The sequence below is a fragment of the Myxine glutinosa genome, chromosome 1 (genome assembly GCF_964187855.1).
Source record: "Myxine glutinosa chromosome 1, kmMyxGlut1.1, whole genome shotgun sequence".
NCBI classification, from domain to species: Eukaryota; Metazoa; Chordata; class Myxini; order Myxiniformes; family Myxinidae; genus Myxine; species Myxine glutinosa.
Genome location: NC_136261.1, coordinates 67,411,218 through 67,555,396, shown reverse-complemented (window position 1 = coordinate 67,555,396; position 144,179 = coordinate 67,411,218). Strand labels below are relative to the sequence as shown.

Below are 144,179 nucleotides of genomic sequence, written 5' to 3'. Positions count from 1 at the left end.
AGGTGTGCGTGTTGTCGACTTGGTGAGGCGGATGTGAAGGCAGCTGAAGATTTTATTATAACTTTTGCCGAACTGATAGAAGCCGAACGATACATCCCCCAGCAAATCTTCAACTGTGACGAGACAGGGCTCTTCTGGAAAAAGATGCCGAGGAGGACGTATATAACGGCAGAGGAGAAGAGCATGCCAGGCCACAACTTGTTCAGAGTGCCGGCGATAGCTCGCCTTCTCTTTGTGGAAAACACGGTGAGATCCTTAACATCCAACAACTAATGGGACGCAAACGGGGCGCCCAGTTTAGCGGTACACACATTGATGAATCACCCTGCCTGTGATTCACCCATGACAGGTTATAGCTGGGTCGGGATTCAAACCCAGGCTGGACAGTTTAGACTTTAGAGTCAAGTGTGCGTACCTCCAGTCCAGGCCATCCTGCCAACTTGTATGCTGCATACAGGTGAAATATAAAGCGCGAGATATTTTTATATATACTGTATATTTAAAAAAAAATTGGTGTGGTTTTTGGCGGGCTGGAACGGATTAATAGCATTTCAATGCATTTTAATGGGGAAATTTGATTTGAGAAACGAGCAATTTGAGTTACGAGCTCGGTCACAGAACGAATTAAACTCGTAAGTCAAGGTTCCACTGTATATATATATATACATATGTATGTGTGTGTATATATATATATATATATATATATATATATATATATATATACACAAAGAATTAAGTTAAGCACCCCCCCCGTTTTTTTACAACCTCGCACATTACAAGTTTGTTGTCGTCAAAACAGTGTAATATACCCATGATATTGCTATATTTTCTGGAGAAGTGATATTATGGTCACATAAAAACATAACAATCATGCCGTTTTCAATATTTTATTCTGAATAATTTAAGGTGAAATTTTTTGGGAATTTTAGGCATATTTTCACCTCAATTTAAGTATGGAGCTATAGGTCCATCACGGACAGTGTGGATGACGTTTATGTTTTCTAACGTACAGTCATTGTTCTGAGAAGACCTCTAGCGATCTTTGCGTCAATAACGTGTGTAGGACCCACGTGATCGGATCACTGACTCAACCAATCACTTTTTTTCACTTTGATCACTCAATTTCATCAATGGATAATTGCTAATGTCATACCAATCATTATTTGATCTCACATACCTTAGAATATATGCCAATGTATACATATACACAAAGAATATATATTAGGGGGTGCTTACCTTAATTCGTTGTGTAGGGGTGCTTAACTTAATTCTTTGTGTATATATATATATATTTTTTTTTTTTTTTTTTTTTTTTTTTATATATATATATATATATATAAATATATATATATATATATATATAGTTACGGTTTTTAGAACCTTCACTTGTAAATTTTAGTAAATGTTTCCCTTATAAACGATCCCCTATAAATATCCCCATCAATTGGCTTTATTAAAGATTGCACCCTAGTTAGTCCATGTACAACACGTAGAGAACCATAGGACCTCTCTGTAGTTATTTCATTATTATGTATTTCAGTTAAGGATCTGTTCCCAATAGTTGAATCTGCGTTGCATTAATCAAATAAGATAGGCCCCTTTCAATTTCCCCAATCGTCTCACCCGCTCTTCAAAGTAGCAGTAGGGCGACGTTCGCTGCACCTTGCCTTGATTAGGTTGTTGGCCCCAAACCGCCATTACACACGCGGTCTCAAGCCGAGGAAGAAGGGGGCGGGGCCACAAGAACAAGGTGTGGCACGTCGTCTCATCATCAGAGGTAGAGCCAGCGAGCTCTTGCCGGCCAACCAGCGCCGAGGTGACCGAACCGGTAGGCATGTCATCGGAGCCAGCAGCTTGATTCCTACACGGACAATAAAAGCAGCTGCGAGGGACTGCTTGAGGAGAAGACGTGATCCGGCAGATGAGTGAGGTACCCGACGAGGATACGGAGCATTGTAAGGAGGAGAGTGAGTCCGTTTGACGGTGACAATCCCGCGCTTTATTCGCATTGTCCGACCGTGTGAGATACGAGACCAGAAGCTGCTGCTGGCTGTTCACTTCCAGCCCGGAGCGTGGACCTGGAGCGGACCTCAATGCTGTGCCTCTGCCCGGACCTTCCAGCCCTGCTGTCCCACCTGGACCTTCTCCCTCTTCCAGTCATTCCTGCCTGCTATTCCCCTTTCGTGTAAGTCTGTGTGTTCTGTCCTGGGCGTTGATAATTAAGACTGTTTTTAAGGTTGCCCTATGTATCTGCTTTTTCCTACTTGTATATTTGCCTTTTGTTTTCCTCTTTTAGTATAGAAATAAACCTGTGTTCTTCCTTACCCTTTTGGTTTCTTCTTCCCCCGATCGCTTTAGTGATTTCCCCATTGGTACCTGTGGCACGATTTGGCCAATGCGCAGAATCGGGTTAGTCAATTGCTAACGGCTCGAATCGCGGATTGCTAAACCGCTCGGCAAACACCATCTTGTCCGTGGTTCGAGCGGTACTTGTCTCCCTGCTTTGCGGAGGGATTGGTCAAAGTATTCGGGAGAACACCTTGACCAATAACCCTGACCAATCTCACCCCGCAAAGGAGCGTAATAAGTACCAGGACTAGAGACAGCCAGCTTAACAGGACAAGGGGATTAACCCCCCCCCCCCTTGCTAAGAGGAGTGCCGTCTCTGAGATCCATAACAATTGGTGTCGAGGAGTGGGATTGGACCCGAACCAAATTTTAAACATCTAAAAATTTGGTCAAAAATCTGGAGCGGCCGAAATTTTTATTAACACCACCAAATTTAAATCGTGCCATGGATGATCAAGGCAATCGGGTGCCGGTAGGGGAGAATGAGGAGTTAGAGGCAACCCAGGACCCCAGGGAGGAATTGGGAGAGATGGAAGAGGAGAGCAATGAGGGTGCGGTAGTGGGGGTTGCAGGCGCACAAGATGGTGGCGCCTCGCACGAGGTCGCTGGGGCACAAAATGGTGCCTCGCACATGGCCGTGGCAGCCGAGCCCACGGTGCCAACGGACTGGGACCTATTTATGATACAAAGGAGGGCCTTTATGGTCAAGACGGGAGAAGACATGGCAAGGAATAGTAGGCAGATGGATGCTCGGGGGGGAGCAATTGGGAAACCAAATTGGAGGATTGGAAGATAGAATGGGGGAGTGATGAGACAGCAAATTGGAGCAATTAGACAATAAATTTTAGGGGTTAGACAGTAAATTTGGGGGGCTAGAAGGTAAATTGGGAGGATTAGGGGCCCAATTAGAGGACGTGAGTAGCCAAATGAATGAAGGGTTAACGGGGTTGGAAAATAGAATGGCCGCCCAGGAGAACCAGATGGAAGGGGTGAAGAATGGGTTAACGGGGCTAGAAGACAAGATGGGAGGCAATTTGAGGGAGATGGGGGAGCAATCCGCCCGGGAAATCAAACAAATGGGGGAGCAGATAGAGGAGGTAAAAATCGGGCTCGAAACCAAATTGGACACCCACAAGGGGGAGCTGGAACAGATGAGGGCGGCATCCACCAAGGAAATAGGAGAGATGGGGGGGATATAAGGCGAGGAGTGAGCGAAGAGGTCACGGGAGTACGCGATGAGGTAAGGCGGGGTGAGGAGCGCATGGAGAAAGAGGTGAGGAACAGCACGGCTCGGTTACAGGGGGGAATAGAAGACCTGACGCGAGGAGTAGAGCAGCTGACAGTGGGACAAAAGGAGTTAGGGGAGTAGGTAGAAAAGAAGACGGCGGTAATAGGGGGGTTGAAAGCGACGCAAAAAGAGATAAAGAAGGAATTAATAGCGACGAAGAAGGAATGTCAGACGGTACATGAGGGACTGACGAAGAAGTTAGAGGAGGTTAGAGGCAATGGAGATGAAAGAACGGGAAGTCAGGACGCACATAGAAACGACCAAGGTGGCCTTAGAGGAAGAAATTGAAGGGGCGCACCGGGAAATAAACGAGGTGAAACAAAAATTAGAGGAAGTGGAAGAGGGGGTAAGTGAAATTAAGAAGAGACTGAGGTCGGAGGGAGACGAAGAAAGAGATAAAGGAGGAGGTGATGGAATTGGTGCAAGGTCTGTGCTCCAAGTGTGATGATGTGCTGACTGACCAAATAAAGAGTTTGCAGGTGGCGGAGGAGGAGCGAAGGGGAAGAGGCACCGAGGTGAGTGGCGATATGCGCGGAAATGTATATGGTGTGAGGAGATTCAGCGAGCTTGGGTGTTGGTCTAGACCCGGGCGTTCGTGAGAGGCCGCTGGTGAGGTGTGCGGCTGGTGCAGAGTGCGTGGAAAGAGGATGTGTGCAAGGATGTCCGACTATGGGGAGTGCGAGGGGTATTGGTGAGCAAGGGTGTGCGGGTATGGAGTGGGTAGCGGGTTGCGGAGGGGCGACCCAGGCATTGACACCGACAGGAGTAGTGTTCAGAGGGACGGGGGATGCATGAGAGCCCCCCGTGAATAGTGTACTGTGGGGGCCCGGACGGTTCGGCCCCGTGCTAACCCCGCAAGGAGCGACGCATGGGGTCCGGTCTTCGGGCACCCACAAGGTCCCACTCGCGCCGTATGACGGCAAGAGTGATCTGAGGGCATACCTTGCGCAGTTTGAATATGTATGTAGAGGCAACGGTTGGAATCCGGTCGAAGGTGGAGTACACCTCGTGGGGGAACTGCGCGGCGCGGGGGCGGAGGTGCTGACAGCTTTACCACCGGGTGCTCTCACCCTGCCAGCCCTCCGCGCAGCCTTAATTAATCGTTTCAGCATTGAACAGCAAAGCGAGCTTGTTAAAGCTCAGCTTGCTCAACGAAAACGCAAGCCCCAGGAGACCATCGGGGAACCTGCCCAGGACATTCGCCGCGCAGTAGGGTTCGCACACGTGGACATGGCAGCGAGTTCCCAGGAAAGCCTGGCGCTGGATCACTTTATCCAGGCTTTTCCGGATACAGAGCTCCGACAACAGCTCGCCATGTGGCGCCCGTAGACCTTGAGCCAGGCGGCCGACGCTGCAGCCCTTTGGGAAGCAGCGAGGCCCCTGGCCCGGGGAGGCGAGCAGTGGCGGGGCATCAGGTAGGGCCCGTGATGGGTGGCGGCTCCCCTAGGGGGCCCGCCCCCCAAGAGGGCCCTGACCTGGAGAGCATGGTCCGGAGGCTGTTGGACCGGCATCTGGCGGGACCCTCCCCCCCCTGCCAGAGCCTGGGAAACTAGAAGGTGCCGAGCACACAGGGCGGTGTTCTGCAATAGGGGATGGTGGGGAGCCCTCATTGACGCGACAGGTCATTCATTGTGGCCAAATTGGAACAGGTAGCCTCACAATTTGGTGCAAAATTGCCGGCGTGGGGGTAGATGCCGTAGTGGACACAGGAGCTAGCGCCACGATCATCAGCCCTGTGATCCTTAATTCGAGTGCAGACGGCTGGGATAAAATCCAGCGTCTGGAAAATCATAGTTTGCAGCTGGCTACCGGGGCAACGGCTCCGATCATAGGGCGTGGTTTTGTGACCCTCAAGTTGGGATCGGTAAAGAGAGAGATAGAGGTTTGGGTGGCGGCGGTGTGCGACCCATGCTTAATAGGGTTGGATTTGTTGACTGCCGGCGGTTGTAAAATCGATTTGTGCCGGGGGACCCTGCAAGTGGGAGTAGAGGAGCTACCATTGGAGGAGGTGAGCACGGCCGAGAGGACGGAGCTGGAGGCTTCTGAGGCCGTGACCATCCCTCCGAGGGCTGAGGCCATAGTGCCGGCCCGGTGGTCAGCTCGCCCAACATGGCAGGAGTCCTGCGGCCTGGTTGATCCGGTGGCAGCGCGATCCATACCTGGTTTAATCGTGGGCCGCACCCTCGTCAAAATGGACGGGCCGGTGGTGGCAGTCCGGGTAATTAACATTAGCACAGAACCACGCACTATAGTGAGGGGCACGAAGGTAGCTGGCTGCACCCCTGTTAAAGAAGTCGCGTTAGTGAGGGGCGAGAATGTCCAGCCGAGCCGGCCCCAGGGGGAGCCTTCAATAACTAGTCGGAATTGGCCCGATCCCATTTGCGAGATGGTAAATCGAAGTAGCGTAGAGTTGGAAGGTACCCAGAGGGAGGCCTTACACAAACTAATTGGATCCCATTTGGATATCTTCTCCTTGTCCCCCGAGGATATTGGACGTACGGGCCTGGTGAAACATCAGATCCACACCGGTGAGGCCCGGCCTATTCGTCAGCCCGCCCGACGGCTCCCTTGGAGCAAGAGGGAGGAAGCTGACGAGCAGGTAGAAAAATGTTCGATGCAGGTGTCATCGAGCCCTCGGGAAGTCCCTGGATGTCACCCGTTGTGCTGGTCAAAAATAAGGATGGGACCACGCGTTTCTGCGTGGACTATCGCCAGCTAAACAACGTGACACTCAAGGACTCATATCCCCTGCCAAGAATTGACGATGCCCTCGATGCAGTTGCGGGCTCAAATTGGTTCCCAACTTTGGACCTCAAGAGTGGGTATTGGCAGGTGGAGATGGATAGGGCAGGGAAGGAGAAAACGGCATTTTCCACAGGTAAGGGGCTGCATCAGTTCACTGTGATGCCGTTTGGTTTGTGTAACGCCCCCGCCACCTTTCAGAGATTAATGGAACATGTGCTAGGCGGCATGCCATGGCAGTCCTGCCTGGTATACCTGGATGACGTCCTAGTACATGCCAAAACATTCCCCCAGGCTATAGCTAATTTGGACCAGGTGTTTGGGTGCCTCAGACAGGCAGGGCTGAAGCTGAGTACAAGTAAGTGCACTTTGTTTGCAAGAGAGGTGGCCTATCTAGGTCACGTTATCGGTCGCGAGGGGGTAAAAACAGACCCAGGCAAAATTACAGCGGTAGAGGAGTGGTCCGCACCACGTACCATCAAGGAGGTGCAGGGATTTTTGGGACTCTGCTCCTACTACCGGCGCTTTGTGGCGAAATTTGCAGAGTTGGCCCGGCCCCTTCACCGGCTTACGGAGAAGGGGACGCGATTTAATTGGACAAGGGAGTGCCAAGAGGCCTTCCTAAAATTGAAGGGGTGTTTGACATCCGCACCCATTCTAGCTTACCCCACTAGTGACGGGACCTTTACCCTGGACATGGATGCAAGCCAGGAAGGATTGGACGCAGTTTTGTCGCAGACACAGGAGGGCGTGGAGAGAGTGATTGCTTATTATAGTCGGGCCTTGAGTAGGCCCGAACGAAATTATTGCGTCACCCGCAAGGAACTATTGGCTATGCTAGCTGCCATGAACCATTTCCACCCGTACTTGTACGGGCGGAAATATTTGGTTCGAACTGACCATTCCTCCTTGCAATGGCTCCTTCGGTTCAAAGAACCGGAGGGCCAAATTGCAAGGTGGTTGGAAAAGTTGCAGCAGTACGATTTTAATGTGACCCATAGGGCCGGGAAGGCCCATGGAAATGCTGACGCACTCTCTCGGCGTCCTTGTCTGGGGGGAAAACTAAATTTTGTGCGAGACACGAGGAGAGGGAGCAATTGGGTGATTCTGCCCCTATCCTCGTCGTCTGTGCAACCCGGGTGAGAGGGCCAATTTTGCCACTAACCGCAGACGAGGGATTTGGAACTTTGGCATGGAGCAGTGCAGCACGGCCCAGCAGGAGGATCCCGTCCTGGGACCGGTGTACAAATGGGTCAGATTGGGGCAAAGACCTAATGGGGAAGAGGTCACCCCCCTCGGGGCGCAAACAAAGGCATATTGGGCTCAGTGGCAGACCCTGGAGTTGAAAGACAACATCTTATATCGCAAGTGGGTGGAGGTTCCCTCTGAGAGAACTTCCTGGCTGGTGATAATTCCAAATAAATTCAAAAACATCATATTACAACCGGTGCATGGTGCCCGCTCCGGCGGCCATTTGGGCAGGACAAAGACAACATCTCGGGTCTGCCGGAGGTTCTATTGGGTTAATATGGGGCGCGATATACAGGACTGGTGTCGGAGATGCGACGCCTGTACTGCCAAAAAGGGACCAGCACGGAGGATGAGGGCCCCCCTTCAATTACACCAGGTGGGGGGCCCCCTTGAGCGGGTGGCTATGGATATTCTAGGACCACTACCATGTACCCACCAAGGTAATAAGTACATTCTCGTTGTAATGGACTATTTCACCAAGTGGCCGGAGGCCTATGCCCTCCCCAACCAAGAAGCCGGGGTGGTAGCGCAGGCCTTCGTGGAAGGATTTGTATGTCGGCATGGGATTCCACAGGAGCTGCACACTGATCAGGGACGAAATTTTGAAAGCCAATTACTAAAAGATGTGTGCAGACTCCTGTCAATTAGGAAAACCAGAACAACGCCCCTAAGACCCCAACCTGACGGGATGGTGGAAAGGTTCAATCGAACATTGGTCCAACAACTGGCCTTGTTCACCACCAACCGTCAAGATGACTGGGCCGAACATCTCCCATACTTATTGATGGCCTACCAAACGAGCCAGCATGGGGCTTGTGGGGCCACCGCATGCAGTCCAGCGTTGCTTATGTATGGGCGGGAGTTGCGGGTTCCCGCCAACTTGTTGCGCGGTCCTGTGCCAGACACCACCGATACACCGCCGAGGGAGGGTTACGCATGTGACCTGGAAGAAGGCATGGAGAGGGTCCATGCCTTCCCCCGCTGCCAGCTCCATTTCTCCATTTAGCGGGGGCCAAGATGAAGCGCAGGTACGACCACCGGAGCCAGGGGAGCCAGTACGCTTCGGGGATGAAGATTTGGTTATTTGATCCCCGGAGGCGGAAGGGTAGGTGCACAAAACTCACCTCTCCCTGGCAAGGCCCGGGGGTCGACCTGTCGCAAGTCTGTGACGTGGTCGTAAAGATCAAAATGGGGCCACGAGCCCTCCCTCGGATCGTCTATGCCGACCGGATAAGACCTTACACCGGCGAGCAGGTGCCCTCATGGATTGCCTTGGCTTTAGATGCCGAGGCGGGACCCAGTACCTCTAATGAGGGGGGCTCATAGTGCCAGAGGACTGACGGGGAGTGATAATGGGAGATGCCTGATGTGGAGGGATGGCAACTCTGCCATCCCTCCCATCCACAGGGCACATGAGCTATAGGTTATGGGGTGGCTGTCCAAACTAGCCCGGGAGGGTTAGGTTATTGTTAGGATTTAGAAGATGACCATAGGTAACTGTAGAGTTAAGTAGCGACATGTACCTGTAAAGGGGACGTAGAATAGGTTAGATGGTTGTTAATGACGTGGTATGCGCTTAATATAAGGGAAGACTGGGGAGCGCGAGTTTCAGAAGGGAGTAGTCAGCTTAGATGATGCAGCGTGTGTGCAGCAAGTTCTTTGTGGTGAGTATGGTGATTGGCATGATTGTGCATTGAGCAGAGTATGGTGAAAGGTGTGATTGTGAGTTGTATTGAATGAATGGTCCTGGAGGAAAGACGGGTGCACGTGCACAGGTGTACAGGTGACACCAGGTGTGTGGGTACAGGTGTGCAGGTGAAGCACGGGTGAATGTCGCATGGAATGAAGGGAGTATGGAATCGATGGAATGGAGTATGGAATGGATGTGTGGAGTGAGTAGTGTGGAATATGTGGAGTGGAGTGGTTGGTGCGAAAGGAGTGGATGGGGAAGATGGACCCCTTTCACGAATACCCAGGGAGGGTAGTTTAAGAGGTAAGTGGAGGGTATCGGTAAATTGTGGTGGATATTGGCATCTGTGGTGCGTGTGGTAGAATGGTGTTTGGATGGGTGCATTAGTGGAGTCAATTGGCTGGGCGTGTGGCCTGTTAGTGTGTGTATGGTTAAATGGGCACTCCGCCACTGTTAGTCTGTCGGCCAGGTGAGGCCGCAGGTAGGCTCTGGGAGCCAGTAGAGTTGTGAATGGGGCCCGAGGATCCGGAGGACGGACCCGGGTAGCCCAGTGCCAGAGAGGGCACCGAGTGGGGTAAGGGAGCCAGACGGCCTTCCCCAGGTAGATAGGTTAGGGAGAGGAGCTAGGCAAGCTCGGGAGGCAACTGCAGTGGCAGAGGTGTGCAGGTGAGTAGACCTGCTGGTGAGCCACACGACCCAGCCCTGAAATTGTGCAAGGGCACAGGGAGTTGAATCGGGGGAGTGAGACCCCAAATTGGTGAGCGCCACAGATGGTCAGTGGGAATTGGTTTTTAGAACCGCATAGAGTAAAGTGGCCAATGGTTTTGCAGGGAAGGACCCCGGGTAGAGTAAAAGTGTTAAAGTCATTTAGAAGTATAGTTAGGATTGAATTCTCTTCGCACCATCTACATCCACTCACCAAGGTGACAGGACTCCACACCATGTTTATTTTTGTTGCAAATGTTTTGGAATGGTGAGACGCATCATGACGTGGGGGTGACATTGTGCTTGTTGTTCCATCTCTTCCTCCTTATGAGGAATTGATGAGAAATTGGGCTTGATGGCAAATTTGGTGAGAGGGATTGTTGATGAATTTGGTATTATACTAGGGTATGCCCGTACTATATCTATATCTAAAATTATATCCCCCCCCTCTATTTACATGAAATGGTTTGGTCCAAAGCGAACGGCTTGCGAGTACGGTGACAATCCCCCCCCTCTATTTACATGAAATGGTTTGGTCCAAAGCGAACGGCTTCGGAGTTTGGTAAAGAAATCGCCATAGCGTGCCCAAATGCGCAGGAAAGCGAAAGAATCGCAAATTTAAGGAAATGCCCGTACTTCCGTAAGGAAGAGAAAAGAAATGAAAAGGAAAAACATTCCAAACCGCGAGGGAAAACAACACGGCACGTCGACACAACAACGTGTCCTGTGATTGGCCGTACGTCGCTGCCAGTAGCTGCCCCCAAAAAAAAGCTTTCACCGTCCGGCGACTGAATTTAAGGGGAAAAATAAAACGCTCTTCGCTTAAAACAACGCCCTTCGCTCTGACTGAATTGGGACAATGTTTTTATGTTTTTAATTGAATTACTATCCGTAATGGCGCACGCTCTCACAGGAGCTCCGGAAGGTCGCATATCGCAGGAAAGCGAAAGAATCGCAAATTAGTTTTAATTAGTTTTAAAACATCGTTTAACGCCAACATAGCGCCAACATAGTTTGCCGACGGGAAATAAATGAATACGCTCTCAAATGTGCCATCCGAGGCAGAGCCTGTTCGCCACGTTCGGCACACGTGATAGCTCGCTGCTCTCTGATTGGTTGAATCGTTTTTTGGACATAGTTCGGTAACTACTTCTGCGATTAATTTAAAACCTTGAAAAGGCACATCCTCGGGTCCCCAGCAATATACCTGGCAAGTTTAAAGTATATCGGACCCGTGGTTGTCGAGAAACAGCGGTCACAGACAAACACACACACAGACACACACACACACACACACACACACACACACACACACACACACACACACACACACACACACACACACACACACACACACACACACAGAGATTGCTGAAATTATAGATAGATTAGGGGAGATATGGGGAAGACGAGACAGTAGTGCCGAATTTGTAAATGTGTAGAGTTTTGTAAATACGGGGTAAGGGCAAGGGTAGAGTAGGTGACGGGGGGGGGGGGGGGGGGGTGACGTACGGTACGGACGAGCTTTCACAGCTCATTCTCATGCGCACCTCACCTTGCATTGCCTTGTTTGGATGTGTACCCCTGCGACCCTGGCCCGATGCTTGCTTTGTCTTTCCTTCCCCACTCACGGCTTGTTTCTTTTGGGTCCGATGGGGGGGGGGGGGGGGGGGAGTGCGCAGGTAGCCGCACTTGTGTGCCAGAGCCGCCGCTGCACAGCCTGCCTGGACCGGTACACCACCTTATGGACCGCACGACCTGCGGCCTAGGACCACTTTATGGACCACACGTTTTTGTGGCCAAGCACCACACCGATGGACCCCACGTGTTGGGGCCTGGCCCCTCTGCTGGGACCGGCCATGATGGCCGGAGAGAGTCCTTGCTTGCGGACCACGCTGAGTGGCCCCTTTTGCCATACAGGTGGACCACCCGTAGTTAGCCCCTGTTGGCCCTAAATAAAAATGGACGCGTTCTGTGCCTTTTTATTATTTCAAATAGGCCGCAAGCAAAGAACAAGACAACAGCAAGAAACATCGGGCCAGCAGAGCAGGGGAAGCCAGAGCTGACAACCAGGTCATCAGTTTGTTTTTATGTGTGCAATGAGCACTGGATGGTGCTTTGTGTATTTATTGGTGCTTTGGTGCGTATTGGTGCTGATTGGTGCTTTGTAGTGCTCTTGTGCCCGGGGGTGCACTGCAATATCAATTGTGCATCCCCAGGCATTTGAGTATGGTGTATCGGTGCAGTGCAGTGCATGTCCTTCCTCTTTTCAAAAGATCTTTTGTCTCCCAAAATGACAGGTCCTGGGTTTGCAGTGTAAATACCAATTAGTGTTTTGTAAATAATGCTCCCCACCGGCTAAATGTATAGTTTGCGAATAATTCCATGATTCGGTTATCGTGTGGGCGTGAGTCTGTTAGGTAGGATGCAACGTAGCATGCGGGACATAATTAGTTGTTTTAAAACTGTCGCACTCAAGAGTAAGATAGTAGAGGGTTAATAGTAGAGGGCTACTACACCTGAGTGTCACATTAAGTAAAGTTATTTCGGGCCGGGACGGCCCTAGAGGAAAAGACGGGTGCTGTGTTACGGTTTTTAGAACCTTCACTAGTAAATTTTAGTAAATGTTTCCCTTATAAATGATCCCCTATAAATATCCCCATAAATTGGCTTTATTAAAGATCGCACCCTAGTTAGTCCATGTACAACACGTAGAGAACCATAGGACCTCCCTGTAGTTATTTCATTATTATGTGTTTCAGTTAAGGATCTGTTCCCAATAGTTGAATCTGCGTTGCATTAATCAAATAAGATAGGCCCCTTTCAATTTCCCCAATCGTCTCACCCGCTCTTCAAAGTAGCAGTAGGGCGGCGTTCGGTGCACCTTGCCCTGATTCGGTTGTTGGCCCCAAACCGCCATTACACACGCGGTCTCAAGCCGAGGAAGAAGGGAGCGGGGCCACAAGAACAAGGTGTGGCACGTCGACTCGTCCTCAGAGGCGTAGCCAGCGAGCTCTTGCCGGCCAACCAGCGCCGAGGTGAGCGAACCGGTAGGCGTGTCATCGGAGCCGGTGGCTTGATTCCTACACGGACAATGAAAGCGGCTGCGAGGGACTGCTTGAGGAGAAGACGTGATCCGGCAGATGAGTGAGGTACCCGATGAGGATACGGAGCATTGTAAGGAGGAGAGTGGGTCCGTTTGACGGTGACAATCCCGCGCTTTATTCGCATTGTCCGACCGTGTGAGATACGAGACCAGAAGCTGCCGCTGGCTGTTCACTTCCACCCCGGAGCGTGGACCTGGAGCGGACCAAAATGCTGTGCCTCTGCCCGGACCTTCCAGCCCTGCTGTCCCACCTAGACCTTCTCCCTCTTCCAGTCATTCCTGCCTGCTATTCCCCTTTCGTGTAAGTCTGTGTGTTCTGTCCTGGGCGTTGATAATTAAGACTGTTTTTAAGGTTGCCCTGTGTATCTGCATTTTCATACTTGTATATTTGCCTTTCGTTTCCTCTTTTAGTATAGAAATAAACCTGTGTTCTTGCTTACCCTTTTGGTTTCTTCTCCCCCCGATCACTTTAGTGATTTCCCCATTGGTACCTGTGGCACGATTTGGCCAACGCGCAGAATCGGGTTAGTCAATTGCTAACGGCTCGAATCGCGGATTGCTAAACCGCACGGCAAACACCATCTTGTCCATGGTTCGAGCGGTACTTGTCTCCCTGCTTTGCGGAGGGATTGGTAAAGGTATTCGGGAGAACACGTTGACCAATAACCCTGACCAATCTCACCCCGCAAAGAAGCGTTATAAGTACCAGGACTAGAGATGGCCGGCTTAACAGGACAAGGGGATTAACCCCCCCTTGCTAAGGGGGGTGCCGTCTCTGAGATCCGTAACAATATATATATATATATATATATATATATATATATATATATATATATATATATATACAGTAGTGACCCCTAATTCCGAACGCCCCTCATCTCGAACTACTCTAATTCCGAACCGTAAATTCGAGAAAATTTTGTCCCTAATTCCGAATGTATTTCGATAACCGAACGTGGAGGGCAAACGTGAAAGCATGGGCTTCCAGGCAGTTCTTCACTGAGTGGATTCATGAGGAGTTTGCCCCTTCTGTGAAGGCTTATCTTGAGGAGAAGAGTCGCCAACACCAGGCAACTTTGGAGAGGTGGTTCTCTAAAGAAAGCAAGCCTAGTGAGCCCCAACCCTCTACAAGTGGTGTTAAGAGACAAACAGAGCAAACACCAGAAGCACAGTCATCTGATGTTAGCTTGGAAGGTGCCTCACCTTCCAAGCAATAAAACCCTCTCCCTCCTTCCTCCTCTCCAGCTTCCACATGCACCATCAGAACTCTCCACTAAGGTAAATGCAGTTATTTTCATGTTAGTACATTTATTTCTTGTTTTTATTATTATTATTATTTGATATTTAGGGCATTTACTCATCTTATTTTACCTTGAATCATGTGTATTTGCAGTTAACAGTGTCTTGATAATGGGTTTTTGGGGTCCAGGAACGGATTAATTCACTTTCCATTATTTCTTATGAGGAAAATAGTTTCTAATTCCGAACTTTTCCCAATCCGAACTGCCGCTGGAACGAATTAAATTCGGATTTAGAGGTCCCACTGTATATATATATATATATATATATATATATATTAGGGTGGTGCTCAAAATAATTTTTTTTAAATATTTACTGGGACATGGCTTTATGTTGTTCCTGTTGTTCCAAAATGAAAAGACACCAAATATGAAAGCAATCTGATTTTATTTAGGGGTGCCACATCAGCCTTCAAACTAAAGGTGTCTACAAAACTTTTCTATATATGGATCGAAAGCAAAACCAGAAGTTTGTTTTATGAAAATCCACCCTCCACTCACTTTCTTTGTATTCTAGCAAACACAAGTTACAATAGCTGCACAAATAGCACTATATTGCTATGAAAACTCAAATTCAATGATAACAATCCAAATGTTCAGTTCATAAAATGAAGAGACACCATATCACATAATATTTAAAAAACCAAATATAATGAGAAATGTAACTCCTATTTCTGGGCCTGTTTCACCACTGTTGCCTTCTTGGCATCGGGGAACATCTTCCTGTGAGCAGCAACAACTTGGAGCAGAGCTTGCTTTTGCTCTTCATCCTTTGTAAGGAGCTTATTGTAGTCTTGTATCAATGCGACACCCCTTTCTGCCCTGTCGTTCACCACGACTAAGCCACTGGCGGCTTTCTTTGCTTCCTGAAAGCTGGTTTCTTGCTCCCATGAACCAGGATCCTTATCCATCCAATCAGTTGGGGTCCCTAGGATGCTGAAGAAATGCTTGGTGTGTTTTGTTATGAGGCCAGCGATTGACAGGGCGGTTCCTCGTTTGATAGCTGGTCTCTTTGGAGAGGGGTTTTCACCGTCATTTTTCAATGCTTCAATCATATTGATCTTGCTTTCTTTGTCAATTCTGGTGTCAAAGAATGCAAATGCCACTAGTACTGGGCTCATGTACCACGTGTGGCGGCCAAGTGCCTTCAAGGCTGCCTGAGCCATCTTCTGATTGATTTGTTCAAACTTTTCCAACTTCTTGAAGAGGTTAATGTCATTCAGGGGAGCCTCAATAGCTTGTGGAGCCCGAAACCAAGCCTGTACATACACAAGGCAGACAAAAATGTTGAAGGCTCGGAGTTCTCTCGCCTCTCGAAATGTCAAGTGGAACTATGACCGAAACATGAACACCTGTAGTGAATATAGTGCTTTTGCCATCCATCTGGCTCTGTGCATTGCTCCTGGAGCCATGATCCGGATTCCACGAGGTGGGATTCCTCCCATGTAGATGACAGTCAGTTCTAGGAGTTCACGATAATCATCTCGTGGCTGCTGATCTTTCAAACACACAAGAACGTTTTTGCTTCCAACACAGTGTCTACACATCCCATTGAAGCCTTCCTCTCTGAGAATTGATCGTGAAGAAACTTCCTGTCCTCGGGGTTGGTGATTATGGCCTCCGAATCTGCATGCCTAAGATCAAACGTCTTCTCCAAGGAGGCCTTGAAGGATGCTTCCTTTTTCTCTTGGGTCGCACCACCCCGCTTTGCACCTTTTTGGAGGCTCCTCCATTCTTCATATAGCCTCTCCAAACGATGGATGCAGTGCTGCTTCGTCGTTGTAGGTAGGTGAGCTTTTTCCCAGAACTTCACAACCTCTTCAATGGTGAGGGTTGCACTCTCCCGGGCAGTGCGATTCTCCTTCTTCAGGTGATGGAAAAACAGGACAAGAGATTGATGCACAGTCGGGAGCTTGGCACCTTTGATGGCACCTCCAGAAGTGGACCCAATGAGATACACATTATCCTGAGCCCGAGTTTTCAATGAAACACTGGTACTAGCACATGCCATATCTGCAAAATAAGCAAGAATGTGGGTAAAATCCTGTTAATTCTTACTCCACAGGGTCACTCTCTACAAAAGAGCCACAGTCAATAAGTTAGGCCTACATATTACACACTAAAAAAGCGTACCCCTGACCCCGGGAACCTGTACAAAACATGCATGAAAATTGCCCAGATAGTGATCATAGGAAGTCTCAAAACTGTATGTATAATATATTGTATATATATAATGTGTAATGTGTATTTATGTATATTTATTATTTAATGTATATTTAATATATATTTATTTTTAATATTATATTTAATGTATATATATAATTATGTATTTATTTTGTGTATATACAGCCCAAAAAATGGGAATTCCTATTTTTGCATGGGGGAAAATTCATCACTGATGTGGCACCCCTGTAGCGCTGATGTGTATATTATATTATAATATAATATTATATTATATATACTGTATATATATGCATAAATACACTACCGGTCAAAAGTTTTAGAACACCTCAATTTTTCCAGTTTTTAGTGAAATTTACGCAGTTTAATATCTCAATGTACTCTGAAATTAAGCATAGAACAAATAAACAATTGGAGATAAAAATAAATCATAGAATCATTTTGTTTAACAAAATTGAATTTAAATTTTTGACTCAGCAAAGTAGCCACCTTTTGCAGATGTAACCGCCGAACACACTCGTGGCATTCTTTCTACAATGGAAATCAAATATTGTTCGGGAAGTTCTTCCCAACACTGTTGCAGAAGTTCCCACAAATGTGTTGCACTTGTAGGTTGCTTTGCTTTCACCCTTCTGGCCAGTTCATCCCAAACCAGCTCGATGGGGTTTAAGTCTGGAGATTGTGCTGACCATTCCATGATTTGAAGCCTACCGTCTTCTTCTTTTCCTCAAAGATAGTTTTTACATAGCCTGGAGGTGTGCTTAGGGTCATTATCTTGCTGTGGGATGAACCCCTGACCAACTAGGCGTAAAGCAGAGGGTATTGCATGGCACTGCAAAATGCTGTGGTAGCCCTTTTGGTTCAGGATGTCAGTCACTCTGTGCAAGTCGCCAACTCTGGATCCAGCAAAAAAGCCCCAGACCATCACGCTTCTTGCTCCATGTTTGACAGTTGGTGTCACACACTGAGAAATCATTCTTTCGCCGACTCGACGTCATACAAAAACCCTGCGCGATGAACCAAAGATTTCAAATTTTGATTCATCAGTCCATAAGACCTTCTTCCAGTCGTCAATGGTCCACTGGCAGTGCTTCATGGCCCAGGCAAGCCTCTTTTTCTTATTTTGCCATCTTCGCAATGGCTTTCTTACTGCCACTCGACCTGTGAAACCTGTTCTCTTCACAATTGAAACTGAGACTTGCTTACTTCAACCAGTGTTAAGCTGTGCTTGAAGCTGTTGTCCTTTGAGCAGCCTATCGCGCAAGCTGTTGACTCTCAGAAATTTGTCTTCTGATTCTGTTCTGGCTTTGGGTCTGCCAGATCTCTTCCTGTCAGAATTTCCTCTAGTTTCCAATATATTACTTCCTGCAGTGCAATATTGTCCAAATAATGCTTCAGAGGGTGAAATAACAGTCTGTTCCAATGCAGCTTTTATGCAGACAGGGGGTTTGTAATCAAGTAATCAGCAGAGGGTGGGACACCTGTAGGAATTGTTTGCATCAACTTTCAAGGCTTAATTTATTTACATTGCTTCAGAACAGCTGTAAGTTGTTAACCCATTACTTGTTCCCTGAAGAAGGCCTTTTTTTTTACAATATAACTGCAATTTACATTATTTTCCCATTTTTGCTTACCTAAACTTTTTATTTAACCTCGAGCAGTTTACTGCTTACCTTTGTACCATTTCAGGTTATTCACTGGACATTAAACTGCGTACATTTTAATAAAAACTGGAAAAATTGAGGTGTTATAAATCTTTCGACCGGTAGTGTATATATATATAATCGGGAGATTAAATCGGACGCGGACGTAGCTGCAGGACGGTCGATCTTTAATTTTCGACAAGCTTTCGACCAACAAAGGTCTTCTTCTTAGTCTACAGAAACAACAGGCATGTATATCAGACAAGTATGTATCATGATATGTGTGTAAGATGTATGATATGTGTAGAAAATGCATACAAAAGGAAGAGCCACGCTAAAGCTCACTTACCATCCCCAAGTTCAGCGGAAGTGAAGCGCAGCTTACAGTTACCATTCGCGTTACAGTTGGTGCACGTGCATATACAAATATAGAAATACATACATAAATAAACACACAAGCATATATTCATATACCATTTGTATTCATATAATATATTTATATATTTATTTATATATATATATATATATATATATATATATATATATATATATATATATATACACATATATATATATATATAAATGACATATAAAGGTAGAATGAATAAATGAGTGAATGAGTGAATGAATGAATGGGTTCGGTTAATGATTTGATTGAGTTGATGTAGGAACATTCTTTAATCATCAAAATTTATGCCATGAGGGATTTTTGTCTGACGTTTATGTATCCAAAAGGACTCACGTTTCAGAATCGTGGTGTGTGATCGATTTGTGATTGATTCAATGGCAGAGATTTGAATGTCATTTATAGAGTGATCCGGTTGATTAAAGTGTATCGTGTAAGGTAGAGATTTGCCCTGACTGGTGTGGAAGTTATTGATTTCTGACCGGGTGTTATTAAATCGTGTGTAGAGTGTATTCTCAGTTTTTCCAACATATTGTTTGGTGCACTTTTGGCAAGTGATTAGGTATATGACCCATGTAGATTTGGAGTTCATATTGGAGGTGATGGGGAATTTTTGTCCAGTGCTAGAACTACAAAATTTGTTTCCTTCTTGTAAATGCTTGTGAATGTGTGTGTGGATTGTGGATTTATTCACAAGCATTTACGAGAAGGAAACAAATTTTGTAGTTCTAGCACTGGACAAAAATTCCCCATCACCTCCTTAATCAATTAAAACCATCAATTCCCCATCAATTAAAACTCACAATAAATGAGAGAGTTCATGGAATACCTTTCCCCAAGCAGTCTTGAGAAAAAGGACATGGGAAGGATCTTTTCATCTCTTGCTTTGTCTTTCCGAGCACGATCATTATTAGCTTTGTTCGTGAATTTTCAACAATAGGCGCGATAGCAACCATACGGAGCCGATTGGTCAAATAGAACAGTCCAAAGCTGAACCCTCTGCCAACTCTTCTCGGAGAAACAATTTTGGACCGATCTTTGAGAAAAAGATGCACTAAACAAACAGATATTTTGGACAAAGCTCTGTTCTTGCATCGCTAGACACCGCCATTTTTCTGAATCCCACTGTTACTCCGTTCTCGGAGAGCGCAGCAAATTTGATTGGGCGCGACGGTGTAAAGTTTTGCCCAAGTTATGCTAAACCTAAGGTTTTTGAGAATGCGATCAAAGTGATTTGTGGTCTACAGTGTTCAGATATATCATTTGATTCAAATAAAATAAACGTTTTAAAGGCTGCAGGAAAAGGATCCAATTGGAAGTTTACTGCCATTGATGCATCCTCTGTTACACCACCTTATTTAACACGTTAAATTAGTTATTCGTGTCTGTTGCTTGGGTCCTTTATGACGTCCCTATAACAGTACGTTTCCTGTTAGGAATGATTTTCAATTTTGTTTGACTGCCCGACAGACTAAAACTAGAGTCCCTGTATAAAGAGAGTTGCGCCATGCGCTGACCCGAGATTTCTGGTCACGTGATTTCGTGGCGCCATTTTGTGTCTAACTTCACCGTGCGTGAACGTCAGCTTGGTACGGGAATGTTGTTCATTGCCAAACAAAATGACTGGTTGTTCTGCTTTTGGTTGTTCAAACCAATCTGGGAAATATAAGATGTATAGATTTCCAAGTGATAAAGTCAGAAGACAAATTTGGGAAGCGAAAGTCAGACGAAAGAGCTGGAAAGCGATCGACTCCTCGAGACTCTGCCAGGTAGGCCCACGCCGCTTGATGATCGATGTTCAAAAGCAATTCTATCTGCTCGGTTTTTTTTTGGTTGTCTGTCCGTTGAAAACCCTTTTAAAGGGAAGTGATTTGTGTTTGTTTATAATCTTCAAGGAGCTGACCAAAAATGCATTTCCGTGGGAAGAACCCTGCTCAATTTTTTTCGGGTAGTCCTAGCGGACCGCATATTGTCATTGATTGATGAAATGTCCCGGTACAGTGACATTGCCTGGTCTGCGGTTGGGTAGTCTGCGGGCAATGTCACTGTACTTTTTCAGAGGGAATTAATTTTGATTTTATAGGGGTGGGAAACCCATGGTCCGTTTTGTTTTCAGTTGTCTGTCCGTCCATTCAAAACTTATTCTGAGGCAAGTTATTTTTTTGGTTTAAAATCTTTAGCCTAATCGGCAATCATAAAAGCAATTTTAGGGGGGGACCTGCTCAATTTTTTTGCGGGTTGTGCAGCCATCCATACGTCCAAAATTTGACGAGTTATTGTTTGCTTTGTACAGTGCTCATGCGTCTTGTGGCATATTTGCTCAAATATTACCCACCCCGGGATTTATGGCCAAATTGTAGTGATGGAAGATTTTGCACATTGGACAATCCCTATATATTTAACCTGGTGACAGCTATCGTTCCCAAAACATACAATATTTCTAGGTGATTAATGCAGTAAAACAGGTGTATTTGTGTACCCACATTTAAAACTGGCTCAACTTTCAAAAGCTGTTATCCCTGTTTGATATCAATATACATGTGGTCGATAGAGCTAGCGATTTGTCTGGCCATCTTCCGGAAGATTGTCCATGTGATTTTCTGTTGTGGAAGTACTAGTACATGACAGCTCATTCAAATTAAACTGTGTTGTGTTAGAATAAAAATTTCAATAAATAAATACATCAAGGACACTCATTGTATGATTGCAGGAACATTTCGATGTGAATCAGTTTGAGAGGGGTCGAGCTGATGACAAAAAGAGGTTGAAGTGCTCTGCAGTTCCAACAATATTTAGCTACCGGAAACCCGTGAAGCTGCGCAACTCCCCCAAGAAGTGTTGACCGTCCAGAACTGAGAGACTACATCTACCAAACTTGTCCGACCACACCTACTCCACTCATGAACGTATTGACTCCTCAAATGAATCTCAATGTAAGAATTGTTTTATTTATTACAAAATCATGGCAGGACATGTTCAATCAATGACATATTTTAAACGATTACAAAATGACAGGCATGTGCTTGTCTATATTTGTATAGCTCTTTGAACTATAATTGTACGTTCAGATTATGATGACTATCTTCCTGTTGCCATTTTCTTTTTACATTATTCTAAATATTTTGCAAAATTAAATTGTAAAAAAATTGTGTTATATTTAACGTTAAGTATAAAATTATCTTTCCCGATTACAACATTTATCTACAGAATACTGAGCAATTGTACATACCAATTTTCCAGTTGGCCATTAATTGCATATGTGCTCTTTTGTAGCTGAGAGTGAACCTATGGACACTGATACACAAGAGGGCCAAGATACTAGTGATTCTATTGAAGAACGGCTGCTGAGATTGGAGGAGAAAAATAAAAAACTGAACGATCAATTGAGGAAGACAAAAAGAACAGCAAGATCAATATGCAAAGCAAAGTTGAAACAGGAAGCTCGAATATCAATATGTACTGAATGTATGAACCAAGTTTTGTACTGAATGTTTACTGTGTTGGCCTCATCGTGTTCCTGGTGAAATTAAACAAGTTATGGTGAATACGACGTCGTATCTGTGCTTTTCCATATCTGTTCGACTAGACGAACCGTGCACACTGCAGGTGTTTTTTAAAGTTTTTTCTCTGTTTAATTACGGCTTGGCGCAGTCGAAAATTAAGTGTTAATTAAGTCGCCAGCTATGAAACATATTAATCGATCAGGCAATATCCATCAGAGTTCTGGGCAAGGGTGTAGTAATAAATGAACGTTTCAATCTTACTAGATGCCGATGACGTTTTCCTTATGTCAGAGACAGAAGCTGACTTGCAGCTTGTTAAATCATTACAATGGAAATTGAATATAAATGTCGATAAAACTAAAGTTGTACACTATAGAAATATGGCAATACCACGTACAGAATTTGTTTTAAGTGTGTTAGACTATATGTCGGCTGGAAGTCCTACACCGGAATTGCTCTCGGCACCCTTTAGAAAATATTGGATATGCCCACACTCCTTTCTAAAAGTTATTAAAATTCAGAGAACGACAGCATTGGTTTGTCTTACTTATAATGTTAGCTCTTATATGCAGTGTTGGCTTGTAATATGCATTGCCATACCACTTTTAATATCACCACACAGCTCTTTTTCACGGCAATAGCTGAGTTTTTGACAAAACAAATATCACCTGTATGTAATAATAAGACTAAATATGTGTAGTAAAATTTTTTTTAGCAGGTTTAGAATATATCACCCCATATCGCGAATGTACATGTATATCTAATCCGACACACTTAGACACAAAATGGCGTCCAAATTTGAGTTGACACAACTCTCTATATACAGGGACTCTAACTAAAACCATTACCTCATACTCATGTACACAGGAAGAAGGGACTTTTTTGAGACTCCGTATAATTTGCCAGATTCAAAGCCAAAGCACTGCTAAATTGCATGTCCTGGTTCTGATTCATGTTTGGATTCGTGTTCTACAATATTCAAAAGATAAAATTAAATTGAAATTAAGAAGTTTGTCGACAATATAAATAGACCGACAAACAGACAGCGTAAACCAATTATTTATCCCTGCTTAATTGTGCTTTGTGTTTGCAGTAACCAGGAAGTTTTCCACTAATAAGGGTGGAATTCCTTTTGGAATCCCTTTTATCTGTTGAAAAGATTATCCCACAAAAGGACACAAAAGTGTTGAATTCATTTGACAGTATCCTTTCACATCTGTTGGTTTTCTGTAAGATGGCAACTGAAGTTAGAGGTTGGGAAGTGAGCACTGAAGTTAGAGGTGAGAGGTTGCGCTCCCTCATTGTGGTTGGGAGGCTCCTCCAAACTTTGTTTTTTAAGCCCTTACAGGAAAGATCTGGATAAATGATCGTTCAGTTACTTTAGTGAGCATTTTGCTTTGGAAAATAAATGCCGATAAACTGATTAGTACAAAGATTGGTATAATCTGTGATTGAACTTTTAGTCACAATCAAATATTAGTTGTTTCACAATTACAAAATCAATTGTTTTAATTAATAAAATTATTTATGATACACACGCTCTCACTTTATTTATAATCACACTTCCCAGGAGATTTTATATCTAGTTTATTTATTTTGCAGTCCAGTTTTAAAAGCCGACGCATTGCTCTCTGGAAATAAACAATGATAAGCTCCTTTTGCTGGTCCGATAGCTTAATGCTGATCCCTTATTTTTTTCAATGTATAATGTTCATGTCGCCGTATTATCCGGTTGCAGCACGATTGCTGTGTCCGCCTTTAAGTGGTCACTTTGCAGTTGCTAAAACAGGAGACGTTGTGCTCGCAGGACTTTTCTCAATGCATGATGTTCAAAGAAGGGGTATGGCATCACTCAGAGAGAAACCGGATCCTCCTGGATGTAGCAGGTGAATATTATACACGAGTTTTATACACTCCAGATGAAAACGTTCGTGAAACTTAGATTAAAAAACAGAAAAACTACATTGATCTGAAAAGCTATTGTGGCATTGGCCAATAATTGTAGTTAAATTATTGTAATGCTCTCGTACTTTTGCTTCTCAGGAGAGCCAGGTTTATTTGCATTTTGCTGACCCTTATAAAGGTCATACCATTGGCAGGGTTGATTGTATAGTACAAATTTTGGTTGGGTGTGCCCTTTTTTTTCTTCAATTTGGATGATTCTAAGTGCCAGAAGCTGATGAAACTTCACCTAAGGAAAGTTTTGCTCCTTCCTGTTTGTTTCCAAATTTGGGGGGAAAACAACTAGTTTTACATCAAGGCCTTTTCTTAAACTCACATTGAGGCACATATACTACGCATGCCAACTATGATGTCGTCACCATCATCTGTGAGGCTGAAGCAGTTTCTTTCTTGGTTAGGGTGACACTGGGTTGTTTGCCATTACCTTCACAGCATTGTTTGTCCGTGCTCTATCTTTTCTAAAGGTTGAGCGTCAAGAAAGTAAAGCAGTATATGTACCATTTATCTTATAAAGTCTTTGGGATGACTCCACTGGGATTTGAACCATCCACCTCCAAGACTCAGAGTGGACACTCCAACCATTACACCACCACTTATGGTCGAGTGTGCATACCTCTAGCTATCCTGCCAGGTCAATGATGATGTCAGTGTTTGAAAATGTATTAAAAAACACATTTCCCAACAACGTTACTGCTGTAACTTGTTAAAAAGTTTTCTAGTGTTGAACATGTGTTGTGCGTTTTAACAAATCATAACCTTCTCAACTATTTTCTGCTCAGAATGCTCATGCGAGCACTTAGGCGAATGCTGACAATGATGTTTGCAATTGAAGAGATCAACCAGAGCACTGAGGTTCTTCCCAACATCACACTTGGTTATTTAATCTATGATGTTTGCCGAACTATGCATACAACCTTAGATGCAACACTTAACTTTCTCCAAGAAATGATTGACAACGATGTTGATTTTCATTGCAAGCCGAGTGCTGTGATTGGTCCATCACAGTCTGGTATGTCAAGTGCTGTGGCTCAATTTCTTGGACTTTTCTACATACCGCAGGTAATTTTTCATGTAAATTTAGATATTTATTTGCTGTGGGTGATTGTTTTTATTCTGCTTAGTATAACTATATGATTGAAGAAACAACATACCATGGAGTATAAAAGTGAACAGCAAAAGCCACATTACAAAGGAGAAAAAAGAAAGAAAAAATCACCGTTTTGTCGACAAATGAAGTGCTCGTGTTATTTTTTTTGTCCACTAAACTAGGCCTGTGGACGTGTTTGTTTTTTTTACCCGTGCATGGCCATCAATGTGACTATGGTTAATATGTTGATTGCCATCTAATGTTATGTCGAGATGAAAAGGCATTTTGATTACATCAGATGACAAGGCATCCGCCATCATGCGATGCCCATTCTTGGTAAATCTGAACTTATCACTCCAGATCGAGCCTCTGTCCATACTTTTGTGGAATAGTTCTACTTTCTCCACTGGATGCTGTGGAATATCAAAATCTCTTAACATTATTAGTCTGAAAAGAACAGACAAATTGCTAGCCTCTCTGTTTCCTATCACCTCTCTTCCCATCTGGATCAATGTTTTCTTTCATCCCTTCATGCCACCCCAGTTTCTCCAGGTTTCACGATTCTTCCAATAATTATTTCGTTGTGACATTTCCAAAATACATGCTTACTGATCACCTCCACTACATTATCCCTCATTTCTTCCATTTTGAAACTGCCTTTCCATGTCTATTCATTTCCACACTTTTCTACAGGATTTCAAACTGGCAATAGACTACCAACTCAGGTCTTCCTTAATCTCTTACTTGTCCAAGTATCCCTCTATTTTCTCCTTCAACACTACTATTGGTATTTTCCCCCTCCATGTGCTGTTGTTTTTCTTCTGTTGCATCCAGATCCGTTCATAGTTCTTGCTCTTCCACGAGCCTTCATTTTGTCTACAATGTTTTTAAATCCCGACCTGGGATCTTATCTACCCCCCATGAAACCTCCCCTAATCCACCTAGCTCTTACTTGCATGTTAGAAAATTTCCTACCCTCTCCGTTCTCCTCATCCTGTTGATTCATCCCTTTGGTTGTTGCATCCACCTCAGTGGAGGATAAATGTTGGTTCTGGCTCCCATAAAATTGAACATTGAAGTCAATGGGAAAAATTAAGGAAACTTATTGACTATCACTCGAGCTCACCAAAAATTCCCGGAAATTCCTCCCTCTCCCAAATTAGCAATAACTTCATCATACTCATACAGAGACCCAAAGAATACTTGTTTCATTTTGGGGAATAGCTTAATTTTCTTCTGGCACTCATTGCCACCCAAAATATTCACAAACATTACATTAGAATTTAACTCTTGGGTTAGGCATTGCTGTTGATCCAACATGAAATGATAAGCTTCTCTCAATGATCTTATCTGAGCCCCTCCTGAGCCACATATCATTTTAAGATTATATTAAATTATTTTATCATTGACTTCTTGGCAATATTTACTTTTTTGCCTAATAAATACAATGTATCACAACACAAAAGACAAATTTCAATCATTCTCCTCATTTAAAAAGGATACTGAAATATATTGCACTGATGTAAAATTGAACAAAGGTGACAACAATAACTTTTGGATTAAACCTATTATGAAGGATAATATTATCTTCTCAATCCCTTTCAAAGGAAGAGCATTCTCTGTCTTTGGGAAGCCATCAATTAAAGTAAATATAACAAAAGTTTCACCACTATTTATGGAGATCTACAGCAAACTAGAGGAGGTAATGAAAGATGTAAAAGTATCAAAAAAGAAAACTCTTTCAACTGAAGCTACCGAAAAGGAGGATAAAACGATTCACTCTAAACACGGTGAAGTTTCTAAATTCTTCAATAAACCCAAAGATGTAAAACTTGATGGAATGAGAGATGTTAATACAACGGGTTTTTTTTTTTGTATACTGAATCGAAGCTCGTGAAAGAGCTGACATTTACTGCACAAACAAATCAACCAGACAAACAAAATCTATAAAAAGAGGGAGGGGAAGACAAGATGGGGAGAGAAGAGGAAGCACACAAACACAACATTTGAGAGCAGGGAGATGTGTGGGAGGGAGAGGGCTTGGGGGGAGGAGGAGTGGGAAGGGGGGGGGGGGTGGGAGAAGTATAAAACACAAGGACACCAAGGACTTCCAGGACAGAAGTTGGTATTTCAAAAAAGTGGAATTGGGGTGAAATTAGCGGGGATAGAAAAGATCAAGGTTTTGGATGGGGGAAGATAAGAGATGGTGGTGAACAGCTGTTTTAAAGACCTGGAGGGTGGAGTGGGATTGAAGAGAGTGAGGGAGTTTGTTCCAGAGGCGGGAGAAAAGAGGCATGAAGGAGTGAAGGTGAGCAGAGAGTCTTGATTTTGGCAGTTTAACCATAAGAGGAATGCAGGCAGATCTTGTGCGACCTGTAGGAATATTTGCAGGACAGAGCCAAGAGAGAGCTGGGGGGGCAAGGCCAGAAAGGAGTCGGTAGAAGACGGAAAGACCACCAACCTGCCTGTGGTGAGTGAGTGAGAGGCCCTTGGAGTTAGCTTCATCGCGGGAGATTTCAATGATTCTGAACGCTTTGGTTTCAACAGCGTTAAGACGAGCTAGGTGTGAGGCAGGAGCACCAGCCCAGAGGGGAGATCAGTATTCCATTGAGCTGCGGATGAAAGCCTTGTATATGGTGAGGAGCTCAGGTTTTTGTATACAGAATCGAGGCTCGTGAAAGAGCTGACATTTACTTCACAAACAAATCAACCAGAAAATTAAATATATAAAAAGAGGGAGCAGAAGACAAGAGAAAGGGAAGCACACAAACACTTGAGAGCACACAACATTTAAGAGCAGGGATATGGGTGGGAGGGAGAGGGCTTGGGGGGAGGAGGCGTGGGAAGGGGGGGGGGGTGGGAGAAGTATAAAACACAAGGACACCAAGGACTTCCAGGACAGATTTTGGCAGTTTAACCATAAGAGGGATGCAGGCAGATCTTGTGCGACCTGTAGGAATATTTGCGGGACGGAGCCCAGAGAGAGCTGGGGGGGCAAGGCCAGAGAGGAGTCGGTAGAAGACGGAAAGACCACCAACCTGCCTGCGGTGAGTGAGTGAGAGGCCCTTGGAGTTAGCTTCATCGCGGGAGATTCCAATGATTCTGAATGCTTTGGTTTCAACAGCGTGAAGACGAGCTAGGTGTGAGGCCCAGAGGGGAGAGCAGTATTCCATTGAGCTGCGGATGAAAGCCTTGCATGTGGTGAGGAGCTCAGGTGTGCCACGGAAGGACTTCGCACGATGGAGGATGGAGGATGCCCAGTCGGCGACTGGCTTTGGAGGCCAGATTTGAAATGTGGTTTTCCCAGGAAAGACCATGGCAGATAGTGAGACCCAAAAGCTTGAGTGACAGAACTTCTTGGAGAGGATTATTCAGAAAGTGGATGGGATGGTTGTCCAGTCGGTCTTTTCGGAGAGACATCGTAAGACTGTGAGATTTGTCAGGATTGAAAGACATGTTCCACTTGTTTGCCCAGTCTGTGAGTTTGTCCAGGTCTGCAGAGAGTGAGGAGGCTGCAGACTGCCGATCTGAGGGATGAAGAATGGAGCGACAGAGAGTAGAGTCATCAGCAAAGAGATAGAGAGGATTTTCAAGAGAGTCAGAGAGATCATTGATGAAGACCAGAAAAATCACAGGGCGCAGAACACTGCCTTGGGGAACTCCAGCCTGAACAGGAGGAGGAGATGAGAGAAACCCATTCAGGGCCACACATTGACTACGACGAGAGAGTAAGTCCGCCAGCCATGCGTGGAGATTTCCATGGATACCAAAAGAGTAGACTTTGTTGAGAAAGCAGAAGCAAAGAGATACCAAAAGATACCAAAAGATACCAAAATACGAAAATACCAAAGATACCAAAAGAGGAGAGTTTGGGGAGCAGAGCGGGGTGCCAGACCGTATCGAAGGCACGTGATATGTCAAGGGAGACAGCTCTAATTTCCTGTTTGGCATTGAGGACCTCCATCCATTGTTGAGAAAGCAGAAGCAGCATGTCCAGAATAGAGTAACCAGGTCTGAAACCAAATTGATGATCAGAGATCAAGCCATTGTAGAAGAGGAAAGATTTCATATCTGAAGCAATGATGGATTCCATGACTTTGCTGATAATTGGGAGAAGGCTGATTGGTCTGTAGTTGCTGGGATCTGTTTTGCACCTTTTTGTGCAAAGCGGTGATGTTGGCAGATTTCCAAGCAGATGGCAGATGACCTTGAGCAAAAGAGAGGGTGAAGAGAACAGAGAGAGGGAGTGAAAGGGTGGAAGAACAGGATTTTAGGACCCGTGGGCTGATGCCGTCAGGTCCAGTTGCAGAATCAGAGTCGAGGGTTGACAGAAACTTTTCCACCTTGTCAGGAGGAAAGGACACAGAGTCCAGGAGCAGCTGGGTATGACTGGGTACGGTGGCTACAGAGAGGGATGGGTTTTCGACACAAGATTTAGAGGCAAACACAGAGTTGAGGCATTCAGCTTTTTCATGTGCGGAGTCAGCCGTGTGGCCGTTTGAGGTGAGGGAGGGGAAGGAGGGGGAACAAACACCAGAAACAGATTTGACCAGATGCATCCAGGATTTGGAAGAGGGAGACAGATAAGAGAGTTCGGTCCTGAGAATGGAGAGATATTGTTTCCTGGCTCTCCTGAGGGTGGACACACACTTGTTTCAGGCTTTTTGAAAGGAAAAGAGATTTCCTTCCTTTGGATTTGCTTTCCAGGAGAGGAAAGCAAGTTGTTTCTGGGCAATAGCCTCACCACAAGATTCCGTGTACCATGGACAGGAGGAAGGGTATGAGAACTGAAGACGAGATGGGATAAATCTGTGCATGAGAGAGAGCAATTTACTTTGGAAGAATTCCCAGCATGAGTTGATGTCAGAGGCGGTAGAGATGGGAGACCAGTCCAGATGATTGATGGCTGCTTGAAGACCATGCCAATTGGCCTGAGTGAAATGCCAGACTCGTCGACGCTGAGGAGGCTCTCTGAGAATGATCAGAGAGATGTCCACTTTAACAAGCACATGATCAGATGAGCCGATTGGAGCAGAAGAAGAGCAGCAGACATTTTCAGGGAAGTTAGTCATAACCAAGTCCAGAAGAGAAGATGCTCCATTGATTGAGATCCGGGTCGGGAAATTGACAGATTGTGTCAGTCCCAGTGAGTCACAGAAGTCCTTTGCTGAAGAGCCATGGCTGGTGAGAGAGGTACCTACACCCAGCCAACTGGCATGGTGACAATTGAAATCACCACATATGAGGAAGAGAGAGTTGGGATGGGTAGATAGAAGTTGGTCCATGTTATCAGACAGCGAGATGTAGATGGAGTCATCACTGTTTGGTGGACGGTACAACACACATATGAACAAAAGGTGGGAGCGAAGGGGAAGCCGTAGCCAAAGGTATTCCTGGGGGTGAGGTGGAGAGAGGGCAGTGCAGGGCGAGTGAGGAAGAGAGTTTTTCATAAAGATAGCAACCCCCCCCCCCCCCCCCCCCCCCCCCCCCCCCCCCCCCCCCCCCTCCAGGACGAGACTCAGGTCTATCATACCGGAGGAGGGAGTAACCTGGGAGAGATACCAAGGAATCAGAGACATCATGAAGGAGGAAAGTTTCTGTTAAGCAGATCACGTCTGGTTTGTCAGAAGCAACCTGTATGGAGAGATCAGTAAACCTGTATGGAGAGATCAGCCCGTGGCTGGAAACAACAATTGTTTTAATGAAGCCTCAGCCATTTTAGATCAGTTGATGAATATGAAAATAATTAATAAATCTCAATACAAAGATATTGTTATGTCGGGGGTTAAAGGAATATCTAGAGCCAGGTAGATCTGTATAGGTAACATGCTTTGACTGTCGCAATCGGGAATCTACCCTGTAATAAGTTCTGTGATTTTCGGTGGTTTGTCGGGGTAAGAGTATACCTGTGAACATACAAGGATGTTCCTGTGTTAAATAGTTGTAGGGACTAAGATAAACCCCTGTGTGTCAGACCTGGTAATCATTCCTTTGTCCCTTATGGCAACGCACACATATAAACACTTAGATATGTCCTTAGTGCACACATGAATTAGTTCCCTTCCCTTACAATGACCTTGGAAGAGGACCGGCAGGAAGCCATATCGGGGCACCGCCGGATGGCCGCCGCTAGCCGCACCACCAGCTGGCATAGCAACATCGCGTGAGACGAGCTGTAACCACGCCCAGGAGGACTGTGATTGGTTGGCGTGGAGGCCGCGAACCTGGAACCAATCAGCGCGGAAGGCGCGAGAAGGTTCGGTGGACGGCGGTAAGCTACGAGGTTCTGGTTGGTGGCGCGCCAGGACTGACGTCACAGGCCAGGTTACAAAAGGACGTGCTGCACGGCATTTTGTCTCTTGGCTCTTGGCTTCTTCACTTGTCGTTGTTCGTTCTTGGCTCTTGGCTTCTTCGCTTGTCGTTGTTCGTCCTTGGCTCTTGGCTTCTTCGCTTGTCGTTGTTCGTCCTTGGCTCTTGGCTCTTCGTCTTGAGAGGTCCTGCTGGTCGTTGGTTCGCCATCTGAGTGGTGCTGGGGCCTCGTGTATGATCGATTTGGAGCTTGGAGTGATGCTGTGGCCTCGTATGCAATCGACTCGGAGCTTGGAGCGGTGCGGGCCGCGCGGGGCCTGGCGAAGCGTGCGAGCGAGCGGACGGAGGCTTCCCTTGCGCTGGAGCTTGGAGCCGGACGGGGCCGCGTTGGACGACGGACAGATAAGCTCACACCACATTACACAAACCCACAACAAACGTTTTCTTTTGTTCATTCATTTTCCCCTGTCTCGTATTTGGAAGTCGGTGTGTGGGATCCCAATTTAGGATCATTATTTATTTACCGTCGCGCTCCTTGTTCTCGGGTTCCGTTTAATAAATCATTATTTTTGTACATTTTACCCCGGATTCCCGTTTTGAGTCAATTCCCCTGCAGGATCGGAGCTGCCGTCGGTTCGCTCTAGGTAAGCGCTTCCGCCTCTTCCTCTTCACTTCTTCTTCCCGTGGTTGATAGCAAAATCCGTATTTGTCGTCGCCTCAATTAAAGCCGTTCGGTCTTCCGCGGTCCCTGGTGTTAACCTTGAGGGATTCGCACGACAATATTTTATTACATATTATATAAGATGAGAAGCACAATTGTGAGTTTTAATTTCACGACAAGTGATTACATGGCTTCATTCCCTTACCCACTACAACTTGACCCCACAAAAGAATATGAGGCATCGTTATTGTCAATGAACACTTATAATACCTTGTTTAATATCACAGAGAAAAACAACAAGTTTAGTTATAATCCAGGAAGCGGATATAAAACCATAACAGTTTCACCCGGAGCATATGATATTTCCCAAATATCTTCTGAAATTGGTCACCTTGTGAAAGAACAAGTGATGAACCGAAAAATATTGTAATAGATATTCAAAAACATACTTCAAAATCAACTATTAAACTTCACGTAGGTGAATTCTGATGGATATAATTTCTCAACTATCTCCACAAACATGATTGATAAATTCATTCAGAGAGCTATGGGGTTTCTCCTCAAAAAAGATTGAAACTAAAGGGACGTTTTACAGTGATCATGTCATTCAAATATCCTCCGGTATAAACTCGGTATTAATTAATTGTGATTTGATTGATGGTGCTCATAACGATGGAACAAGAACAAATACAATATTTTCATTCAGCGCATACTCAACCCCGATTGGTTATAAATTCAACATTGAACCAAAAAATCTTGTCTATTTGCCTGTGTCAGGAAAAACCATATGCAGAGTAAATTTAACGATAACTGATCAAGACAATCGTATGATTTCCTTTAATGAAGAAATTATATCCATCAGAAATCACCTACGTGAAGTTTTCCACTAAATAAATACGATGGTTATTGTGAGGAAACACAAGTTGGTAAAACATAAAATAATTACAAAAGATGGGGATGGGATGTTCCTTTCACCATACGAAAGGGTAAAGGTATGTTTCTTGGTAGAGGATACTATAAACCTAAGAGACAACTGGGTGTAGGACATCAATTTAGAAATAAAGGAGATGGGATCATTGATACTCTAATGGGTATTGTTTCAACCATTCTTTAACATAAAGACCTAATTGGTTCAACCATTTCTGCCGTGGGAAATGTAGCGGGTGCTATAAAGAGTATTAAAGACGCTCAAAAGGAGTGTCATAAATTACAAGTAATCAAAGAAATTGAGAAAGGAAAAACTCAACTATCTCCACAAGAACGACAAAAAAGAATTCAAATACTTGGGTCAGGGTTTCAAAAGTTTTAACAACTTTTTTTTTTACTAAATAAATACAAGTATGGAAGCAATAATTGATAGCATCTATGATTTGGGTGATACCATTATCATCTCAAACTCCACTAAAAAGGAAGACTACTTTAAGGTAAATGCTATTACAGGAACAGACTGAAATTCAAACGGAACAAAAAGTTTTTAAAAACAAATAATCAACAAACTTACTTGAATCTAGCTGATAGTTTCTTGGTGTATAAATTTAAATTCACTAAGGCTGCGAATAACACTAATGCAACACTCGTAAACGATTTCTTCTGGAAAATGTTTGAAAGTGTCTGTTTGTATATTGGAACACAAGAGGTTGAAGAAGTTGATTATATCTCTGCTACATCTGAAATGATGAAATTTACACTATATTCGTTTAGTGATAGAATGGGTAAGGAAGGGAGTTGTTGATGGTTTTATTCCTGATATGACAACGGGAAAAAACGATGACCCTGGTTATGCTCAACGGTAGGCAATGTATAACAATGATACAAAAGCAGACAATAGTTTTACCGTAGCAGTTCCCTTAAGGGTAAATTTGGATTTTGTGATTATGATAAAGTTTTGTATTGACTTAAAATTAGATTTCAACTACAAACGAATGATAATGAAAATAGATTGCTTTTTGGCGCTGATAATGCTTTCGTGGCTCAGAATAAATTTGTTATTAATGAGATGTGTTGGTATATTAGCGAATATACTCCTAATCTTAAAACAGAAGAGCTGTCAAATAAAAGACGTAACTCAAAGAAACCACAAAATGTAGCATACCTTAAAAGAAGATACCAACACGTTAAACTGAACCAAACTACTGTACCTACACATGGAATTTGGGTGGTCTGGAAGGGAAGCCATGATACCTATGGCTCATTTTTAAGAAAACAGATGGAGATGAAGGTAAAGATAAGAATAATGCGCTGAGTGATAATGCTAAGGTGAAACAACTTCGGGTTTCTCTGGATGGTACATTTTACCCACGAGACAGATTGGAAATTGATTGGGAAAAAAATGATTATGTGGAAGCCTACAAGTCTTATCAAAAGGTGTGTGCACGCAACGATAATAAAGATCCCCTTTTGGATATTGTTGCATTTGAAAAACTTTATACAATCTATGCAGTTCTCAAAAGGAAACTATAAAGTATAATAGAGTGGATACTTAGGTCCTTGGACCTACAAATTATATGATATGAATGGGGAAGAAATCTTGGGTTCATTTTATTCACAGGAATTACAAAAGACAAAGATGATAAAAAATTGAAAAATAAGGTCTTAAACCTTAAACAATCTCCCTCTAAGAGACGAAATAAAAAATTGAAAAATGAGGTTCAAATACTTAAACAGTCTCCTTCAAAGAGACTAACTAAAAAATTTATTAAAAATAAGGTTCTATTACTTGAACAGTCTCCTTCAAAGAGACTAACTAAAACCAAATTGAAAAATAAGGTTCTAATACTTAAACAGTCTCCTACAAAGAGACTAACTATTTTTCAACCTATGCCAAGGACTGATTTTTTCTGAAAAAAATAAAAATAAAAATTAAAGTCTAAAACCTTAAACAGTCTCCTACAAAGAGACTAACTATTTTTTGACCTGTGCCAAGAATTGATTTTTTAGTTTAAGCAAAGTTTTGTTATATAAATAGAGATGAATACAACATATTGCGACGTTTGTAATCATGAGTACAAATATTACAACAAACATCTTCAAACAAACAAACACACATTTAATCAACTTCATCTCCTCTTGAGAGAGAAACAAAACATTGTGATGTTTGCTCTAAGGATGTCTTAAAAGAGAGTTATAGGAAACGCCTTCAATCACAAAAACATAAAAGGAATGAAAAGGAAGAAGGACCACTTAAATACTCTATTAAAAATAGGGATGGAGCATTTAAAGGTCATATAAAGATAAGGATTTTTGAATTTGGAAGTCCTGGACCAAAATCAATAGCTGAGGCAATTGAAATGGTTAAGCCTGCTGTTGATACACATGTAAAAGATACACTGACTGAGATTAAAACTTTAACGTGTTATATGGGAGTAAAAATAGGTATGGTAAAAGATGGTGTTGAAGAAACTCCCTATATGAGAACAGACCCTCACTATCACATCATTCAAAGGTTTCTTATCATCGGGTGTTTATGGTGAACTTGTAAAACAGGAGCAGGATGTAGATAATACAATTGTAGGTAGCGGATATAGTATTAGTAAAATCATTTTCCTAGCTATACACATTCTGAAATCAGATCCTCTTAAAACGTCTTCTTACATTGATTTACCGAGGGTTATAAAACATAAGAAGGCAGTTGTTAATATTAAAAATAAAGATAATAAATGTTTCCTATGGTCTGTTCTTGCTCAGCTGCATCCTCAAAATAAGAATCAAGAAAAAGTATCTCATTATAAGAACAAGAAAAAGAGCAATCGGAGATTGCAAACCCTCGCCAGGATGTATTTTCAGTGGTTTTTATGGCATTTGAGTGAAAACAAATATGGCGGCCAAACCACGTGACTGATGACGTCATCATTATTTGTTTTCTAAACTAATTTATTCCTAGATTATGCTCAAGAAATTTCACCTTGATTGGATGAAGTTTTGTACTTGTCGAATTATGACGTCATAATGGAGGCAGCTATGACATCATCATTAACATATTTTATTCCCCATGGAGAGTTCTTTACAATGAGCCATGTCTCAATTTTTTCTATTCAGCGCTTTCGGAGATAAAGAGGTGCAAAGTTTTTCGGTTTTTCCAAGATGGCGGCCGAACCACGTGACCGATGACGCCATCATTTTGTTTTTTTCTCCACCAGTTTATGCCGACATTCCGCTCAAGAAATTGCATCTTGATCGGATGAAGTTTTGTACTTGTCGAATTATGACATCATCATTAACATATTTTATTCCCCATGGAGAGTTCTTTATAATGACCCATTTTCCAATTTTTTCTATTCAGCGCTTTCAGAGATACAGAGGTGCAAAATTTTTCGATTTTTCCAAGATGGCGGCCGAACCACGTGACATATGACGTCATAATCATCATTAAAAAATTATACAGGTGGAGATGCACCTATTGTGAAAATTTCCTGTCAATCGGACCAACGGTTGCAGAGAAAATCATATTTATTCTGTGTGGACAAACAGACAAACAGACATGCAAACAGACAAACAAACAAACAAACAAACAAACAAACGGAATCAAATGCAATACCCTCTCCACTGGCGAGGGTAAATATGAGAGTATGTTAAGTGTTAAAGATTTAAAGTTTCCAATGTCATTGGTAGATATTCCGAAATTTGAGAAAAATAATAATCTATATGTTAATGTATATGGATTAATGGATACAAATAAAGTTTACTTATTAAAAATTTCTGATAACTATAGAAATGATGAAACTCATATTGCCCTTCTATGTTATAGTTCAGGAAAAAATTCACATTATGCTGACATCAAAAATTTATCAAGATTGACTACTTTTCAAACGTGCAATAGAGCGAATAAAACATGTCCCTGCAAGCGATGTCTCAACTTCTTTCATACTAAAGAAAGATTAAACCAACATTCAAAATTTACTCCGCACCTGAAAAAGCTGAATGCTTCAACTCTGTGTTTGCCTCTAAATCTTGTGTCCCAAACCCATCCCTCTCTGTACCCACCGTACCCAGTCGTACCCAGCTGCTCCTGGACTCCGTGTCCTTTCCTCCTGACAAGGTGGAAAAGTTTCTATCAACCCTCGACTCTGACTCTGCAACTGGACCTGACGGCATCAGCCCACATGTCCTAAAATCCTGTTCTTCCGCTCTTTCACTCCCTCTCTCTGTTCTCTTCACCCTCTCTTTTGCTCAAGGTCATCTGCCATCTGCTTGGAAATCAGCCAACATCACCGCTTTACACAAAAAATGTGCAAAAACAGATTCTTGCAACTACAGACCAATCAGCCTTTTTTTTTTTTTTTTTTTTTTTTTTTTTTTTTTTTTTTTTTTTTTTTTTTTTTTTTTTTTTTTTTTTTTTTTTTTTTTTTTTTTTTTTTTTTTTTTTTTTTTTTGTATACAAGATCGAGGCTCGTGAAAGAGCGAACATTAATCACACAGAAAGACAAACCGACACATAAAACATATAACATCGGGAGCGGTAGACAAGATGGGGAGAGAGGGGGAAGGACACAAACACAACATTTGAGAGCAGGGACCGAGAGACATGGAGACATCGAGAGATCTGAGAGAGGGCGAGGGCTTTGGGGGGGGGGGGCATGGGAAGGGGGCGGTGGGAGAGGTATAAAACATATGGACACTGCCAGGACTTCCAGGAAAGAAGTTGGAATTTCAAACAAGGTGGATCTGGGGTGAATTAGCGGGGGTAGAAAAGATCAAGGTTTTGGATGGGGGAAGATAAGAGATGGTGGTGAACAGCTGTTTTAAAGACCTGGAGGGAGGAGTGGGATTGAAGGGAGTGAGGGAGTTTGTTCCAGAGGCGGGAGAAAAGAGGAATGAAAGAGTGAAGGTGAGCAGAGAGCCGAGATTTCGGCAGTTTAACCATCAGAGGGTTGCTGGCAGATCTTGTGCGACCTGTAGGAATATTTGGGGGACAGAGCACAGAGAGAGCTGGGGGTGCAAGGCCGGAGAGGAGTCGGTAGAAGACAGAAAGACCACCTACCTGCCTGCGGTGAGTGAGTGAAAGGCCCTCAGAGATAGCTTCATCGCGGGAGATTCCAATAATTCTGAAAGCTTTGGTTTCAACAGCGTGAAGCCGAGCTAGGTGTGAGGCAGGAGCACCGGCCCATAGGGGAGAACAGTATTCCATTGAGCTGCGGATGAAAGCCTTGTATGTGGTGAGGAGCTCAGGTGTGCCGAGGAAGGACTTCGCACGACGGAGGATGCCCAGTCGGCGACTGGCTTTGGAGGCCAGCTTGGAAATGTGGTTTTCCCAAGAAAGATCATGGCAGATAGTGAGACCCAAAATCTTGAGCGACAGAACTTCTTGGAGAGGATTGTTGAGAAAGTAGATGGGAGGGTTGTCCAGTCGATCTTTTCGGAGAGACATAGTAAGAGTGTGAGATTTGTCAGGATTGAAAGACATGTTCCACTTGTTTGACCAGTCTGTGATTTTGTCCAGGTCTTCAGAGAGTGAGGAGGCAGCAGACTGCCGATCTGAGGGAAGAGGAATGGAGCGGCAGAGAGTGGAGTCATCAGCAAAGAGATAGAGAGGATTTTCAAGAGAGTCAGAGAGATCATTGATGAAGACCAGAAAAAGCACGGGGCCCAGAACACTGCCTTGGGGAACTCCAGCCTGAACAGGAAGAGGAGATGAGAGAAACCCATTCAGGGCCACACGTTGACGACGACTAGAGAGGAAGTCCGCCAGCCATGCGTGGAGATTTCCATGGATACCAAAGGAGGAGAGTTTGGTGAGCAGAGCGGGGTGCCAGACCGTGTCGAAGGCACGTGATATGTCGAGGGAGACAGCTCTAATTTCCTGTTTGGCATTGAGGACCTCCATCCATTGTTGAGACAGCAGAAGCAGCATGTCCAGAGTAGAGTGACCTGGTCTGAAACCAAATTGATGATCAGAGATCAAGCCATTGGAGAAGAGGAAAGATTTCATATCCGAAGCAATGATGGATTCCATGACTTTGCTGATAATTGGGAGAAGGCTGATTGGTCTGTAGTTGCTAGGATCTGTTTTTGCACCTTTTTTGTGCAAAGCGGTGATGTTGGCTGATTTCCAAGCAGATGGCAGTTGACCTTGAGCAAAAGAGAGGGTGAAGAGAACAGAGAGAGGGTGAGATAGAGCAGCAGAGCAGGATTTTAGGACCCGTGGGCTGATGCCGTCAGGTCCAGTTGCAGAATCAGAGTCGAGGGTTGACAGAAACTTTTCCACCTTGTCAGGAGGAAAGGACACGGAGTCCAGGAGCAGCAGGGTACGACTGGGTATGGTGGGTACAGAGAGGGATGGGTTTGGGACACAAGATTTAGAGGCAAACACAGAGTTGAGGCATTCAGCTTTTTCACGTGCGGAGTCAGCTGTGTAGCCGTTTGAGGTAAGGGAGGGGATGGAGGGGGAACAAACACCAGAAACGGATTTGACCAGACGCCACCAGGATTTGGAAGAGGGAGACAGATAAGAGAGTTCGGTCTTGAGAATGGAGAGATATTGTTTCCTGGCTCTCCTGAGGGTGGACACACACTTGTTTCGGGCTTTGTGAAAGGAAATGAGATTTCCTTCCGTTGGATTTGCTTTCCAGGAGACGAAGGCAAGTTGTTTCTGGGCAACAGCCTCACCACAAGATTCCGTGTACCATGGACGGGAGGAAGGGTATGACAACTGAAGACGAGATGGGATAAATCTGTGCATGAGAGAGAGCAATTTACTTTGGAAGAATTCCCAGGATGAGTTGATGTCAGAGGTGGTAGAGATGGGAGACCAGTCCAGACGATTGATGGCTGCTTGAAGACCGTGCCAGTTGGCCTGAGTGAAATGCCAGACTCGTCGACGCTGAGCAGGCTCCCTGAGGATGGTCAGAGAGATGTCCACTTTAACAAGGACATGATCAGATGATCCGATCGGAGCAGAAGAAGAGCAGCAGACATTTTCAGGGAAGTTAGTCATAACCAAGTCCAGAAGAGAAGATGTTCCGTTGACTGAGATCCGGGTTGGGAAATTGACAGATTGTGTCAGTCCCAGTGAGTCGCAGAAGTCCTTTGCTGAAGAGCCATGGCTGGTGAGAGAGGTACCCACACCCAGCCAACTGGCATGGTGACAATTGAAATCACCACATATGAGGAAGAGAGAGTTGGGATGAGTAGATAGAAGTTGGTCCATATCATCAGACAGCGAGATGTAGATGGAGTCATCACTGTTTGGTGGACGGTACAACACACATATGAACAAGAGGTGGGAGCGAAGGGGAAGCCGTAGCCAGAGGTATTCCTGGGGGTGAGGTGGAGAGAGTGCAGTGCAGGGCGAGTGAGGAAGAGAGTTTTTGATAAAGATAGCAACCCCGCCTCCAGGACGAGGCTCAGGTCTATCATACCGGAGGAGGGAGTAGCCCGGGAGAGATACTATGGAATCAGAGACATCATAAAGGAGGAAAGTTTCTGTTAAGCAGATCACGTCTGGTTTGACAGAAGCAACCTGTATGGAGAGATCAGTTAAGTTTGAACGAAGGCCCCGGATGTTTGAGGTCCATACCGTTAATGAAGAGGAAGGGGGAGCATCAGATACAGAACAGGGGGGAGGAGGGGTAGGGTAAGATGTGGAAGAGGTGGAAGAGATAGGGAGAGCTGTTGAAGGTGTGTCAGAGATTTCAGAATAGCTCGGAGAAAGGGAAGGATGGGGCGGACAAAAGGTTTGATGGTGATTGGGTGAGCCACAATGAGGTGTTATTTGAGGAGCGGGAAGAGCGAGGCAGAAGGTTGGGGGAGATGGAGGTGAGAGTTTGAAGGGGGAAGAAGCGGGGAGGACGCTTTGAGGAGGGGGAGTGAGAGGGGGGAAATTGAGAAGCAATGAGGGTGGGGAGATTTGAAGGGGAGGGGTGAGGGGGGAGTTTGGGAGGGAAGGGACAAGGGGAGGGATTTGAAAGGGATGGGATATGGGGGAGATTTGGAGGGGAGGGGTGAGGCAGGAGTCTAGGAGGGGAGGGGCGAGGGGGCGTCTTGGCGGGGAGGGGTGAGGGGGTAGTTTAGGAGGGAGGGGGCAAGGGGGGAGATTTGAAAGGGATGGGTGATGGGGAAGATTTGGAGGGGAGGGGTGATGGGGAAGATTTGGAGGGGAGGGGTTATGGGGAAGATTTGGAGGGGAGGGGTGACATTGGATTTTTGAAAGTGTACGATTTATGGGAAACGAACATTTATTGCAAAATGAGTTTCTTGTGACCTTCGAGTTAAAAATACGTTTAAGGACGCTGGATGGAGGATGGAGTGCAGGAGAGTTTAGGGAATGTAGAAAAAAGGCACTATAGGAGATGGATATTTTTTTTGGGATGAATTGATTTGGTGAGCAAGTCGAAAGCAGCCTTTTAAAGAAGAAGAAGAAAAAGGTGTTATAAAATATGACGGAATACATAACTTGAGGGGAAAGTGTAAACATTGAAGGTTAATGAGTGAAAACTATCTGGGGAAATGGGGGAGAAACACGTGGTCGAAGAACGAACGAACGAATAAGAATGAATAAACGAATGAGAACAGAGAAGGAAATGTTTTTTGTTTTTTTTTTTGTTTTTTTTTTAGTTGAGATTTACACAAGGAAGTAGGCTATGGGTGAAAAGCCTGGGAATACAGAGAACGAAAGTTATTGGATCACAAACGACGGACCGCTGAGAGAAAAAGAAAGAAAAAGCCTTCTCCGAATTATCAGCAAAGTCATGGAATCCATCATTGCTTCGGATATGAAATATTTCCTCTTCTCCAATGGCTTGATCTCTGATCATCAATTTGGTTTCAGACCAGGTCACTCTACTCTGGACATGCTGCTTCTGCTGTCTCAACAATGGATGGAGGTCCTCAATGCCAAACACGAAATTAGAGCAGGCTCCCTCGACATATCACGTGCCTTCGATACGGTCTGGCACCCCACTCTGCTCACCAAACTCTCCTCCTTTGGTATCCATGGAAATCTCCATGCATGGCTGGCGGACTTCCTCTCTAGTCGTCGTCAACGTGTGGCCCTGAATGGGTTTCTCTCATCTCTTCTTCCTGTTCAGGCTGGAGTTCCCCAAGACAGTGTTCTGGGCCCAGTGCTTTTTCTGGTCTTCATCAATGATCTCTCTGACTCTCTTGAAAATCCTCTCTATCTCTTTGCTGATGACTCCACTCTCTGCCGCTTCATTCCTCATCCCTCAGATCGGCAGTCTGCAGCCTCCCCCCTCTCTGCAGACCTGGACAAAATCACAGACTGGGCAAACAAGTGGAACATGTCTTTCAATCCTGACAAATCTCACACTCTTACGATGTCTCTCCGAAAAGACCGACTGGACAAACCTCCCATCTACTTTCTGAATAATCCTCTCCAAGAAGTTCTGTCACTCAAGTTTTTGGGTCTCACTATCTGCCATGATCTTTCCTGGGAAAACCACATTTCCAAGCTGGACTCCAAAGCCAGTCGCCGACTGGGCATCCTCCGTTGTGCGAAGTCCTTCCTTGGCTCCACCTAAGCTCCTCACCACATACAAGGCTTTCATCCACAGCTCAATGGAGTACTGCTCTCCCCTCTGGGCTGGTGCTCCTGCCTCACACCTAGCTCGTCTTCACGCTGTTGAAACGAAAGCGTTCAGAATCATTGGAATCTCCCGCGATGACACTATCTCCGAGGGCCTTTCACTTACTCACCGCAGGCAGGTTGGGTTGTCTTTCCGTCTTCTACCGACTCCTCTCCGGCCTTGCTCCCCCAGCTCTCTCTGGGCTCTGTCCCCTAAATATTCCTACAGGTCGCACAAGATCTGCCTGCAACCCTCTACTGGTTAAACTGCCAAAATCAAGACTCTCTGCTCACCTTCACTCCTTCATTCCTCTTTTCTCCCACCTCTGGAACAAACTCCCTCACTCTCTTCAATCCCACTCCTCCCTCCAAGTCTTTAAAACGGCTGTTCACCACCATCTCTTATCTTCCCCAATCCAAAACCTTGATCTTTTCTACCCCCGCTAATTTCACCCCAAATCCACTTTTTTGAGGTGCCGACTTCTTTCCTGGAAGTCCTTGGTGTCCTTGCGTTTTATGCCGATCCTGCCTCCCCCCGGGCCCTCTCCCTCCCACACATCTCCCGATGTCCCTGCTCTCAAATGTTGTGTTTGTGTGCTTCCTCCCCTTCTCTCCCCATCTTGTCGACCGCTCCCCTTTTTCTATACTTTGTTTGCTTGTTTGTTTGATTTGTTTGTTTGATAAATGTTAGCTCTTTCATGAGCCTCGACTCTGTATACAAAAGAAAAAAAAATACTGTAGTAATCATAAATCAACCATAATTAATATGCCAAAGGTAGGTGCATTTCATTCAAAGATTTTAACAAATCTATAAAACATCTGTTTGTGATATACGGTGATTTTGAAAGTATCCTTGAAAAGATAGATACTGTTGCTCCAAATCCATATCAATAATATATGAGTAAATATAAAAAACAAACTCCTTGTGGTTTCTGTTATTATATCAAATCATCTGTTTGTGATGAATACAACAAGTTAGAACTTTTCAGAGGAGAAGATGCCTCGGAGGAGTTTGTAAGGCAACTGGAAAAGGCCTGTATTCAATTATCTACAATAATGGGAAAAAAACCAATGTACCAATGTGCTTAACAAAGGAAGAAAACAGGAAATTTCGGATAAACAATATCTGTCATATTTGTGAAGAAAAAATTAGTGAAGGGCTAAAGATAAGAGATCATTGCCATCTCACAGGTAAATACAGAGGACCAGCTCATCAAAATTTTAAATCTCAATTTTAAACTTCCCTCTTTCATTCCTGTATTTCTTCACACCAACGCTCATTATGATACACATCTACTTATTGATGAACTTTCAAAGTCATCTGGAAAGATTTCAGCAATTCCTAACACGGATCAGAAATACATTTCATTCATAAACACAATCTATATAAAAAACAGATTTGACATTAAAAAAAATAAAAATACATATGATATAACTATATATTAGATTTCTTGACACATTTAAATTTATGGCAAGTCCATTACCTAACTTGGTATCAAATATTTAAAAATTTCCGAGTCTTTCAGAGTATTTCACAAATCAAGAAGAGATTGAACTCTTATCACAAAAGGAGATATATCCATATGATTACAGTCACGTGAAAAAGTAAGTACACCCCATGTAAAGTTTAGACTTTTTCAACATATTTCAACATACAGCTATTTGATCTTCATTTCAACAATATTGACAGATAAAGGTGATATAAAATAACAAATATCATGAAACATTTACATTTTGTAGTCCATTGTATAATTTAAATAAACATAAATGCAAATTTCGCATGTGGAAAAAGTAAGTACATCCCGACATTTATCACTACTTCAAATACCTAAAATTAGAATCAGGTGCACCAGCTCAGGTGCAAATGATTAGAACATCGTTAGAGAGGATCTTGGAGGAACCTGTCTTATTTAAACCTCAGACATTTAGTTTGGTTTGCTCTTTGTTGTTGAAGTGTGCGGCGGCACCATGCCTAGATCAAAAGAGCTCTCTGAGACCTTCAGAAAGAAGGTTATAGATGCCTACGAGTCTGGGAAGGGATTTAAAAAGATCTCCAAACAATTTGAAATCAATCATTCGACTGTCCGGAAGATCATCTACAAGTGGAGAAGATTCCAAACAACTGCCAACTTGTTCAGGCCAGGCCGCCCCAGCAAGTTCAGCCCGAGAGCAGACCGCAAGATGCTGAAAGAAGTCTCTAAGAACCCCAGAATGTCATCACGGGACCTACAGGTAGCTCTTGCCACTGTTGATGTCAAAGTGCACAAGTCTACCATTAGAAAGAGGCTGCACAAATTTGATCTACATGGGAGGTGTGCCAGGAGGCAATCTTTGCTGTCCAGAAAGAACATCAGGGCAAGAATAAAGTTTGCCAATGATCACCTAGGCAAAGACCAGCACTTCTGGAACAATGTGCTCTGGACAGATGAGTCAAAGGTAGAGCTATTTGGCCACAGTACCAGAAGACATGTTTGGCGAAAACCAAAGACAGCATTTGACCACAAGAACCTGATACCAACTGTAAAGCATGGAGGTGGAAATATTATGGTTTGGGGCAGCTTTGCTGCATCAGGGCCTGGGCAGCTCACCATCATAGAATCCACTATTAATTCTTCATTGTACCAGAGGGTGCTTGAGGATAATGTGACGCCATCTGTTGGATTGTTGAAGCTCAACCGAAGTTGGACCTTGCATCATGACAATGACTCTAAACATACCAGTAAATCCACCAAGGAATGGCTGAAAAGAAAGAAATGGAGGGTTCTGGAATGGCCAAGTCAAAGCCCGGATCTAAATCCCATCGAGATGTTGTGGGGGGATTTCAAACGAGCTGTGCATGCAAGAAACCCCTCAAGCATCGCACAGCTGAAAGATTTCTACATGGAGGAGTGGGCAAAAATTTCTCCCAGTCGATGTCAGAGATTGGTAGACAGTTATAAGAAACGCCTACTTGAGGTTGTTTCTGCCAAAGTGGGCAATACCACCTATTAGAGCCAAGGGTGTACTTACTTTTTCCACATGCGAAATTTGCATTTATGTTTATTTAAATTATACAATGGACTACAAAATGTAAATGTTTCATGATATTTGTTATATTATGTCACCTTTATCTGTCAATATTGTTGAAATTAAGATCAAATAGCTGCATGTTGAAATATGTTGAAAAGGTCAAAACTTTACATGGGGTGTACTTACTTTTTCACGTGACTGTATATGGATTCATTTGAGCGATTTAAAGAAACACAACTTCCCTCAAAATAAAATTTCTGTAATGAGTTAAATAAAAGTCATATAACTGATAAAGATTATACACAAGCAGAAAATGTTTGGAAAAAGTTTAATATAAAGAACCTTGGAGAGTATCATGAGAGTATCATGAGCGATCCCCGCTCACTATTATCCTGCTCCTGGATTGGAGCAGGATAATAGTGCTATGTTAAAAATGACAAAACAGAATTTGGAATTAATCAGTGATGTACATATGCTATTCATGATAGAAAAGGCTAAGAGAGAGGGAATATCTCAAGTTTGTTCCAAGAGATATGCTAAAGCAAACAAAAAACATCTTCCTAATTATGATGCTACAAAAGATAGTTCTTACTTAATGTATAATGATGCTAATACTTTGTATGGATGGACAATGTCTCAATCCCTACCTTATGGGAACTTGAATGGGTTAAAGAGAAAGATTATGAAAAGGTTTTACAGGATATCGTTATCTCTACACAAAAATAATTGGAGAAAGCTAAAATTGGATATTATTTTGAGGTTGATTTGAAATATCCTAAATAACTTCATAATAAACATAAATATCTACCTTATGCGCCTGAAAAAGAAAGTCCAAGAAAAGAATGGTTAAGTGATTATCAACAATAATTTAATACCAAAGGTAAATCAACAGAGAAATTACTGACGACATTATATAATAAAGGAAATTATGTTTTACACCAAAGGAACTTAAGACAATATTTATTAGCAGGGTTAATAGTGAAGAAGATTCACAGAACTTTGAAGTTTAGACAAAGTCATTGGTTAAAGACCGATATTGATTTTAATACAATAAGGATGATAGAAGCTAAAACAGATTTTGAAAAGAAGTTTTATAAATTAATTAATAACGCTGTATTTGGAAAGACGTTGGAAAATTTTAGAAATAGAGAAAACATAAGACTTGCTACACATTTGGAAACAAGCATCAAAGCTAATTAATAAACCAAGTTTTCAGCAAGTGGAGGTGTTTTCAGAGCACTTTTGTGCTATTCATATGAAAAAAGAGTATTAAAATGAATAAACCTATTTATATAGGAGCATCAATTCTTGACTTATCAAAGTAATTAATGTATGATTACTTTTACAATAACATAAGAAAGAAACATCAAAATGATGTTAATCTACTTTCTATGGATACAGATAGTTTTATTTTGAAAATTGATACAGAAGATGTTTATTCAGATATGATTGATGATAATGATATATATATTGTTACGGTTCTGCCATAGAGGCAAACCCCCTATAGTTAAATTGCATGACAACATGTAGCCTACAGTAGTTAGTTATGTCTTATTGAATGTAAAGATTAGCCCTTTCCCATTGTGTGGTAATCAAGCCCAATATGCGTTGAAGTTAGACAGGATTTCAAACCTCCATGTGGTTAAAAGAAGCCATTACTATGAGCAGGAAGGCGTGGCCAAAAGCATGGCCCAAGTGACCAATGGCAAGCCGGGAACCCGTCGCCATGATGCGACAAGCCTCAGCCAATGGGAGGCTGTGGAACATTTTTGCATGCGTGGGCGGATCTGGTAAAAGCCCACACGGATCGCAATTTCATTCTCTTGCTTTGGATTTCACCGCGTGGACGACACCCCTCTTGGACTCTGCCTCGCCGACGATAGTGCTCTTTGCATTGGGATTTTGCTGTGCTACGACCTCCTGTTCTGAACTCTTGCTTTGGATTTCGCCAGGTGGACGACACCCCTCTTGGACTCTGCCTCGCCGACGATAGTGCTCTTTGCATTGGGATTTTGCTGCGCTACGACCTCCGGTTCTGAACTCTTGCTTTGGATTTCGCCACGTGGATGACACCCCTCTTGGACTCTGCCTCGCCGACAATAGTGCTCTTTGCCTTGGATTTCACAGTGCAGAGGACACACCTGAGCTCTTGCCCTTTTCGCCACGCCCACGAGGAGACCTCGCTTGCTTTTTCATAGCTCGCACGACACGTGTTTTGGCCTTTGTGTTCTTCGTCGACACCCATCGCTTCTGCGCCGATCTCTTGCGCCATCTTGCTGACTATGCTCTTTCACGTTTTTTTATGTTTATGTTTTTTTTAATGTTTTAGCTCTTTCAGGAGCCTCGATTATGTATACAAAAAAAAAACCTGCAAGCGTTGGCTCTCCCACGACTCACCTCAGCTGAAGTTTGTCTGCCTGCGTGGCAGCTTGTCCCACCTGTGCTAAGTTCGTCCGTGCCGACTTCGAGGCGGCGGTTCGTCCTTCGGACCTGACCTCGTCCAGGCTGCACGTGAGGACCGAACTGCGCACTCCAGACCACATGGTCACCAGCGAGGCAATCCCAGCATGTACATCGGTATGCCCTTAACCAGAGTGTTATTCCCTGAGTGAGTGTGTCAGAGTGTGAAGGCGCCAATGGGGTTTATTACGAGGTAAGAATTGGTAAGCTGTATCTTTTGTCTATTCTCTGTGCCTTCAAAATAAAAGGCTGTATATTTGGTTACTTTCCAACCTGTTCGGATACGTCTTTTCTACATTGGCCTGGCATCATCGAAGACCAAATTTTGCTAGATTCAGGTCCATAAATCTCATGGGGTAACACCGCTTTCCACACCGTGCAAATCCGCTCGGCACCCATAAGGTGTGGGAAAGTGAGGGTTCGATCCCCGGTTTCTCCGTCACATGTCTTGAAGGTATTTGGAATATTGACCAGTAAACTCTTTGACACGTGACTGGGAGATTGGCGATCGGAATTACTTAGCAATCCGTCAATCACGAACTTAGTCGTGGACGGCGGCCTCAGTGGACCCGGAGTTTGAGGGGGACCAGGGCATAAACCCCCCTTATTGGAAAGTTTAAGGATGAATTGGGGGGAATGGTAATGAGTGAATTTGTAGGATTGAGATCTAAGGCTTATGTGTATGAGTATATTGATAATAATATTGAAAAGTATGATTAAAAAGTTAAAAGAAATAAAGAAAAATGTTATTAACCCTTTGAGTACGGGATTTTTTTGATAAAAACACTCCCGGTACGGGATTAATTTGGCATTTTGGTACGGGAATGCAACCACATACTGACGATCTATTTTTAGGTATAGTCGATGACGTGTAGTAACGTCATCCGTACACAAAACTTTTTCACGGGTTACGGCACTGGACGTCATCAGTACTCAAAGGGTTAAAGAATCAATAAACTTTGAAAATTTTTATAATTGTTTGACTTTGACAGAAATAAGAGTACAGAAAAATGAATGCGATAATAAGTTATAAGCATCAATTATATACAGAAGAGGTAAATAAGAAGGCGTTAGTAGCTTTTGATGATTAGAGGTTTATTTTAGAAAATGGAATTGATAGTATCCCTTGTGGATATAAGTGTTAAGATAAACATAAGTGATAAGATATTTTAAGATAAGCATAAATGTTAAGATAAACATAAGTGATAAGATATTTTAAGATAAGCATAAGTGTTAAGATAAACATAAGTGATAAGATATTTTAAGATAAGCATAAGTGTAAAGATAAACATAAGTGATAAGCATAAGTGATAAGCATAAGTGTTAAGATAAACATAAGTGATAAGATAACAAGTACAAAAAGTTTTAATTTAAACAAAAGCCGCGTCGATGTTACACAATGCCTAGATGCAGCTGTGCCTATAACGTCGATGTTATAGGCACAGGACATTCCTATTGATTCGATTACTTGATGTTATTTTTGTGCAAAGTGAAAATATATCTCGGCAATTTCCCGTGTGTGGCGACGAATTTTTAATATATCTCGGCATTTTCCCGTCTGTTATTTCAGGCGGTGTATGACTGACCATGCCGCGATTTAAAAAATATATATCTCGGCAATTTCCCGTGTGTGGCGACACGTGAACGAAGCTATGCTCCTCTCTCCACATTATTGTGACGATGTATAAATTAATATTTCATCATGACGATTGTCATCAAATGGACGAATTTTTTATATATCTCGGCATTTTCCCGTCTGTTATTTCAGGCGGTGTATGACTGACCATGCCGCGATTTAAAAAATATATATCTTGGCAATTTCCCGTGTGTGGCGACACGTGAACGAAGCTATGCTCCTCTCTCCACATTATTGTGACGATGTATAAATTAAATATTTCATCATGACGATTGTCATCAAATGGACGAATTTTTTATATATGTCGGCATTTTCCCGTCTGTTATTTCAGGCGGTGTATGACTGACCATGCCGCGATTTAAAATATATATATATATCTCGGCATTTTCCCATCTGTTATTTCGGGTGGTGTATGACTGAGCATGCCGCGATTTAAACAATATATATATATATATATCTCGGCATTTTCCCGTCTGTTATTTCGGGCGGTGTATGACTGAGCACGCCGCGATTTAAACAAAATATATATATCTCGGCATTTTCCCGTCTGTTATTTCGGGCGGTGTATGACTGACCATGCCGCAATTTAAAAAAAATATATCTCAATGGACTTGAAGTTACAGGCCTTTGAGAATTCATTTCGTTCTATAAAGGGCAACTTTCATCGGATTTTCTTCCCGTTTTTTTTCAACCGAGTCTAAAACTATGTTAGCGACTGTGAAAAATGAAATGATATATCGAATTTGATTTGAAATAAAGCTGTGTGAGAGAGGAAGACACCACGGGCCTACAAAACAGGCCTCAAAGCTATGCGAGTTAATAAAATGGTGGATATTTGTTTATATGAAGCCTCTCCCAGAATGGGTGGAGCTATGGTTCCCAGAATGGGTGGAGCTTTGAGGTTTTGTCTTCTCTGCAAGAACAAGAAGAAGAAGAAGAACAAGAAGAACAACAACAACAGCAGAGGGCACTCTATGACCAGCGTCTGCGACGCGGCTAAAAAGGGGATGGGGGGTTTTAACGGTCTACCGCCACCTTTTTTACTGATATATATATTATAAATGATAGAACCAAGCATTATCCAAACTAAAGAGTGGAGAAAACAACAACCTCGGTATTTAAATGGAAAACATCACAAATAAGAGAAATATCAAAAGTATTATTGAAGAAATAACAGGGGTTAGAGTAGATAAAACAAATAAGTGAATACATTTAAATACGAATAGGTTGGAGGTTCTAAGAGGCAACATGCTTGAGTGGACTGAAAACTTTGATGGTTGCAAAGAAATCAATGGGAAAATAATTTACTATAATCTCAAAATGATATGTGGTTTGGTTGGGGTCAGATGAGATCATTAAGAGAAGTTTATCATTTCATATTGGCTCAACAGCAATACCTAAACCGAGAGTTAAATTCTAAAGTAATGTTTGTGAATATTTTGGATATGCCAAACTGTTTATTTTAATGAGTGCCAAAAGAAAATTAAGCTATTCCCCAAAATGAAACAAGTATTCGTTGGATCTCTGTATGAGTATAATGCAGTTATTGCTAATATGGGAGAGGTAGGAATTTCCGGAATTTTTTGGTGAGCTAGAGTGATAGTCAATAAGTTAACTTAATTTTTCCCATTTACTTCATTGTTAAATTGTATGTGAGCCACAACCAACATTTATCCTCGACTCACCTCTTCTCCCACTGCCTTTTTGTCTGTGTGGTACCTTCTAACCTCTAACCTTTCTCTTCCATGAGTGAAAATGTTGCAATCAAAAAGACAGAGTTGTCATAATATAGTGACACTAGTGGGGTCACCCGTGGGAATCCCACGGGCAGGGACGTGTGTGACATTTCGACATATTGAGTTAGATGCTGCACATTCATTTTTACAAAATGGTTACTGGCAATTCATCACATGCAGAAATAGTGTAATGAACACAATTTAATTATTTCACATAATATGTGACCCCTCACTCCTCTCCACCTGACACTCTCCTCTCTCCACCCTCACGCCTCTCCAATCCCACTCCTCCTCACACTCCTCTCCAAATCCCTCCTCACACTCCTCTCAAATACCTCCTCACACTCCTCTCAAATACCTCCTCACACTCCTCTCAAATACCTCCTCACACTCCCCTCAAATACCTCCTCACACTCCTCTACAACCCCTCACACTCCTCTCCAACCCCTCACACTCCTCTCCAACCCCTCACACTCCTCTCCAACCCCTCACACTCCTCTCCAACCCCTCACACTCCTCTCCAACCCCTCAAACTCCTCTCCAATCCCTTATACTCCCCTCCAATCACGCCTCACTTGCCTCTCCAATCGCTCCTCACTCGCCTCTCCAATCGCTCCTCACTCTCCTCTCCAATTGGCCCTCACTCTCCAACCCCTCGCTCCTCTCTAACACCTCCTCACACTCCTCTCCAATACATCCTCACATGCCTCTCCAATACCTCCTCACACTCCTCTCCAATACCTCCTCACACTCCTCTCCAATACCTCCTCACACTCCTCTCCAATACCTCCTCACACTCCTCTCCAATTCCTCCTCAAACTCCTCTCCAATTCCTCCTCACAGTCCTCTCCAATTCCTCCTCACACTCCTCTCCAATACCTCCTCACACTCCTCTCCAATACCTCCTCACACTGCACTCCAATACCTCCACACACTCCTCTCCAATCACGCCTCACTCACCTTTCCAATCGCACCTTACTCGCCTCTCCAATCGCTCCTCACTCGCCTCTCCAATCGCTCCTCACTCGCCTCTCCAATCGGCTTTTTCCCGTCTCGTTTCTCTCGTTTTTCTCCCGTCTCATTCGTTTTCTTGCTGCATCCTGTTCAAGTCTGCGTTCTTCATCGATCGTCTCATTCATTTTGGAAATGGAAGTTTCCACGCAACGCATGAATTGTCACGCTCATCAAGAGGAAGTGTCTCATAATCATCAAATGACAAATGGCAAGTTGCTCCTGCCTCACACCTAGCTCGGCTTCACGCTGTTGAAGCCAAAGCTTTCAGAATCATTAGAATCTCCTGCAATGAAGCAAACTCCGAGGGCCTTTCACTCACTCACAGCAGGCAGGTTGGTGGTCTTTCTGTCTTCTACCGACTCCTCTCCGGCCTTGCTCCCCCAGCTCTCTCTGTGCTCTGTCCCCCAAATATTCCTACAGGTCGCACAAGATCTGCCAGCAACCCTCTTATGGTTAAACTGCCAAAATCTAGGCTCTCTGCTCACCTTCACTCTTTCATTCCCCTTTTTTTCCCGCCTCTGGAACAAACTCCCCCACTCCCTTCAATCCCACTCCTCCCTCCAGGTCTTTGAAACAGCTGTTCACCACCATCTCTTATCTTCCCCCATCCAAAATCTTGATCTTTTCTACCCCCGCTAATTCACCCCAGATACACTTTTTCGAAATTCCAACTTCTTTCCTGGAAGTCCTTGCAGTGTTCATATGTTTTATACCTCTCCCACCTCCCCCCAAACCCTCTCCCTCCCACAGTTCTCTCGATGTCCCTGCTCTCAAATGTTGTGTTTGTGCCCTTCCCCCTCTCTCCCCATCTTGTCTACCGCTCCCCTTGTTTTGTGTTTTATGTGTCGGTTTGAATTTTTGTGTGATTAATGTTAGCTCTTTCACGAGCCTCGATCTTGTATACAAAAAAAAGAAAAAAAAAAGTAAATTACATTGTGAAAATTAAAGGTTTCAAATAAACCTATTTAAAGTGTATGCGCACATAACTAATAAAAAAAAACGAAGAAATATCTCGGTAATTTCCTGAAACATGTTTTACTTCCGGATAATAATGTTGAATGAAATAAGAACGAAGAAATATATGTCGTTTTTGTGACGACTGCCATCAAAAGTAAAAGTAATATATCTTAACGGAAAAGAAAAAGCGAATTTTTAATATATGTCGACATTTTCCCTGACTGTTATTTTAAGCGGTGTATTTTCGTACATCATCGTGGGGCGAAATTAAAAATATATCTCTGCAATTTCCCATGTGTGCGTGAATGTTCGCAATCATTTCTGACACCGAGTCTAAAACCATCGATAAAAATTAAATCAGATGGTGAATTTGAGATAAAATCGTCAGGGTGACTCAATGAATGGGCTTTATGTTACAGGCCTTTGAGAAATCATTTCGTTCTATAAACGGAAACTTTCATGGGATTCTCTTCCCGTTTTTTTCAACCGAGTCCAAAACTATGTTAGCGACTGTTAAAAATGAAATGATATATCGAATTAGAGTTGAAATAAACCTGTGTGAGAGAGAAAGACAGCACGGGCCTAACTAAACAGGCCTGAAAGCTATTCGAGGTAATAAAATGGTGGATATTTGTTTACATGAAGCCTCTCCCAGAATGGGTGGAGCTACTCTGTAAACGGAGTAAGCCATACCCCCGGACAGACAGACAGACAGACAGACAGAATCACCGTAGCCTATTATAACATAGACTAGTGCAGGGGTCGAATTACTCTGTAGGGAGGGCACAGCAATGTTTGCCTTTGATGACTTCAAATTTTTTGGGGCACCAAGGCATTTTCTTTTGGGTTTGGGGGGCACCAAGGCAATCTTGAATTATTATTGTGGGCACAAAGGCAAAGTGTATCAGTAACTTAAACAGGCAGGGAAATGTTACTGGCAGAACAAGTAAATCAACTTAAACTTTTTAATAATGTATTTTTAGAATATAAACAGTTTCAGAAAACTCAACTCAACTCAGAACTGCATTGTCATCATGGCCATGTAACAAAGTTTAACCTTTGTTTGACAGAACAAGTAAATCAACTTAAACTTTTTAATAATGTATTTTTAGAATTTGAATCTCAATAACAGTTTCAGATTTGATTTCTCTCAAAACTCAACTCAACTCAGTCAGAACTGCATTGTCATCATGTCCATGTAACAAAGTTTCACTTTTGTTTGACAGAGTTGAACTTTTTTCATCATCATCATCAGACATCATCTTTACTCAATACTGACTCAGTCTTGAGTCAGGTATACATGATTATAATTCAATAACCCTTGGGGGAGAGGGGTGTAGTATCAGGCCTACGTCCAAATGCACTCATAGAATGCCACCTGGCAACGCTACGTGTAGGATCAAAGTCGTCGGGGTCGGGCCCTTCTGTGCTGATGCGCAGAAGGTGTTCCTGCATACCCAACCCCAGTTTTAGCCTCCAATCCCCAAGAATACGCTTCACTGCTGAGAAATGCCACACTGAGCACAGGTACAGCGGCAGATGTACACCCCCGCTGACTTTGCGGGATTGTAACATACCTATAGTCGGGACGGAAGCAATCGGAAGGCCGTCCCAACCATGAGCATTACCCCCGCTAATACAGCGCGGTTGGGAGGCAACGACGTGGGTGTGCAAACATCGGCAATAATAGCCACGCTGTAATTTATGCGCTCATCGTAGCCCATAATGCTTTGCGTTTCATTGATGATGCTGGATGACGTATGGGATGACGAATGGTCGTAGGCGGGGCCAATATAAATTATGGGATGCCCTTGAACCTCGTTTCCCGTACCCAAGGACGATCGTAGGACTGCAACATTCTGTATTCAGTAAGAGAACGGGAAACGAGGTAGCCCAGACAATGTATATGCTTACTATGCTAATGTTCCGACATGCACTGAAAAAACGAAAGCCGACGAAGTCAGTTTGTTGTTTTCATCATTACTTTATTCATACTTTGGTCTCTATTATTATGCTTTATTGACAAAAAGGGCACAGCAGCAACTGAAGAAAAAGGGCACTGCAACTCTCTGCCGTCGTGATCATGAAAAGTTTGGGGGCACCACGGCAAATAGCTTGGGCACGCCGGCTTTTGCCGTCGATGCCGTCGATAATTTCGACCCCTGCTAGTGGGGTCGCCCGTGGGAATCTCACAGGCATGGACGTGTGTGACATTTTGACATCTTGATTTAGATGCTGCACATTAAATTTTACAAAACGGTTACTGGCAATTCATCAGATCCAGAAATAGTGCAAAGAACACAATTTATTTATTTCACATAATATGTGCCGCCTCACTGCTCTCCACCTGACACTCCCCTCTCTCCACCCTCACGCCTCTCCACCTCACACTCCCCTCCAATACCTCCTCACACTCCCCTCCAATACCTCCTCACACTCCCCTCCAATACCTCCTCACACTCCCCTCCAATACCTCCTCACACTCCCCTCCAATACCTCCTCACACTCCCCTCCAATACTTCCTCACACTCCTCTCCAATACTTCATCACACTCCTCTCCAATACTTCATCACACTCTTCTCCAATACTTCATCACACTCCTCTTCAATCCCTCACACTCCTCTCCAATCCCTCACACTCCTCTCCAATCCCTCACACTCCTCTCCAATCCCTCACACTCCTCTCCAATTCCTCACACTCCCCTCCAATCGCTCCTCACTCTCCTCTCCAATCGCTCCTCACTCATCTCCAATCGCTCCTCACTCTCCTCTCCAATCGTTCCTCACTCTCCGCTCCAATAGCTCCTCACTCGCCTCTCCAATCGGCCCTCACTCACCTCTCCAATCGGTCCTCACTCTCCGCTCCAATCGGACCTCACTCTCCAACTCCTTGCTCCTCACTCTCCAACCCCTCGCTCCTCACTCTCCAACCCCTCGCTCCTCACTCTCCAACCCCTCGCTCCTCACTCTCCAACTCCTCGCTCCTCACTCTCCAACCCCTCGCTCCTCACTCTCCAACCCCTCGCTCCTCACTCTCCAACCCCTCGCTCCTCGCTCTCCAACACCTAGCTCCCGCTCTGCAACCCCTCGCTCCTCACTCCCCAACCCCTCGCTCCTCACTCCCCAACCCCTCGCTCTCCAACACCGAGCTCCCGCTCTCCAACCCCAAGCTCCTCGCTCTCCAACCCCAAGCTCCTCGCTCTCCAACCCCAAGCTCCTCGCTCTCCAACCCCAAGCTCCTCGCTCTCCAACCCCTAGCACCTCGCTCTCCAACCCCTCGCTCCTCGCTCTCCAACCCCTCGCTCCTCGCTCTCCAACCCCTCGCTCCTCAACCCCTAGCTCCTCGCTCTCCAACCCCTCGCTCCTCGCTCTCCAACCCCTAGCTCCTCGCTCCCCAACCCCTAGCTCCTCGCTCCCCAACCCCTAGCTCCTCATTCTCCAACCCCTCGCCCTCCAACCCCTCGCTCCTCGCCCTCCAACCCCTCGCTCCTCACTCTCCAACACCTCGCTCCTCACTCTCCAACACCTCGCCCCTCACTCTCCAACCCCTCGCTCCTCACTCTCCAACCCCTCGCCCCTCACTCTCCAACCCCTCGCCCCTCACTCTCCAACCCATCGCCCCTCACTCTCCAACCCCTCGCTCCTCACTCTCCAACCCCTCGCCCCTCACTCTCCAACCCATCGCTCCTCTCCAATTTCTCGCTCTCCAACCCCATGCTCCTCACTCTCCAACTCCTAGCTCCTCACTCTCCAACCCCTAGCTCCTCACTCTCCAACCCCTAGCTCCTCACTCTCCAACCCCTCGCTCCTCTCCAATTTCTTGCTCCTCTCCAACCCCTAGCCCCTCCATCTCCAACCCATAGCTCCTCACTCCCAACCCCTAGCTCCTCATTCTCCAACCCCTAACTCCTCTCCAACCCCTCGCCCCTCACTCTCCAACCCCTCGCTCCTCTCCAATTTCTCGCTCTCCAACCCCATACTCCTCACTCTCCAACCCCTAGCTCCTCATTCTCCAACCCCTAACTCCTCTCCAATTTCTCGCTCCTCTCCAACCCCTAGCCCCTCCATCTCCAACCCCTAGCTCCTCACTCCCAACCCCTAGCTCCTCATTCTCCAACCCCTAACTCCTCTCCAACCCCTCGCTCCTCTCCAACCCCTAGCTCCTCACTCTCCAACCCATAGCTCCTCACTCTCCAACCCCTCGCTCCTCACTCTCCAACCCCTCACTCCTCTCCAATTTCTCGGTCCTCTCCAACCCCTAGCCCCTCACTCTCCAACCCCTAGCCCCTCACTCTCCAACCCCTAGCTCCTCACTCCCAACCCCTAGCTCCTCACTCTCCAACCCCTAGCTCCTCACTCTCCAACCCCTCGCTCCTCACTCTCCAACCCCTAGCTCCTCATTCTCCAACCCCTCACTCCTCTCCAACCCCTAGCCCCTCACCCTCCAACCCCTAGCTCCTCACTCTCCAACCCCTCACTCCTCACTCTCCAACCCCTAGCTCCTCACTCTCAAACCCCTAGCTCCTCACTCTCAAACCCCTAGCTCCTCACTCTCAAACCCCTAGCTCCTCACTCCCAACCCCTAGCTCCTCGCTCTCCAACCCCGAGCTCCTCGCTCTCCAACCCCTAGCTCCTCGCTCTCCAACCCCTCGATCCTCGCTCTCCAACCCCTCGCTTCTCACTCTCCAACCCCTCGCTCCTCGCTCTTCAACCCCTCGCTCCTCGCTCTCCAACCCCTAGCTCCTCGCTCTCCAACCCCTAGCTCCTCACTCTCTAACCCCTCGCTCCTCAGTCCTCTCCAACCCCTAACTCCTCTCCAAGCCCTCGCTCCTCAGTCCTCTCCAACCCTCCTCGTCGTTGTTGCAGCAGCATCCTGTGCGGTTCTCCCGTCTCGTTCTTTTTCTCGCTGCATGATGTTCAAGTTTGCATTGACGTTCGACGACTGACTCGTTCGCCCGTCTCATTCGTTTTCTTGCTGCATCCTGTTCAAGTCTCCGTTCTTCATCGACCGTCTCATTCATTTTGGAAATGGAAGTTTCCACGCAACGCATGAATTGTCACGATCCTCAAGAGGAAGTGTCTCGTAAATCATCAAATGACAAGTGGAAAGTAAATTACATTGTGAAAATTAAAGAATTCAAATAAACCTATTTAAAGTGTATGCGCACATAACTAATTAATTAAAAAGAAAAAGAAATATCTCTCGGTAATTTCCTGAAACATATTTTACTTCTGGATAATAATGTTGAATGAAATAAGAACGAAGAAATATATGTCGTTTTTGTGACGACTGTCATCAAAAGTAAAAGTAATATATCTTAACGGAAACGAAAAAGCGAATTTTTAATATATGTCGATATTTTCCCCGAGTGTTATTTTAGGCGGTGTATTTTCATGCATCATCAAACAACAACAACAACATGCATTTTAAAGGCCATTTTCCCTGCTAGAGCGGGGGTTAGCCTTGCGGTCCCCATGACAATCTTCTCCATTTTGCCCTATTTTCTGCATCTCTCCTTGTTAACCCCCTTGCCCGCATTTCTTCTTCCACCATCTTTAGCCAAGTCTTTCTCGGTCTTCCCCGTCCTCTGCTTCCTTCTACATTCATTTCCACCACTCTTCTCAACCAGTCACTTTCATCCTTCCTCAACACATGACCAAACCATCTCAACCTGTTCCTCTTCACAGCATCAATCACAGGCTCTATTCCCATCATCTTTCGCAATTCATCATTTGGCTTCCTCTCTCTCAACGATACTCCGCACATCCGTCGAACCATTCGCATTTCCACCCTTTCCAACCTTTGTTGCTGCTCTACGTTCATTACCCATGTCTCGCTCCCATAAATCATAACACTTCTCACACATGCAGCATACACCTTTCCCTTCAGCTTCAACGACACCCCCCTCATCATCAGCACGCCACTCAGTTCCCGAAACTTTTTCCATGCACATCTCACTCGAGCAACCGTTGCCGAGTCTGATCCACCTTCTCCATTCAGCATGTCTCCGAGGTAGCAAAATGTTTTCACACCTTCCAGCTTCACGCCGTCTCCAAGATCCAACTCAACATTTCCTCCATCTGCAGCTCCCTCTGTGCACACCTTACATTTGAATGTAGCTGCCACACTGGTTAATGACCCTCTCAGACCACTACATTTTTGATGAACCCACTCAGCGCACATTGTACATTGAATGGAGTTCACTCCGACTACCCTTCCTACACACAGCACAGGGCCACTTCCCAGTTCTTTCCACCTCACCACATGCTTTACCACTTGCCATCACCTTCGTCTTTCCGATATTCACCTTCAGACCTTTTGTCTCCATACATTCCTTCCACATGTTCATCTTTTCCTTCAGTCCATCCATACTTTCCGCAATCAACACCAGATCATCTGCGTACAACAACTCCCACGGTAAACCCTCCTTTATGTTCTGAGCCAGCACCTCCATCACAGCTACAAATAGTAGTGGACTTAGTACCGACCCCTGATGCACTCCCACCTTCACCTCAAACTCACCACTGTTCCCGTCCTTCGTCCTTACAGCTGTGTGCGCTCTTTTGTACATTGCCATCACTACTCTGATCAACCATTCCACCACTCCTAACTTCCTCAATGCCCATGTCAATACTTTGCGTGGTACCCTATCGAATGCTTTCTCCAGATCAACAAACCCAAGAAACAACTTCTTCCTCTTCTCCATGTACTTCTTCTGCAACTGCCTCACAATGAAAAGCGCGTCTGTCGTTACTCTTCCTGGCATGAATCCAAACTGCATTTCGTCGATCTTCACTTTCTTCCTTATCCTCCTCTCCAACACCCTTTCCAATACCTTCATTCCATGCTCCAATAGCTTTATCGCTCAGTACGAGCCACACTCCAGAGGGTCACCTTTCCCCTTGTATAGAGGGACGAGAGTACTCAGTTCCCAAGCCACTGGAATGCGGCCTTCTTTCACCACCAGATTACAGATCTCTGTCATTCTCTTCACACCCCAACTTCCTGCTGCCTTCAACATATCTCCCACAACTCCCATCGGCCCTCCCGCTTTTCTACCCTTCATTGCTTTTATCGCTTCCTCAACTTCCTTCTCAGTTATCTTCTCTGCCGGTCCTAAAACTGGGTTACTCTCTATGTTGCCATCCCATTCATTCTCTGTATTCAACAGCATTTCCATATATCTTTTCCATCTTCCTTTAATTCCATCTGGGTCGACAACGATTTGTCCCACTTCATCCTTCAAGCAACTCACCCCCATCACATCACACCTCTCTTTCGCTATCTGCTTTGCAATCCTGAATACTGCTTTCTGACCCTCTTCCGAATCCAAGCGTTCTCCGAACATTTTCCTACATGCCTCCTGCGCCTTTGCTCCCTCTTTCTTTGCAGCCTTCCTGGCTGCCTTATAACTTTCATGCTCTGCTGTTTCTGCTCCCGTACCCTTCACCTTCTGCCACTCCTTGAACTTCTTCCTCTTCTCGTCAATCCTCTTTCCAACTTCATCATCCCACCACCATGTTTCCGAGTGCCTCGGTGGTCCTTTTGTCCATCCACATACCTCACCAACGGCTCCCAACAGACTAGCTTTCATCGACATCCAACCACTTTCAAGCTCAACCACATCATCCTCGACCCTACTCAGCCTCTCTTTTAATGCATCCCTTACTGTCACCTCTTTCAACCTCCACACCTTCATTCTCGGTTGGTACTTCACCCGCCGAGCTCTCCTCGCACCTTTCACCCTTACGTCGCAGACAACCAAGTGGTGCTGTGAAGCAGCCTCCTCCCCCGGGATCACCTTTGTGTCCCGGAGGTGCCCCCTATCTCGCCTACGCACCATCAGGTAGTCAACGGTTGTCGTAGACCCACCTGACGTGTATGTAACAAGCTTATTATCCTCTTTCTGGAACTGAGTATTACAAATCAACAAATCAGCTCCATCAGCAAACTCCAAAATCCTTTCACCTTCTCCATTTCTCACACCATATCCGTAACCCCCATGAACTCCGTCAAAACCATCCATACTCCTTCCCACGTGTCCATTTAGGTCTCCTCCTACCACAACAACTTCCTCATCTTTCAGGTTTTCCATCAGCTTCTCTATCGCACACCAGAACTTGTCCTTCTCTTCATCGCTTCGACCAACCTGCGGAGCATGTCCCGAGATGACGTTCACCAAGAGCTTTCCAATCATCATTTTCACCATCATCAACCTATCACTCACTCTCGTCACACTCACCACACTGTCTACAAACTCCTCAGAAAACAGGACACCAACACCATTCACGCCCTCCAGGCATCCTTGCCACACAAACTTGTATTTCTGTCCCTGCCTACCCTTCACCATTCTCACACCACTTCCCTTCCATCTCGTCTCTTGCACACAACATATGTCCTCTCTTCTTCTGACCAATACTTCCACCACTTCTCCTGATCTCCCTGTCATTGTCCCTACATTCCATGTCCCAAACCTCAGAAACCGATCTCCACTTCGGGCTGTACCCTGCCCATATGTACTTGTAATTGTCATGGTTCCCTTTTTGAGGCAATGTTTTTATGGCCGGATGCCCTTCCTGACGCCAACCCTCTTAGTCGTCTTTTACGACACGCAGGGATACGGTGTACCTATTCTTATCCAGGGTACACACCGGGAGTGGCGCGATTTTCATGCATCATCGTGGCGCGATTTTTTAAAAATACTTCTCTGCATTTTCTCGTGTGTGCGTGAATGTTCTCAATTATTTCTGACACCGAGTCTAAAACCATCGATAAAAATCAAATCAGATGGTGAATTCGAGATAAAATCATGAGGGTGACTCAATGAATGGGCTTTATTTTACCAGCCTTTGAGAATTCATTTCGTTCCATAAACGGAAACTTTCATGGGATTCTCTGCCCGTTTTTTTTCAACCGAGTCTAAAACTATGTTAGCGACTGTTAAAAATGAAATGATATATCGAAATAGAGTTGAAATAAACCTGTGTCAGAGAGAAAGACAGCACGGGCCTAACTAAACAGGCCTCAAAGCTATTTGAGGTAATAAAGTGGTGGATATTTGTTTACATGAAGCCTCTCCAAGAATGGGTGGAACTACTCTATAAACAGAGTAAGCCACACCCCCGGACAGACAGACAGACAGACAGACAGACAGAATCACCATAGCCTATAATAATATAAACTCGTGGGGTCACCCGTGGGAATCCCACGGGCATGGACGTGTGTGACATTTGGACATCTTGATTTAGATGCTGCACATTAAATTTTACAAAATGGTGACTGGCAATTCATTAGATCCAGAAATGGTGTAATGAACACAATTTATTTATTTCACATAATATGTGACCCCTCACTCCTCTCCACCCTCACGCCTCTCCAATGCCACTCCTCCTCACAATCCTCTCCAATACCTCCTAGCACTCCTCTCCAATACCTCCTCACACTCCTCTCCAACCCCTCACACTCCTCTCCAACCCCTCACACTCCTCTCCAACCCCTCGCTCCTCTCCAACACCTCCTCACACTCCTCTCCAACACCTCCTCACACTCCTCTCAAATACCTCCTCACACTCCTCTCAAATACCTCCTCACACTCCTCTCCAATACCTCCTCACACTCCTCTCCAATAACTCCACACACTCTTCTCCAATATCTCCTCACACTCCTCTCCAATACCTCCTCACACTCCTCTCCAATACCTCCTCACACTCCTCTCCAATACCTCTTCACACTCCTCTCCAATCGCTCCTCACTCACCTCTCCAATCGCTCCTCACTCGCCTCTCCAATTGCTCCTCACTCGCCTCTCCAATCGCTCCTCACTTGCCTCTCCAATCGGCCCTCACTCTCCAACCCCTCGCTCATCTCCAACCCCTCGCTCCTCTCCAACACCTCCTCACACCCCTCTCTAATACCTCCTCATACTCCTCTCAAACACCTCCTCACATTACTCTCCAATACCTCCTCACACTCCTCTCCAATACCTCCTCCCACTCCTCTCAAATACCTCCTCCCACTCCTCTCCAATACCTCCTCACACTCCTCTCCAATACCTCCTCACACTCCTCTCCAATACCTCCTCACACTCCTCTCCAATACCTCCTCACACTCCTCTCCAACACCTCCTCACACCCCTCTCTAATACCTCCTCATACTCCTCTCAAACACCTCCTCACATTACTCTCCAATACCTCCTCACACTCCTCTCCAATACCTCCTCCCACTCCTCTCAAATACCTCCTCCCACTCCTCTCCAATACCTCCTCCCACTCCTCTCCAATACCTCCTCACACTCCTCTCCAATACCTCCTCACACTCCTCTCCAATACCTCCTCACACTCCTCTCCAATACCTCCTCACACTCCTCTCCAATACCTCCTCACACTCCTCTCCAATACCTCCTCACACTCCTCTCCAATACCTCCTCATACTCTCCAATACCTCCTCACACTCCTCTCCAATCGCTCCTCACTCGCCTCTCCGATCCCTCCTCACTCGACTCTCCGATCGCTCCTCACTCGCCTCTCCGATCGCTCCTCACTCTCCTCTCCAATTGGCTTTTTCCCGTCTCGTTTGTCTCGTTCGCCCGTCTCATTCGTTTTCTTGCTGCATCCAGTTCAAGTCTGCGTTCTTCATCGACCGTCTCATTCATTTTGGAAATAGAAGTTTCCACACAACGCATGAATTGTCACGATCCTCAAGAGGAAGTGTCTCGTAATCATCAAATGTCAAAGGGCAAGTAAATTACATTGTGAAAATTAAAGATTTCAAATAAACCTATTTAAAGTGTATGCTCACATAACTAATAAATAAAAAAACGAAGAAATATCTCTCGGTAATTTCCTGAAACATTTTACTTCCGGCTAATAATGTTGAATGAAATAAGAACGAAGAAATATATGTCGTTTTTGTGACGAATGTCATCAAAAGTAAAAGTAATATATCTTAACGGAAAAGAAAAAGCGAATTTTTAATATATGTCGACATTTTCAAAGACTGTTATTTTAGGCGGTGTATTTTTGTGTATCATCATGGCACGATTTTTATAAATATATCTCTGCATTTTCCCGTGTGTGCGTGAATGTTCTCAATTATTTCTGACACCGAGTCTAAAACCATCGATAAAAATTAAATCAGATGGTGAATTTGAGATAAAATCGTGAGGGTGACTCAATGAATGAGCTTTATTTTACCAGCCTTTGGGAAATCATTTCGTTCTATAAACGGAAACTTTCATGGGATTCTCCTCCCGTTTTTTTCAACCGAGTCTAAAACTATGTTAGCGACTGTTAAAAATGAAATGATATATCGAATTTGAGTTGAAATAAACCTGTGTGAGAAAGAAAGACAGCACGGGCCTAACTAAACAGGCCTCAAAGCTATTTCATTTAATAAAATGGTGGATATTTGTTTACATGAAGCCTCTCCAATAATGGGTGGAGCTACTCTGTAAACGGAGTAAGCCACACCCCCGGACAGACAGACAGACAGACAGACAGAATCACCTTTTTTTTTCTTTCTTTTTTTGTATACCGAATCGAGGCTCGTGAAAGAGCTGACATTTACTTCACAAACAAATCAACCAGACAAACAAAATATATAAAAAGAGGGAGCGGAAGACAAGAGAATGGGAAGCACACAAACACTTGAGAGCACACAACATTTAAGAGCAGGGAGATGTGTGGGTGGGAGAAGTATAAAACACAAGGACACCAAGGACTTCCAGGACAGAAGTTGGTATTTCAAAAAGTGGAATTGGGGTGAAATTATCGGGGATAGAAAAGATCAAGGTTTTGGATGGGGGAAGATAAGAGATGGTGGTGAACAGCTGTTTTAAAGACCTGGAGGGTGGAGTGGGATTGAAGAGAGTGAGGGAGTTTGTTCCAGAGGCGGGAGAAAAGAGGAATGAAGGAGTGAAGGTGAGCAGAGAGTCTTGATTTTGGCAGTTTAACCATAAGAGGGTTGCAGGCAGATCTTGTGCGACCTGTAGGAATATTTGCGGGACAGAGCCCAGAGAGAGCTGGGGGGGCAAGGCCAGAGAGGAGTCGGTAGAAGACGGAAAGACCACCAACCTGCCTGCGGTGAGTGAGTGAGAGGCCCTTGGAGTTAGCTTCATCGAGGGAGATTCCAATGATTCTGAATGCTTTGCTTTCAACAGCGTGAAGACGAGCTAGGTGTGAGGCAGGAGCACCAGCCCAGAGGGGAGAGCAGTATTCCATTGAGCTGTGGATGAAAGCCTTGTACGTGGTGAGGAGCTCAGGTGTGCCAAGGAAGGACTTCGCACGACGGAGGATGCCCAGTCGGCGACTGGCTTTGGAGGCCAGATTTGAAATGTGGTTTTCCCAGGAAAGATCATGGCAGATAGTGAGACCCAAAAGTTTGAGTGACAGAACTTCTTGGAGAGGATTATTCAGAAAGTAGATGGGAGGGTTGTCCAGTCGGTCTTATCGGAGAGACATCATAAGAGTGTGAGATTTGTCAGGATTGAAAGACATGTTCCACTTGTTTGCCCAGTCTGTTATTTTTGTCCAGGTCTGCAGAGAGTGAGGAGGCTGCAGACTGCCGATCTGAGGGATGAAGAATGGAGCGACAGAGAGTAGAGTCATCAGCAAAGAGATAGAGAGGATTTTCAAGAGAGTCGGAGAGATCATTGATGAAGACCAGAAAAAGCACAGGGCCCAGAACACTGCCTTGGGGAACTCCAGCCTGAACAGGAAGAGGAGATGAGAGAAACCCATTCAGGGCCACACGTTGACTACGACTAGAGAGGAAGTCCGCCAGCCATGCGTGGAGATTTCCATGGATACCAACAGAGGAGAGTTTGGTGAGCAGAGCGGGGTGCCAGACCGTATCGAAGGCATGTGATATGTCAAGGGAGACAGCTCTAATTTCCTGTTTGGCATTGAGGACCTCCATCCATTGCTGAGAAAGCAGTAGCAGCATGTCCAGAGTAGAGTGACCAGGTCTGAAACCAAATTGATGATCAGAGATCAAGCCATTGGAGAAGAGGAAAGATTTCATATCTGAAGCAATGATGGATTCCATGACTTTACTGATAATTGAGAGAAGGCTGATTGGTCTGTAGTTGCTGGGATCTGTTTTTGCACCTTTTTGTGCAAAGCGGTGATGTTGGCAGATATCCAAGCAGATGGCAGATGACCTTGAGCAAAAGAGAGTGTGAAGAGAACAGAGAGAGGGAGTGAAAGAGCGGAAGAACAAGATTTTAGGACCCGTGGGCTGATGCCATCAGGTCCAGTTGCAGAATCAGAGTCGAGGGTTGACAGAAACTTTTCCACCTTGTCAGGCGGAAAGGACACAGAGTCCAGGAGCAGCTGGGTACGACTGGGTACGGTGGGTACAGAGAGGGATGGGTTTGGGACACAAGATTTAGAGGCAAACACAGAGTTGAGGCATTCAGGCAAACACAGAGTTGAGGCATTCACCTTCGCCTATTATAATATAGATTAGGCTTACCTCATTTGCCAGCTTCGAGTTTTTTTTTTTTTTTTTTTTTTTTTTGTATACAAGTTCGAGGCTCGTGAAAGAGCGATCATTAATCACACAGAAAGACAAACAGACACACAAAATAAATAACATCGGGAGCGGTAGACAAGATGGGGAGAGAGGGGGAAGGACACAAACACAACATTTGAGAGCAGGGACCGAGAGACATGGAGACATCGAGAGAACTGTGGGAGGGAGAGGGCTTGGGGGGGGAGGCATGGGAAGGGGGGGGGGGGGTGGGAGTGGTATAAAACATATGGACACTGCCAAGACTTCCAGGAAAGAAGTTGGAATTTCAAACAAGGTGGATCTGGGGTGAATTAGTGGGGGTAGAAAAGATCAAGGTTTTGGATGGGGGAAGATAAGAGATGGTGGTGAACAGCTGTTTTGAAGACCTGGAGAGAGGAGTGTGATTGAAGTGAGTGTAGGAGTTTGTTCCAGAGGCGGGAGAAAAGAGGAATGAAAGAGTGAAGGTGAGCAGAGAGCCGAGATTTCGGCAGTTTAACCATCAGAGGGTGGCTGGCAGATCTTGTGCGACCTGTAGGAATATTTGGGGGACAGAGCACAGAGAGAGCTGGGGGAGCAAGGCCGGAGAGGAGTCGGAGAGGAGTTTTAACAATAACTAGTAAAAAGCCCATCAAAAGAGTTTTACTCTGCGCATGTTGCACATCACGTGCAGCAAATTTCACCACCCTGCGCCTTGTATTTATTGTGATTTTAAAAAAAAACGCTTCTGCACACCGTCCGTTTGCAAGCCACCATCTACAATTCCAATAATTACTCTTTCAGATATAATTTCTCTTTTATGGAAAAAAAATTCGAGTTTGTTTTATCCTCAAAAATACACCATAGTGAACATACATTCGTGTTAAAAGATTGGTCTTTAAAACCTACCCGTATGAAGGGGGGCAGACATCTGTACAAACACACAAACTGACATAGTGTTTTATATGGTAGATTGTTGTTGACAATTGTTATTATTTGCTTTGCACAGATAGGCTACTCTTCTTCATGCAAATGCTTAAGTGACAAGAAGAAATTTCCTTCATTTCTACGCACCATCCCCAGTGACTCATTCCAAGCTTTTGCTGTAGCTAAGCTGGTGAATTACTTTGCATGGTTATATGTAGGCACAATTGAAGTTTCCAGGGATTATGGAAGAGTGGCCATTGATCAGTTTACATTTGAAGCAGAAAAAATGGGGATTTGTATCGCTTTTCGAGAGATATTACCTGCAGCAAAGGACATAGATGGATTAATAAATCTTGGTGAGCTTTTATTTTGGTTGTTTGCTTTCATCATGGTTGTAAGCTGAGTTGTTAGCTAGATAGTAGGCCATATAATAACAATGATGATGCATTTTGTGAGTCTTGAGCTCTGTGTATCCTGTGGAGTTTGTATGTCACTTTCTTTACCGATTAACATCATAAATTTCCTCTCTGAATCCAACGTTGGAATTGTCACAAAACTTCGCAGAAACATCCCTTTACCAGTTGGTCTTTTGAAAGTTTCCTTCCTCCATCACACAACTCACTGAAAGTGGGTCATCAAAGGATGCGACTGGTGTAGAGGATTTTGTGATATTCTGCAGGTCAGAAGTTGCAGAGAAAGCAAGGGTACATAAAAAAGGACGAAACACATCACAAAACGGCTGTGGTCTTGGTTATGAATTTTTTTGCAAGCTGTGATGGATCATAAAAAATTGATGGAAAACATAGGAGTGGAACATTCTCAAATATTATGGTCATGATAACAGTAAAATTTCTACATTACCATACACATAAAAATGTGGGATTTGTGGGGTAATGGTTGTATATATTTTTAGTGCAAATCAAACTGTTTACTTTTCTTTACCAATGAAGACTTTTGTGTGCATCTGTGTTGGTAAACTTCATCAGGGCATATCCAGGTGAGATTTCAAGGTTTGGATGGCCATGCCAAACCCTCACTGCCCACCATCCTGCCCCGACTGCAGCAAACGCAACCGTTTTGTTAAAGTAGCATTTCTTTCTCAATCATACACAGGTGTACATATATGTATAGCACATACGTATAGGAATGCAAACAGACAAATATATATATGTGTATATATATATATATATATATATATATATATATATATATATATATATATATATATATATATATATATATATATATAATATATATATATATTGTTACGGATCTCTCCGTCGGCCTTTTCCCCTTAAGAAGGGGGGATTAGTCCCCTTGTCCGCGACTGACCGACGTGAGTCCTGGGGGTCCCAACGCTCCTCCCGGTCGGGAGCAGCCAGGGTATTTGGTCTACAAAAAGTCCCAAGGACCTGAGTGCCACCCCTGACCGTGAGGAAGGGAGGGACTCCCGCTCGAACCCCGGTTTGGATGGTCTAGTTGCCGAGCGGTTTTTAGCAACCCGAAGTTCGAGTCATTAGCAAAGACTAAACCCGATCCTGAAACGTTGGCCAAATCGTGCCACAGGTGTCCAATGAGGGAAATCACAACGACGACGGATGTAAGGGAAAGAAAGGCAAGGTAGGAAGAACAAATCTAATTTATTATTATTATTTACAAATCATCAAAATAACCAAGGAGAAAGAAGGATAAGAAAATAATGACAGAAAGGAGCCAGGAGACACAGTGCAATTATTAGCTTATATATATATCAGTCTTACTTAACCCCAAGGACAAGACAAAGACAGACAACGAGCACACTTACACAGGGAATGATGGCAGGAACGAATGCAGGAGGTGGATGGCTGGAGGGAGAGGGAGGTCCACGGGAACTGTGTACTGGTCGGGCCGGGAGCAGCAGCTCCGTTCCTCCACGGCTACGGTCGCCACCGCCGTCAACGCCCAAGCTGCGGTCTTGCGAGCTGCCGCGGGACGAGCTCCGCCGGTCGAGTTAAAGCTGCCTGGTGGAGCCAAAGCTGCTGGTGGAGCCAACGCTGCTTGGTGGAGTCAAAGCTGCTGGGGGGGGGGGGGGGGTGGGGTCTGGCATGACGGGTTTTCTCTCTCTGCTCGGCCGTTTCTCTCATGCAACTCTCAGGACTCTCTTGGGTATTCACTTGTCCTCCCTCCCGTTTTCTCTTGAACTCCTCCCTCTCTTGAACTCCCTTCAACTCATCTCTCTCTTGACCTCCTTTGAACTCCTCTCTCTCTTGAACTCCCTCCCATTTCTCTTGACCTCCTCCCTCTCTTGGACTCTTTGCAAAGGCTTCCGCGTGCGTTTATATATCGCCTCGGGCGATCAAGTCGCCAGCCTCCAGGACACGCCCATCGGTGAGCTCGCCTCGGCCCTGATTGGTCGCGAGGGCTCACCGATCCCGCCCTTAGAGGAGGCGTTGGCAAGGCCACGCCTTGTTCCCGGCGCTGGGCTGACTCCTCCCACCGTCTGCTCCGAGATGACCTCGTGGCTAATGGAGTCTTGCAGCAAAAACAACCACAACCCCCAGCAGCAGCAGAATGCAGCAAACCGCTCAATGCAGTTGGCAATTGACGAAAGGGGGATGTGAAGGGAATCTACCTCATTTGAATTCGGTGCAATGGAGTGTTAATTAATGGAAGACACAGCCTTAATCTAATACACATAATAAGGAGATAACTACCGAACAAGGAGGAAATCTATGATTGGTTACGTGATTGTTTATGGAATAACTACGGGCACGACCTTTGACCTTTATACACCAAATGGAGGAAGGAGGGTGTTATTTTACCACAACAATAAAAAAACACAATTCCCAAATCCATAACACTGCACCCTCCTCCTCTTAGGCACGTCCCGGGCCTATTACTTTTACCTTTAGTGTGGCACGTAGGTGTAGTTCCCTCTACATTTAACCTGACCCTGAGTGTGACAGTTTTAAAACACAAATAAATATGTCGCGCTGCTCCATTGCACCCTACCTAACAGATTTACGCCCACAGCTAACCGAATTGCGGAATTGTCTTCAAACTACAACATGAACGATGGGGGAGCATTATTTACAGTTACTCTACTTGCATTTACAAAACGCAACCCAGGACCTGTGATTGTTCTTTTGGGGGGGGGGGGGGGAGACAGCCTGTGCTGCATCGACGCACCAGAAGCACCAAAACGCACCAAAGCACCATCAAGCACCAATCGGTGCACAGTCACCACAGTTCATAATAAAAATACCCAACAAACCCAGGTGCTGGTCTTCCTCTTCGGCTCCCTCTGCTGGCCATTGGTATTCTTCCAGTTGTTGTCTTTCTTCTTTGCTGGTGGCCTATTTGCAATCATCAAATGACATGCACAAAACGTGTCCATTGTTCTTTATTTATGGCACACAGGGCCGACTAGGGGTGGTTCACCTGTGTGGCATAGGTGCCCTGTGACCAAGGTCCGCCAGCAAAATCTCGGGCCATCATGGCCGGTTCCAGCAGAGGAGCCATGCCCCAACCCATGGGGTCCATCAGTGGTGCTCAGCCACAGACATGTGGTCCATAAGTGGTGCATCGATGCAGACAGCTGGCTGCGGGAGTTTCGGGCACACACTGGCGGACTCCCGCACGCTCCCCTCGGCGCCCAGTGGCGCACAGTCCTCGGATGGGAGACAAGGGGAGGGGGGGGGGGAAGAAGACAGGTGAACGAGGGGTAGGGTCACAAGGGTACTCATCAAACAAGGTAATGCAGGATGAGGTGCGTACGGAGAGCGAAGTGAGAAATGCTTGTCCGTACCGTACGCCCCCCACATATGACCTACACTACCCCCCCTTGCCCCTCCCCGTATTTACAAAAACCTACACATTTACAAATTCGTCACTACTGTCACGTCTCCCCCATATTTCCCCTATACCAAATTCGTCCCCACAATCCCTCTAACCAAATTTGCCATCACCCAATTCATCATCAATCCTCATAAGGAGGGAGATATGGAACACAAAGCACAATGTCACACCCACGTCATGATGCATCTCACATTCCAAACATTTGCACAGAAAAAATAATAAAAACATGGCATGGTGTGGAGTCCTGTTACCTCAGGTGAGTGGATGTAGATGGTGCGAGGAGATTCTTAATCCTGACTATCCTCTAAATGACTTTAATACACTTTACACTACCCGGGGTCTTTCCCTGCCAAACCATTGGCCGTCTTACTTTATGCGGTTTTAAGAACCAAATTCCCATTGACCAAACTGTGGTGCTTCCTCAATTTGGGGTCTCACTCCCCCGATTCAACCCCCTGTGCCCTTGCACAATTTCAGGACTGGGTCGTGTGGCTCTCCCAACAGGTCTACCAACCTGCACACCTCCACCACTGTAGTTGCCTCCGAGCTTACCTGCTCCTTACCCTAACCTATCTACTGGGGAAGGCCCTCTGGCGCTCTCCCCACTCGGTGCCCTCTCTGGCACTGGGCTACCCGGGTCCGTCCTCCGGATCCTCGGGCCCCATCCACAACTCTACCGGCTCCCAGAGCCCACCTGCGGCCTCACCTGGCTGACATCCTAACAGTGGCGGAGTGCTCAACCAACTACACACACTAACAGGCCGCACGCCCAGCCATTTCCACGTCACTAATGCACCCATCCAAACTCCATTCTTCCACACGCACCACAGATGCCAATATCCAACCACAATTTACCTGTACCCTCTACCTAACTCTTAAACTACCCTCCCCGGGTATTCGTGATGGGGGTCCATCCTCCTTTCCCCCATCCACACCTTCGCACCATCCACTCCACTCCACAGTTTCCACCATACTCACTCCACGACCATCCATTCCATACTCCATATATTCCACACTCCATGTATTCCACACAACCATTCTCCATTCACCTGTAGTTGCACACCTGTGCAATCACTCCTACTTGTGCTTCCGGCACCCTCCTTCCTCCCTGGACCATTTGGTCAACACAACACACATCACCATCACTCACTCATACACTTTTCACAATACACTTGTTCAGTTGCACACCTGTGCAATCTCACCTGGTGACACCTGCACCCTCCTTCCTCCAAAGCTCTTTCAATCATTCAATACAATGCACAACCACAATCGTTCCTCATGCACTGCTCCGTACACTTCCACGCTCAAAACCATTGCCTCAGGCACCCAGATTTTCCCACGCTCACACACACATCTCTCCCGAGCATTGCCCCGCAATTCCTCATTTCACCGATATCAATACTCTCAATATCAATACAATACTATCAATACACCGACACTCACACAGCATCATCTAATCTACCTGGTGCCCTGCTAAAACTCGTGCTTCCCCGTCGCCCCTTACATTATTGCGCTCCCTCGTCATTATAATCCAACTACCCTCTCTATGTCCCCACTACCTGTTCAATGTTGCTACTTAACCTTACCGTTACCTATGGTCATCTTCTCTAGATCCTTACACACTTTATCCAAACCCTCCCGGGCTAGTTTTCACTGCCAAACCCCATAAAACTACTGCTCCTTTGCCCCCGCTGTGAGAGATGGCAAGGTTGCCATCCCACCACATCGGGTATCTTCCACTATCAATTTGGCCCATCCAATTTCAGCCAATCAAAAGTTGGCCAATCACGATACCAATCATCAAATTTTGCTTTTCCAATCACAAATTCCCCATCCCTACCAAATGTCCTTTACTTGAGCCTCTCGGTGCGCCAATTCATCTCCAAAGCCCGGCTTCGTAAAGCCGAGCAATGCATTCGGGTGGTTTGGTCGCCTGCAGTTGGATCCGTCCGGCATTCACGATTCTGGGGAGGAGGCAAGCTCGGGCCGAGGTTCCACGCATCATCGCGGCTCGGAACCTTGCAGTCTCCGGCCCGACGACCGAGGCTCGCCCGGTCGGAACCCCGTCCCCGCCAGGGGGCGAAGGTCCGACCCGGCTCCCTTCCCCCGGAATCGCGCCGATCGCTGCTCTGACGTGGCTCCAACCATTCAGTGCGGGGCCCAACCCGAATCATGCGGGACGCTCCGTAGCGGGGCGAAACAGCATCGATCCGCGAGAAGCTTCGCATCCAACAAAGCGCGCCGCGCACCGAGTGCCCGCTATCCGTCGCCCTAACTGCTAACCCGGTCAACGTCGATGCTTCACTCGCATGCCCACACGCACACGCGACCCTTTCCACACTCACCAAGCCCGGCGTTCCAACGCCGCCCATACATTCCACACACTCCGTCCATTCCACCACCGCACTCCCTGTTACACACCATACCTCTCGCGCACACTCGCCGTTCGCACACTTCGTTCCACACCTCTCCTCCGTTACGTCCTCCGTAACACTCACCATGGGCGTGCACTCTTGCATCCACCCACTAACGCGCTCCGATGTGCTCTCCCACACCCGCGCCACAACCAACTCAGGTGTGCTTCCTCGCACACGTTCCACCACCACCTTACTCTCCGTGTCACACTCCGTACATTTTATAACACACTCACTCTTTGACGCACACTTTTTCCTCACACGCGTGCCATTCGCTTGAACACAGCACACAAAGGACCTTCCACGAACGCCCGGGTGCTTCCGCGATCCCAAGCGCGCGACCATTCTCTTCGCACCAAACACTCTGCCAAAAAACGTCTTAGCGCCATATACAGCCCGTCTCACCTTTGGGATCCTCTTCTCCACGCGCACCTGCAAATCTTTATAAGGATTAGCAAGTACGGCATCAGGATGTGAACTTAGACTTTGTGCACAATCCATTTCTCCCTCCAACTGGTGCTTTTTTAATTCTGCCGTCTCTACAAGCCCGATTTTAACTATTTATTTTTCTTTAACGACCATTGGCTTTAATAAAATTCCCTCTACCTCAGCGGTCGCTGGCTGCCCCATACCCCGGGTCGCGATTTCTATACCCGTCATTTTACCCGTGCTTTTCTCCACTTCGCTCAACCAGTGCTCCTCGACCCGCTTTACCTCCTCGTGCACCCGTGGGACCTGCTCGCCAACCTGTGGTCTCTGTCCCTCTCCAACCCCTCATTAATTTATTTGGCTTGGCCAACCATGCCCCCCAGTTTGTCCCCTAATCTGCTTCCGAATCCCTCAAATTTGCTTCCGAGTCCCTCAAATTTACCTCTGAGTCCCTCCAATTTACCTCCGAGTCCCTCCAATTTGCCTCCGAGTACCTCCAATTTATTTCCCAGCTGTTCACTGGTACCCCTTGCTTCGTCCCTCATTGCTGTGATCATTCTGCTTTCCATTTTCTCACTGCCAGCCCTCCTTCTGTCTTCCATTTCTTCACCCGACTTAACCATAAGGGCCCTCATTTCAGCTAGAAATAATTGCATGTCTTCCACCGTTGGTACAAAGGGCTCTCGCCGACATGTGCGAGGCGCCACCATCTCGTGTGTCTGAAACCTCTGCTACCACATCCTCATTGCTCTCCTCCATATACATTTCCCTGCGGTCCTGGGTCGCTTCTACCCCTTTAACTCTACCCCCACCGGCATCCCGTCGCCTTGACCATCCATGGCACGATTTTAAATTTAGCTGTTATAAATAAAATTAAATCTTGGCCGCTCGAAATTTGAGCGCGCTTTTCGCCCTTCAGGTCCGAATCTCACTCCCAGACACCAATTGTTACGGATCTCTCCGTCGGCCTTTTCCCCTTAAGAAGGGGGGATTAGTCCCCTTGTCCGCGACTGACCGACGTGAGTCCTGGGGGTCCCAACGCTCCTCCCAGTCGGGAGCAGCCAGGGTATTTGATCTACAAAAAGATCCAAGGACCTGAGTGCCACTCCTGACCGCGAGCAAGGGAGGGACTCCCGCTCGAACCCCGGTTTGGATGGTCAAGTTGCCGAGCGGTTTTTAGCAACCCGAAGTTTGAGTCATTAGCAAAGACTAAACCCGATCCTGAAACGTTGGCCAAATCGTGCCACAGGTGTCCAATGAGGGAAATCACAACGACGACGGATGTAAGGGAAAGAAAGGCAAGGTAGGAAGAACAAATCTAATTTATTATTATTATTTACAAATCATCAAAATAACCAAGGAGAAAGAAGGATAAGAAAATAACGACAGAAAGGAGCCAGGAGACACAGTGCAATTATTAGCTTATATATATATCAGTCTTACTTAACCCCAAGGACAAGACAAAGACAGACAACGAGCACACTTACATGGGGAATGATGGCAGGAACGAATGCAGGAGGTGGATGGCTGGAGGGAGAGGGAGGTCCACGGGAACTGTGTACTGGTCGGGCCGGGAGTGGCAGCTCCGTTCCTCCGCGGCCACGGTCGGCACCGCCGTCAACGCCCAAGCTGCGGTCGTGCGAGCTGCCGTGGGACGAGCTCCGCCGGTCGAGTTAATGCTGCCTGGTGGAGCCAAAGCTGCTGGTGGAGCCAACGCTGCTTGGTGGAGTCAAAGCTGCTGGGGGGGGGGGGGGGTTCTGGCGTGACAGGTTTTCTCTCTCTGCTCGGCCATTTCTCTCACGCAACTCTCAGGACTCTCTTGGGTATTCACTTGTCCTCCCTCCCGTTTTCTCTTGAACTCCTCCCTCTCTTGAACTCCCTTCAACTCCTCTCTCTCTTGAACTCCTTTGAACTCCTCTCTCTCTTGAACTCTGCCCTCTCTTGAACTCCCTTCAACTCCTCTCTCTCTTGAACTCCTTTGAACTCCTCTCTCTCTTGAACTCCCTCCCGTTTCTCTCGACCTCCTCCCTCTCTTGAACTCTTTGCAAAGGCTTCCATGCGCATTTATATATCGCCTCGGGCGATCAAGCCGCCGGCCTCCAGGACACGCCCATCGGTGAGCTCGCCTCGGCCCTGATTGGTCGCGAGGGCTCACCGATCCCGCCCTTAGAGGAGGCGTTGGCAAGGCCACGCCTTGTTCCCGTTGCTGGGCTGACTCCTCCCACCGTCTGCTCCGAGATGACCTCGTGGCTAATGGAGTCTTGCAGCGAAAACAACCACAACCCCCAGCAGCAGCAGAATGCAGCAAACCGCTCAATGCAGTTGGCAATTGACGAAAGGGGGATGTGAAGGGAATCTACCTCATTTGAATTCGGTGCAATGGAGTGTTAATTAATGGAAGACACAGCCTTAATCTAATACACATATTAAGGAGATAACTACCGAACAAGGAGGAAATCTATGATTGGCTACGTGATTGTTTATGGAATAACTACGGGCACGACCTTTGACCTTTATACACCAAATGGAGGAAGGAGGGTGATATTTTACCACAACAATAAAAAAACACAATTCCCAAATCCATAACAATATATATTAGTAAGGGAAACATATGAAAATCTGTTAACTAAATTGTTACCAAAAAATTTCTTCACCAATATGTTTGTAAAGGTGTGTAATAACATGTGTTAAAATGTTGAAGGTCAACTCCCGTGGGAAACCCAGAAAAAAAAGCTGTTGAATTCGGGTACCGAAAAATTATTTTCGAGAATTTTTATTTTTTTAAATCGGCCCTTAAGTAACTTATGAGGGGTCAAATAAGGGTTTTTCATGATTCTGAGTTGATTGTTAACATTTATATTTCACCACAGACACTCCTTTGTGGAAAAATAATTTCTAAATATATCTCATTTTCTACTTTGCAGGACATGGAGTCTAGCAATATGGATGAAGACTTTACTCCACCTGTGCTCAATTGCTTCATCTGTGCACGCTCGGATACACCAGCTGAAAGGCTCATACAGGCAACTCCAAAGGGATACTCAACTTTATTGAAACAAGCAGAAACTGTCGAAAATGTTACTGTTGTGGAACGTATGAAGGAGGCTCAAAAGGAAGGAAAACTGAGGTACCACCAGAAGTGTAAAAATGATCTGTACAACAACTTTGTTGCAACCACCAAGAAGTCAGCTCAAGCATCAAAGGCAGAGAAAGAGTCATCAAAGTTGAAGAGAAGACGCACTACTTGTGAGTTCAGTTCATCAACTGGCTGCAGTTCTAGAAGATCACAGTCAGTTGACCTCCTGTATAAGGATGTATGCATTCTTTGCAACCAACCAGCCCAGCTCTACAAAAATAATCCAGCACAAGCTAGAAAGAAATACAGAGTGCCAGATAATTTGACTGCAGATACACTGAAGGCAAGCTTGCTGAAGACAGCACGGAGTCGCGGGGATGACTGGGGCACTGAAGTCACTGGACGCCTGGAAGGGATCAACGACTTGGTAGCAGAAGAAACACTGTACCATTTGCGATGCAAACTTATGTTTGCGAGAGGTGACAGTTTGTCCAAGACTGATGAGGAAGGAAAAAGGAAGAGAGGACAGAGGAGTATTGATGAGGAGCGAGAGGCAGTTTTTATTGAATTCTGCGAATGGTTAGACTCAGAATTAGAGCATGGGGTAATGAACATGGACCAAGTCCATGAAAAGCTGCAGGAGTTTGATCAGTCACCAGAGAAGAGCCTTTCTTATTCAAAGCATTGGCTAAAGATAAAACCTCTAGAGAAATACGAAGACACCTTGTATTTCACAACACAGGAAAGAAGGGCAGATGTACTCTGTCTCAAAGATGGCACCGACAATATTCTGCGAGGGCATCATGCTAATCTTGACCATGGAGATGAGAAGACTCAGATCATAAAGACGGCACTCAAGTTCATATCCAATGATATTGCCTTGATTGATTTAGGTCCAAAGTCATACCCCACCACACACAGTATGACTGACATCGATAGTCAGCTGACACTTGTTCCTGCAAGCCTTCAGATGTTCTTGAGACCGATTGTCAAGACAGACGAAAGAGTTGCCGTTTGGGGGCAGAATTTTATTAAGGCCTGTCGACCTCGGTCTGGAGTATTGCCACACTAAATGGGGCTTGCCATACAACTTGATCATAGATTTGGGTCAAAATGGATGCTCAACAAGTTCCACCGGCTGGGATACACTGAGTCTTACACGGAGACACAAAACTACAAATACTGCTTCCTTAATAGTAGGAGTGGAGATGATGTTCCAGATACTTCTGGCACTCTTGACACCATTGTGGAGGAAACCGATGAACAGATCAATGATGAGGTTGCGGTTGATGCTGCGCTTGAGACTCTACCTCCAACAGAGGGTGCAGCTGCACAACATTCACTCCGTGCCTACCTGCAGACCCGGGACTGGATCCTTCTACAGAGCATGTCTCTGAACCCCAGTGACTCTGGATGGACAATAGGTGTGCATGGGTATGAGCCAGTTCCAACACTGGACCCCACGGCTCCTGAGGAGCTATTGCAGTTCACGAGCTGTAATTGTCATGGAGATTGCAGCAACCGGCGATGCAGCTGCAAGAAGAATGGGGTCACGTGCATCTCGGCCTGTGGAGTCTGTAATGGTGTTGAAAACTGCAGAAACTGCAGTCATGATGTTGTTGAGTCTGAAGAAGACATAGACAATGACTGTTGAAACTTCTGACATTGTGAATGAGAAATAACTCTTGAGTATTATATATGTATGTGAAATAAAAGCTACTTTGTGTGTAAATGTAAAAGTGAAAATATAAATGTTAACAATCAACTCAGAATCATGAAAAACCCTTATTTGACCCCTCATAAGTTACTTAAGGGCCGATTTAAAAAAATATAAATTCTCGAAAAAAAAATTTCGGTACCCGAATTCAACAGCTTTTTTTCTGGGTTTCCCACGGGAGTTGAACTTCAACATTTTAACACATGTTATTACACACCTTTACAAACATATCGGTGAAGAAATTTTTTGGTAACAATTTAGTTAACAGATTTGTGAAATATCTCATAAAATGCCCTTACTAAGTCGGCGACTGGCTTTGGAGGCCAGCTTGGAAATGTGGTTTTCCCAAGAAAGATCATGGCAGATAGTGAGACCCAAAAGCTTGAGCGACAGAACTTCTTGGAGAGAAAGTTGAGAAAGTAGATGGGAGGGTTGTCCAGTCGGTCCTTTCGGAGAGACATTGTAAGAGTGTGAGATTTGTCAGGATTTAAAGACATGTTCCACTTGTTTGACCAGTCTGTGATTTTGTCCAGGTCTGCAGAGAGTGAGGAGGCTGCAGACTGCCGATCTGAGGGATGAGGAATGGAGCGGCAGATAGTGGAGTCATCAGCAAAGAGATAGAGAGGATTTTCCAGAGAGTCGGAGAGGTCATTGATGAAGACCAGAAATAGCACAGGGCCCAGAACACTACCTTGGGGAACTCCAGCCAGAACAGGCAGGGAAGATGAGAGAAATCCATTCAGGGCCACACGTTGCCTTCGACCAGAGAGGAAATCCGCAAGCCATGAGTGGAGATTTCCCTGAATACCATTCGAGGTGAGTTTGGTGAGCAGAGCTGGGTGCCAGACCGTATCGAAGGCACGTGATATGTCAAGTGAGACAGCTCTGATTTCCTGTTTGGCATTGAGGACCTCCATCCATTGTTGAGACAGCAGAAGTAACATGTCCAGAGTAGAATGACCTGGTCTGAATCCAAATTGATGATCAGAGATCAAGCCATTGGAGAAGAGGAAGGATTTGATATCTGAAGCAATGATGGATTCCATGACTTTGCTGATAATTGGGAGCAGGCTGATTGGTCTGTAGTTGCAAGGATCTGTTTTTGCACCTTTTTGTGTAAAGCGGTAATGTTTGCTGATTTCCAAGATGCTGGCAGATGACCTTGAGCAAAAGAGAGGGTGAAAAGAACAGAGAGAGGGTGAGATAGAGCGGCAGAGCAGGATTTTAGGACCCGAGGGCTGATGCCATCTGGTCCAGTTGCAGAATCAGAGTCGAGGATTGATAAAAACTTCTCCACCTTGTCAGGAGAGAAGGACACAGAGTCCAGGAGCAGTTGGGTTCGACTGGGAAAGGTGGGAACAGAGAGAGATGGGTTTGGGACACAATATTTTGAGGCAAACACAGAGTTGAGGCATTCGGCTTTGTCACGTGCGGTGTCAACTGTGTAGCCATTTGAGGTAAGGGAGGGGATGGAGGGGGAACAAACACCAGAAACGGATTTGACCAGACGCCACCAGGATTTGGAGGAAGGAGACAGGTTTGAGAGTTCAATCTTGAGTGTGGAGAGATAGTGCTTCCTGGCACTCCTGAGGGTAGAAACACACTTGTTTCGAGCTTGGTGGAAGGAACTGAGATTGCCTTCAGTTGGATTTGCCTTCCAAGACGCAAAGGCAAGTTGTTTCAGGGCAACTGCCTCACCACAAGATTCAGTGTACCATGGACGGGAGGAAGGGTAAGACAACTGAAGACGAGATGGGATAAATCTGTGCATGAGAGAGAGCAGTTTGCTTTGGAAGAATTCCCAGGAAGAATTGATGTCAGAGGCATTAGAGAAGGGAGACCAGTCCAGTTGATTGATGGCTGCTTGCAGACCGTGCCAGTCGGCAAGAGTGAAATGCCAGACTCGTCGGCGCTGAGGAGGCTCTCTGAGAATGGCCAGTGAGATGTCCACTTTAACAAGCACATGATCAGAAGAACCGATTGGAGCAGAAGAAGAGCAGCAGACATTTGCAGGGAAGTTAGTCATAACCAAGTCCAGAAGAGAAGATACTCCATTGATTGAGATCCGGGTCGGGAAATTGACAGATTGTGTCAGTCCCAATGAGTCGCAGAAGTCCTTTGCTGAGGTGCCATGGCTGGTGAGAGATGAACCCACACCCAGCCAGCTGGCATGATGACAGTTGAAGTCGCCACATATGAGGAAGAGAGAGTTTGGATGAGTTGATAGAAGTTGGTCCATGTTGTCTGACAGAGAAATGTAAATGGAGTCATCACTGTTTGGAGGACGGTACAGAACACATATGAACAAAAGGTGGGAGCGGAGAGGAAGACGTAGCCAGAGGTACTCCTGTGGGTGGGGTGGAGAGAGGGCAGTGCAGGGAGAGTGAGGAAGAGAGTTTTTGATAAAGATAGCCACCCCACCACCAGGACGAGGATCAGGTCTATCATACCGGAGGAGGGAGTAACTAGGAAGAGATATTAAGGAATCAGAGACATCTTGAAGGAGGAAAGTTTCTGTTAAACAGATCAAGTCTGGATTTTCAGAAGCAACCTGAATGGAGAGATCAATCAGGTTTGAGCGAAGGCCCCAGATGTTTGAGGTCCATACCGTTAGTGAGGAGAGAGGGGGAGCATCGGGTGCAGGACAGGGGAGGGGAGGGGTAGGGTCAGGTGAAGGGTGAGAGGGGGATGTAGGAAGAGCAGTTGATAGTGTGTCAGAGATTACAGAAGAGTTACAAGAAAGGGAAGGATGAGGAGGACGAAAGGTTTGATGGTGATGGAATGAGGCACAGTGAGAGTTTGTTTGAGGGGGGGCAGAGGAAAGTAGAAGGTTGGGGGAGGTGGAGGTATGACATAGGAGGGAGAGGAAGTGGGGAGGAGGTCTCAAAGATGGCACCGACAATATTCTGCGAGGGCATCATGCTAATCTTGACCATGGAGATGAGAAGACTAAGATCATAAAGACGGCACTCAAGTTCATATCCAATGATATTGCCTTGATTGATTTAGGTCCAAAGTCATACCCCACCACACACAGTATGACTGACATCGATAGTCAGCTGACACTTGTTCCTGCAAGCCTTCAGATGTTCTTGAGACCGATTGTCAAGACAGACGAAAGAGTTGCCGTTTGGGGGCAGAATTTTATTAAGGCCTGTCGACCTCGGTCTGGAGTATTGCCACACTAAATGGGGCTTGCCATACAACTTGATCATAGATTTGGGTCAAAATGGATGCTCAACAAGTTCCACCGGCTGGGATACACTGAGTCTTACACGGAGACACAAAACTACAAATACTGTTTCCTTAATAGTAGGAGTGGAGATGATGTTCCAGATACTTCTGGCACTCTTGACACCATTGTGGAGGAAACCGATGAACAGATCAATGATGAGGTTGCGGTTGATGCTGCGCTTGAGACTCTACCTCCAACAGAGGGTGCAGCTGCACAACATTCACTCCGTGCCTACCTGCAGACCCGGGACTGGATCCTTCTACAGAGCATGTCTCTGAACCCCAGTGACTATGGATGGACAATAGGTGTGCATGGGTATGAGCCAGTTCCAACACTGGACCCCACGGCTCCTGAGGAGCTATTGCAGTTCACGAGCTGTAATTGTCATGGAGATTGCAGCAACCGGCGATGCAGCTGCAAGAAGAATGGGGTCACGTGCATCTCGGCCTGTGGAGTCTGTAATGGTGTTGAAAACTGCAGAAACTGCAGTCATGATGTTGTTGAGTCTGAAGAAGACATAGACAATGACTGTTGAAACTTCTGACATTGTGAATGAGAAATAACTCTTGAGTATTATATATGTATGTGAAATAAAAGCTACTTTGTGTGTAAATGTAAAAGTGAAAATATAAATGTTAACAATCAACTCAGAATCATGAAAAACCCTTATTTGACCCCTCATAAGTTACTTAAGGGCCGATTTTAAAAAATATAAATTCTCGAAAAAAAAATTTCGGTACCCGAATTCAACAGCTTTTTTTCTGGGTTTCCCACGGGAGTTGAACTTCAACATTTTAACACATGTTATTACACACCTTTACAAACATATTGGTGAATAAATTTTTTGGTAACAATTTAGTTAACAGATTTGTGAAATATCTCATAAAATGCCCTTACTATATATATATATATATATATATATATATATATATATATATATATATATATATATATATATATATATATATATATATATATATATTGTTGCGGAGATGAGGACTGTATATTTTTTTGATTGTGTGCTGTACTATTATTATTATTGGTTATTCTGCGCCCCCCTACCTCCGGAGCTGTGTAAAGGTGAAAGGGCATCCCATAATTAGTCCACGAGCATACACATCAGCCAAGTAATAGAATACCCCTGTTGGTAGTTATCTCTTATTCTGTGTTTTAGGGTAAGGCTGTGTCTCCCATTAATTGAAGTACTCCATTGCACCAGTGAAAGAGAATAGATCCCCTTTCCTTCCCATCCCCAAAATCTCCCTTTCCTTCCCATCCCCAAAACCTCCATTTCCATATTACATCCCCTCTCGTCATTGCTGAGCCCTCGATTCTCAATCACCTCCCCTCCAATAACCGCCATTGACCATGTGCTTGAGTCGGAGAAGAAAGGCGTGTCTCCACCTCGTCATAGAGGGGAGGAGGGGCGTGCCCGCCCGTCGTCATCCAGGGCGGAGCCCGAGGGTCGCGCGACCAACCAGGGCCGAGGTGAGCACCCCGATGGGCGTGTCCAAAACGCCGGCGGCTGAATCGCTGGAGGCGCTATAAAAGGCGCAAACGGAAGTGAGTAGTGAGTTGGTCTGAGTTGGTTGAAAGTCGGTCGTCAAGTGGAGAGTGGTGAAGAGTCAGTCAGTAGAGGTGGTGGTCAAGTGGTTGCGTTGGTTGCGGTGAGGAGTCGGTGGTAAAGAGTGAGGGACCAAGAAAGAGTTGAGGGTGTGGACCAACGAGTCAGACAAGTCCTGGGAACGCAGCGGAGGCTGCAGCAGCAAGAACACCCAACAGCCAAAGGGGGCCTGAACGGCGGTTTGGAGCAGGACCGTAAAGGAACGGCGGCTGCTAAACGCACCAGTTGAGCTGCAGGACCCCCTTGGACCTTTCCTCTCCCTCCAGCCATCCACCTCCTGCCTTTCCACCCTTCTTGTGTACGTGAGTTTGTTTTGTTTGTTCTGTCCCTGGGTATTTAATTAAGTCTGTAGGTAAGCTAAAAATTGCACTGTGTCACCTGCGTCTTATGTGTTGTAAATAAACCTTGATTGCTCCTTTTTGCTTGTGTAAATAATAAATCCAATTACTCTTCTGTCCGTCTATTCGTTTTATTCCTTTTCCTCTTTGCATTCGTCGTTTTCGTCTTTTCCCCTCATTGAGCAGCTGCGGTGCGATCCGGCCAAAGTCCTGGGTGAATCGGGTGAGTCAGGGATCCTGTTAGGTCGCGGTAATACACCACCGCTCGGTCATCATAACATCTAAACCGCGATCTGTAACAATTGGTGTCTGGGAGTGGGATTCGAGGCCCGAACCAAATTTTTAAAACGAATAGAGAAAAAAAATTTTGGTCAAAACTACGAGCTGCCGAAATTTGTTTTTTTTTAAAGAAAAACCCGAATTTTGAAATCGCGCCATGGCTGGTCAAGGCGACGGGATGCCGGTGGGAGAGATAGAGGGGTTAGGAGTAACCCAGGATCAAATGGAGGAGAGCAATGAGGAGGCGGTTGAGGGAGTATCAGGCGCGCAAAATGGCGTCCTCGCGCACGTGGGTGTAGCGGCACCAAATTTTGCCACGCCCGTGACCGTGGCAGCACCGCCGATGGATTGGGGCCTTTTTATGATCCAAATGAAGGCCCTTATGGATGCTCAGAGTGAGCAAATTAAGGCTCAGGGTGAGCAAATGGGGGTAATGGGAAACCAAATGGGGGCAATGAGGGACGAAGCGAGGGGTACCGGTGAGGGATTAGACAAGAAATTTGAGGGGTTAGACAATGGGATAAAAGAGGTGAAAAATGGGTTAATGGGGTTAGAAAATAGGATGGAAGGCAAATTGCGGGAGGTAGGGGAGCAATCCGCCCGAGAAATTAAACAAATGGGAGAGCAGATAGAGGAGGTAAAACTCGGGGTAGAAACCAAACTGGATGCTGAGAGGGATGAATTGGGACAGATGAGGGCGGCATCTACATAAGAAAGGGAGGAGATGAAGGAGGAGATACGACGAGGTGTGAGCGAGGAGGTTTCGGGGCTACGCGAGGAGGTAAAGCGAGGTGAGAAGCGTATGGAGAAAGAAGTGAGAAATAATACGGCTAGGTTACAGGGGGGAATAGAAGATCTGACGGAGGAGGTGGAACAGCTGACGGAGGGACAAAAAGAACTAGTGGAGCAGGTTCAAAAGAACACTGCGGTACTAGGAGGGTTAAAGGCGACACAAAAAGAAATTAAAAACGAATTAATAGCGACGCAGAGGCAATGTCAGATGGTACGTGAGGAACTGACAATGAGGGTGGACGAGGTGACAGAGATAATGGAGACGAAGGACCGGCAGGTGAGGATGCACATAGAGACGGTCACGGTAGCCTTAGAGGGCGAACTTGAGGAGACGCACCGAGAAATAAAAGAGGTTAAGCAAAAATTAGAGGAAGTGGAAGAAGAGGTGAGTGAAATTAAGAAGGGACGGACAGAAACTAAAAGAGAAATCCAGGAGGAGGTGATGTAATATGTGCAAGGTCGGTGCTCAACTCATGATGTGATGCTCACTAACCAAATAAAGAGTTTGCAGGTGGCAAAGGAGGTGCGACGACGAGGTACGGAGGTGAGTGGCAATGTATATGATGTGAGGAAAGCTTCAGTCGGCTTGGGGATTGGTTTGGATCCGGGTGTTCGTGAGAGGCCGTTGGTAAAGTGTGCGACAGGTCTGGTGTGCGAAAAAAGAGGTGTGCGAGAATGTCCGACCATGGGGTGTGTGAGGAAAAAGTGCGCGCCGACCAGTGAGTGTGCCGTCAAGAGTGAGTTGGTCGAAGCGCGTGTGCGAGGGGGTACATGGAAGCGCGGTGTGGTGAGTGTTACGGAGGAAGTAACGAGAGAGTGTACACCTGTGGTGAGTGTTACAGAGGATGTAACGGGAGAGTGTGCGCGAGAAAGGTGTGTAATGGACAGGGGCATGAGAAAAGAGTGTGCTGTCGAGAGTAAGGGTGAGTGCGCAACCGAGAGTGGAGGTGAGAGTAGTGAGAGTGAAACGGAGCGTGAGTTGGTTATGACAGGTGAGCGAGGATGTACACCTGGAATGGAAGGATGCACACCTGGAATGGTAGAGCGTGTGTGGGAATGCACACTTGAGTTGGTCGTGAGGCACGTGGTTGGGTGTGCGGGTGAGAGCACACCTGTGATTGTCACAAAGGAGGTGACCGAGAAAGGGGCGCGAAGAGGTGTGTTGGTGAGGTGTGCGAGCGACGAATGTGTGCCAAGGTGTTCGGTGGTCAGGTGTGTGACCAAGTCGGTGAGCGGAATGAGGGTACCTGGGTGTGTAAGGAAAGGTATGAGCAAGCAAGGGGTAGCGTATGCATGTAAGCATCCAGGTGAAGCATCGACGGTAACCGGGTTAAAGGTTAGAACGACTTATAGCCGAATCGGGCCCTCGGTGCGCGTCGGGCAGCTTCGCGTGCCGCGAGGACCAGCGGGGATCCGAACCACGGTGGTTTCGAAAGAACCGCTGTACGCGATCCACGCTGTGCCTCGCTTGGAGAGGCCGCATCCGGGCTCCACTAGGCGGAGCGGGCAGCCCGATAGGAAGGGTCGTCATGGCGACCACTTTCTATTGAGACGTGCCGGCAGGTCAAGATCGGGACATTGGATGGCTCCACGCCGAGGTGGTGCGTGGGATCTCGGCCCGGGTAAGCCCCCGTCCCTGCCACGAATGCGGGACGTATCCAGCCGCTGGCACAAAAGAACCGCGTTCATTGCTCGGCTGTACGAAGCCGGGCTGTAGATGTGAATTGGCGCACCGAGAGGACCTAATAAGTAGACGGGTGATAGTGATTTGATACGAAATTTAGAAAAGTGAGTAGCATTGGCAGTAAATGGAAAATTTTTGATTTGTTGGATTTGGACGAACAAAATTTATAGTGAGAGACCCCCGATGTGGTGGGATGGCAAATCCACCATCCCTCACAGATGAGGGCAAATGCGCTATAGTTTATGGGGTGTATGGCAGTGGAAACTAGCCCGGGTGGGTTAGGTTATATTGATAGGGATCTAGCAAAGATGACATTAGGTGACGTTAAGGTTAGATAGTGACTGATACCTGTAGTGGGGACACAGGTAGTTTAGTGTGGATGATAATGACGAGGGAGCGCAATAGTTTAAAGGGACGACTGGGAAGCGCAAGTTTCAGAGGGGAGTAGTTAGATGAGATGATGCCGTGTGTGTGAGGGTTGAACAGGTGTAATTGCACAGGTGTGCAACTGAACAGGTGAATGGAGCAGTGTATGAGTGAGTGATGATGATGGGTATTGTGATGACCAAATGGTCCAGGAAGAAAGGAGGGTGCAGGTGGCACCAGGTGTGAGGGCACAGGTGTGCAACAGCAGGTATGGAGAATGGTAGTGTGGAATAAATGGAGTATTGGAATGGATGGTCATGGAGTGAGTATGGTGGAAATTGTGGAGTGGAGTGGATGGTGCGAAGGTGTGAATGGGGGAAGAGTGGACCCCCATCATGGATACCCGGGGCGGGTAGAGTAAGTGTTAGGTAGAGGGTACAGGTAAATTGTGGTTGGATATTGGCATCTGTGGTGCGGGTGAAAGAATGGTCTTTGGATGGGTGCATTAGTGTTGTGGAAATGGCTGGGCGTGTAGCCTGTTAGTGTGTGTAGTTGGTTTGGGCACTCCACCACTGTGAGGATGTCGGCCAGGTGAGGCCGCAGGTGGGCTCTGGGAGCCGGTAGTAGTTGTTGTGGATGGGGCCCGAGGATCCGGAGGACGGACCCGGGTAGCCCAGTGCCAGAGGGCACCAGGGGGTGACAGAGCCAGGAGAGGGCCTTCCCCAGTTAATTAGGTTAGGGTGAGGAGCTAGGTAAGCTCGGGTGGCAACTGCAGTGGTGGAGGTGTGCAGGTGGGTAGACCTGCTGGGAGAGCTACACGTCGCAGCCCAGAAATTGTGCGAGGCACCGGGAGATGAATCGGGGGAGTGAGACCCCAAATTGAGAAGCACCACAGTTTGGTCAAAGGGAATTGGTTTTTAGAACCCATAGAGTAAGTTGGCCAATGGATTGGCAGGGAGAGACCCCGGGTAGTGTAAAGTGTGTTAATGTCATTTAGAAAGTAGTTAGGATGAAGTCTCCTCGCACCATCTGCATCCACTCACCTGAGGTGACAGGTACTCCGCACCATGCCATGTTTAATTATTTTTACTGTGCAAATGTTTGGATTGTGAGACGCATCATGACGTGGGTGTGACATTGTGCTTTGTGTTCCATCTCTTCCTCCTTATGAGGATTGATGATAAATTTGGTGATGGCAAATTTTGAAGTAGAGGGATTGTGGAGACGAATTTGGTATAGGGGAAATATGGGGAAGACGTGACAGTAGTGACGAATTTGTAAATGTGTAGATTTTTGTACATATGGGGTAAGGGCAAGGGTAGGGTAGGTGACAGGGGGGTGACGTACGGTAGGGACGAGCTTTCTCACTTCGCCCTCCGTACGCATTTTGCCTTGCATTGCCTGATTGATGTGTACCCTTGTGACCTTACCCCTCGCTCAATTGTCTTTCCCCTTTTGTCTCCCACATGACCTGTGCGCCATTGGGTGCCGAGGGGAGCGTGCGTGGGTCGGCCATTGTGCGCCCGAAATTCCCAGAACCAGCTGTCTGCATCGATGCACCACATTATGGACCACATGTCTGTGGCCGAGCACCACTTATGGACCCCATGGGTTGGGGCATGGCCCCTCTGCTGGAACCGGCCATGAGGGCCCGAAATCTTGCTGGCGGACCTTGGCCACAGGGCACCGATGCCCCACAGGTGAACCACACTAGTCGGCCCTGTGGGCTATAAATAAAATCAAATAAAAAGGACACATTGGGTGCATTTTTCAGTTCAAATAGGCCGCCAGTAAGAACATGAAGGAAAAGACAACAACTGGAAGAAATAATAATAACCAGCAGAGGGAGCCGAAGAGCAAGAGATCACCTGCAGGGTTAGGGGTTGTTTGGTTATTTTTTATTGTGAACACTCTTGAACAATGGTGACTGCACCGATTGGTGCTTGGGTGCTTGTATTGGTGCGTTTTTGGGTGCGTTCATGGTGCGTCGATGCAGAGCAGACTGTCTCCCCCCCAGAAAGAACAATCACAGGTCCTGGGTTAGCTTTGTAAATAAAAGCAGAGTCATTGTAAATAATGCTCCCCACCGTCAGTGTATAGTTTGAAGACCATTCCGCGATTCGGTTAACTGTGGGCGTAAGTCTGTTAGGCAGGGTGCAATGGAGCAGCGGGACACATTTATTTATGTTTTAAAACTGTCGCACTCAGGGTCAGGTTAAAAGTAGAGGGAACTACACCTACGTGTCACACTAAAAGTAAATGTTGTAGGCCCGGGACGTGCCTAAGAGGAGGAGGGTGCAGTGTTGCGGAGATGAGGACTGTATATTTTTTTGATTGTGTGCTGTACTATTATTATTATTGGTTATTCTGCGCCCCCCTACCTCCGGAGCTGTGTAAAGGTGAAAGGGCATCCCATAATTAGTCCACGAGCATACACATCAGCCAAGTAATAGAATACCCCTGTTGGTAGTTATCTCTTATTCTGTGTTTTAGGGTAAGGCTGTGTCTCCCATTAATTGAAGTACTCCATTGCACCAGTGAAAGAGAATAGATCCCCTTTCCTTCCCATCCCCAAAATCTCCCTTTCCTTCCCATCCCCAAAACCTCCATTTCCATATTACATCCCCTCTCGTCATTGCTGAGCCCTCGATTCTCAATCACCTCCCCTCCAATAACCGCCATTGACCATGTGCTTGAGTCGGAGAAGAAAGGCGTGTCTCCACCTCGTCATAGAGGGGAGGAGGGGCGTGCCCGCCCGTCGTCATCCAGGGCGGAGCCCGAGGGTCGCGCGACCAACCAGGGCCGAGGTGAGCACCCCGATGGGCGTGTCCAAAACGCCGGCGGCTGAATCGCTGCAGGCGCTATAAAAGGCGCAAACGGAAGTGAGTAGTGAGTTGGTCTGAGTTGGTTGAGAGTCGGTCGTCAAGTGGAGAGTGGTGAAGAGTCAGTCAGTAGAGGTGGTGGTCAAGTGGTTGCATTGGTTGCGGTGAGGAGTCGGTGGTAAAGAGTGAGGGACCAAGAAAGAGTTGAGGGTGTGGACCAACGAGTCAGACAAGTCTTGGGAACGCAGCGGAGGCTGCAGCAGCAAGAACACCCAACAGCCAAAGGGGGCCTGAACGGCGGTTTGGAGCAGGACCGTAAAGGAACGGCGGCTGCTAAACGCACCGGTTGAGCTGCAGGACCCCCTTGGACCTTTCCTCTCCCTCCAGCCATCCACCTCCTGCCTTTCCACCCTTCTTGTGTACGTGAGTTTGTTTTGTTTGTTCTGTCCCTGGGTATTTAATTAAGTCTGTAGGTAAGCTAAAAATTGCACTGTGTCACCTGCGTCTTATGTGTTGTAAATAAACCTTGATTGCTCCTTTTTGCTTGTGTAAATAATAAATCCAATTACTCTTCTGTCCGTCTATTCGTTTTATTCCTTTTCCTCTTTGCATTCGTCGTTTTCGTCTTTTCCCCTCATTGAGCAGCTGCGGTGCGATCCGGCCAAAGTCCTGGGTGAATCGGGTGAGTCAGGGATCCTGTTAGGTCGCGGTAATACACCACCGCTCGGTCATCATAACATCTAAACCGCGATCTGTAACAATATATATATATATATATATATATATATATATATATATATATATATATATATATTTATATATATATATATGTATATATATATATATATATATATATATATATATATATATATATATATATATATATATATATATATATATATACAGTGGAACCTTGACTTACGAGTTTAATTCGTTCTGTGACCGAGCTCGTAACTCAATTTGCTCGTTTCTCAAATCAAATTTCCCCATTGAAATGCTATTAATCCGTTCCAGCCCGCCAAAAACCACACCAATTTTTTTTTAAATATGCAGTATATATAAAAATATCTCGCGCTTTATATTTCACCTGTATGCAGCATACAAGTTGGCAGGATGGCCTGGACTGGAGGTACGCACACTTGACTCTAAACTGTCCAGCCTGGGTTTGAATCCCGACCCAGCTATAACCTGTCATGTCGGTGTTTCACAGGCAGGGTGATTCATCAATGTGTGTAACGCTAAACTGGGCACCCCGTTTGCGTCCCATTAGTTGTTGGATGTTAAGGATCTCACCGTGTCTTCCACAAAGAGAAGGCGAGCTATCGCCGGCACTCTGAACAAGTTGTGGCCTGGCATGCTCTTCTCCTCTGCCGTTATATACGTCCTCCTCGGCATCTTTTTCCAGAAGAGCCCTGTCTCGTCACAGTTGAAGATATGCTGGGGGATGTATCGTTCGGCTTCTATCAGTTCGGCAAAAGTTATAATAAAATCTTCAGCTGCCTTCACATCTGCCTCACCAAGTCGACAACACGCACACCTCGCTCATGTTTTTCGACGATTGCGTGTTTTATATCCAAGCACATCATCCTCTTCTTCTTCTCAGTACTGCCCTTGGCACTCAATTACTTAGGACCCATGGTTAAAACTAAGAAATTTTCCAAAATAACCAACATGCGAAAACAAAACAGCAGCGATATACGGCAGATATGCTTGCACGGCAAGATAACCACGTGACCGGAACCCACCTGGTGGCGGCTGGCGTAAGCTCCAAAATAACCAACATGCGAAAACAAAACAGCAGCGATATACGGCAGATATGCTTGCACGGCAAGATAACCACGTGACCGGAACCCACCTGGTGGCGGCTGGCGTAAGCTCCAAAATAACCAACATGCGAAAACAAAACAGCAGCGATATACGGCAGATATGCTTGCACGGCAAGATAACCACGTGACCGGAACCCACCTGGTGGCGGCTGGCGTAAGCTCCAAAATAACCAACATGCGAAAACAAAACAGCAGCGATATACGGCAGATATGCTTGCACGGCAAGATAACCACGTGACCGGAACCCACCTGGTGGCGGGTGGCGTAAGCTCGTAACTCAGATCTCGGCTCGCATCTCAAAGCAATAAACCGCCCGAGCGACGGCTCGTATCTCGGAAAACTCGTAAGTTGGTGCACTCGTAAGTCAAGGTTCCACTGTATATATATATATATATATATATATTGTTATGGATCTCAGAAACGTCGGCTCTCCCCTTATCAAGAGGGGGTTAATCCCCTTCTCTTTTTATCTGGCTGACGGGATCCGGGAAGTTATAACGTCCTTCCCGGGCAGCGTTAGGTAGGGTTTTTAGGCCTAGGGATTCGCTACTACCTAAGTACTAATGCTGACCGGAAACGAGGGAATAACTCCCGACCGAATCACGGATATCAGGTGGAAACACCGAGCGGAGAGCGATCCGTGATCCGAGCTGTTAACAATGGCTAACCCGATTATGGCGGTTGGGATCATGCCACGTTTACCCAATTGAGAAGAGACTGATACGATCGGATTGAGAGGAAACCAGGAAAATAGGAAGAACAGATTGGTTTATTAATTATGTTCAAATGAGAAGAGGAAAAGAAAGAATGTACAAGAAAGAAAGAGGAAGAAAAAGTACACAGGGCAGTCTTAACTACAGTCTTAACTTATTCCCTGGACTTGGGCCCGCTCGATCTCAGATTCGGTCTCAGACTTCAGACTCATGCGGGGATGTAGAAGGTAGGGTGGAAGGTCCGGCGATGGTGTCCAGGCTCCGGTCCGGCTCCGGTCCTCGACCCGTACCCGGCGATGAAACCCGGCAGGCAGCTCTCCATGTAGCGTAGCGCGAGCGGACAATTATCATGACGGGGGAAGGTAAGCTGGGCTATTGGCGTACGTAATTGGTGTACCGGCGCTTTTGTACTCGAGCTACCGGTCTTACTCGCTCCAAGCGCCCCCTCCCCAATGTCCTGTATGCTGCAGTTCTTGGCAATGCGTGCCACGCGCTCGCCTGGTCAGCCCTCTCGTAAAGTGCAATTCCTTCCAATACCAATCTTTGGCTTCAGTTCTCTCATAAAGCGCACGGCCCAGGTCAAGCGCCTCTCTCTCCCCGACGTCCTATCGCAATGAGCGCTGCTCCGTAAGTTCTTATCACACTGCACCTTCCTCACGAGACCTTTGCAATTGCATCGGTCCTTCCAAGTCCTCTCAACCTTCCCCAGCGAGTCCTCTCCGCACAGTCCTTTCAAATCGCATCAGTCCTATTCAAGGGCTTTGCGTGCGCGCTTTTATAACTCAAGCCAGCGAACGCTCTCGAAGCCACAACCACGCCCTGTCAGGCGATCTTACCTCAGCCCTGGTTGGCTGGTGTTGGCTTACTGGCTCCGCCCTGATGGCTGGTTGACGTGGCCGCACCTCCATCTTGGCGCTCCGCCCCCTTTTCGGGCCTTACCTCGTGGGGTTCTGGGCTGGTTTGAGCAGAAGCCCAGCGAGGTTGCGAACGCTGCTGGCAAAGGCGCGTACCAAATTGGGAGGGGCCATGGGGTGCAGACTGGAGAGCGCTTAATGGCGTCGATGAAGGGAGGCTGCCAAATGAACAAGCGTTACGCCTAGGCCCCCCGTCGGTGAAGTGAAGTGAGTTGACAAAGTGGAAGACGCAAGGCGGCCATCTTGGAGTTTGACATGGTGACCCAATTTTCAATAGCGTTCTTCCTTATGTGTAGATACACCCACACACCAGAGTAGAAGTTGGTACTTCGCTTATTTTTCAAGATATTTCGCTCACAAGGTTCCGACATATATATGGTGGCGGCCATCTTGAATTTTGACGTGGCGACCCAATTTTCAATAGCGTTCTTCCTTATGCATACTGTTCTTTGCGTGACGGACTGACAGACTGACAGACGGAGGGACGGAGTGCAAACCTATAGTCCCCTCCGGTGTACACCGGTAGGGGACTAATAAGGTGTTCCTCAATCATGAACTGGCGATCATAAACTGATAAAACAGAGACAGACATGACCCAATTACTTAACCCTGCTTTTCGCTTCGCATGCGTGGGATAATAATTATCCTGTACACATCACAGTTACTGAAAAGCAATTTGAATACACATGAGAGTTGATAGCAAGGGAGATATCAATAAAGATTTAACTACTCAGCTGAATCAACACAAAATTCAGTAAAAAAAATGTTTTTATGATTTCACAGGTGCACTAATAAGTAAATCAAATGCAGATATTATTTTGGTATTTGGTGGAGAAGCTGACATACCCCCTCTTGCACGAGAGCTCTTGAGACGTAACATCACAAGCAAAATGCTGATTGCAAGTGAAGCGTGGATAACTTCACCATTTTTCTTGGATCCAACGTTCATCCAGGTTTATCGTGGAACCATTGGTTTTGCTTTGCAGCATGGTGTCATTCCTGGATTGAAAAGCTTCTTGTTAAACTTCAAACCGTATACTGATAAAAAGAATTTATCAAATATTTGTATAAACAGCAATAGTTCTCGATTCCGCACGGAAAAAGTCAGTGCTGGTCAATCTTTCAATCGTAGCCTCATGACCCACATCAACTTTCAGTGTCAAATCGGGAATTCGTATCAAAAAACTAATAAATTATTGGAGCAAATATCACCCATTGATTTTCCAAATCTGTTGATCAAAAACGACAATATTGAAAACTATACTTTGACAAAAGTCTTTGGTAAAAGTTTAAACTACAAAGAGCATATGATTTTTCCAAAATCACAATTTTCTACAAATAAAATTTCAAAAACAACCATGATCCCAAAGATTTCTGAAAATGATATGAATGAACTGTTGTTGGAATTTTGGGAGACAACGTTCAACTGCACCTGGCAGACAAAGAGAAGTTTACTTTCACCATGTACCGGACTTGAGCGACCGGATCATGCAAACAGTACATTGACTGATGTTACACAGCTGAGAGTTACTTACAACACGTACATAGCTGTATATATAACAGCACACGCTTTGCACAAGATGGGAACGTGTGACACTGATAAAATAATTGGTGATAATGTCTCATGTCCAAGTATCAATTCATTTGAACATTGGCAGGTATGATATATGTGATGATACTTTTATTTTCACCTCATTCAGAGAAAACCTTTATTTTATCATAAATATTTGCAACATTTGAAAATAATGAATTTTGGCATTGGTTATAATTTGTGGTGTTTAGAAGGTGGAACAAAGTCCGAACAGGACTCAAATATCTGCCTCCATTTCGGTAAAGGATCCCATTTCAAGGACCAAGTTGTGAAGTTATGTTAACATGTTTTTGTTCCGAACGTTCTTTTTAGGATTCTTGCTGAACCCTGGACAGCCTCCATTTGTAATTTGTTTATCGCAATTTACCTCGGTATAATTTTCAAATCAGTCTCAGTGTGGTAATGGTTATAGAACCTTTTCTCTGAGTCTGTCAATGATTCAAACCCAGGTCACATCATACTAAAGACATTAAAAATGGTTGACGCTCAGCCTTTAAAAGGATAGAACATGGACAAACAATGCTGGGAAGGTAATGCAAAAACCACCCATTATGACCCTTGCCAAGAAACTGCTTCAGCAGCACTCTGCGAAGAGTATGGTTCATCAAATCATCAAAAAAGTTTTCAAAATGTTAGTGACGTTCTTTTTTGACTCCGATTGCTCCTGTTATCACTGGATCAATGTCCGCACTCTTCAGCTTCTAGGTTCATTTAATTAATTTTTCAGATCCTGGTACCGAGTCATTTTTCTCATTTCCACATTATTTAGATCATGGTGGCTGTGTACTGAGACATTGATTAGCATTACCGTCCTTTCCGTTTTGTATCTGAGTACAAAGTCCATTCTCAATGTTTTACTTTCTATGTTAACACTTCATCAGATTTTCCCCTCTCACATGAGCACGATGTCCTCGTTTTCAACAGGTCCCGACAGGCTCCAACAATGAATTAATCCCTCATCACTTAAATTAATTAATCCCTAATCAATTCAATACTTAGTCCCTAATCAATTCAATAAATCATCCCTAATCAATTCAATAATTCGTCCCCAATCAATTAAATAATTCGTCCCTAATCAATTCAATAATTCGTCCACAATCAATTCCATAATTCGTACCCAATCAATTCAATAAGTCTCCCCAATCAATTCAATAATTAGCCCCTAATCAATAAAATAATTTTCCCTCATCGATTAAATAATTCATCCCCAATCAATTCAATAATTCATCCCTAATCAATTCAATAATTCATCCCAAATCAATTCAAGAATTAACCCCTAATCAATTCAATAATTCGTCCCTAATCAATTCAACAAGTCTCCCAAATCAATTCAATAATTAGTCCCTAATCAATTAAATAATTAGTCCCAAATCAATTCAACAATTCATCCACAATGAATTCAATAATTCACCCCCAATCAAATCAATAATTCATCCCAAATCAATTCAATAATTCATCCCAAATCAATTCAATAATTAACCCCTAATCAATTCAATAATTCGTCCCTAATCAATTCAACAAGTCTCCCAAATCAATTCAATAATTAGTCCCTAATCAATTAAATAATTTGTCCCGAATTAATGCAAAAATTCGTCCCCAATCAATTCAATAATGCACCCCCAATCAATTCAATAATTCATCCCTAATCAATTCAATAATTCAACCCCAATCAATTCAATAATTAACCCCTAATCAATTCAACAATTCGTCCCCAATTAATTCAATAAGTCTCCTAAATCAATTCAATAATTCGTCCCTAATCAATTCAATAATTCATCCCTAATCAATTCAATAATTCATCCCAAATCAATTCAATAATCAACCCCTAATCAATTCTATAATTCGCCCCTAATCAATTCAACAAGTCTCCCAAATCAATTCAATAATAAGTCCCTAATCAATTAAATAATTAGTTCCAAATCAATTCAACAATTAATCCACAATGAATTCAATAATTCACCCCCAATCAATTCAATAATTCATCCCTAATCAATTCAATAATTCATCCCAAATCAATTCAATAATTAACCCCTAATCAATTCAACAAGTCTCCCAAATCAATTCATCAATTCGTCCCCAATCAATTCAATAAGTCTCCCAAATCAATTCAATAATTAGTCCCTAATCAATTAAATAATTTGTCCCTAATCAATGCAATAATTCGTCCCCAATCAATTCAATAATTCACCCCCAATCAATTCAATAATTCATCCCGAATCAATTCATTAATTCATCCCAAATCAATTCAATAATTAACCCCTAATCAATTCTATAATTCGTCCCTAATCAATTCAACAAGCCTCCCAAATCAATTCAATAATAAGTCCCTAATCAATGAAATAATTCGTCCCAAGTCATTTCAACAATTCATCCACAATTAATTCAATAATTCACCCCCAATCAATTCAATAATTCGTCCCCAATCAATTCAATAATTCACCCCCAATCAATTCAATAATTCATCCCCAATCAATTCAATAATTCAACCCCAATCAATTCAATAATTAACCCCTAATCAATTCAACAATTCGTCCCCAATTAATTCAATAAGTCTCCTAAATCAATTCAATGATTCGTCCCTAATCAATTCATCAATTCGTCCCCAATAAATTAAATAAGTCTCCCAAATCAATTAAATAAATAGTCACTAATCAAATAAATAATTTGTCCCTAATCAATGCAATAATTCGTCCCCAATCAATTCAATAATTCACCCCCAATCAATTCAATAATTCATCCCTAATCAATTCAATAATTCATCCCTAATCGATTCAACAATTTGACCCTAATCAATTCAATCCGTCGTGCAAAGTCCTTCCTTGCCACACCTGAACTCCTCACCACATACAAGGCTTTCATTCGCAGCTCAATGGAATCCTGTCTCCCCTCTGGGCCGGTTCTCCTGCCTCACACCTAGCTCGGCTTCACGCTGTTGAAACCAAAGCTTTCAGAATCATTGGAATCTCCCGCGATGAAGCTAACTCCGAGGGCCTCTCACTTGCTCACTGCAGGCAGGTTGGTGGTCTTTCTGTCTTCTACCAACTCTTCTCCGGCCTTGCTCCCCCAGCTCTCTCTGGGCTCTGTCCCCCAAATATTCCTACAGGTCGCACAAGATCCGCCTGCAACCCTCTTATGGTTAAACTGCCAAAATTAAGACTCTCTGCTCACATTCCCTCCTTCATTCCTTTTTTCTCCCGCCTCTGGAACAAACTCCCTCACTCTCTTCAATCCCACTCCTCCATCCAGATCTTTAAAACAGCTGTTCACAACCATCTCTTATCTTCCCCCATCCAAAACCTTGATCTTTTCTATCCCCCTAATTTCACCCCAGATCCACTTTTTTGAAATACCAACTTTTTTCCTGGAAGTCCTTGCAGTGTCCGTGTGTTTTATACTTCTCACACCCCCCCCCCCCCACTTCCCACGCCTACTCCCCCCAAGCCCTCCCCCCCCCCCCCCCCACAGATCTCCCAATGTCCCTGCTCTCAAATGTTGTGTTTGTGTGCTTCCCCTTTTCTCCCCATATTGTCTACCACTCCCCTTATTATATACTTTGTGTGTCTGTTTTGATTTTTTGTGTGATAAATGTTAGCTCTTTAACGAGCCTCGATCCTGTATACAAAATAAAATAAAATAATTTTTAAAAAATCATCCGTAATCAATTCAATAATTAATCCCTAATCAATTCAATAATTCATCCCTAATCAATTCAATAATTCATCCCTAATCAATTCAATAATTAATCCCAAATCAATTCAATAATTAATCCCAAATCAATTCAATAAGTAAACCCTAATCAATTCAATAATTCATCCCTAATCAATTCAATAATTCGTCCCTAACCAATTCATCCCCGAGGCATTCTTCCAAATCCATCCATAACTTTTTTTGAGATGACCTGCTCACAGACCTACAGACAAACAGACAGGTGCAAAAACATAACCTCCGTCCTCCTTAGGTGGCGAAGATAAAAATTCCCCCGCCCTACCCCCCAACCCCAAAAAAAATCACTTTTTTTTTTTCAAAATTTTCAAAACATTTTTTGCCTAAAACACTCTATAAACGAATTACAATTGGAGGCTTTACTGATGAACCTCTGAAAAATTGCCAAGGATAACTTTGGCCATCTCTGAGAGAAATGTTTGCACAAACAATTTTTTCTTTCTGAAAACCATTGAAAATCATCAATTATGGTCTAATTTGAAGAGAAAATTAGAAAGAATTTTGCCAATCATGCACAAATTGTCAAAAATAGCCAAAGAGTGTTGATTTTCGATTTTTGCAGTAACATCACATTATGAACTCACCTTGATCCAAACGGCAGCTTTGCATAGAGAACAGTGTATTTCGAGGTTGGATCCCGATACTGATTCCACCATCATAGCAACTCTGAAGGTTCTCAGTATGTCGAAACTGATAAGTGGAATTTTGAAGAAACTATGGGAGATACAAAAAAAAATAGTGATGGAAACGCTTTCAGGGGAATTGTGGAGCCGTATCGTTTTGAGCCTTGTGCGAGCGATTCAGATGAAGATGGTGTTAATGAAGATTGAGGTGTTAGTACTGCAGAAGAAAACGCTGGTCGCATGTTCACTACAGATTGGTAGGTTTTGCTTTTCCGTTCAATTGACGTTTCATCAGGGATTTGTATTAATTGAAAAATCTTTTCCATATTACTCCAGCAAATATACAGCACGGTCACCATCCAGGCACACCGCTGACCAAATGGACGACAAATGCTTCGGCCCAACCGTAGCAGGCTTACCCAGTGTCCTGTATGTTACAAGGTCTTCCTGTTTCATACTTTCCCGGGACGCCATTTACCTGTGGTCGTGTCCTTGCCGTGTGTGTGCTGTGTCGTACCGTGGTGTGTCATGCCGTGTTTGTGTCCCACCGCCTTGTCAGTGCTGTGTCACGCCATGTTGTGTCCATGCCGAAGCCCCCGCCTTTGGTGGTATGAGGAATAGATATCTGTACTATCAAAGCTAAACATTCAACAGTTTTTTTAATTTCCCGTTCACAAGCTAAGTTACTGAGATGGTTGCCATAGCAACAGAATTCAACCAATGACAGCCGTGATCTAATCAGGTTGAGATAATGTCATGAGGAATAGATATCTGCGAAATATGAAAGTTAAATGTTAAACGGTTTTTGAAATACCGTGGACACAAAAGTACATGGACGGATGACCGGTCGGTCGGTCAGGCTCATTTTAATGGCCCCGTCTCAGACCCTGTCTGAGGGCTCCTACGTAGATCATTGTTTCATCATTGTCTCATTAGCTTTTCTCTTTTCCAAGAAGAGTTGTTTTTGTGATTTCCCTTATTCCTCTATTCGGTTGTATCCTTTTTCAAATATTACAATCTGCATTGTTTTGGTCGAACATATCATTCTCCTCCTCCACTCATCATTCTGGTTCATTTTTAGATGCAATAATTACAAATCTGAAAAACAGGAATGCACTTTGGCATTACTGTAAATAACTTTCCCATTCACAGTTCTGTTTTTTTTTTTAACAATATTTGGCCACATCATAATGGCTAACCTACCTACAGTATTTTTCTGACAACCATAACTGACAATTTAATTATTCAAATACAAGAAGCTCTCCATACTCTGTGCAGTCCCAAATTTCATCAATGTAGAATGCTATAGCATGTTGTTATCTTCCTCCGAAATGCTTCTTTTTACCTTCGCCAGAAGAGAGGGTATTGCATTTGAGTCTGTTTGTTACTTGCAGGAAAAGATTCCGTCAAGTATGTTGATCGCTTGGTTTGTTACTTGCCGGAAAAATTTTCTGGCAGGTATGTTGATCTGTTCGTTTGTTTGTCTGTCTGTTTGTCTGTCTGTCTGTCTGTCTGTCTGTTTGTCTGTCTGTCTGTCTGTTTGCAGCACTGCGTCTACACCGTTGCACGTAGAATCGCCAAACTTTGCACACATATTGGTCTTGCCCTGGAATAGACTGTGCCCAATTGATGACGTCATCGGTGACGTGGTTCGGCCGCCATCTTGGAAAAACCGAAAAACTTTGCACCTCTATATCTCCGAAAGTACTGAACAGAAAAAATTGAGACATGGCTCATTGTAAAGAACTCTCCATGGGGAATAAAATATGTAAATGCTGACGTCATCAGTCACGTGGTTCGGTCGCCATCTTGGAAAAACGGCAAAACGTTGCGCCACTATATCTCCAAAAGTGCTGAACAGAAAAAATTGAGACATGGCTCATTGTAAAGAACTCTCCATGGGGAATAAAATATGTTAATGATGACGTCATATGTCACGTGGTCGGCCGCCATCTTGGAAAAAGGGCAAAACTTTGCACCGCTATATCTCCAAAAGTGCTGAACAGAAAAAATTGAGACATGGCTCATTGTAAAGAACTCTCCATGGGTAATAAAATTTGTTAATGATGATGTCATATGTCACGTGGTTCGGCCGCCATCTTGGAAAAACCGAAAAATTTTGCACCTCCATATCTCTGAATGTGCTGAATAGAAAAAATTGGGACATGGCTCATTGTAAAGAACTCTCCATGGGGAATAAAATATGTTAATGATGACGTCATCAGTCACGTGGTTCGGCCGCCATATTTGTCCTAAATGGGCGATAAAAAAGTACATTCCGGCAAGTCCTCGGTCTCTGACCGATTTTTCATCTGTTTGTCTGTCTGTCTGTTTGTGCGCAGCACGACGTCTACATTGTTGCACATAGAATCGCCAAACGTTACACACATATTTATCTTGCCCTGGAATAGACTGTGCCCAATTTTTAACTCTCTCGGCCCAAGGCCTCCATTATGACGTCATAATTTGAAAATTCGACAAGTACAAAACTTCATCCAATCAAGATGCAATTTCTTGAGCGCCATGTCGACATAAACTGGTGGAGAAAAAAATTGATGATGACGTCAACGGTCACGTGGTTCGGCCGCCATCTTGGAAAAACCCAAAAAAATTGCACCTCCATATCTCCAAAAGTGCTGAACAGAAATTTTTTTGAGACATGGCTCATTGTAAAGACCTCTCCATGGAGAATAAAATATGTTAATGATGATGTCATAGGTGCCTCCATTATGACATCATAATTCGACAAGTACAAAACTTCATCCGATCTAGATGCAATTTCTTGAGCGCCATGTCGGCATAAACTGGTGGAGAAAAAAAAATAATGATGACGTCATCGGTCACGTCGTTCGGGCGCCACCTTGGAAAAACGGAAAAACTTTGCACCTCTATATCTCTGAAAGTGCTGAATAAAAAAAATTGAGACATGGCTCATTGTAAAGAACTCTCCATGGGGAATAATACATGTTAATGATGATGTCATAGGTGCCTCCATTATGACGTCATAATTCGACAAGTACAAAACTTCATCCGATCAAGATGAAATTTCTTGAGCATCAAAGGAATAAATTAGTTTAGAAAACAAATAATGATGATGTCATCGGTCACGTGGTTCGGCCGCCATATTTGTCCAAAATGGCCGATAAAAAAGGACATTCAGGCAAGTCCTCGGTCACTGACCGATTTTTCATTTGTCTGTCTGTTTGTCTGTTTATTTGTCCGCACAGGAAATAAATATGATTTTCTCTGCAACCGTTGGTCGATTGACAGGAAATTTTCACCATAGGTGCAACTCCACCTGTATAATTTTTTAATGATAATTTTGATGTCATAGGTCATGTGGTTCGGCCGCCATCTTGGAAAAACCGAAAATTTTTGCACCTCTATATCGCCGAAAGGGCTGAATAGAAAAAATTGAGACATGGCTCATTGTAAAGAACTCTCCATGGGGAATAAAATATGTCAATTATGATGTCATAGGTGCCTCCATTATGACGTCATAATTCGACAAGTAAAAAACTTCATTCTATCAAGATGAAATTTCTTCAGCGTCATGTCGGCATAAATTGGTGGAGAAAAAAAATTAATGATGACGTCATCGGTCACGTTGTTCAGCCGCCATATTTGTTTTAACACAAAAGCCTTAGAAACTACTGAAAATACATCCTGGCGAGGGTTTGCAATCTCTGATAGCTCTTTCATGTTTCATCATGCAATGCCTACTAACATGTTTACATTTTGTACCAGCTTTTGCAATACATTCGCAACGTCAATTTTATTAACGATATTGGAGAACTTGTGAATTTTGATGAAAACGGAGATCCACCTGCCCGTTATGAGCTGCTCAACTGGCAAATGGACTTAACAGGCAAGATGCGTTTTAAGGTCGTTGGAGCCTTTGATTCATCACTTGCACCAGAAAATCAACTGAAGGTTAATGAAACTGACATCAAATGGTACAGTTGGAATAACCAAGTAAGACTTTTCTACCAATTCAGATACAATATCACTGTGAGCTGCATCTTCAGTGTATATCGGATTAAACATCAGTGGGAAAGCATGGTGTTCTTTAATTACTCCAATTTAAACTTCACAAATACCGACGTGAAATCTCAAGGAGCATGCTGAAGTCCAAAGTACGACATTAGTCAGTGAGACTCATGTAATTGGGTGAGATTATAGACTCATAAAGCAGGGTTGACACCATATATGATGCAATATATAATTTATTGTGAGAAGCAAAACTATTTCAGGGCTGCAATATTTTTACCCTGCACTCACAAAGCAAAAAGCAGGGTTAAGCGATCAGTTGTGTTGGTACGTGCGTGTCTGCATTTTTAAAATTAATTTTCTCTGCAACCGTTGGTCCGATTGACACAACACTTTCACCATTGGAGCAACTCCTCATGCAAAAAAATTTGTGAGAATTATGACGTCATATGTCACATGGTACAGGTGGCATCTGGGAAAAAATTTTCACCTCTATCTCCGAAACCGCTGCATGGAAAAATGTAAACATGGCTCATTGTCAAGTACTCCCCATGGGGAATAATAAATGTTTATGTTGATATCATTGATACCTTCATTATGACGTCATAATTCGACAAGTATAATGCTTGATCCGATCAGTATGAATTTTTTTTCTCTTCGCAAATATTGGCTCAATGGATACGGAATTTTCGCCATCGGAGCGCCTCCTCCTGTATAATTTTTTATTGACAATGATGTCATAGGTCACATGGTACAATTGCCACCTTGGAAAAACTGAAAAATGTTGCACCTCTATATCTCTGAAACCGATCCATGGGGGAAAAAAAATGAAACGTGGCACATTTTAAAGAACGATGCATGGGAAATACATGAATGAATGATCGTTTTAAGGCCATTTTTCCCTGCTAAAGCGGGGGTTAGCCTTACGGGCCCCATGACAATCATGGTTGTTCCCTGTTTGAGGCAATGTTTTATGGCCGGATGCCCTTCCTGACACCAACCCTTAGTCGCCTCTTACGATGCGCAGGGATACGGTGTACCTATTCTAAATCGGGGTACAGACCGGGATCATTCATCCGAGCAAGCTGGTACTCAATTTTCCGACCTCAGAGGGATGACAGGCTGAGTCAACCCCACTGACGTTAATTCAGCGATCGACCAGGATTCAAGCTCAGGATCCTAGGATCCCAAGCCTGGGCTCCTAACCGCTAAGCCAACACCAGGCTCTGCATGGGGAATACATGTTAACAATGATGTAATTGTGCCTTAATTATGACGTCATAATACAACAAGTACAACGCTTAGTCCGATCAGTTTGAAATTTATTGAGTGTGATGTACGCAGCAATTATATTGGAGAATGTAAATTTAGGATGTCATCGGCCACGTGGTCTGGCAGCCATATTGTATCAAAGAAAAAAAACAACTAAAAAAACAGAGTTGGCTCGCACCAACTTGACTGCGTGTGGTTGGCATTCTATGAATACCATCTAGTTATACAGGTGTCGAGGTTCATGCAACATCAAAACACCGGGGCAGTGGATCAACAGACAAAATGGAAACAGTAGGACAACAAGAAACAGATGAACCACAGCACAAGGAGAGAAAATGATATAAGGGTTAGAACACGTTCTTACATGGTGTAGTTCGGGTCGATGAGAGGGGAAGTCAGGGGCGTCGCTGGGTAGGGGTCCAGGTTGCGTTGAGGGGCCCGAGCTTCTCCCGTAATTATTTTTTGAAACAGTACAGCAAAACCTCTCGTCTGCTCGTCCTCACTTGCTCATCAATACATGATCGAATAGTCATGGCCAGTGAAAGACTACATTTTGCGTTGTTTGAAGTCCCATGCTCTTGCAGGGTTGGCCGGAGGAATATTTGGCTCAAGTCTAAGGTTTTGGCAGGAATTTGTAATTTGCCCATTGTTCCGGCGATAACTTGCCCACTCTTCGCGGAGGACACCTTGTGATCTTTAACATCCACCAACTAATGTCAGTGATGGGACGCCATGTTCAATGTCCATCAGGAGGGACGGCACACACATTGATGAATCACCCAGTCTGTACAACACCGGGATAGCGGGGTGACGTTTCAAATCCAGGCTTGAAAAGCAAAAGCAGCACTGAAAGCGGCCACCGACGCACAAACAGACACTAACTGAAACTGATTTAATAGATTTGTTAATACTTTATTTATTTACTTATCAACACTTGTATTGTGAGCGGAAAAGGCTGCCGTTGTGATTTTGCTTTGTTTCAGAGCATGTTGCTATTTCAGTTTAGGGTCTTCTGTAAAGAAAGTTATTTTTAAAAGTCACAAAAGAGAAAGAATTGGTGGTGGAGGGGCATGGGTGGTCTGCGAGTTTGTTTGTCCCGGGGGCCCGTGCTGGCCCTTTACACCCCTGGGTGTAGTTAATCTCAGTCATGGAATAGGACAGATCTTGAGGTGAGAGTGGACAGCAGGCTTGACATACTCCTGAGAAAAGCTCATAACAAGGGTCACTCAGGTAAACCATTCCACAGGCACATAAAGAGGGGCATGAAAAAACAGGAGTGTTGTATTGTGAATTGGAGAGGATAACAAAGAGTTCCTGGCAGAATGGATATGTCCTGCAGAATTAGGACAGGCAAAGAGGGTCAACGGTAGGAGAGGAGCAAGACCAGAATAGAGCCAGAAAAATTACTTCAAGGCCACCTGTCAACGGTAGGCTTCAATGAGCAAGAAGTGGACCCTCAGTCTCAGAATTTAGTATATTTAATAATTTAGCATGGAATAATCAGACCTTTCAGTAATCATTATTTTCAATTAAATTTGTGCTACGTTGACCTCATTTGGATGCTGTGATGTCCTTCGGTTGAAAACACCAACCTCAAAATGCATCAATAACCAATCATTCAAGAATATCCCTTGTGTTTTTTTTTCAGGTTCCTATTTCCATTTGCAACAAACCATGTTCACCTGGAACTCGCAAGTTTGCCCGTAAAGGAGAGCCCTTCTGCTGCTTTGATTGCATTCCTTGTGCTCCTGGGGAGTTTTCCAACACCACCGGCAAGTAATTCTTTAATAAGTTGGCAAATTACAAACGTAATATTTGAATACATTTTTAAAAATTTATTGAGTTGTATGAATGTGTTGTGTTGCTGAAAGTAAGAAGAGTTAAATTTAGCAAGTGAGATTAAATTAAATTTCAAATCAAAGAAGTTAAATCTAAGAGTTAAATTAAATCTAATAAGAGTTCAATTTCAAATCTGTTTCTGGTGTTTGTTCCCCCTCCATCCCCTCCCTTACCTCAAATGGCCACACAGCTGACTCCACACGTGATAAAAGCCGAATGCCTCAACTCTGTGTTTGCTTCACAATATTGTGTCCCAAACCCATCTCTCTCTGTACCCACCTTACCCAGTCGAACCCAGATGCTCCTGGACTCTGTGGCCTTCTCTCCTGACAAGGTGGAGAAGTTTTTGTCAAACCTCGACTCTGATTCTGCAACTGGACCAGACGGCATCAGCCCACAGGTCCTAAAATCCTGCTCTTCCGCTCTATCTCACCCTCTCTCTGTTCTCTTCACCCTCTCTTTTGCTCAAGGTCATCTGCCATCTGCTTGGAAATCAGCCGACATTACCGCTTTACACAAAAAAGGTGCAAAAACAGATCCTTGCAACTACAATCAGCCTGCTCTCAATCATCATCAAGGTCATGGAATCCATCATCGCTTCTGTAATTAACTCCTTCCTCTTCTCCAATGGCTTGTCGGCTTGATCTCTGATAATCAATTTGGATTCAGACTAGGTCACTCCACTCTGTACATGTTGCTTCTGCTGTCTCAACAATAGATGGAAGTCCTCTGTAAAGGAAATCAGACCTCTGTAAACACCAAACAGGAAATCAGAGCTATCTCCCTTGACATATCTCAGGCCTTCGATATGGTCTGGCACCCCGCTCTGCTCACCAAACTCTCTTCCTATGGTATACATGGAAACCTCCAAGCATGGCTTGCGGACTTCCTCTATGGTCGCAGTCCACATGTGGCCCTGAATGGAATTCTCTCATATACCCTTCTTGTCCAGGCTGGACTTCCTCAAGGCAGTGTTCTGGGCCCTGTGCTTTTTTTGGTATTCATTAATGATCTCTCCGACTCTCTGAAAAATCCTCTCTATCTCTTTGCTGATGACTCCACTCTCTGCCGCTCCATATCTTATTCATCAGATCGGCAGTCTGCAGTCTCCTCACTCTCTGCAGACCTGGATAACACCACAAACTGGTCAAACAAGTGGAACATGTCTTTCAATCCTGACAAATCTCACACTCTCACGATGTCTCTCCGAAAAGACCGACTGGACAACCCTCCCATCTGCTTTCTGAACAATCATCTTTAAGAAGTTCTGTCACTCAGGCTTTTGGGTCTCACTATCTGCAATGATATTTCCTGGGAAATCCACATTTCCAAGCTGGCCTCCAAAGCCAGTCGCCGACTGGGCATCCTCCATCATGCAAAGCCCTTTCTGGGCACTTCTGAGCTCCTCACCACATACAAAGCTTTCATCCGCAGCTCAATGGAATACTGCTCTCCCCCTCTGGGCTGGTGCTCCTGCCTCACACCTAGCTCAGCTTCACGCTGGAGAAACCAAAGCTTTCAGAATCTTCGGTATCTCCCACGATGAAGCTGATTCTGAGGGCATTTCACTCTTTCACCACAGGCAGGTTGGTGGTCTTTCTGTCTTCTACCGACACCTCTCTGGCCTTGCTCCCCCAGCTCTGTCGATGCTCTGCCCCTCAAATATTCCTGCAGGACGCACAAGATCTGCCAGCAACCCTCTTCTGGTGAAACTGCCAAAATCAAGACTCTCCGCTCACCTTCACTCTTTCATTCCTATTTTCTCCTGCCTCTGGAACAAACTCCCACACTCTCTTGAATCCCTCTCCTCCCTCCAGGTCTTTAAAACAGCTGTTCACCACCATATCTTATCTTCCCCCATCCAAAACCTTGATCTTTTCTACCCCGGTCAAAACACCCCAAATCCGCCTCTTTCAATCTCCAACTTCTTTCCTGAAATTCCTAGTAGTGTTCATTTGCTTTATATCGTGTTTCATCTCCTCCCCCCATCCCTCCTCCCCCAGCCCCCTCCCTTCCACAGATCTACCGACGTCCTTTTTTCTCCTTTCTCTGCTGTTGTTGTGCTTGTCTGCTCCCCCCCCCCCCCCCCCCTCTTGTCTCCCGCTTCCCTCATTGTATGTTTTATGTGTCTGTGCACGTTTTCATGCTTAATATAATGTGTTAGCTCTTACACGAGTCTAGATTCTGTATTAAAAAAAAAAGATCATGACTGGGCATGGATTATCAACTTTGGAGTTTAAAAGGAACAGGATTCAGAAAGGTGCTATAGTAAGTTCCGTGAGAGAATTTCTCCTAAGAAAGAAATAAGTAATCAAAAGAAGACTACCGGTATTTAATTCTTCAATTTTGTTGTGCATGTGCATGCTACTTGTATAATTTCTGGGGTGTGGCTGTGATAATGACGCAGTGCCCCCTGTATGGGCACTAGGTCCATAGGTCAAGATATTGGAATTGGGAATTTCCAGGGTTCCAGCACACAATCACGAACTAATTCTTGCAAAATACACAGTGGGGATCATTAATGTGAAAATGAGTTATCTGAAACGATCTATCTGAAAGTTATCTAAACAGATCAGAAAAAGTTTTTTTGAGATTTTGGGCTCCCACTTGTGAGTAGCATGGGTATCTCGCTAGTCGAATACTAAAAGGAGAAGCGTCCATTCCCTCCGTGTGGGTACACAAACAACAGAGACAAAGGCCAATACAGAGGGAGGGGGACAACAATGGGCGTGGGGAGTGACGGGAGGGGGAAGGAGAGGACGCGTGGGGTGGACAAGATGGATACAAAAAGAAACTCAAAGGAGGGAAAACTGGAAATTTGGAAGTGGGTGGATTGGGGTGTGGGTGTGGTGTGGGTGAGGGGGAGTTAACGAGGGTAGATAGGATCATGGTTTTGGATTGGGCTACGAGAGTAGAGGAAGTCTGGGCCTCGTCCAGAGCCTGAGCTCCAGAGTCCAGAGCCTCGTCCTGAACCTGAGCCTCGTCCCGGAGGGGGGGTTGCTATCGTTATTAAAAACTCTCTTCCTCACTCGCCCTGCACTGCCCTCTCTCCACCTCACCCCCAGGAATACCTTTGGCTACGGCTTCCCCTTCCCTCCCACCTTTTGTTCATATGTGTGTTGTACCGTCCACCAAACAGTGATGACTCCATCTACATCTCGCTGTCTGAGAATATGGACCAACTTCTATCTACTCATCCCAACTCTCTCTTCCTCATATGTGGTGATTTCAATTGTCACCATGCCAGTTGGCTGGGTGTGGGTACCTCTCTCACCAGCCATGGCTCTTCAGCAAAGGACTTCTGTGACTCACTGGGACTGACACAATCTGTAAATTTCCCGACCCGGATCTCAATCAATGGAGCATCTTCTCTTCTGGACTTGGTTATGACTAACTTCCCTGAAAATGTCTGCTGCTCTTCTTCTGCTCCAATCGGCTGATCTGATCATGTGCTTGTTAAAGTGGACATCTCTCTGACCATTCTCAGAGAGCCTCCTCAGCGTCAACGAGTCTGGCATTTCACTCAGGCCAACTGGCATGGTCTTCAAGCAGCCATCAATCATCTGGACTGGTCTCCCATCTCTACCACCTCTGACATCAACTCATCCTGGGAATTCTTCCAAAGTAAACTGCTCTCTCTCATGCACAGATTTATCCCATCTCGTCTTCAGTTGTCATACCCTTCCTCCCGTCCATGGTACACGGATTCTTGTGGTGAGGCTATTGCCCAGAAACAACTTGCTTTCGTCTCCTGGAAAGCAAATCCAACGGAAGGAAATCTCATTTCCTTTCACAAAGCCCGAAACAAGTGTGTGTCCACCCTCAGGAGAGCCAGGAAACAATATCTCTCCGTTCTCAGGACAGAACTCTCTTATCTGTCTCCCTCTTCCAAATCCTGGTGGCGTCTGGTCAAATCTGTTTCTGGTGTTTGTTCCCCCTCCATCCCCTCCCTCACCTCAAACGGCCACACGGCTGACTCCGTGCATGAAAAAGCTGAATGCCTCAACTCTGTGTTTGCCTCTAAATCTTGTGTCCCAAACCCATCCCTCTCTGTACCCACCGTACCCAGTCGTACCCAGCTGCTCCTGGACTCTGTGTCCTTTCCTCCTGACAAGGTGGAAAAGTTTCTGTCAACCCTCGACTCTGATTCTGCAACTGGACCTGACGGCATCAGCCCACGGGTCCTAAAAGCTTGTTCTTCCGCTCTTTCACTCCCTCTCTCTGTTCTCTTCACACTCTCTTTTGCTCAAGGTCATCTGCCATCTGCTTGGAAATCTGCCAACATCATCGCTTTGCACAAAAAAGGTGCAAAAACAGATTCCAGCAACTACAGACCAATCAGCCTTTTCTCAATTATCAGTAAAGTCATGGAATCCATCATTGCTTCAGATATGAAATCTTTCCTCTTCTCCAATGGCTTGATCTCTGATCATCAATTTGGTTTCAGACCTGGTCACTCTACTCTGGACATGCTGCTACTGCTTTCTCAGCAATGGATGGAGGTCCTCAATGCCAAACAGGAAATTAGAGCTGTCTCCCTTGACATATCACGTGCCTTCGATACGGTCTGGCACCCCGCTCTGCTCACCAAACTCTCCTCTGTTGGTATCCATGGAAATCTCCACGCATGGCTGGCGGACTTCCTCTCTAGTCATAGTCAACGTGTGGCCCTGAATGGGTTTCTCTTATCTCCTCTTCCTGTTCAGGCTGGAGTTCCCCAAGGCCCTGTGCTTTTTCTGGTCTTCATCAATGATCTCTCCGACTCTCTTGAAAATCCTCTCTATCTCTTTGCTGATGACTCTACTCTCTGTCGCTCCATTCTTCATCCCTCAGATCGGCAGTCTGCAGCCTCCTCACTCTCTGCAGACCTGGACAAAATCACAGACTGGGCAAACAAGTGGAACATGTCTTTCAAACCTGACAAATCTCACACTCTTACGATGTCTCTCCGAAAAGACCGACTGGACAACCCTCCCATCTACTTTCTGAATAATCCTCTCCAAGAAGTTCTGTCACTCAAACTTTTGGGTCTCACTATCTGCCATGATCTTTCCTGGGAAAACCACATTTCAAATCTGGCCTCCAAAGCCAGTCGCCGACTGGGCATCCTCAGTCGTGCGAAGTCCTTCCTTGGCACACCTGAGCTCCTCATCACGTACAAGGCTTTCATCCGCAGCTCAATGGAATACTGCTCTCCCCTCTGGGCTGGTGCTCCTGCCTCACACCTAGCTCATCTTCACGCTGTTGAAAGCAAAGCATTCAGAATCATTGGAATCTCCCGCGATGAAGCTAACTCCAAGGGCCTCTCACTCACTCACCGCAGGCAGGTTGGTGGTCTTTCCGTCTTCTACCGACTCCTCTCTGGCCTTGCCCCCCCTCAGCTCTCTCTGGGCTCTGTCCCGCAAATATTCCTTCAGGTCGCACAAGATCTGCCTGCAACCCTCTTATAGTTAAACTGCCAAAATCAAGACTCTCTGCTCACCTTCACTCCTTCATTCCTCTTTTCTCCCGCCTCTGGAACAAACTCCCTCACTCTCTTCAATCCCACTCCACCCTCCAGGTCTTTAAAACAGCTGTTCACCACCAAATTCTTATCTTCCCCCATCCAAAACCTTGATCTTTTATATCCCCGATAATTTCACCCCAATTCCACTTTTTGAAATACCAACTTCTGTCCTGGAAGTCCTTGTGTTTTATACTCTCCCACCCCCCCCCCCCCCCTTCCCACGCCTCCTCCCCCCAAGCCCTCTCCCTCCCACACATCTCCCTGCTCTTAAATGTTGTGTGCTCTCAAGTGTTTGTGTGCTTCCCCTTCTCTTGTGTTCCGCTCCCTCTTTTTATATATTTTGTTTGTCTGGTTGATTTGTTTGTGAAGTAAATGTCAGTTCTTTCACGAGCCTCGATTCAGTATACAAAAAAGTCAGTAATCTATGTGTAGTGGCGACCTTCGATACCATCGGCAGAGAGTTTGTAGAGTAAGGCAGGATGCCAGACTATCAAAAGCAAGATACATGTCCAGTGAGACGGCCCTGATCTCATGTCTTTTTTGTAATGCAGTGATGTTGGCGGATTTCCAAGCAGATGGAAGATGACCTATCGAAAATCATAGGGTGAAAATGGCAGAGATAGGATGTGCAAGAGCAGCAAAGCAGATTTTTAGGACACTTGAGCTGATGCCGTCTGATCCAGGAGTAGAGTTAGAGTTGAGGGTTGAAAGAACCTTCTCTACCTTCTCAGCGGCAAAAGACAGAGTCTAGGATCAGTTAGGTATTACAGGGAAGGATGGATGAGTACCGAGAATGTGGGGTTGGTGACACAAGATTTGAAAGCAAACTCAGATTTGAGGCATTCAACCTTCTCATGAGCGGAGTCGACTGTGGTGCCATTTGAAGAGAGGGAAGGAATGAAAGGGGAGCATACACTAGAGATAGACCAAACAAGGTGCCATCAGGTTTTAGAGGAGGAAAACAAGTTTTCAAAGTAAATTCTTGAGGTTGGACAGGTGTTGTTTTCTGGCTGTCCTGAGAGTTGACACACACTTGGTGTGGACTTTTTGGAATGTACTGAGATTACCTTCGGTTGGATTAGCCTTCCAGGAAAAGAAGGAAAGTTTTTTTCAGAGAAACTGCCTCACCACAGGATTCAGTGTACCATGGGTGAGAAGAAGGGTGGGATAATTGAAGACGAGATGGGATGAATCGGTGCATGAGAAAGCAGGTTTCTGTGGAAGTATTCCCAGGCTGAGGTAACATCAGGGGCAGTAGATATTGGAGACCAGCCCCGAGCTGTGATGGCTGCTCACAGTCCCGGCCAATCTGCTTGAGTGAAATGCCAGACCTGCCAGCATTGAGGCAGCTCTCTGAGAATAGCCAGAGATGTTGACTTTCACAAGCACATGATCAGATGAACCAATTGGAGCAGAGGAAGAGCAGAAGACATTTGCAGGAAATCTTGTCCTCACCAAGTCCAGAAGGGAAGGTTTGCCATTGGGAGAAATTCAGGCTGGAAAGTTCACAGATTGAGCCAGTCCCATGGAGTCGCAGAAGTCCTTTGCTGAAGTGACATGGTATGTTCATTAATTTCAAGTAAAAAATAAATGTATTTCGTTGCATAAATGATTCAAAGGAATACAAAGATGCAAATGCATTCCTTTGTGTGTTCTCTGGTGATTATCTGTCCGATTTTGGCATTGAATCTGTGATTGCAGCCTCGACAAACATGATCAACGGATGAGCCTGCAGTCTTAATTTGCTTTCTCACTTTCCTCCGTGCATGCTTATCTTGAACTTCTTTCACTTGATGGGCCTCGTGTTTTTCAGCAAGCCCAGTGTGGGCTTAAGGGTTAAGGTGGCAATTGTGTTATTCTTTTGTTACTGTCATTCTCCAGATTCTCCTGCGTGTTTTCATTGTGATGATGAATTTTGGTCGAAAAAAAATGAAGACAAGTGTTCTGCGATGCTTGAGGATTTCTTGTCATTCTCTCATCCACTAGCACTGACTTTGCTCTCTTTTTGCATCCTTGGCCTTGTTTTAACCATATGTGTCGAACTGCTGTTGTTTATTCATCGAGAGCTGCCTGCAGTTAGAACAAGTAGCAACATGAACACCCCATTGCTAGTAATGATCGGGGGATGTTTCATGTCCAGTCTGGCCTTTTTGGGCCATCCAGATGATCTACAATGTCGGGTCCGAGAGGCCTTGGCCTCAACTGTTCTTTCGATTACCATTGTTTGTGTGATTCAAAAAACTATTGGTTTACTAATCCACGGAATTGGTAAGTCATGATGACGTACCATATTACTTCTCATTGTAATGGAAAATCCAAATTCCAATCAATAGTTGTTGATATTGATTAGTCTGGTTCCTTTTTCAATAAACAATGTCGGAGGGAAATTGGGGTAATGCTTGCAATGCAAGTGTTTTAGCCTGCTTTTAGGGTGCTGAATCTGAATAAATAATGTGTGCCGGGCTCAATTTTCACACTTTCAGCCTCTAAAATGAAAAACAAAATGGCCATCATTTGAAAATGATGTTTGGCACGATTTTGTGATCCATATGAAGATTTTGTGATCCATACTCTTATATTTGGTGCTCAAATCCATTTTTTAAAATAGCCATCAGGTCTAATGAAGATGTATGCATATAATATTTTATGGCAGCCATCTTGGATTCAAAGATGGCCACCATTTTGGCCTTGCTTTTGCTATTGAAGATGTTCTCTCCTAACGGCACATCTCGACTAGAGACACAATCAGCACTCGGTGTTCTCCATAATCCGTGGACCTGAGTCATAAAGTATTGTCATGTCTGAAGCTCCCGTTAAAACAGGAACCTCAGCACCGAGTTAGACTCGAAAGATGGGCCAAACTAACTTTTATTTCACTGCCTTTATTTAATTAATTCTAACTTTACTGTTGGAATCCACGAATGTTAGGAGCTTCAATTGGGCCGAAATAATGGTGACACACGGATACGGAAATAGATAGCTGAAACACGTTTCTTACCTGTACAGACGCTTGGTGACCTGTACCATGCCGGCGGGCATATGAACAAGAACGTGATGACAACCTTGCCAAAGAATGCCATTTTATTCTGGAATGAAGAAATCATCCAGAAAATATATTAATGGATGAGGGCGAGACTACCGGAAGTAAGCTGTAAAACGTGCCCTTTTGTGGTTTGTTTTCAACGTATCCAATCACGTGACTGTTGTCGCGAAGGGTGCACTAACCGGAAGTTACGTAGTAGAAGGCGGCTATACAAACATTTCGTATTATTTTTCATAAAACTTTATATTGTTAGAAAGAGAATTACTTCTAGCTTGTCGGAAAGTTAAAATTTTAAAGATCAGACAAGAAGTAAGCGAGTTATGATCAAATAACCGACACCGTTTCCATAATTTCCGGCTGTAACACGTGCCCTTTTGTGGTTTGTTTTCAACGTATCCAATCACGTGACTGTTGTCGCGAAGGGTGCACTAACCGGAAGTTACGTAGTTCCGCGGGTGCCTATTCATACAAGCAGTAAGGTACTATCAAGCAACAAATTGCAAATAAACAACCACGAAGAATGTCAATGATTAAAACGTTACAAAGAGGCATTTCACAGTCGGATAATAACGTACCACTACCAAGTGTTCACACCCGCAGAATGAGTGAATACTCAAAGGAAAATACAAACGGAGAAAAATGGCGGCTTGCACACTCACACGCAAAACGACAGAAATAGAGAAAAAAAGGCACTTCCGCCCCAGACCCGAGTTGTTGTTTGTTGAATCTCAACCGCGGGAGTTGTTGTTGTTGATGTTGTTGTTGTTGTTGCTGAGCCTCAACAATACCTTTTAAAGGGTTTATTTATAAAGTAAATAGGGAAGAGGGTAACAAGACACTACTCGCTATAAACAAAAACGGAACGAACCATGTGAGTCAAATGGACACAATGAGGTAAATGGAAATATTCAAACTTATATGTGCAATAGGCGCCCGCGGAACTACGTAACTTCCGGTTAGTGCACCCTTCGCGACAACAGTCACGTGATTGGATACGTTGAAAACAAACCACAAAAGGGCACGTGTTACAGCTTACTTCCGGTAGCCTCGCCCTCACCTATGATTGGAAATAAAACAATTCTCAACCCACTAGGCACCGCAGATCACACTTGTGCAACAAAACAAACAAAACAAAACAACAAACTCATGCAAAATGAGACTTCCCTTCTCTGATGCGTAGGGTGAGCACAGGCTCAAAATAGATCGCTTCAGGAACGAGGTGTGGGACGATATCTCTCTGAAGCCAAAGCGAGCACAATGAACATGGTGCTTGGTATGGAATACGAGCGATGATCCATCTCCTCCACCAGGTCTCGTGGGCCCCTCTATCCTGTAAGCAAGGCCTCCTTCCACACAGGCTTTTGTGCTCTCCTCTCTGAACAACAAGGCATCTTCTTCTTTGTAACCAGGTCTCTCGTAGTCCTCCTTCCTCAAGTGGGGTTCTCTCGTTCTCTCCTCTTTCTGGGCAGAGTTCTCTGCCCTGGCCATCCCGCCACACAATGTAATTTCCAAGCAAGCTGCAGGGATTGGTGGTTGCCTCGTCATCTCTGGTATCAAGCGATCTCCAGATACGGTCCAAGAAGAGTTGGATACTTGTTGGAGTAGCTGAGTGCAGATGCCTTCTTAGATCCATACCATAGTCTGGTAATGTGCATGGTGGATATGGAGATGTACAGCTTCAATTGTCAGTGACATTGACTCCTGGGATAAACATTTGTTGAACAAATGGACACTGGCCTTGTCACATACATCAACATCAGTGACACCATAAATCCAGCATATTAATGTTTCAGCAGATGAGGCAGTAACGTGTTTTAACTTCCCCATACCTAGACCATGAAGCAATTGATGTTGTTCCTGGAATACTTTCCAAGCTGTCGTCTTGCTCTGTCCCAACAGTTGCGACACACTGTCACAGCCAGTGATGACATGGAATGCCAACAATGTGTCAACAACTTTCTTGGGTAGCCTCTGGTGAACTTCATGAATTAGAATGTACCTTGGCTACTTGGATGTACCCGACTTCATCCATAGCTGGGTAGAATTCATTTTGTTATAGTGTACGTGCTATTAGCCACATTAGAATATCCGTATCGCGTGATGACACCACAATAGGGTCCGCTTCACTGTTCACAATAGGGTCCAAACACGTATCTGCCTCTTCGTGGTTTTCTTGTAGTGCAGACACATCCAATTCTCGATCAGACGACTTAACACCAGTAATACCTCGGAGACCTCCAACCACTACAAGTATCTTCTTCTCAGGAGATTGAAGCATTAACTGTTTGGTTAGTATCTCTGATAGGTCATGTTTGTTCTCACCTAACAAGATAAAGCTTGACCAGTTACTGGGTAACGGAACGGAGGAATCTGTCACGACATGTCGTATTGGTCTAAAGCCCTTGGGTTGTTTCTTCCTGGTACCGTCTTTGATGGAATGCTGTTGGTAATTATCAAATGTGACATCAATTCGGGCGAATCTTGCACCCATATTCAGTACAGACTTCACAAACACATCCACGTAGGCACCAAATATAGTCACATCATGTGTTTTGCCTAAAACCATCACCAATGCTTGTCAATCTATCACCAATACAGTGGTTCCAGGCAATATCACAGAAGGTGGAGTAACCAGATCCTTGGTTAGGACAGCAGTGAAGATGGATTTGTTAGCTGAATGTAAACTGCATCTGTTGATGCAAGTGGCACTGCAACGGGCATCAGTTCATGTTTAAGGATCTTCTCTAGGTTAACCGGACGCTTAGCTTTATATGCAGTGATTAGCCTTTGCAGAATGTTTCTGTCAACCTTGATCACTTTCTGTGTCCCCTTGGTTTGGGTCGGCTGTGGTACATCATAGAGTGATGCAAATGTTGGAGGCTTATTCAAGGTTAATGGATCATTGAGATCAAGACATGTAACCACTTCTGGATGGCCAGCAGGGAGGCGTGTTTTTACAAACTCAGATAATTTGTCTTGTCCTAGTTGTCTAGCTCACAGTAGTAACTCCTCAATCTCTGTAGTGGCGATATCTTTTGTGACAACATTCTGTAATTAAGGGGACAGAGCAGTTGAGGAAATTCAAGAGAATCAGTAAACTAAGGACCAAAATCGTACCAATTATCATTTTCAAATGACAGCCATTTTGTTTTTCATTTTAGAGGCTGAAAATGTAAACATTGAGTCTGGCGTGCAATTTATTCAGATTCACACCCTAAAATGAGGCTAAAACACTTGCATGCCAGGTATTACCCCAATTTGCCTTCAACATTATTCGCTCCCGTAGGACTTAGTCTCTTGGATTGGGTCTCTCCATCCGTCCATCAGTGCATGCATGCGTGCGTCTGCAACCATATCTCAGAGATGTATGGGCCGATGTTGTTCCTACTTGGCACAAAGACAATACATGTATGCATGTACGTGCACCTCACTTTATTTTGCGATCTGATAAAAGATGGGTAGACTAGCTGCAATTTTAGTTGTAAAAAACCCGATATTGACCACGTCCTCAAACATTTCTCGGACATTAATTTGCCAATGTTGTTCAAACTTGGCACAAAGATAATGAAGGGTGGCTTACATGTGCTCGTCATTTGTTTCCGAGATCAGATCCAAGATGGCCGACTGGTTGTAATTTTGTTACTTAAAAGTATCCCCAACCATTTCTCGACATGCATGGTGCGATTTTGTTCAAACATGGCACAAAGACAATATATGAGAGTAAACATATACAGAAGATTTTGTTTTCTAATCCGACCAAGGATGGCCGAGTGCCAGACTTTATCTTCATACAGCAAAATTACTAAAACCATGGGGATTGTAACATTTTGTCTTTTTCTTCTTGTTCTCATTGATTCATGGCTTTTTTTTCAGAAACTGTTTCACATGGTGGATTATTCCTGGTCACAAAACATTTGTCAAAAATACTGTTTTTACTATCACTAATCTATTCTGTTTCATGGGTCATCATAGGCCCTCCTCGGCCCTTTCGTAACACATCCACAAGCCCTGGAACCATCATTTTGGAATGTGCTGGAGCAGCTCCTGCTTGGGCAGTGTGTGGTTTGCTTCAGATTGCACTTCTTGCCTCAATCTGTTTAGGATTGGCATCGAAAGCTGGCAAAATGCCCTCAGCTGCAAATGAAGCGAAATTTATCTCTTTCAGCATGATTGCTTTCTTCCTCTTGTGCTTCTGCTTTGTGCCGGCGTACTTCAGCACTCAAGGAAAACTCTCTGTTGTTACACAAATATTCTCAATCATTGCCACAGCCTATGCTTTCCTTGGATGTATATTTTTACCAAAATGTTATTACATCTTCAAGTGTAAACGGCATATGTAAAGATTACTTACGCATCACTCTGAAACATGTTATTTGGTGCATGTTTTGAAAATTGATGTGAAATTTAATTAAAAATAAAGGCTAAAATGTAGATACATTGCTGATGAGTGATTTATATATCCGAAATAATGCTGCTATGTCACAGACCAGTATTTCAACCTCCTAAATTTGTGCGTTTCAGAAATGCAGGTATATTTTGCCATTATTTTAAAGGTAAATAATTGGGGATGTGTTTTTCACCCAAAATTTTAGGCCTCCCTTGTAATGCCAGTCATGACATTTGTCGATGAGTGAGGAGTCACCAGCCATTTATTTTAAACAGTCTCACCAGAGGTTCTGGGTGTGGTGAGTTGGGCAGATGTTCTGGGCAGAGTTATCTGGGAAGTTTGGATGTTATGGTCAAGCTATCTGGGAAGTTTGGATGTTATAGGCAAGCTATCTGGGACGTTTGGATGTTTTGGCGAGCTATCTGGGAAGTTTGGATGTTATACGTGAGCTATCTGAGAAGTTTGGAAGTTATACAATGCATTCAGAAAGTATTCAGACCCCTTCACTTTCACATCATTTTTTCCCTCATCAATCTACACTCAATACCCCATAATGACAAAGAGCAAACAGGATTTTAGAAAGTTTTGCAAATTTATTAAAAATAAAAAACTGAAATATCACATTGACATAAGTATTCAGACCCTTTGCTATGACACTTGAAATTTAGCTCAGGTGCCTCCCATTTCTCTTGATCATCTTTGAGATGTTTCTACACCTTGATTGGAGTCCACCTGTGGTAAATTCAATTGATTGGACATGATTTGGAAAGGCACACACCTGTCTATATAAGGTCTCACAGCTGACAATGCATATCAGAGCAAAAACCAAGCCATGAGGTCGAAGGAACTGCCTGCAGAGCTCAGAGACAGGATTGTGTGATTGTCTTTCACTGAGGAGAGGCTTCCGTCTGGCCACTCTGCCATAAAGCCCAGATCGGTGGAGTGTTGCAGTGATGGTTGTCCTTCTGAAAGTTTCTCCAATCTCCACACAGGATCTCGAGCTTAGCCAGAGTGACCATCGGGTTATTGGTCACCTCTCTTACCAAGGTCCTTCTCCCCCGATTGCTCAGTTTGCTGGGCGGCCAGCTCTAGGAAGAGTCCTGGTTGTTCCAAACTTCTTCCATTTAAGAATTATGGAGGCCACTGTGCTCTTGGGAACCCTCAATGCAGCAGAGGTTTTTTTGTCGGCTTCCCCAAATCTGTGCCTCGACACAATCCTGTCTCTGAGCTCTGCAGGCAGTTCCTTCGACCTCATGGCTTGGTTTTTGCTCTGATATGCATTGTCAGCTGTGAGACCTTATATAGACAGGTGTGTACCTTTCCAAATCATGTCCAATCAATGAATTTACCACAGGTGGACTCCAATCAAGGTGTTGAAACATCTCAAAGATGATCACGAGAAATGGGAGGCACCTGAGCTAAATTTCAAGTGTCATAGCAAAGGGAATGAATACACTATGTCAATGTGATATTTCAATTGTTTTTTTAAATGAATTTGCAAAACTTTCTAAAATCCTGTTTTCTCTTTGTCATTATGGGGTATTGAGTGTAGATTGATGAGGAAAAAAATGAATTTAAACGATTTCAGCATAAGGCTGCAACATAAGAAAATGTGAAAAAAGTGAAGGGGTCTGAATACTTTCTGAATGCACTGCATACAAAACTGTAGGGGATTCATGCACAGAACATTGGATGAGATCCTGATCAGTTCAACATGATATTCAACACGATTGGGGAAGGAGTCAACTAAATCAACATGTCTAGCTCTTTCGTGGGTTCTCCTGTGATGGACCTTGCAGACACATTGTACGACCCATGTACTCTGGTGTTTCCAATTTATTTTGTCCACTTTCTCCATGTTGGTTCTTGACCGTTGCACCTGAAACACATTTTGAATATCGTTCTGCCTACGGAGCTCCGCTCCTTCTCCAAGGAAACTTTCTGAACTCGAACATCGATGTGATGACATTGATAGATCGGATTGATGGTTGGGACAATCAAATCGTTTATTTTATGAAAATGGACGATTGGACTCAGAATGCGTTATTAAAGGGTTAAAATCTCCTGTCCGCTCAGTCGTTCAATTACATCGCAAGAAAATGTACTTAAGTTGAAAAATACAGCCGAAAGCTATAATTAAAGTAACTATAATTGCTTGAGTGGAGAAATGTGTTGAAAAACTGTAATTAACGTGAGAATGTAGAATACATCACGTGCTGCGAAGGTGAAGTCTACACGGAAGGTCACATTTTGGTTTGCGAGGTTGCGTCATCACATTATCAATGATGTCACCAAAGAAACTCCTCCCAGTTTACATCACTGCTGGGAAGTTTTCGTGCATTTCTCAAGTTGGTTCAGCGGGAGAGGTAAGATGACATGTACTACGTGTTCGCGGGGACCTGATTATTATCACGGATTTATCACGTTATTAGGAAGAGATTTTGTGCAATGATCGTGTTTATTTCACTGATGATGACGTAGAGTAGGAAGACACTGGCGGAAGATGACAGCTGTGAGGAAGCAGCAAATCTGATCGTTCCTTGTTTGTGTCTGTGCGTGTGCGTGTGTGTGTGTGTATGTGTGTGTGTGTGTGTGTGTGTGCGTATGTATGTGTGTGTGCGCGTGTATGTATGTGTGTGGTGTATGTGCGTATGTATGTGTGTGTGGTGTATGTGCGTACGTATGTGTGTGTGTTGTATGTGCGTGTGTGTGTGTGTACGTATGTACGTGCGTGTGTGTATGTGCGCACATATGTACATGTGTGTGTGTGTGTGCACACACAAAATATGTGCAATATGTCATGCACAAGACGCGTGTACACAACATACCACTGTACAACATGTCACATATAACGTGTGTATACAATACGACATGTGCAAAACATTTGTGGATATGTATATAACACAAAAAAATAATATGTGTGCATACAAAACACAGAATATGATGTCGCGCAGAACAAAACATGGCAAAGCAAAAGCAAAACCGAAGCCAAACATGTGTATGTTGGATACTGTGTATGTTCATAAACCATAATCGTACATGTGTATGCGCAAATTACGACCCATGCACGTGTGTGTGTGTGTGTGTGTGTGTGTGTGTGTGTGTGTGTGTGTGTGCGTGCGTGCGTGTGTGGGGGGGGGGACCTGCAATCCCCCTCCCCCTGTATGCTCTTTTTCTGTTTGACTGATTACCAAGTATAACCAATGATGTTTTGCTTTGCGAATTGCTATATACAAGTATAACCCATTATGTTTTGTTGTGATTACTTGCAGTATCCTCTTTATACTTTTTATACTTTTATTCCTTTGTTATCCTTTGAAAGCCTGATATATATCCTTATAAGGAGTTTACATGTTTTATAAAGCTTCGGCCCTGTGGTGATATAATCCCTACCTCTGTGGAAATCTAACTGTTCCCCTTTTGCCATGGCCTCGGTTGCAGCTACAACCTTGTCAGCCTCCCACAGACCTTACCAATTTCCTCTATGTCAACACACTTACTCCCTTGTGCTTTCCCAACCAAGAACTGTCAACATGTTTATCACATAGCTGCTGACCATACTCTTATCAAGGCTTACCCATGAGTGGCTTTGGATGAACTTCCTCAAAGTAACTAAATAATAGAATGGGACTGATGGTGGGGGACCGATGAGCCCACTCTTTCTCTTGTCTCGTGAGCTAAACCACACCCGTATATTCCCTATATAAAGTATAGTTTGATCAAGTTATTTCAGAGCATCTTGTTGAAAAGATGATCCTTTTGTGAGCTTCTGCTCGACATCGTGCTTTCCACAGCCTGTGTGACGTGTCTAATAAATATATCAGTTGTTCCTTCTCTGAGTCCCGAGTCCTAAGTCTCCAATCCGACAACTGGTGGCAGCGGTGGGATCAGTCCGGCAGTCCAGGACGCGGTCCCAGGCAAGTGAGTGGTGAAACCAGCTGGCAATTGATCCGGGTCAGGTGAGCTTTGGTTTTTCTTTTGTTTTTCCTTTATAGCCTGGGGGTCAGTCCAAATTGTAACCCACTCTCTTGCTTGGGTGCCGTTTGTTCCGTTCCCTGCTCAAGCCTGATCCACGAACCTAAATTTAAGTAAGGACCGCTTGGGTCCCGGAGCAACTGACTGTTTATGGACTCGTCAGGGTAATGTTACGGGAGGGGAATAAGGTGCCTCAAGAGGGCGAGCGAGGATAGGAAATAGACTGGAATCGTAAGTAAGGTTAGAAGCGTTATAAGGGCGTAGGACGCCCGGAAGGTAAGGTCCAGTTAGCGTACGGAGGGAAAAGTGAGACTAGACGGCTGTAACTCATGCAGGCGGGCGAACCTCTTGGGAATAAGGCAACGTCGATAAACCAAATTTTCCTAGGATGGGTAATAAATCTGTGAAGGCGGGGGAGCCTCTCAGAAATACCCCAGCACATTTTATGTTTAGAAGGCATGGTTATGACGCTGCGAGACCAGGGAAGGGATGGGCTGCGCTGACTAAGGACCTAGGTGAACCATGGCCCGAAGAAGGGTCTTTCACGCTGGAGAAATTGGACGCGTTGTATGGGGCATTAGATAAGTTATAACAGGAAAAGAAACACTTCCTGCCTGACTATTGGAAAGTCTTTAGTTGGTGGAAGGAAGAAGCGTTGAAGCGACAGGCAAGGTCAACACAGGCCAGCCTGGCCGGTGAGGTATCAAAACTCAAGGGCCTGAGGAAGCAGGCGAATAAAATGCAGGATAAAGCGGTTAAGGAATTAGAGAGGCAGGCCAACGCGCGACTGATGCCGCTCGTTGAAGATCCAGGCCCCGCGGTAGGGGAGGTAGCTACCAACCCACCTGCCCCCGCCCTAGACCTGAGCTCTGTCCCGAGGTTTCAGGCTCTACCTTCCCCTTCAGCGCCCCTGCCACCTCCTCCCTGCAACCCCGCTACCATCGCCCCCCAGCTACCCCAGCGGCACCATCTGAGCCCGGGTAACCCGTTCATACAACAAGGGAATGACGGGACTGACATCGCAGGGTTTCCGCCACCAATGGGACAGGAAGGGCTATACCCCCCACTAGTAGGTCATGGTGGGAATGAGACCCCCCAAATTACCACCGGAATGCATAGTCTATACCCCCCATCGAAGGGATGTCTGGAAATAACAGAAAGAACAAATTTGTGTCCCATACAAGTTATTGGAGTCGATGCTCAAGGTAATGGGGTTCGAGAAAGAGTACCATGGAAAGAATCCGCTTTAACGGTAATGCGGGAAAGGGATCAAAATCTGCTTATTGAGGACCCACGGCAGATAGTACCAACCATGGCAAATTGGATAAATTGCGAGCATGGCACTTGTGACTATCGAGATATAACCCATCTGGGGGCTTCTGTGCTCCCACCCAAGGTATGGGATAAGGCTAAGCAAAGAGCACAGTGGCCGCCGGAAGATCCAAGGGTGGCAGGAGGAGCTCAGATAACACCAGAGCAATGGAGGAATCTAAAGGCCCGGTTGCTAGAGTCCATTGAGCTGGCGCTGTTGCCAGCAGGAGGTCCGGATTGGGGAAAGATCGGGGCCATAAAACAAAAGGCAGGAGAATCAATTGGGGGTTACCGGGAGAGGTTGGAAAGGGCCATCGCGTGTTGGGGAGGACTGGGTCCGATCCAATTGGCAGGACTACCCCAACCATTGGTAAACCAATATCTGATAGAGGGGCTCCGGCCGACATTGAAGAAACAAGTACACTCCGTCCTTTTCGGCTGGAAGGGAATGCCAACCAACGATTTATGTGACAAATTGGAACAATGCCCGGGCTCCTCTTTGGAGGAAAAGAAGGACATTAAAGAGGAAGTACTGCAAATGCTAGTCCAGGAAAAACGGGCTCAATTTAATCAAAATAAAGGGGGAGATCGGAGTCTGAGCCACATACGCGATCAGTGCCAAAAGTGGGGGCCTGTCCGGGATGCCCATAACCCCTGCGCACGACAAACCCCCGGATAATGGCCCACTTATAGAGGCGATCATCCCAATGGAGAGTGGATTTGTGATGGGGAAGACTGGTGTGATGGTTATGTCGATGATAATGGACAATTCGACATGGATAAGGCTAGACAGAAAATTCCTACACAATGGACGCAACCCCCACCTCCTCTCCCTCCTCCTCAAAACCCTCAAATTTGGACCGTACAAGGGCCCCCTCCCCAAAATTGGCACCCACCAAGGCCCCCTTTTCAAAACCATGGACCACCCCCCAATCATTGGACACAGGGTGGAACTAGGGGAACCGGGGCCCCGCCTCAGGGCCAGCCACAATGGCAACAAGTAAACCAGTCACAGTGGGGGCCGCCAAACCGATGGCTGGGCGGACGGAGTGGCGTAGAGGGGCGACCCGTGCCCTCCGCCCCGCCGTTTCCGCAGGAACCGTGCTTCCATTGCAAGCAATTGGGACACTGGAGACGCGACTGCCCAAGTGCTCATAAGGGGTTTCCGCCCCAGGGCCATCGCGCGGCCTATTGACGGGATGCCAGCGGGCCGCCCAAGGAGTGTCACCCTCTTGACTATGACGCTGGCAGAGGAACCGACCTTGACTCTGGACGTGGACGGACAACAATTAAATTTCCTCGTCGATACGGGGGCGACCCGCAGTACAATTAACGAGGGGCAACTGCCATCCTTGCGCCACATGAAAAGGAACGTTCAAATAATGGGCGTTTCGGGCTTACCCCAAGCGCTTCCTATTTCGGAGGAAGTGCGAGTGACATGCGGCCCGCTAGAGGCTAAACATGCTTTCTTGATGACCACTACCACCCCGACAAATTTGCTGGGACGGGATTTGCTGTGCCGATTGGGCTGTCAAATTTCATGTACAGAGCAGGGAGTTTTCGTGGATGTCGCGGAATCTAAACACGACTCGTTGATGATGGCATTGTCTCGTCCTGGCCCCACCGCATATTGGTGGTGCTTGGACGAAGGGGCTCTGGCTACTTAGACACATGTCATAGATTCTGTGTGTTTGGACAGCCCAGTTGTGCGAGAGTGGCTACAACTGCACAAAATTTCGATAAAACACCTAAAGGATAATCCACCCCACTGCACGGCTTATTACGACGCAAAGGGCGAGGACGAAGATTACCGAGAGAAGGTTAAGGAAGAGCTGGGCAAGCGCACGTCTCTACACTTATCACGGATATGGATCGGCCACGAGGGGATAGGTATTGAGGTAGCCCTATCCGCAGGTCAGCGTGCGTTGACCCAATACCCCGCAGGAGCGGCCGCCCATGTTACCCTCACTACTGCCAAGGGGTGGCCGCCGGAAAGTGTAGGTTGGATGGTGGGGCGATTACAGGAAACTCCCTTACATTGTTATTGGTTTAAGAGGGGCCACTGGACTGTGAGACAGATCAATAATGGTGAAGGGTACTCGATTGATATTAAGAAACAACAGAGGGATGGAGTGTTTGAAGAGGCAGAGTTGCCCCCTAAGGGCAACTATGCCATGCGGGCGGTGCTTACGGACCCGGGTGAGTCAGACTACCTCCTGGCGGAGGTGCCGGTCGACTTATAGCCTCGGTGGGACGATGAGGTTGGACGGATGCGAGACGCCAAACCTTTAGTGATATCAGTGCAGCCGGGGATGCGCTTGCCAAACATGAAACAGTATAAGCTACGTCCCGAGGCCGACGTAGGCATAGCACCAGTAATTCAATCCCTGGTGGAGCAGAAAATTATCGTGGAAACTAACAGCCCATGCAATACACCAATTCTGCCAGTAAAAAAGCCGACGAAAGATAAATGGAGGTTTGTACAGGATTTAAGGGAGGTGAACAAGGTGATACAAGGCATACACCCACTAGTGCCGAATGCAGAGACCCTTTTGATGTCAATTCCACCGGACGCAACATACTTCACAGTTATTGACCTTTGTTCTGCGTTTTTCTCTGTGCCCATCGCAGCCGAGTCACAATATTTGTTCGCTTTCACCCATAGGGGGTGACAGTATATTTGGACAGTACTACCTCAGGGGTTTTCAGACAGCCCCACTCTGTTTTCCCGGGCGCTGCACCGCGACCTGGCGGATGTGGAATCGAAGGGAGGGTCAGTGTTGTTGCAATACATTGACGATTTGTTGATTTGCTCCCCTTCAAGGGAAGCCTGCGAAAGGGATTCTATGGCCCTATTAAAGGCCTTGGCGGCCAAAGGCCACAAAGTAGGCAGGCCTAAACTCCAATTTGTGCGGAAGGTCGTAAATTACTTGGGTCATGCCATTTCACACGGAAAACAGGAATTGAATGCCAGACGGGTGACCGCTATCATGGAGATGCCACGCCCACGCACACAACGGCAAATGCTGCGCTTCCTAGGTATGACGGGATACTGTCGCACTTGGATACTTGATTTTGCGCTGCTGGCTAAACCTCTGTACGAGGCTACCAAATCAAGTGCCCCGGAAAAATTGGAATGGACGGATGATTTGAAGCGATGTTTTGTGGGTCTTAAGAAGGCGTTGGTCACGGCACCGTCATTAGGACTCCCAGATTATGCAAAACCATTCACCCTCTACACTCACGCAGTGGGGGGTTTCGCCCAGTCCGTCTTGACACAGACCCATGGGGAAAAGGAGCGACCGGTGGCCTACTTTAGTAAAAAGCTGAACCCGGTCGAACAAGGATTTCCGGTGTGCCTGCAGGCCATGGCCGCGGCCAGGTACGCAGTAGAAAGAACAGCGGACATTGTCATGGGACACCCAGTAACGTTACGGGTACCACATTGCGTTACTTCATTGTTACTACAGTGAAACACACAACACTTGTCTAACACCAGATTAATGCAATACGAGTCCGCACTGATCACAGCGGCCAACGTCACGATTGAACGTTGCACGACACTCAACCCAGCCTTACTGATGCCCACCCATGAGGAGGGTGAACCCCATGTGTGCGCCGACATCATACAGCTAGTCTCCACAGTGCGAGCAGATTTAAAAGACAATCCCCTGGACTACCCCGATTGTACATATTATGTCGATGGATCAGCTAGACGTGCCTGGGACGGCTTTCTGTTATCCGGGTACGCTGTGTGCTCAGATAGCGAGACGGTAGAAAGCGGGCATCTTCCACCTACATTTTCCGCACAGCAGGCGGAGCTGTGCGCCTTGACCAGAGCTTGCACCTTGGCGGAAGGCCTTGCCGTCAACATTTACACAGATTCGGCCTACGCTCACGGGGTAGTCCACGACAAAGGAGCAATTTGGAAGATGAGAGGTTTCCTCACATCTGCAGGTTCCGTGATAAAGAATGGCACGTTGGTGGAAGGGCTACTCCAAAGCATTTTGCTTCCCCGCGCTGTCGCGGTGATAAAATGTCATGGCCACCAAAGGGCGGACACTGACGTTGCCCGGGGTAATGCAAGGGCGGATGAGGTGGCAGGAAAGGCCGCCAACCAACAGATAGGACGCAACATGCCGATGGTGACACGAGCGAAGGGGACACCTGCACAGATCGTCGATATACCGACTGTAGGGCCACCTGCCACACCAACTAAGGACGATATCATAAATTTGCAAAACGCTGCGCCAACGGCCGAACACGAGGACTGGATCAAACGAGGGGCGATACGCCCCGGGCCAGGGGAGATATGGGCCATTGATGAGAAACCTATAGCACCCCAGGCCTTACTGCCTTGGCTGGCACGCATGGCACATCAAAATGGTCATGTGTGCCAGAGGGGGGTGATGGGACAGATAAACTATACTTGGGCAGCACCAGGACTGACACGAATTGCATCCGAAGTGTGCCGATCGTGTGTGTGGTCTGCCAGCAACATAATAGAGGGGCGCCACCAAGACATGCACACGACGGGGGTTGTCCCCCGCCGATCGGGCCGTTCGCAAATATCGAGTTCGATTTCACGGAATTGGAACCAAGCATATCATGTCGCTACGTGTTGGTGATCGTAGATACGTTCACAAAATGGGTTGAGGCCTACCCATGTGTCAAGTCCGATGCCCCGACAGTAGTGAAGCGTCTCGTGCGGGATTTTATATGCAGATATGGCATTCCCCAGATAATTTCTTCAGATCAAGGGGGCCATTTCACGGCGAAGGTGGTCACGGGCATCCTGAAGGCGTTCATTGCGTTTACCACCCACAATCATCGGGACTTGTGGAACGAACAAATAAGACTTTAAAAAATAAACTAGCGAAACTTTGCGCAGATACAGGCTTGAAGTGGCCGGAAGCTCTCCCGCTTGCATTGATGAGCATCCGTTCCACCCCTGGTCACATTACGGGCCTTTCCCCCCACGAAATATTGATGGGACGACCTATGAGCTTGCCCGTCTCAGCTCCGACGGACATGTCCACCCTTGATTTGCCTGTGATGGATGACATGCTTTTGAGATTTTGCATAGGCTTGTCCAACGTGGCGCGCAGCATCCATGCTCGAGTACGAGAGGCGCTGCCTGAACCAATAGGCCACGCCATCCACGACTTCCACGCCGGCGACTGGGTGCTCGTAAAGCACTTCACCCGCAAAGCTGCTCTGGAGCCACGGTGGAAGGGACCATTCCAGGTGCTACTAGTCACACCGACGGCAGTCTTCTGCGAGGGTAAACCTTCGTCGATTCAAGCCACCCATTGTAAGTTGTCCATTCCCGCACCACAGGCCACACAAGACACCACACCCCACACTGCCTAAGACAATGCACCTTTTAGGGCACTATAGTCTCCTAAGGGCGGCGATGATGGTCATGATGACGGGAATTCTGGGTAGCTGCCTGAAAAACCCTGCCAAAGATAGGCTTTTGAACTTTAACCCACTGCGAGAGGATCTCCCCAAATACCCAGGACCCGACAACTTCACGTTATTTAAACTTTACCCCGTCAAATACATAACGGCTCCCCGTGGACAGGGGATAGCGGTACATTGCTGTAAGTTGGAGGCGAACTTCAAGTGGTTATCTGTGAGATGGATGGAAGCCATGGTGGTACACAATGGGACACCACAGGCACGCATGACAACACCACGCATAGTCCTATCTAAAATTAGAAAGGTGTAAAACGGAAAATTTCCTAGGGTCGTGAATAGTCAGACCACCGCAGGATATCAATGGGGCATGGGCATCGACAATACTACCCTCCTACTGACGCATGCTCTCGTTGGCCCAGACACCACAATAATACTTGAATACGGAATATGGCCACCCCACACGCTGATTAAAAAGAACAAAAAGAAGGGAGAAACCAAACACCAATTCTGGCCTAGTTGCGCCGCATACGTCATTAAACCCCCTCCTTCCCAGGAAATAAGGAAGGAACCAGAGGAGAACACATACTGGAAAGTCGCACGGCACATGGCCATAGTACAGAATAGGACACGATGTTGGATGTGTATGCACCTTCCCCGCACCAGCACTGCTGGAATACCAATGGTAGTGTTACCCCTATCACTCAATGATGTGTGCTCGCAGCCACTAGACATTAAATGCATCAGTACAACCCTGACAAGCCAAGGTCTGATGGAACCGCGTGCAAACGAGTCTTTCAGTACTGTCACCCCATCCAGACCCGGCACTTTGAGGAACGTCCTGCGCCGGTTTGGGTCAAACCAGCGCAGGGGGCCCTCTGCTTAGAGGGAAAGGGCCAAGTAATGGTAGGCAAATCCATGTGTAAGAATACCCTCCCTGCGGACCCTAGGAAAGGGAAACACAGGCTGCTAGTGAATGTTACAAGCTCACCATTACATAACCTCACACACCTCCAGTTGGCATGGAAAGGGGAAAACGGGTCAAACACCATTCCAGGCCTTCTCACTTGCATGTCCACCCATTTAGTGGCTCCGCATGGGACCATGTTTGTATGCGGGAATAAAGCTTACCCGTATTTACCTGATAACTGGGGAGGGACTTGCTATCTAGGATCAGTTTTCCCAGAGATGGCACTGCGACAACACTTGCATAATACCACGGCACTCATAAGGACACGAAGAAGCACCTATTGGCATGACGATGACACCACCACCTTACATGGCGCTGATTGGGAGAAAGCCGTTAGCTTTTTCTTCCCATGGGCAGGAACGGTCATGAACAGTTACCGCATTGATAAAATTGCACTAATCTTAGAAAGGGTGGCCAACGACACTGCTACAGCACATGACGAAATGTTAGACACGGTTGTCCACCTGCGTACAATGGTTATGCAAAACAGGGTCGCTTTAGATATGTTACTGGCAGAACGAGGAGGGGTATGTGGAATAATTAAAGGTAAATGTTGTACGTATATTCCTGACCCATCGAAGGGGGTCAGTGCTGCTATTATAAGGTTAAGAGAAAGTGCGCACATATTGACAAAGGATCGAATGGATCGAGAAGCCTCCCACCAGTGGCTTACTGACTGGTTTAAGGGATGGACAGGTATGATAGTAAAGTGGATATTGACCGCCTTGGCAATAGTCCTTGGAATTGTGGTTTGTAGTGTACTAATCAAGGCTTTAGTCCTTGCGTGTGTGAGGAAGTTTACCACAGGATGGACACTGAAGAAGACACCAGAAAAGGCCATGGTGATGACCGGCAAGCTGACCATGGATCCAGATGAAACTCCGGCTGTCGACGTGACTGCAGACTGCGGATCCTGGAACGACAACCTGAACGAGTCACTGGGCCACGACGATGAGATCTCCGCTTCCGAAGATTGTTCTTCCGTTGTTGATGTTATCGATAATGATTTTGATTACACAGTTGCAGACTTCAGAGCATTGCAGGCTGCCAGGAAGCCGATTACTCTGGACCCCAACATGTCACATGCAGATGCAAACAACTACTTAAAGGAAGCCTCTCTCTTTTTCTCGAAGTGTAAGGCTATGACTGCTGCTGGCCGTCTATGCCGCAGGCCTAAGCCACCTGAGAATGATGTTACTGATGATGATTCCGATGATGTTGTAGACCACTCGCGAAAGTCTCCTACTGATGTTTATGTCTCAATGAAGGCTTTGCCTCTTTATGTCTCAATGAGGGCTTTGCCTCTTTATGTCTCACGAGCTCACCTTTATGTCTCACAAGCTCACAGTGGTTCAATCGTCACTGACCCAACTCTGGATTCCGACCCAACTCCGGACCCAACTGCAAACCCGGGCCTGGGTGGCGAGGAACTCGGCATTGAAGCTACTCTGAGTTCCGAATCGGATTGCTTTGAAGATTCATCCATGGATAATGACGGTGGAAGCAGCATCGACTCGGACGACTTCGACTTTGACCCAAAGGAAGTTTCTCTCCCTCCTTTGGACCGTTATGCTTTGTTTTTTGGCAATAGGTCTAAGCCACCTGATACTGATGTTGCTATATATTCCCCTGCAGAACAACTGCACGTTCGAGGCCTTATGGACATGAACATCGATTGAGCACCGAAGATCTGCAAGGATTGCGCCTGGGAATTCTTTGGCGAGCTCCAGTTGGGGGGGAGTCCCGGCCGCACCTCTGTGGACCAAGGGTGGGTCGGGAGACCCTCCTGGGTGTGGACCCCGGCCGAACCAGACGTCTTCGTTGTGGATTCGACATGCTATTCGATCTTCATGCCTCTACGGACTCACATTACATACCCACATACACGCGAATCATCCTGCTGAGTGCGATGTGAGGTGCTTTGGGCGCGTGACATGCTCACTGGGCTGCATTCGCGTGGTATCTTTGCATTTACTGTTTCCCCTACTCTGATTGAATAAAGGCCTTCGATTGGCTCGTAGCTAACATTGTATCTTAGATCCAAAAGGGCGGTATGTGGGGACCTGCAATCCCCCTCCCCCTGTATGTTCTTTTGCTGTTTGACTGATTACCAAGTATAACCAATGATGTTTTGCTTTGCGAATTGCTATATACAAGTATAACCCATTATGTTTTGTTGTGATTACTTGCAGTATCCTCTTTATACTTTTTATACTTTTATTCCTTTGTTATCCTTTGAAAGCCTGTTATATATCCTTATAAGGAGTTTACATGTTTTATAAAGCTTAGGCCCTATGGTGATATAATCCCTGCCTCTGTGGAAATCTAACTGTTCCCCTTTTGCCATGGCCTCGGTTGCAGCTGCAACCTTGTCAGCCTCCCACAGACCTTACCAATTTCCTCTATGTCAACACACTTACTCCCTTGTGCTTTCCCAACCAAGAACTGTCAACATGTTTATCACATAGCTGCTGACCATACTCTTATCAAGGCTTACCCATGAGTGGCCTTGGATGAACTTCCTCAAAGTAACTAAATAATAGAATGGGACTGATGGTGGGGGACCGATGAGCCCACTCTTTCTCTTGTCTCGTGAGCTGAACCACACCCGTATATTCCCTATATAAAGTATAGTTTGATCAAGTTATTTCAGAGCATCTTGTTGAAAAGTTGATCCTTTTGTGAGCTTCTGCTCGACATCGTGCTTTCCACAGCCTGTGTGACGTGTCTAATAAATATATCAGTTGTTCCTTCTCTGAGTCCCGAGTCCTAAGTCTCCAATCTGACATGTGTGTGTGTGCATGTGTGTGTACGCTCGTATGTGTTTGCACAAAATATGTGCAATATGTCACGCACAAGATCCATGTACACAACATACCACTGTACTGTACAACATGCCACATATAACGTGTGTATACAATACAACATGTGCACAACATTTATATATGTATATAACGCGTAAAAATAATATGTGTATATACAATACACAGAATATGATGTCACACAGAACAAAACATGGCAAAGCAAAACCAAAGCCAAACATGCGTATAAACCATAATCGTACATGTGTGTGTGCAAATCACGACCCATGCACGTGTGTGTGTGCGCATTTATATGTCCGTCATTGCCACCAGTCCTCATCTTTCTCGGGCCCTCTTTCCACTCGGGTCCCCCAAATTTCAGGCCCCCTTTCCACTTGGGTTCCCCAAATCTCAGGCCCCCCTTCCACTCGTGTCCGCTAAATCTCAGGGCCCCCTTCTACTCGTGTCAGCCAAACCTCAGGCCCCCCTTCCACTCGGGTGCACCAAATCTCAGGCCCCCTTCCTGTTCACATGTGCATGTCCTCCTCGACAGGTTAGAGTCGGCAACCATCAAGCCACAGGCGCCTCCCCCTCCTCCCACCGAAGCCGCCCATTAAGCTGTTGTATTGGACACATTACTGGATCTAATGGAGCTCGGTTCCCTGCAGGTACAACATAGCATAATGGGAGTTGCCAAATCCCAGGCTCTTGCTCTCAGCATGGTGAGGTCCGAGAAACCCAGCAAGTTGTCAGGCCAATTTGCATCCCAGACGATCCTGATAGCACTGGTCGGTCATTACTTCCTGCACGGTTTCCTTCACTGGTAGTGCTAGACTGGCTTTGAATGTACAGTGCTTATAGAAAGTCTACAACCCCTTTCAAAATTTTCACCTTTTCTTGCCTTGTAGTCTGGAATTAAATTGCATTAAATCAGACTTTTCCACTTTTATTTAAACATCTTAACCCACAACTTCCAAGTGAAAAACAAATTCTACAAATTTCAGAAAATTAATTTAAAATACAAAACTCAAATATCCTGTTTGGATATTTGCACAAGAACAGCACTTGTTAGAGCACATACCTCTGCCAGGCTGAACAGTTTATGTTTTATTTTTAAGACAGTCAACGAGCACATCAACCCATTGGCATGGGCAGGGACTACGTGGAGGCATATTACAATGCAGTCGCATTGCTCTAGTTATTCTTTGTATACATCGTCGAGGCCCATGGAGGAGCTAGTACTAGCACACTCACGCTGAGTCCCAGAGAGGAGAGCAGTACTCCATGAAGCTGCAGATGAAGATCATGTAGGTGGATAGGAGTTCAGGCGTGCCAAGGAAGGACTTTGTACTACAGAGAATGCCCACTAAGCAGCTGGCTTTGGAGGCCAGCTTTGATATGTGGTTTGTCCAAGAAAGGTCATGGCTGATTGTGAGACCCAATAGTTTGAATGACTGAACTCCCTCAAGAGGATGGTTGAAAAAGTACATAAGAGGGTTTGTCAGACGGTCCTTTTGGAGAGAGATGTTGTGAGAATGTGAGATCTGTCAGGATTGAAAGACATATTCCAAGTGTTTGACCCACTTGTGATACTTTTTTTCAAGGTCTGACGAGAAGGAAGAGGATACAGCCTGCCTCTCTGAAGGGTGAGGGGTGTCACAGCAGAGGGCGGAGTGATCAGCAAATAGATAAAGAGGATTCTGTATGGAGTCAGAGAGATCATTGATGAAGATGAGGAAGTGGACTGGGCCCAGAACACTGCCTTGGGGATCTCCAGTCTTGACAGGGAGAGGAGATGAAACACAAGGCTGTGAGTAGCATCATCGACTGAGGCCGTGGCTGTGCCACTGATGCAACACCCTCTGTAGGTTAGGGCTGAAATTTGTTCAGGGTGCCAGCAATAGCTCACCTACTCTTCATGGAGGACTCTGGGATCTTTAACAACCACCAATGAAATCTTGCAGATGGGACTCCCAGTTTAGCGTCATTCTGAGGGACGGAACACACATTGATGAATCGCCTTGCCTGTGAAACACCGAAATGACAGTTTATAGTTGGGTCGGGATTCAAACCCAGGATAGACGGCTTAGAGGCGAATGTGTGTACTTTTATGCCATCCTGCCAGCCGATGGCGTCATGTCCTCCGTTTCCTGTTTGTTACTTCCCTTGTTTTATAGTGTCCAAATGTTGTCCCACCATCAGTACGTTGTCCCTTCAGTCTTCACACTCTCTCACATCGCTCTTCCCTGAACATCTATCTATCTTGTATAAAAAACTCCATTTGACAATAATCTTCATCCATGTTTGTTTACACCCAGCAGTTCAACAGTTATCCACAATCCTTTTTTTGTGATTCTCTCTTCCCTTTAAAAGCAAGTGTTTCATGTTTTGCACAAAAACAAAAATCCAACATGACAAGCAACACATCCTATTGATATCTATCAGTGATTCGCAAACCTTTTTGACCACTTCATACTTCCTCTTATCTGTTTAACTTGCACATCTGTACAGAAACACACACACACACACACACACACACACACACACACACACACACACACACACACACACACACCTGTTCTTGAGTGCCATGAACAGCCATACTGCTGCCACAGAGAGGGACCAACGGTTCATGGTGGTCTCTCTGGTCCACAATGCACCGACTTACACAAAGCTCACTCTGTCTGATCATCTTCGGCTTTCGTATCGGATTGTTCTAATCTGCTTCATCCATATTTATGCCCAGCACTGAGTGAACCACAAAACTAAGTTAAGAAAACTTTCACTGTTTGGCTTTTCTCCAGTTTGGAGTTTTTCATTTAAAAATCTGAATGATTATTCCGAAGCTAATTGTTATTTATTTATTTTGAAAGTTTTTCTAATTTTCACTCTCCATTTGCAGGTTTCAATTCAACACTGCTTCACACTCTTCTCTGACCCCAAGGAAATGGCTTCTTCTTATTTTGATGTTGGAGTTATTTTGAATGAACTCACATGCCCAGTGTGCTTTGAACTCTACAATGAGCCCATTGCTTTACCATGCGGCCACTCATATTGTCGTGTGTGTATAGAGACATCCTGGGACAGCAAGGAAGAAGGCACAGGTTGTTTTTGTCCAAATTGCCGTGAGGTTTTTGCACAAAAACCAAAACTCCAAAAAAATGTGATACTTGCCAACTTGGTAGACAATATTAAGTTGAAAAAGATAGAGAAAGGTTTTCCGGTTGAGGTCCGAGGTGCAGAAGAAGGTGATGTGAATGTTACGGAAGGAGTGAAATCAGGGGGCACTGAGAGTTACTGTGAGGTTTGTCATAGAGAGGCAGCCAAGAGGTGTGTACCTTGTGATATCCTCTGCTGTGAGCAACACCTGAAGTCTCATCAACAGAAAGGGCACAAACTGCTGGATCCTGGATAGCCCAGCAGATATGTGAAAAAATTGTGCTTTTGGTGATACAAGCATGAAATTTTGAACACTGATAGAGCATACTACTAGGAAGATTTTTGGATATAGGGGCATTCAAATCTTTTCCTAGGGACAAAATGGCGGCCATTTCAAAAATGGCCGTTTACGGATAATAATATACACAGTACCGATGTCTATAAAACTAGATTTACTTATTGCTCAAGCACACCTATGATGTTTTTTTCACGTAAACAGGTTGTAAGATCATAATTAAATGTCAACAAACTCACATAACATTTATTTGGTCCTTATTCTTTACAAAAATAATTACTTTTTGAGCTATTTTGAGCAAACTCCAGAAACACAATGGAAATGAAGTGAAAATGCCACATTAACGCTGTGGAAGTGACTTTCACTATAAAACAGTCTACAAAACAGTCTTCCACATGTTTGTGTATATGTAACAGGTGTGTTATTCCTCCTGTATACTATCGTGTGCACTCCCCTGCACAGTGACACAGAGCTGAGCACTGGAGTGCGGCCTTAACACACTTGCACTGTTTCCTGCAACCCTTCTTGCATCCACATCTAATCAATTGTCGGCATGCCTCAGTTGCCTCTGTGAGGGTTGTCCAATATATCCCCCAGCCGTTATTACTCTGTTTCCAACCCCATTCACTTGGCGATGGGAGCTCAGGTGCGCAAATCATCATCTGGCCCCAACAAAAGCCGGCTTGGTAGGCAGCTCTCTTGATGTGTTGTCTGAGGGCTTCTTGCGTTGGTGGGATAGCCTCTATTGATCTACCAGTCTGGGTGAAGAGATGCTTGCGGGCATCGTTAACATGTTCCTGGCTGCTTGTTCGATCGTAGAGCAGAACAACAAAACGCTCCAGTGGATCCATGTTGTCATTTGCAGTTGAAATGGTTGGTGTGGCAGCCAGTGCGCAGAAAGCTGAGGTGACCTCATCATAGGCTTTCCATGTTTCCCATGCTGTTTTCTTCCCCCTTCCGCCGAAGCAGGACACGGTGTCACACCCAGTGAAGGCGTGGAAGAATGGCAACCCTCGGCACTTGTTTGGTCCCAGTGCCACAGCCATCTCGTGAGCTGCCAAGTGCCTGAAATTCTTCCCTGTGCCAAAAGCAACCCAGAGTTCATCGATGTCAAGATATCCAGTTGCTGCCACTGCAAGGATCAAAACATCTGTGTCCACTGTGCGGATTGACACCTTGGTATAGCCCTGTCTGACTGCATTTTGGACATGGAGGAGTATCCTTGTATCTGCCTCCTCGTGACTACACGGGGAAAGACCAGTAACATCTCGTGGCTGTGTACAAAAAACTTCTTTGTGGTTTGTGGTGACGATTTGCTTGTCAGTCTCAATGTTTGCTATCCTCGTTGCTAGAAAGTCAAACAACTCCACCTTGTTCTCGTCTATGCGAAGGAAGGCCTGCCAGTTTCGAGGGATGGAACTAGATGGCTCAACTCGTCTCCTGGTGCCTTTACCCCTCGTCTTCCTGGTGTCGGCTTTCAAACTGTCTGGGAAATATTCATCCCAGATAATATCAACCCTGCTCTTATTTTGTATCTGAGATGTGATGTATGGCAAGAATACTAGTGATGCATACTCAGAGAAGGTCTTCGCATTACGAGGTGCCAGCATGTTCACGATGGCTGCTCCATCCAGGATCATGACTTCAACAGGGGGGCTTACATCATCATTTTCCCGTGAGGTGATCAGATTTTCTAAGCACCCAACCAGATCAGACTTGGTTCCAAGCCGGATTTTGCCCATTTGTGACAATGCAGGGGGACAAGCTTGGTTTTCATGTGCAAAGAATTCATCAAGATCTCCATTCCGTGTCTGGGATGCAATAAACAGCCTGGAGAACAGAACGCAGTCATTCTTCAGAGATACCACCTTCAACTCTGTTCTTGACTTCTCTCTGACTGGGGGTCGGCTGAAGAGAGGGAGATTGTTTCTTTTTATTGGGTCAGTGATAGGCTTTGTCTGATGTACAAGCCTCTCGTTCACATATGTGTCATACTGTTCTTTTCCCAGCTTCTCGATCTGGTAAAGGGTGTTGATGACTGCTGGGTCTGCCAGGTCTCTGCTGTCTAGCACCAAGAGATCTTTGCTGTCGTCACAGAATGGGTTCCCCATCTCTCCTATGACACGGGTGAGTGCTCTCACATCTCGAGCAAAGGCTACCTGCGTGTGCTTTGTCTGTTCATGGTGTTTTAGTTCAGTTTTCCTAATTCTTTTTTCTGTTGTGGCCTCGAACTTATAGATCAGTTTGGCCATCTCTGGACCAGACACCATCCATCGGCGCAAAGCTGCAGCATTCTCCGTAAGACCTACAGCCCCTCCATCACCTTTCACCAATGCATTATTTTGCTCGTGTGCCTGGTCTAAGGCTATGGCAGAGAATGCACGTGTAGTCTTCTTCATGGTGAAGTTTCCTGCCAGAAACTGTGCGTATACAGTTGGATGCTTTGTTGCAAGTGTCACCATGTCGCGCAAGTGAACTGGGATCCACCTGGCATAGTTTGTATGTCCCAAGGCGAAGAACCATGGTACAAGCTTGGTCAGAGCATCAGTGTATAGTTGGAAGTTTCCTTCACGGACGGATCTCACATAGATCAGGACTGCCAGTTCTAGCTGCATAATTAGGAACCAGAACTGAAACTGTGGACTTGCATTGGCTTGTTCACCGCACCAGTCATCTAGTGGTATCGTAACCTGTCCCTCATCTAGTCCACTGGTGTACTGGCTGTAGGCTTCCTTCAGGAGAAGATAGAGAGTACTGGCTGTGACTTGGTGTGCTCGTCGTGTGCGTGTCACATGGGTCACTTTCAGGAAGGAATCAGCAGTACCACTTGTAGCAACCCCTGCAAGCATCAGAACGCCTGTCCACCCACTGCTATCCAGAAGGTCACCGAGGGTTTTCCATGCTGCCATCTCAATATGGAGTCCACCAAAGACCATGACGAAGTGATCTTCTCCGTGTGTTTCTGGCCATCTCCATTGGATCTGTTTGGCAAGTGTGTACAGTGGCTGATCAAGTGTGATTACAGGGATCTGACCTGGATTCAGAATATCGATTGCTTTCTTGATGACATCCATGGAGTGACGAATCATTGCCACAGATTTTGCCTGGTCATAGAAGAGAGGCAGCAATGAAGTTAAGGCCACACTACACTCTGGTTCTTCTGGAATAGACTGCTTGCTAGCATGGTATCCAGCCCATGATACTGTCTCGTCTCCCTTAAGTGGTGTGTCAGATAGCACTGTCTTCTCCATCTGCTCCAGCCACCTGTCAAAATGCAAGATAATGAACACAATTAAGAACAAACAAGTCCACACAAATTAACAAGTCTTGGTTATTTAGGTACACATATAACTGTCCACAGTTCAAACACAATAATCAGTTACCTGTACTCAATCTGCATTGCTTCAGGGATGAGTTGGCAGTTGCTTTTGTTGGGACCCGCTAGCTTGGGTACAGGTGGGTCACATTTACCCAGAACAACAGGAGGTACGATGGTGTATGACTGTGGCAGGTGTGCATCTGTTGTTGATGTGTCATCTGGGTTTACCCGTTGAACTCCACGGCTATCGCTATTTGGGTGCTGGAAAAGTGAAATGCCAGTGCCATGGAAGGAGTCGTGGGCACTTGTTGAACTGGGGTTATGATCAATGTTATCCACTGCCCCAGTTATGAAGAGGTCACTTTTTAGCTCAGGGGGGCAAACTGTACCCTCATTTTGGAAGAAACGGCAGATTCTGTTCCCCAAGTCCGTGGAGATGCTAAGCACCCTGTCATAGGAGATCGAGAGACCCAGGTTGAACATAGTATCAACCAGGTCTCTTTTTCGAGTCTTTGTGTGGATAAGGGTGCCCAGGTACACAGGCAGGGGAGTCTCCCGATTGTGACTGTGCCTCGTGGACGTGGTAGTACTGCTACTCTCTCTGCGGCGTGAGTAACTGTTGAACATAAGGAGTTGTGAGATTGTGAGAGTAGGTGTTGATACCGACGAGTGGCTTGACTGCTCTTGGATGTTAGGACCATTCAAGATCATAGAAACTAGTGATACAAGCGAATTAGGTACCGAATGTTCTTGGCAGTGGGCTTCAAATGAACCACTAAATGTTGAGTTCATTTTCAACATGTCTCTACGAACTATATTTGCGGCTCTAGCAAGACAAACTCCATCACTGTCAGTGTCGTGATCACATGCCTTCTGAAGGGCTGAGCCAACATCCTGGTTTAAAGCAAGCAGAATATCTCGACCGGACATGTGCTCCTCTAGGTCTGGAAAATATGTCATGATTCGATCTTTGAGTTTGGTGGAGTGGACACGCCTGGTCAAGACTGTTCCAAGCTGTTCCAGCCTGGTGGTGTATAGTCTTGCTAGGTCTACCAGCTTGAACACTGGTGTCACAAGAGCATCTGTGCGGGCATCATCGATGTAGGACACTAGCTCTCCAAGTGCTATACCGTGATTGATATCATCTTGTTCATTCAGTGTTGTGCTTGTGGCCCTTGCTTTGTTATAAAGTGACACCAGACACTTCACGTGGTACTGTGCATCTTGTGCTATAAGGTCACCTGCACTCAGTTTAGCAAGAAGTGCCTGATCTCCTAGTTTCAGGGCAGCTGTCCTGACATGTTTATCGAGGTCGAAGGTGGAACTTTTCGCAGAGAATTAGTACCCGCTGGTTTGTCACAAAAGAAACACTTTTCAGGCTGTGGCTGTGTGTGGTCTACATGTACTCTGTGACGGGTGTACTTTCTTGAGACACTTGCGGTTTCTTCACTAGACGTTTCTCTTTTTTGTGCCCGATGCAGTTCAGTTTTGTTGTATTTCAGTCTGCATGAATCATGCCACTTAGCCTTGTGGCTCTGGAAGGTTGACTGGATACCTTCACCATCGTCCAGGCGGGACAGTTCTAGAGATTTTGGCAGGCAGCCCATCTGGCTGAAGGTGAGGAGATAATCTGCAAGAGTTTTGTATCCGGACCCTGTGGTTCGCTTGGAATCAGCTGGACAGGCAAGGGCCTCATCGGTGACCTCCTGACATAACACACACTTCTCCCAATCTGTCAGATAAGGCATGTTTGTTCCAGATGTACTAGGGCTTTGGGGGTCTAATAGCTTGAAATTTTTGTTGGCCATTGTCAATTAAGCATTATCCACCACCACCATCCAATCAATATACAAATTGGGAACCAAATCTAGGTAGCTACTACAGTCAATGAGCGAAGGTGCAGTGCAGTCGAGTTATCATCTGAAAAAGAAATACATACATTATTATCATAAATATAGTAATTCGCTTTCGTAACTTTTCACTAGCCTTGCATTGTTCCTTATAGTCACCTAGTCTATGATAGGAAAGTTCATAAAGCTACATCAAAGTTGTTCATATTAAGGTATTGAACCAAAATTACACCCAGGAGAAATCAGATAGTCATGCAAAGTTAAATAATTAAACCGCTAGACCAGTCCTGTCTATTGCAATGGTAAACCATTTGTTCTGCCCCTTATAGGCCACCGTAGATTCCAATTTTGAACCCAGTATGAAGGTATTGCATAGCATGTACATGACAATTTATAATATGCTCATTACATTGTGTTTCAATAGCAGCACAAATGACAAGTCTGAAATAATAGGTAAATATGTCCTTCTTAGCCGCCATTTTGTAAAATGGCCGCCATTTTGGGCCATGGAGAAATCTGGAATGCCCCTACATCCAAATTTCACTGTAAGGGTATGCCCTAACTGTGTGCCAAGTTTCATGCTTGTATCATCAAAGGCACAATTCTACCACAATTCTTCACATATCTGCCGGACTAGGAGTGAAGATGGAGGAACTAAGATGCATTCAGCATGGAGAGCCAATCCAACTCTATTGTAAGGATGATGGGAGCTTGATGTGCATCACTTGCACAGGTGAAGAACATCAGGACCACAAAGTTGTTGGTGTAGAGATTGCTCATACTAAACTAAAGGTGAGCAAATCAGTGAGAAAATGGTTATTGTATGGATTGTCCTGTCCCCGGCCAGTAAGACCGCCGGATGACGAATAGCGGAACGTATTTTTACTCCCAAGGCACCTTCCCGAATATGTCGGTTATGAGCACGCGCGAGATAGAGGCTGCAAGATGTTTTCCTGAACGGAACGAAAAGCAACACGGATTTATTCTCGAACCCACAAAACATGCAAACATGACCAACAAAATTCAAAAATAATGATTTTAATGTAAATACATGAGGGACTACCACCTTTAGAGGCCATTTTTATCTGCAGAGCAGGGGTTGGCCTTTTTCGGGC

The 144,179-nt window shown here is 45.4% G+C and overlaps 1 long non-coding RNA gene across 1 annotated transcript; it reads left to right on the top strand.

Moving 5' to 3' along the window:
- Window positions 1-21,408: 21,408 nt before the first annotated feature.
- On the top strand, window positions 21,409-22,692 carry LOC137419183 (uncharacterized). The gene is made up of 2 exons (XR_010982782.2): window positions 21,409-21,592; window positions 21,933-22,692. It is a non-coding gene; the product is annotated as an uncharacterized LOC137419183 (long non-coding RNA).
- The last annotated feature ends 121,487 nt before the right edge of the window (window positions 22,693-144,179 follow it).